The sequence below is a fragment of the Eleutherodactylus coqui genome, chromosome 13, assembly GCF_035609145.1.
Source record: "Eleutherodactylus coqui strain aEleCoq1 chromosome 13, aEleCoq1.hap1, whole genome shotgun sequence".
NCBI classification, from domain to species: Eukaryota; Metazoa; Chordata; class Amphibia; order Anura; family Eleutherodactylidae; genus Eleutherodactylus; species Eleutherodactylus coqui.
In genome coordinates, this window is record NC_089849.1 from 120,574,154 (window position 1) to 120,718,332 (window position 144,179).

General features: G+C 45.2%; 3 protein-coding genes across 4 annotated transcripts in view; 2 read left to right on the forward strand and 1 right to left on the reverse strand.

The window, feature by feature from the left end:
* Positions 1-19,732: 19,732 nt before the first annotated feature.
* On the reverse strand, positions 19,733-111,903 carry PGS1 (phosphatidylglycerophosphate synthase 1). The gene is made up of 10 exons (XM_066587054.1): positions 111,704-111,903; positions 62,652-62,850; positions 61,858-61,935; positions 60,984-61,071; positions 59,581-59,770; positions 57,557-57,735; positions 55,757-56,251; positions 53,043-53,191; positions 47,928-48,054; positions 19,733-20,015 (listed from the first exon to the last, which is right to left on the reverse strand). Exons 1-9 carry the CDS (start codon positions 111,799-111,801, stop codon positions 47,935-47,937), a joined length of 1,596 nt encoding a protein of 531 aa, XP_066443151.1. The 5' UTR covers positions 111,802-111,903; the 3' UTR covers positions 19,733-20,015; positions 47,928-47,934.
* Positions 111,904-124,217: 12,314 nt separating this feature from the next.
* SOCS3 (suppressor of cytokine signaling 3) lies at positions 124,218-126,779 on the forward strand. Its single transcript, XM_066587132.1, has 2 exons — positions 124,218-124,370; positions 125,186-126,779. Exon 2 carries the CDS (start codon positions 125,271-125,273, stop codon positions 125,865-125,867), a length of 597 nt encoding a protein of 198 aa, XP_066443229.1. The 5' UTR covers positions 124,218-124,370; positions 125,186-125,270; the 3' UTR covers positions 125,868-126,779.
* An 8,653-nt stretch (positions 126,780-135,432) lies between these two features.
* Positions 135,433-144,179, forward strand: part of LOC136587614 (uncharacterized) — a 22,611-nt gene continuing 13,864 nt past the window's right edge. The window contains exons 1-4 of one of the 2 annotated variants that reach the window (XM_066586309.1): positions 135,433-135,544; positions 137,702-137,945; positions 140,807-140,885; positions 142,353-142,446. In XM_066586309.1, coding sequence (XP_066442406.1) covers positions 135,446-135,544; positions 137,702-137,945; positions 140,807-140,885; positions 142,353-142,446 — 516 coding nt within the window. In that variant the 5' untranslated portion in view covers positions 135,433-135,445. Of the gene's footprint in view, positions 135,545-135,979; positions 136,052-137,701; positions 137,946-140,806; positions 140,886-142,352; positions 142,447-144,179 lie in introns of those variants that run through there. The other variant, XM_066586310.1, reaches the window with a different exon arrangement.

Here is a 144,179-nt window from a genome sequence, read left to right on the forward strand (position 1 = left end):
TCTCCATAACTAAGTAGAAAGGTTCGCGCTGCCCAAACCACAGCCATGAGTCTGGGACAGGAAAAAAAAACAAAAAAAACATACTTTGAAGTTGGACTTGGAGCTGAGCTCTGAGTCATGGGGGCGGGCTGTGCCGGGGTCTCCCGAGCCTCAGCATGAAGACTGACCGCTCCTCTACCTATACACAAGTAGGGAATGAGCTGGCAGTCTCCACGCAGTGGCCGGGTAGAGGCTGGCAAGGCCCACCCCTATGACTCAGAGTTCAGCTCAGAGTCAAACTTCTTCTGTTTAAGACTGCAGCATTTCAGAATAGGGCCATACTTACACTACCGGTAGAGCGTTGCACCCAGGAACCTCAAGCCAAACGTTATATGCCCTATTCTCGTGAGTGCAAGAGCAAAATGTGATTGTTCCCAGCAAGAGAAACCACGTAATCTTGTAGATATGATACCTTTTAATGGCTAACAAAAATACATGATGTAATAATAGCGAGCTTCCGAACCAACGCAGGGTTCTTCTTCAGGCTTATGGATTGGATCCGAAGAGGCATGGATATTTATACACACTTATAACATACATACTTATGACAAGGCACAGATATGGATGTGATTGGTTCACACTTAAAAGGAATTTTGCAACAGCAAACAAACTTTTTTTGTCTAGGCACTGATAGCGGAGTGAAAGTTTTATGGTCCCTAAATTACTGTTGGGGGGGGAAGGTCGCAGGCTAGAATTGCTACAAGAGGTACACTGGCATTTTTAGCTAAACACTGATAAGGGAGTGAAAGTTTATGGTCCCTGAATTACTGTTGATCGGGGTCTTATCTGTATAATAAATGTCTCACACTTCCCATTCATGCATAAATCCTCGGGAATAATTTAACCCCGTATTCAGCGTGTCAAAGGTTGTTATCAATTTATATTCCCAAATTCTTCTGTGGTTTTGTGACTTGAAACCACCCTTCAATATCAAAACTCTCATATCTCCTATGTTATGTCCATGGCTAGAGAAGTGCTCGGCCACAGGTAATTCTCTTTTTCTGTGTTCAATCGTGTGGCGATGAGATCTCATCCTGGCTTTCAGTTTCTGTCCTGTTTCTCCAACATAAAGACCCCCAACAGGCCATTTACTGCACATGTTCAGGTACACAACATTGGACGTAGAACATGTGAATGTCCCCGGGATCTTATAGTCCTGCTGTGTATTGGGGATCCATATCCTGTCCACAGTCAGTATATGTGAGCAGGTCTTACAGCTCCTTACATTACAGAGATAAGTTCCTTTTTGTGTGTCAGAGGACAATGCACTCCTGATTATAAAGTTTCTCAAGTTAGGAGGCTGCCTGTAACACAGAAGCGGAGGGTCCGGGAATATGGTTTTCAGACGGTCATGCTTGTGCAGGGTATGGTGGAGTTTCTTTGTGGTTTTCCTTAGTACCTCTAGTTGCGGATTGTAGGTCACTACTAGAGGCACACGATTGTTTCTTTCCTTCTTGTATTGGAGGAGTTGATTTCTGGGTATCCTGTTGGCTCTGGTGATTTGGTCATCAATTGAGGTGGGATGGTAGCCCTGATTTATAAATGTCCTTTTAAGATGGTACAAATGTTCCTCTCTGTCCGTTGGGTTGGAGCAGATCCGGTTGTATCTGATGGCCTGGCTGTAGACAATGGACTTTTTGATGTGCTTAGGATGGAAACTGTCCCATCTGAGGTATGTAGGCCGATCAATCGGTTTTCGGTACAGGGATGTCTGTATTGAGTTGTTTAAAATCTTTATGGTGGTGTCCAAAAAGTTGATTTCTGTATGCGAGTAGCTTAATGTCAGTTTTATGGTGGGGTGGAATGCATTGAATCTTTCATGGAATTTTATTAATTCTTGTTTGGTGTGGGTCCAGATGATCATGATGTCATCAATGTAGCGGAAGTAGGCCAACAGTTTGCTGGGGCAGGAGGCCAGAAAGTCACTCTCCAGTTTTGCCATAAAAAGGTTGGCATATTGTGGTGCCATTTTACTGCCCATGGCAGTCCCCGTGAGTTGCAGGAATATCTCTTTGCCAAAGGAGAAATAATTGTGTGTGAGAATGAATCTTGTAAGTTGTAGCACTGCATCAGAGGCGACCCCATTGGCCTCAAGGTGCGCCTGGCAGGCAGTCAGTCCATCCTCGTGTGGGATGCAAGAGGAAAAACACCCTTGTAAATTAATCAGTTGCATTAAAAAAATAAAATGAATACCTGGCAAGATTAGTTAACAATGCTGTAACAGACGAAGAGGGCTGTGGACGCAAGGCATTCCTAAAGTATTAACGGAGACAGATTTGCAGGAAGGAATGGTCCAAAATTCCGCCTTAATGTTATGCAAACATTATTGGCATCTACAGGAAATGTTTGGTGGGGGGAATTCTACACTTTATTAAATCCAAGGGTTCCTTACTGTTTCTCCTGGCATTACTCAATGTGCTCAATAAAAAGCATGAATGGCACAACCTTGTGTGTTTTTACTTTAGTTGTTTTGTCTATAATTGTGACATAAAAATCTGACATTTTATTAGTTATTAATGCAAAAGTCAATGTAATTCCAAAGGGTTCACCACTTCTTGCAACTGTACTTCCAAATGACGATTAAACAGAAACACCTTCTTTTTCAAATAGTTAAAGATGTTTTCCCATTAAGTTAAATGGGTTTAAATTGCAGCTTTCATGCCTCCCTGATCTTCACAAACACTATGGCAAACATGTTTGATAAGGATCTGAAGTGTTAAAAATCACAGGAAAAAAAAAGCAGACAAAAAAAAGATTACTGAAAGCGAGGGCTGCTGATAAGTCTTTGGCTTTACCCAGAAAGAAACAAGATAGGAAGATGAAACTTTCCATTTCTTCCACATACTCTCCACTGATGTCAGCACACTTCTTACATCGGTATTCCAAGTTCTGTAAGCCTTGCAAAAAGAAGGATTTCGGTTGTGCCACAAACCAGTCATCTGCAGCAGCCATGGCATCAGAAATGGTGTGAAATTTGGTACCCTTGAGGTGTTTCTTCAGGTTTGGAAACAGATGCTAGTCGGAGGGAGCTAGATCTGGTGAATAAGGTGGGTGGTCAGCCAGCTGGAAGCCTAGCTCCACCAGTTTTGCCGCGGTCGCTTGTGCAGTGCGAGCGGAGGCGTTGTATTGCAGGTACAAGATTCCTTTGGACAGCTTGCCACGCCTTTTGGCCTTCAGAGCTGCCTTCAATTGGTCCAAAAGTTCAATGAAATACCCTGCATTGATGGTGGAACCATTTTGAAGGTAGTCCACTAACAGCACGCCCTTCTTATCCCAGAACACAGACGCCATCACCTTAGTGGCTGATTTTTGCACCCTGAAGTTCTTTGGGTGGGGAGAACCACTGGGCCTCCACTGTTTTGACTGCTCCTTGGTTTCAGGGTCATACAAATAAATCCAGGTCTCATCCATAGGGATCAGTCGATCCAGGAAGTTCTTATCAGTCCGGAAATGCTGACAAATGGAGTGGGAAGTTTTCACTCGCATTCTTTTCTGTTTTGTTGTCAGACATTTGAGGACTCCCTTTGCAGATAGCTTCTTCATGTTCAAATGTTCATGGATAATGACACAAACACGTTCACCAGAAATCCCCATGATGTCTGCTATTCCTGCAGCTGAAATTGGCCAATTCTCCAGTATGAGGTTGTGCGCAGCATCGACGATCTCCGGAACAACAACCTCTCTTGGCCGTCCAGGACGTTCCTCATCATTGGTGCTCAAGCGGCGCGTTTTAAATTTGGCAACCCAGTTCTTAACTGTAGAATGTGAAGGGCATTGATCCCCCCATGTCTGCGACATATCACCATGAATATCCTTCGGGGACTTTCCTTGCAGAAACAAGAATTTTATCACTCCTCTGCTATCACTGGCTGTGAATATCGCCTTAGCCTCCGCCATTTTGTTTTCCCGCGTGCCGAGATTGCTGTTGCCATAAGCTACAAACACAAAATTATGAAAAAACATATATTAGACACATAAGGCTTTCATGTGATGTAACATTCGGGGATTTGGGGATTGCATTACAAGCAAACTACAAAAGACCGGTATACAATCTCATCATTAACGAAAAGAGGAAAGTTCAAAGGTTATGACCTACCAGTATGTTCCATTTTCTGCCACATTAAATTGGCAGCCATGATTTAGTAACTTGCACCACGCCGACATTTCAGGATTTCAGCATGGATGTACGTGGTTCTCTCTGGCATATAACATTTCCAAAATAATGTAATAAAAGAAGAAATCAGCCAATTAATAATTTTACACCAACTTTGGGCAATGAGAAAACCCCTTTAACCCCTTGAGTGGCGGGTTTCCTACCACCCTGTCGTGCCCACCAGGGCAGGTTTTTTAAAATGGTCTAATCATTGAATTTCAACTAATTTTGCAGTTGCGTCTCAAGAGCCATAAACTTTTTTATTTTTCCATTGACATGGCCATATGAGGGCTTGTTTTTTGCGGCACAAGTTGTGATTTTTTTAAACAGGGGGGAGGAAAAAAAGAAATGGGAAAAAAAGAAAAAAAGGGGCCATGTCATTAAGGGGTTAAATAATGTATTAACTTCCTTCTCTGGGTCATTACGACGCATGGATACCACATGTGTGATTATATTTTTGATTTTTTACAAAGTAAAGGGAGACAAGTGTGTTTATAATTTTTTTTTATAATTTTTTTTACTTTTTTTAAATTTTTTTTTTCTTTTGTCCCTTTAGGGGACTTCCACAGGGACCCATCAGGACCCCTGATCACATTCCGGGGGTCCGATGGTGACAGCCCTTTACATGCTGCAGTGACAGCCCTTTACATGCTGCAGTCACATAGACTGCAGCATGTAAAGGGTTAACACAGCAGAGATCGTAGGTTTTCTCTGATCTCTGCTGTAAGAGCTAGTACCTAGCTGTCCTCTGACAGCTAACAACCAGCTCTCCCTGCCACAGAGACCATCGGCTTGCTTCTGACAAGCCGATGGTCTCTATGGCAACCTGTAAACAAACCAGTGCAGGAGATTGCCGGCATGTCGGCAATATCCTCTGCTGGTTTTTCAAAGCCCTTGCTTTGTTCTCTGTGGGACTGTGCAGGCAGAGCACAATGTTACAGCTTGTGGCATTGTGCTCTGCAGCTCCCATAGTGATACATAGCCCGGAAATCTTCCGGGCTATGTTGCTATGAGCAGTGGAGCTCGTCCCGGAAAATTTCTGGGCGTGCCACTCAAGGGGTTAAAAAGGTTATTTGTCAGCTTGAAACTTCTGTCCAAACTGCAGGCATGACGTTATAAAGCAGGAGGAGCTAAGCGCACTGATCTATAGTTATAAAGCAGGAGGAGCTGAGCGCACCGATCTATAGTTGTAAAGCAGGAGGAGCTGAGCGCACCGATCTATAGTTATAAAGCAGGAGGAGCTGAGCGCACCGATCTATAGTTATAAAGCAGGAGGAGCTGAGCGCACCGATCTATAGTTATAAAGCAGGAGGAGCTGAGCGGACTCATATATAGTTATAAAGCAGGAGGAGCTGAGCGGACTCATATATAGTTATAAAGCAGGAGGAGCTGAGCGGACTCATATATAGTTATAAAGCAGGAGGAGCTGAGCGCACCGATCTATAGTTATAAAGCAGGAGGAGCTGAGCGCACCGATCTATAGTTATAAAGCAGGAGGAGCTGAGCGGACCGATCTATAGTTATAAAGCAGGAGGAGCTGAGCGGACCGATCTATAGTTATAAAGCAGGAGGAGCTGAGCGGACCGATCTATAGTTATAAAGGAGGAGGAGCTGAGCGGACCCATATATAGTTATAAAGCAGGAGGAGCTGAGCGGATTGATGTATAGTTACCGTATATACCGGCGTATAAGACGACTTTTGAACCCCGAAAAATCTGCTCTGCAGTCGGGGGTCGTCTTATACGCCGGTAATTAAAAAAAAAAAAAGTGTAAAAAAAAAAATCATTACTCACCTGCCCCGGCGTTCTGTCGCGCTCCGGCAGGATGTCGCTCGCTCCTCGTCCCCGGCGCAGCGTTGCTTTCTGAATGCGGGGCTTGAAATCCCCGCTTCCAGAAAGCTAATACACACGCCGGCAGCCATGACAGCATTGAATGGCTGTGATTGGCTGAAGGCGCACGTGTGTTAGCAATCACACCCATTCAATGATGTCATTGAATAGTGTGATTGGCTGAAGCCACGTGTGTTTTAGCCAATCACAGCCATTCAATGATGTCATTGAATAGTGTGATTGGCTGAAGCCATGTGCGCCTTCAGCCAATCACAGCCATTCAATGCTGTCATGGCTGCCGGCGTGTGTATTAGCTTTCTGGAAGCGGAGATTTCAAGCCCCGCATTCAGAAAGCAATGCTGCGCCGGGGACGAGGAGCGAGCGACATGCTGCCGGAGCGCGACAGAACGCCGGGGCAGGTGAGTAATGATTTTTTTTTTCTCCTCTGTATACCGGCGTATAAGGTGAAAGTTGGGGGGTCGTCTTATACGCCCCGTCGCCTTATACGCCGGTATATACGGTATAAAGCAGGAGGAGCTGAGCGGACCGATCTATAGTTGTAAAGCAGGAGGAGCTGAGCGGACCGATCTATAGTTGTAAAGCAGGAGGAGCTGAGCGGATCGATCTATAGTTGTAAAGCAGGAGGAGCTGAGCGCACCGATCTATAGTTATAAAGCAGGAGGAGCTGAGCGCACCGATCTATAGTTATAAAGCAGGAGGAGCTGAGCGGATCAATCTATAGTTGTAAAGCAGGAGGAGCTGAGCGGACCGATCTATAGTTATAAAGCAGGAGGAGCTGAGCGGACCGATCTATAGTTATAAAGCAGGAGGAGGTGAGCGCACCAATCTATAGTTATAAAGCAGGAGGAGCTGAGCGGACCCATCTATAGTTATAAAGCAGGAGGAGCTCAGCGAACCCATCTATAGTTATAAAGCAGGAGGAGCTGAGCGCACCGATCTATAGTTATAAAGCAGGAGGAGCTGAGTGCACCGATCTATAGTTATAAAGCAGGAGGAGCTGAGCGCACCGATCTATAGTTATAAAGCAGGAGGAGCTGAGTGCACCGATCTATAGTTATAAAGCAGGAGGAGCTGAGCGCACCGATCTATAGTTACAAAGCAGGAGGAGCTGAGCGCACCGATCTATAGTTACAAAGCAGGAGGAGCTGAGCGGACCGATCTATAGTTATAAAGCAGGAGGAGCTGAGCGAACCGATCTATAGTTATAAAGCAGGAGGAGCTGAGTGGACCGATATATAGTTATAAAGCAGGAGGAGCTGAGCGCACCGATCTATATTTATAAAGCAGGAGGAGCTAAGCGGACCGATCTATAGTTATAAAGCAGTAGGAGCTAAGCGGACCGATATATAGTTATAAAGCAGGTGGAGCTGAGCGCACCGATCTATAGTTACAAAGCAGGAGGAGCTGAGCGGACCGATCTATAGTTATAAAGCAGGAGGAGCTGAGCGCACCGATCTATAGTTACAAAGCAGGAGGAGCTGAGCGGACCGATCTATAGTTATAAAGCAAGAGGAGCTGAGCGGATGTGATACGTATGGGATACGATTGATTGAATGGTTGTGTCAAAGGCATAGGGAAATTAAGGTAATCAATAATTAATTGTCGTATGGGTTTACCATAAGCTCAATGAACTAGTATGAACTTATCTGAGCTGATACTAACATCTGCTCAGAAGCGGAATATTCTGGAAAAAAGCAGCAAGAATGACTCATAGTCATCAGATATTGTAAGTAATAGAATGCAGATGTCGATAACTTCATGGAGAAAATATTTAGTATACTATGTTGCCAAGAATCTATCGAGCATGCGTAGAACCTGATTAGTCATATTAGAATGACGTATATTCTCATAACTGCGCAGAAGCAGATATGCCACGTAATGTAAGAATAGTATAAATAATAGTGATTTTCAGGGAGGAATCCGGGACTCGATTTGTTGTTGCCTGGCAGACGTGTCGGCGTATTCCCGGATTCCTCCTACCAATCGTACCTGGAGATCCCCCGATTGCGGAGTGATGCTACAATATCCGGTGACGTATTGATGCTTATCTTTGTTACCCATGTGATCTCAATGCCTATATGTTAATTAACTATTTCCCTTACATATACTAAAGAGTTAATAAACTCGTGTTTTATATTTGTTTTACCTCAGACTGTATGCTTAGCTTGTATGTTAATGAGGTCGAAAAATTGCTAAAAATCTTGAGCAGGTAAGACAGCGGATCAATCTACAGTTATAAAGCAGAAGGAGCTAAGCGGACCGATATATAGTTATAAAGCAGGTGGAGCTGAGCGCACCGATCTATAGTTATAAAGCAGGAGGAGCTCAGCGGACCGATCTATAGTTATAAAGCAGGAGGAGCTCAGCGGACCGATCTATAGTTATAAAGCAGGAGGAGCTGAGCGGACCGATCTATAGTTATAAAGCAGGAGGAGCTGAGCGCACCGATCTATAGTTATAAAGCAGGTGGAGCTGAGCGCACCGATCTATAGTTATAAAGCAGGTGGAGCTGAGCGCACCGATCTATAGTTATAAAGCAGGAGGAGCTGAGCGCACCGATCTATAGTTATAAAGCAGGAGGAGCTGAGCGGATCAATCTATAGTTATAAAGCAGGAGGAGCTAAGCGGACCGATCTATAGTTATAAAGCAGGAGAAGCTGAGCGCACCGATCTATATTTATAACGCAGGAGGAGCTGAGCGGACCGATCTATAGTTATAAAGCAGGAGGAGCTGAGCGCACCGATCTATAGTTATAAAGCAGGAGGAGCTGAGCGCACCGATCTATACTTATAAAGCAGGAGGAGCTGAGCGCACCGATCTATACTTATAAAGCAGGAGGAGCTGAGCGCACCGATCTATAGTTATAATACAGGAGGAGCTGAGCGCACGGATCTGTAGTTATAAAGCAGGAGGAGCTGAGCGGACCGATCTATAGTTATAAAGCAGGAGGAGCTGAGCAGACCGATCTATAGTTATAAAGCAGGAGGAGCTGAGCAGACCGATCTATAGTTATAAAGCAGGAGGAGCTGAGCAGACCGATCTATAGTTATAAAGCAGGAGGAGCTGAGCAGACCGATCTATAGTTATAAAGCAGGAGGAGCTGAGCGGACCGATCTATAGTTATAAAGCAGGAGGAGCTGAGCGCACCGATCTATAGTTATAAAGCAGGAGGAGCTCAGCGGACCGATCTATAGTTATAAAGCAGGAGGAGCTGAGCAGACCGATCTATAGTTATAAAGCAGGAGGAGCTGAGCGGACCGATCTATAGTTATAAAGCAGGAGGAGCTGAGCGCACCGATCTATAGTTATAAAGCAGGAGGAGCTGAGTGGACAGATCTATAGTTATAAAGTAGGAGGAGCTGAGCGGACTCATATATATATTTATAAAGCAGGAGGAGCTGAGCGGACCGATCTATAGTTATAAAGCAGGAGGACCTGAGCGCACCGATCTATAGTTATAAAGCAGGAGGACCTGAGCGCACCGATCTATAGTTATAAAGCAGGAGGAGCTGAGGGGACCGATCTATAGTTATAAAGCAGGAGGAGCTGAGCAGACCCATATGTAGTTATAAAGCAGGAGGAGCTGAGGGGACCGATCTATAGTTATAAAGCAGGAGGAGCTGAGCAGACCCATATGTAGTTATAAAGCAGGAGGAGCTGAGGGGACCGATCTATAGTTATAAAGCAGGAGGAGCTGAGCGGACCCATATGTAGTTATAAAGCAGGAGGAGCTAAGCGGACCAATATATAGTTATAAAGCAGGTGGAGCTGAGCGCACCGATCTACAGTTATAAAGCAGAAGGAGCTGAGCAGACCGATCTATAGTTATAAAGCAGGAGGAGCTAAGCGGACCAATATATAGTTATAAAGCAGGAGGAGCTGAGCGGACCGATCTATAGTTATAAAGCAGGAGGAGCTGAGCGGACCGATCTATAGTTATAAAGCAGGAGGAGCTGAGCGGACCGATCTATAGTTATAAAGCAGGAGGAGCTGAGCGGACCGATCTATAGTTATAAAGCAGGAGGAGCTCTGCTGACCGATCTATAGTTGTAAAGTAGGAGGAGCTAAGCGGACTCATAAATAGTTATAAAGCAGGTGGAGCTAAGCGGACCGATCTATAGTTATAAAGCAGGAGGAGCTGAGCGCACCGATCTATAATTATAAAGCAGGAGGAGCTGACCGCACCGATCTATAGTTATAAAGCAGGAGGAGCTGAGCGGACCGATCTATATTTATAAAGCAGGAGGAGCTATGCGGACCAATCTATAGTTATAAAGCAGGAGGAGCTGAGCGGACCGATCTATAGTTATAAAGCAGGAGGAGCTAAGCGGACCGATATATAGTTATAAAGCAGGTGGAGCTGAGCGCACCGATCTATAGTTATAAAGCAGGTGGAGCTGAGCGCACCGATCTATAGTTATAAAGCAGGAGGAGCTGAGCGGACCAATCTATAGTTATAAAGCAGGAGGAGCTGAGCGGACCAATCTATAGTTATAAAGCAGGAGGAGCTGAGCGGACCGATCTATAGTTATAAAGCAGGAGGAGCTGAGCGGACCGATCTATAGTTATAAAGCAGGAGGAGCTGAGCGGACCGATCTATAGTTATAAAGCAGGAGGAGCTGAGCGGACCGATCTATAGTTATAAAGCAGGAGGAGCTGAGCGGACCGATCTATAGTTATAAAGCAGGAGGAGCTGAGCGGACCGATCTATAGTTATAAAGCAGGAGGAGCTGAGCGGACCGATCTATAGTTATAAAGCAGGAGGAGCTGAGCGGACCGATCTATAGTTATAAAGCAGGAGGAGCTGAGCGGACCGATCTATAGTTATAAAGCAGGAGGAGCTGAGCGGACCGATCTATAGTTATAAAGCAGGAGGAGCTGAGCGGACCGATCTATAGTTATAAAGCAGGAGGAGCTCTGCTGACCGATCTATAGTTGTAAAGTAGGAGGAGCTAAGCGGACTCATAAATAGTTATAAAGCAGGTGGAGCTAAGCGGACCGATCTATAGTTATAAAGCAGGAGGAGCTGAGCGCACCGATCTATAATTATAAAGCAGGAGGAGCTGACCGCACCGATCTATAGTTATAAAGCAGGAGGAGCTGAGCGGACCGATCTATATTTATAAAGCAGGAGGAGCTATGCGGACCAATCTATAGTTATAAAGCAGGAGGAGCTGAGCGGACCGATCTATAGTTATAAAGCAGGAGGAGCTAAGCGGACCGATATATAGTTATAAAGCAGGTGGAGCTGAGCGCACCGATCTATAGTTATAAAGCAGGTGGAGCTGAGCGCACCGATCTATAGTTATAAAGCAGGAGGAGCTGAGCGGACCAATCTATAGTTATAAAGCAGGAGGAGCTGAGCGGACCAATCTATAGTTATAAAGCAGGAGGAGCTGAGCGGACCGATCTATAGTTATAAAGCAGGAGGAGCTGAGCGGACCGATCTATAGTTATAAAGCAGGAGGAGCTGAGCGGACCGATCTATAGTTATAAAGCAGGAGGAGCTGAGCGGACCGATCTATAGTTATAAAGCAGGAGGAGCTGAGCGGACCGATCTATAGTTATAAAGCAGGAGGAGCTGAGCGGACCGATCTATAGTTATAAAGCAGGAGGAGCTGAGCGGACCGATCTATAGTTATAAAGCAGGAGGAGCTGAGCGGACCGATCTATAGTTATAAAGCAGGAGGAGCTGAGCGGACCGATCTATAGTTATAAAGCAGGAGGAGCTGAGCGGACCGATCTATAGTTATAAAGCAGGAGGAGCTGAGCGGACCGATCTATAGTTATAAAGCAGGAGGAGCTCTGCTGACCGATCTATAGTTGTAAAGTAGGAGGAGCTAAGCGGACTCATATATAGTTATAAAGCAGGTGGAGCTAAGCGGACCGATCTATATTTATAAAGCAGGAGGAGCTATGCGGACCAATCTATAGTTATAAAGCAGGAGGAGCTGAGCGGACCGATCTATAGTTATAAAGCAGGAGGAGCTAAGCGGACCAATATATAGTTATAAAGCAGGAGGAGCTGAGCGGACCGGTCTATAGTTATAAAGCAGGAGGAGCTGAGCGCACCGATCTATAGTTATAAAGCAGGAGGAGCTGAGCGCACCGATCTATAGTTATAAAGCAGGAGGAGCTGAGCGCACCGATCTATAGTTATAAAGCAGGTGGAGCTGAGCGCACCGATCTATAGTTATAAAGCAGGAGGAGCTGAGCGGACCGATCTATATTTATAAAGCAGGAGGAGCTATGCGGACCAATCTATAGTTATAAAGCAGGAGGAGCTGAGCGGACCGATCTATAGTTATAAAGCAGGAGGAGCTAAGCGGACCAATATATAGTTATAAAGCAGGTGGAGCTGAGCGCACCGATTTATAGTTATAAAGCAGGTGGAGCTGAGCGCACCGATCTATAGTTATAAAGCAGGAGGAGCTGAGCGCACCGATCTATAGTTATAAAGCAGGAGGAGCTGAGCGCACCGATCTATAGTTATAAAGCAGGAGGAGCTGAGCGGACCAATCTATAGTTATAAAGCAGGAGGAGCTGAGCGGACCGATCTATAGTTATAAAGCAGGAGGAGCTGAGCGGACCGATCTATAGTTATAAAGCAGGAGGAGCTGAGCGGACCGATCTATAGTTATAAAGCAGGAGGAGCTCTGCTGACCGATCTATAGTTGTAAAGTAGGAGGAGCTAAGCGGACTCATATATAGTTATAAAGCAGGTGGAGCTAAGCGGACCGATCTATAGTTATAAAGCAGGAGGAGCTGAGCGCACCGATCTATAATTATAAAGCAGGAGGAGCTGACCGCACCGATCTATAGTTATAAAGCAGGAGGAGCTGAGCGGACCGATCTATAGTTATAAAGCAGGAGGAGCTGAGCGGACCGATCTATAGTTATAAAGCAGGAGGAGCTGAGCGGACCGATCTATAGTTATAAAGCAGGAGGAGCTGAGCGGACCGATCTATAGTTATAAAGCAGGAGGAGCTAAGCGGACCAATATATAGTTATAAAGCAGGTGGAGCTGAGCGCACCGATCTATAGTTATAAAGCAGGAGGAGCTGAGCGGACCGATCTATATTTATAAAGCAGGAGGAGCTATGCGGACCAATCTATAGTTATAAAGCAGGAGGAGCTGAGCGGACCGATCTATAGTTATAAAGCAGGAGGAGCTAAGCGGACCAATATATAGTTATAAAGCAGGTGGAGCTGAGCGCACCGATCTATAGTTATAAAACAGGAGGAGCTGAACGGACCGATCTATAGTTATAAAGCAGGAGGAGCTAAGCGGACCAATATATAGTTATAAAGCAGGAGGAGCTAAGCGCACCGATCTATAGTTATAAAAACAGGAGGAGCTGAACGGACCGATCTATAGTTATAAAGCAGGAGGAGCTGAGCGCACTGATCTATAGTTATAAAGCAGGAGGAGCTGACCGCACCGATCTATAGTTATAAAGCAGGAGGAGCTCAGCAGACCGATCTATAGTTATAAAGCAGGAGGACCTGAGCGCACCGATCTATAGTTATAAAGCAGGAGGAGCTGAGCGCACCGATCTATAGTTATAATGCAGGAGGAGCTGAGCGCACCGATCTATAGTTATAATGCAGGAGGAGCTTAGCGGACCGATCTATAGTTATAAAGCAGGAGGAGCTGAGCGGACCGATCTATAGTTATAAAGCAGGAGGAGCTGAGCGGAATATTCTATAGTTATAAAGCAGGAGGAGCTGAGCGGACCGGTCTATAGTTATAAAGCAGGAGGAGCTGAGCGCACCGATCTATAGTTATAAAGCAGGAGGAGCTGAGCGCACCGATCTATAGTTATAAAGCAGGAGGAGCTGAGCGCACCGATCTATAGTTATAAAGCAGGAGGAGCTGAGCGCACCGATCTATAGTTATAAAGCAGGAGGAGCTGAGCTCACCGATCTATAGTTATAAAGCAGGAGGAGCTGAGCGGACCGATCTATAGTTATAAAGCAGGAGGAGCTGAGCGGGCCGATCTATAGTTATAAAGCAGGAGGAGCTGAGCGCACCGATCTATAGTTATAAAGCAGGAGGAGCTGAGCGCACCGATCTATAGTTATAAAGCAGGAGGAGCTGAGCGCACCGATCTGTAGTTATAAAGCAGGAGGAGCTGAGCGGATCAATCTATAGTTGTAAAGCAGGAGGAGCTGAGCGGAATATTCTATAGTTATAAAGCAGGAGGAGCTGAGTGGACCGGTCTATAGTTATAAAGCAGGAGGAGCTGAGCGCACCGATCTATAGTTATAAAGCAGGAGGAGCTGAGCGCACCGATCTATAGTTATAAAGCAGGAGGAGCTGAGCGCACCGATCTATAGTTATAAAGCAGGAGGAGCTGAGCGGACCGATCTATAGTTATAAAGCAGGAGGAGCTGAGCGGACCGATCAATATTTATAAAGCAGGAGGAGCTGAGCGGACCGATCTATAGTTATAAAGCAGGAGGAGCTGAGCGGACCGATCTATAGTTATAAAGCAGGAGGAGCTGAGCGGGCCGATCTATAGTTATAAAGCAGGAGGAGCTGAGCGCACCGATCTATAGTTATAAAGCAGGAGGAGCTGAGCGCACCGATATTTAGTTATAAAGCAGGAGGAGCTGAGCGGACCGATCTATAGTTATAAAGCAGGAGGAGCTAAGCGGACCGATCTATAGTTATAAAGCAGGAGGAGCTAAGCGGACCGATCTATAGTTATAAAGCAGGAGGAGCTGAGCGCACCGATCTGTAGTTATAAAGCAGGAGGAGCTGAGCGGATCAATCTATAGTTGTAAAGCAGGAGGAGCTGAGCGGAATATTCTATAGTTATAAAGCAGGAGGAGCTGAGCGGACCGGTCTATAGTTATAAAGCAGGAGGAGCTGAGCGCACCGATCTATAGTTATAAAGCAGGAGGAGCTGAGCGCACCGATCTATAGTTATAAAGCAGGAGGAGCTGAGCGCACCGATCTATAGTTATAAAGCAGGAGGAGCGGAGCGCACCGATCTATAGTTATAAAGCAGGAGGAGCTGAGCGCACCGATCTATAGTTATAAAGCAGGAGGAGCTGAGCGCACCGATCTATAGTTATAAAGCAGGAGGAGATGAGCGCACTGATCTATAGTTATAAAGCAGGAGGAGCTAAGCAGACAGATACATAGTTATAAAGCAGGAGGAGCTGAGCGGACCGATCTTTAGTTATTAGGCAGGAGGAGCTGAGCGGACCAATCTACAGTTATAAAGCAGGAGGAGCTGAGCGGACAGATACATAGTTATAAAGCAGGAGGAGCTGAGCGGACAGATACATAGTTATAAAGCAGGAGGAGCTAAGCAGACCGATCTATAGTTATAAAGCACGAGGAGCTGAGCAGACTCATATATAGTTATAAAGCAGGAGGAGCTAAGCGGACTGATACATAATTATAAAGCAGGAGGAGCTGAGCGGACTCATATATCGTTATAAAACAGGAGGAGCTAAGCGGACAGATACATAATTATAAAGCAGGAGGAGCTGAGCGGACCTATCTATAGTTATAAAGCACGAGGAGCTGAGTGGACTCATATATAGTTATAAAGCAGGAGGAGCTGAGCGGACTGATACATAGTTATAAAGCAGGAGGAGCTGAGCGGACCGATCTATAGTTATAAAGCACGAGGAGCTGAGTGGACTCATATATAGTTATAAAGCAGGAGGAGCTGAGCGGACTGATACATAGTTATAAAGCAGGAGGAGCTGAGAAGACCGATCTATAGTTATAAAGCAGGAGGAGCTGAGCGGACCCATCTATCGTTATAAAGCAGGAGGAGCTAAGCGGACCGATATATAGTTTTCCAGTTAAAGAGTCAGTATAAAACTTGTTTTTTTCATTTACATCCCTGCTCATTCTGAACAGAGTGGTCCAATAGGACAACAATCTATGTATAACTACATACAGGGCTAGCTGTGAATCACTGATAGCTCCGCCCATTGGACTGTTCAGCTCAAAATCGTCAGAGATGGAAATGAATTAAATAAAAGTTATACGGAATCTTTCCCCATAAAACTATATATCAGTCTGCTCGGCTCCTCCTGCTCTGTTACACATGCTTGCAGTTTGGACAGGTTTCCTTTAATCTCTTAAGACATGTCTTAGGGGTTTGTGAGAAGCCACCATGGGCACCGTTATGGCTACCACAGGTGCTTGACAAGCAGCACGGTTAGATATCAGAATGACAAATGTACCTTAGCCAGGAAGTGATTTTCCATTCAAGAATCCTGAAAAGCTGAGGGAAAATCCTTGTGGAAGCGGTTATGGGGGACATATTCACACACAGCTTGCATACAAGCAAAAATAAAAAAAATAAAAAAAATGACTGAATAAAAACATGAAACCACTTAATAGAAGAGAACTCCTCAAGGACTCATAAATACCTAGAATTCTGACTGTCTCTGCATCACCTTCCGACTTAGGCCTAGGGCCCACGGATGGAAATTCTGCAGCGGAATTTCCGCTGTTGCACGCTGCCATAGGATTGCATGCGTGCACGCAATCCTATGCAGACCGCTGCGATTTTGATCGCGAAAAATCCGCGCGGTAACAAGATTGTGACATGTTCGCACATTGCAGAGCAGAGAGAGAAGACCCTGGATGAGTAAGCGAGATGTCACTGCAGGGGCACGGGTTGCACCCCGCTGCGAGAATCTCGCAGTCGGAATCAGACCCGGCCGTCTGCATAAGGCCTTAAAGTCTTACCACAGTCTTTCATTTGCAATGTTTACACTAGTCGAAGATCACAGGAGATCTGAAGATCAACAAATGTAGAGCTCCCCACTTATCTTCTGGTCCTAAGATGCCAGTGCTCAGAATTGTTATGTCTGTGGAACAGTTCCTTAACCTTGGATGTCATAACTCACATTCCGAGACGTCTGTACCTCCAAGTAATAAACAATATAATCCACATGCATCTGCCCCGCACTCTCTCCACGTTCTCTTCCCACGGTAGCCTTTGCCTCTAAGTGTGTATCCCTTACTACAACTGACCTCTATACTAGAGTATATGCAAAGCAAAGAGCTGATCAGAAAACCAATAGACGCCTCTACTAAGCCCACTTAGACACATAGAAGTCCCAAGAAGGTCATATGTATACCAAATGTACATAACATTCTCTATATGTGTCCTTCCCACCCAGAGGGTAGATTACATACAGTGACCGTATCCAAGATGCTCGTTCCTGGTCTGCTCACCATCCTTTTGTATTGCTGTCTCAGTGGTCGGGAGTATAGTTCCTGCTCGTCACAAACCCAATAGTCCTGTGAACACATCAGACGTCTCCTCACTTCTGTCCGTCTCTTACAGTTAATGAAAAATGACAGAAAGGAAAGAAGGTTTCTGAAGATTTGCATAAATCCTGCAGGATGCTGGATGGAGATGAAGATATTACTTTTCCCCAATATGACACATTACAAAGTTAATTTTTTCACATAAATGCGTTAAATACCACTACTGTGCAGAAAAATCTACCGCTACCTAGAAATCATCAAGAAGCAGGCTTCATGGCGTTCAGGTCTACATAAACCCTAAAGAGCCAAAACAAGTGAAAAATAAGCTGCCTGCATTCCGCTGCGGACATCTCTCCCCAGAGAAAGGAGAGAGAGCGCCGCAGAAACGGGAAAATAATTGATATGCCGCGTCTTTGAATTCCGTTCGGTATGTCAAACTCAGAGCGTCTTGGCCGCAGCGTGTGGGCAAGATTTTTGCAAATCTTGGCCACTTTGCTGGCTAACCTTGGGCTAAAAAGCCACGGGGGACATTTCCGTACAAAAAGTCTGCAAGGACATTCCACAGCAGTTCCGCCCCGTGTAACCCCAGCCTGAGGAGCACATAAAAAAAGTCAATAAAGATACAATCCTGTTAGATTTGATGGGTGTTTCCGAACATTTTCAGTGATCTTGCAGGGAGGGAAAGGAAGGGGAAGAAGTAGTTACTGCCCCAAATACATTTTTCGAAAGTTTCTCTTACTGTTGTGTGTTGCTTATTCATCCAAAAGAAAAAAATTATTGAAGGGTCTGCGCTTTAGTGGAAAGCATATTTTACATGGAGAACATATTTAAGCTAGTCAAGGATAAAGAAGAGGTCAGGCCTATTTGGGCACACACTTGGCCCATAACTGTACTCGATGGCCAAAGTGGGTTAAAGCATTGAATCTATTTCCTGGGAGGAGGAGGGGTGGCATCATATTCTGAGTACAGCATAAAATAAATGCAATTCTCAAATACGTTCCCTTCTGCTATCAGCCTGAAGCTTCCGGTTTGCCTCTATTATCAAGGCAAAAAAGCCAAAAAGTCAGAGATGTGAACTACTCCCCAGAATTAGCAAAAATGACACTCTTTACTAACATGTCCTGAGAAAGCCATTACAGGCGAAACGCTTGGGGTCATAGCCTCCTCTAGACACACAGAAGTGCCTTATGGATGTATTATTATAGCTAAATAGGGCATATATGCCGGGAAGAGGCAGTATAACCCCCAACAGAGGATCTCCAACCGTTGGTCTATACATGTTCCTATTAGGGATCCTGAATAGGTGTGAGCGCTCCGTCCAGCCTGAATAGCACTTTACAACTGTGACTGTCTATTTATGTACATTTAGTCTTCGTTCTAAGGGTCATAAAGGGTTACTATTTATACATTTTGGATTATTGTTATTTATCTGTAAGCACCCTGAAGTGTTATGTAGCCGCTCTTCTTGTAAGCCATTTTTACATGGTAGTAAAAAGTATCTTACTTGCTAATTTGGGCAAGTAGTGCAAATCTCTGAATCCTTGGTTTTTGCGTTAGGCGTTTTATGGTGTGCAGCCGGGTTTATTCCGAATGGTTGTCAAGTGGTGTCAGCCGATATTGTTGTGATCTCCGCAGTATCTAGACATATCATGACTTAAAGGGGTTGTCCCGCGCCGAAACGGGGTTTTTTTTTTTCCAAACCCCCCCCCCCGTTCGGCGCGAGACAACCCCGATGCAGGGGTTAAAAAAGAACACCGCACAGCGCTTACCTGAATCCCCGCGCTCCGGTGACTTCTTACTTACCGGTTGAAGATGGCCGCCGGGATCTTCTACCTCCGTGGACCGCAGCTCTTCTGTGCGGTCCATTGCAGATTCCAGCCTCCTGATTGGCTGGAATCGGCACGTGACGGGGCGGAGCTACACGGAGCCCCATTGAGAAGAGAAGAAGACCCGGACTGCGCAAGCGTGTCTAATTTGGCCATTAGCCGGCGAAAATTAGACGGCAACCATGGAGACGAGGACGCCAGCAACGGAGCAGGTAAGTGAATAACTTCTTATAACTTCTGTATGGCTCATAATTAATGCACAATGTACATTACAAAGTGCATTAATATGGCCATACAGAAGTGTATAGACCCACTTGCTTTCGCGGGACAACCCCTTTAAGCTCTATGCAGATATGTTGGCACACAGCCTGCAGTAAACTGGTCAGGATCATTTCCGAAAGCGATCTACGATGTATTAATTATCCCAATTGACCGTTTGCTATACATTCTCCAACACAGGGATCCCACAGACCGTTGTCTGCACTCTCCAAGACGATACTTACAAATACAATTATTTGCAGTCCCCAGGGCTTCTGGGAGGAAGAGATTCCCACCAACTCTGTGGCAGTCGGCCCATTCAATACCATCAATTACTTCAAGGAACAAAACTCTTGTGTTACGGTTTTATTTACCTCCATGCACAATGCTTAGATTTATATACAAATCCTGTTAAATAGCTTGTTAAATTAGTAAAAACAGTTCTTAGTAAGAAGAGACCTTTACCAAGACAAGTCCAGTGCCGGTAGGGAGCAGGAGAAGCCACACAGAGCTTATGTAATACTGCAGCAAAAAATGTCCTTCTTAAAAGGCTTCTTGGTGGATTCTTGGAAGACGGTATCCATATCCAGAACTAATTCATCAGTGCAGCGTACTATCCATCTAGATGCATGAGCTGGAAACAACAACAGGCATATGTGAGGAGGTTATCACTGGAAAGAGCAACGTAAGACATTTCCCAAGCATCTGATTTCAATAACATGTAAAAAGAACAACTTCCATATAGCTAGTAATAAAAGGCAGATAGATACGGTACAAGGTGCCCTCATTGGGCATGTCCCTATAGATACGGTACAAGGTGCCCTCCTTGGGCATGTCCCTATAGATACGGTACAAGGTGCCCTCCTTGGGCATGTCCCTATAGATACGGTACAAGGTGCCCTCCTTGGGCATGTCCCTATAGATACGGTACAAGGTGCCCTCCTTGGGCATGTCCCTATAGATACGGTACAAGGTGCCCTCCTTGGACATGTCCCTATAGATCTGTTACAAGGTGCCCTCCTTGGACATGTTCCTATAGATCTGGTACAAGGTGCCCTCCTTGGACATGTTCCTATAGATCTGGTACAAGGTGCCCTCCTTGGACATGTTCCTATAGATCTGGTACAAGGTGCCCTCCTTGGACATGTTCCTATAGATCTGGTACAAGGTGCCCTCCTTGGACATGTTCCTATAGATCTGGTACAAGGTGCCCTCCTTGGACATGTTCCTATAGATCTGGTACAAGGTGCCCTCCTTGGACATGTTCCTATAGATCTGGTACAAGGTGCCCTCCTTGGACATGTTCCTATAGATCTGGTACAAGGTGCCCTCCTTGGACATGTTCCTATAGATCTGGTACAAGGTGCCCTCCTTGGACATGTTCCTATAGATCTGGTACAATGTGCCCTCCTTGGATATGTTCCTATAGATCTGGTACAATGTGTCCTCCTTGGACATGTTCCTATAGATCTCGTACAATGTGTCCTCCTTGGACATGTTCCTATAGAAATGGTACAATGTGTCCTCCTTGGATATGCTCCTATAGAAATGGTACAATGTGTCCTCCTCGGACATGTTCCTATAGATCTGGTACAATGTGTCCTCCTTGGATATGTTCCTATAGATCTGGTACAATGTGTCCTCCTTGGACATGTTCCTATAGAAATGGTACAATGTGTCCTCCTTGGATATGCTCCTATAGAAATGGTACAATGTGTCCTCCTCGGACATGTTCCTATAGATCTGGTACAATGTGTCCTCCTCGGATATGTTCCTATAGATCTGGTACAATGTGTCCTCCTTGGATATGTTCCTATAGATCTGGTACACCCTCCTTGGATATGTTCCTATAGATCTGGTACAATGTGCTCTCATTGTACATGTTCCTATAGATCTGGTACAATGTGCTCTCATTGTACATGTTCCTATAGATCTGGTACAATGTGCTCTCATTGTACATGTTCCTATAGATCTGGTACAATGTGTACTCCTTGGACATGTTCCTATAGATCTGGTACAATGTGTCCTCCTTGGACATGTTCCTATAGATCTGGTACAATGTGTACTCCTTGGACATGTTCCTATAGATCTGGTACAATGTGTACTCCTTGGATATGTTCCTACAGATCTGGGACAATGTGTCCTCCTTGGATATGTTCCTATAGAAATGGTACAATGTGTCCTCCTTGGATATGTTCCTATAGATCTGGTACAATGTGTCCTCCTTGGATATGTTCCTATAGAAATGGTACAATGTGTCCTCCTTGGATATGTTCCTATAGAAATGGTACAATGTGTCCTCCTTGGATATGTTCCTATAGAAATGGTACAATGTGTCCTCCTTGGATATGTTCCTATAGAAATGGTACAATGCGTCCTCCTTGGATATGTTCCTATAGATCTGGTACAATGTGTCCTCCTTGGATATGTTCCTATAGATATGGTACAATGTGTCCTCCTTGGATATGTTCCTATAGATATGGTACAATGTGTTCTCATTGCACATGTTCTTATAGATCTGGTACAATGTGCTCTCCTTGTACATGTTATTATAGATATGGTACAATGTGCCCTCATTGTACATGTACCTATGGATATGGTACAATGTGTCCTCCTTGGATATGTTCCTATGGGTATGGTACAATGTGTCCTCTTTGGACATGTTCCTATGGGTATGGTACAATGTGTCCTCCTAGTACATGTTCCTATGGATATGGTACAATGTGCTCTCCTTGTACATGTTCCTATAGATCTGGTACAATGTGCCCTCATTGTACATGTACCTATGGATATGGTACAATGTGCTCTCATTGCACATGTTCTTATAGATATGGTACAATGTGCCCTCATTGTACATGTACCTATGGATATGGTACAATGTGCTCTCATTGCACATGTTCTTATAGATATGGTACAATGTGCCCTCATTGTACATGTACCTATGGGTATGGTACAATGTGTCCTCCTAGTACATGTTCCTATGGATATGGTACAATGTGCTCTCCTTGTACATGTTCCTATAGATCTGGTACAATGTGCCCTCATTGTACATGTACCTATGGATATGGTACAATGTGCTCTTATTGCACATGTTCTTATAGATATGGTACAATGTGTCCTCATTGTACATGTTATTGTAGATATGTGTCATAATCTGTGCGCAATGGTATGTTTCACTCATCCATTGCTCCACTCCATCTGCATTTGATTGCTCCGCCTTCCTTCCACTGAATCTGCTGTGATACCTTTACATTTGTTATAATCTGTGCGCAATGGTATGTCCCATTGCTTCATATAAATGGAATTGACTCTATTTGTTATCATATGTATTTTCCTCATCACCTCCCCCAAATAGCTTTCTCCCTGTCTCACCTTAGTGTTGCTGGACACAGTTTGTTTTTGTAAGAGGGCAATAAAGCGCCCCCCCCCATCTTGTTCATTAGCCATCTAAAGGTGGGTCAGCTGGTTGACTAGTGAAATGTAACAAGCCACTCCCAGCTGAAGTCCTGTAGCCAGAACTTTAAAGTCAGTTCTATCCTCCATGCCTCACCAGAGGCGTCCAGCACTAAGTGTTTGATGCTGTTGAATGATGCAGTTATACAGCGCAGTTGGACAGTGCAGGAGACAGGTAACATGCACAACTGTCCAAAGCCTGGAGGGAAATACTCTCCTCTTTGCACTGATCTCCATCACTATCCTCTTTTCAAGCCTTCACACTTTCTTCCAACGCCCAGCCCCAACACACTCCATCCACATCAGCCCCTCCCTCCTCTCCTCACCTATGTATGGCTCCCATGCACTGTTCAACTTCCTAAGACGCCTTCAACCCCCCAATACTGCAAAGAAACACCTTAGCCACCCACACAAATCCCCTAGCCATGTGCTCACCCTTGCTACCCTGCTACTCCTAGCTGCAGGGGACATATCCCCCAACCCAGGCCCACCCCGTACTGTTCTCTACCAAAATGCCCCTCCTGCCCCATTCAAATGCGCCCTATGGAACTCCCAATCTGCGTGTAACAAACTCCCAACTATCCATGACCTTTTCACCAGTAAACACTTGAACTTGCTCGCCCTCACAGAAACCTGGATACAGCAGTCCGATTCTACCTCACCCGCTGCATTGTCCTATGATGGCCTGCAGTTCTCCCACACCCCCAGATCGGATGACAGACGCGGCGGCGGAGTAGGCATCATCCTCTCCCCAAACTGTACCTTCCAGGTCATTCCCTCAGCTCCCTCGCTTACCTTCCACTCCTTCGAAGTCCACACCCTGCGACTCTTCCGCCCACTGCCTCTGCATGTCGCAGTTATTTACCGCCCCCCAGGTCCCACCCGCCTGTTCCTAGACCACTTTGCTGCCTGGCTCCCCCACTTCCTATCCTGTGAAATCCCAACCCTCATCCTTGGTAATTTCAACATCCCTACTAACGACTCTAGCTCCTCATCTGCCTCCCGACTTTTAACACTTACCTCCTCCCTTGGCTTATCACTAGTCTCTGACTCCCCCACTCATAGAGATGGTAACACTCTCGGTTTAGTTTTCCTCCGTCTCTGCTCTGCTTCTCACTTTACTAACTCCCCACTTCCGCTCTCAGATCACAACCTTCTCTCTTTCTCAATCAGGCACCCTAGCATCTCTCCTGACCCTCCTATCTATCGCACCTCTAGGAACCTCCAGTCTGTCCGCACTAAACAGTTTGCCGAAACTATTCAGTCCTCCCTATCGCCTATCTCTCGCCTCCCCTGCCCTAACCTGGCAGCCGAATACTACCACACCACCCTCAGCCGTGCCCTGGATGAAGTGGCACCGCCCGTGACGCGAGCCGTCAAACGCAGACCACGGCAACCCTGGCTCACGTCCCAAACGCGCTTCATCCGGCGGTGCTCTAGGTGCGCCAAGCGGCTGTGGAGAAAGTCAAAGCTGCCAGCAGACTTCCTCCACTTTAAATTCATGCTTAAAACTTATAACCTAGCCCTTCACCATGCCAAACAAGTTTATTTCACCTCCCTTGTCTCCTCACTATCCCACAACCCTAAACAACTCTTTGAGACCTTTCATTCCCTCCTCAGCCCCAAGGAACAGGCCCCTGCGACAGACCTGACTGCTGGAGAACTAGCTGACTATTTCAAAGAAAAAAAAAAAAAACACGACCACATTCGAAAAGAAATCTCTGAAAGCTGCATGGTTAGCCCTGATCCCAGTTTCATCAGCGCTGCACCCAGCACCTACTCACTACCTACGCTAGAACCAACGACAGAGGAAGAAGTCTACAGGCTGCTTTCCGTTGCCCGCCCCACCACCTGCGCTAGTGACCCTCTCCCCTCTCACCTCCTCCGGTCCCTTTCCCCAGCTCTCATTACTCACCTCACTACAATCTGCAACCTCTCCCTAACCTCTGGCACTTTTCCCTCCTCATTCAAACACTCCATTATATCCCCTCTGTTTAAAAAACCAACCCTGGACCCGACTGATGCTGCCAACTACCGACCCGTCTCAAACCTCCCCTTTATCTCCAAATTACTGGAACGCCTGGTCTACTCCCGCCTTACTCGCTTTCTCTCTGACAACTCGCTCCTAGATCCCCTGCAGTCTGGTTTCCGCTCTCTACACTCGACCGAAACTGCCCTTATAAAAGTAACAAATGACCTGATGACTGCAAAGTTGAGAGGTGACTACTCCCTACTAATCCTCCTTGACCTGTCTGCTGCATTTGACACTGTCGACCATAATCTCCTTCTCACTATGCTCCACACTATTGGTCTAAGGGATACTGCTCTCTCCTGGTTCTCTTCCTACCTCTCTGACCGCTCTTTCAGGGTTTCCTTTGCTGGTTCTATCTCTGCTCCACTTCCTCTCGCTGTTGGGGTACGCCAGGGCTCGGTCCTTGGTCCCCTTCTTTTCTCGATCTACACTGTCCCAATTGGACAAACAATCCACAAATTTGGCCTCCAATACCATCTCTACGCTGATGACACCCAACTATACACCTCCTCTCGTGAGATCTCTGGACCATTCCTCCAAAATATTACCGACTGTCTGTCCGCTGTCTCTAACACTATGTCCTCCCTTTTTCTCAAACTAAACCTCTCTAAAACTGACCTCCTTGTCTTTCCACCTTCTAACCGACCTCCCCTCAACATCTCCATCCCAGTGTCTGGCACCATCATAACCTCCAGATGGCATGCCCGATGCCTTGGGGTCACACAGGACTCTGACCTCTCCTTTGCCCCCCATATCCAATCTCTGGCCCAAACATGCCACATGCACCTCAGAAATATTGCTAAAATATGTCCGTTCCTAACCACGGATACGCTAAAGACGCTCGTGGTTGCCCTCATCCACTCCCGGCTTGACTACTGCAACTCGCTACTCATCGGCCTCCCCCGCCCTAGACTCGCTCCACTCCAATCCATACTTAATGAAGCAGCTAGGCTCATTTTTCTATCCAGTCGTTACTCAGACACCTCTGCATTATGCCAGTCGCTGCATTGGCTGCCCATCCACCGCAGAACTAAATTTAAACTCCTCTACCTCACTCACAAAGCTCTGCATGGCGCTGCACCACCATACATCACCTCCCTACTGTCAGTACACCACCCAGCCCGCTCACTCCGATCGGCTAACACACTCAGACTAAACACCCCTGTAATACGAACCTCACATGCTCGCCTACAGGACTTCACCAGAGCAGCACCCATCCTCTGGAATGCTCTACCCCAAGGCATCCGGACAATTCCCGATGCATGAAATTTCAGACGTGCCTTAAAAACGCACCTCTTCAGGGAAGCATACCAAATCGCCTGACCTAGTCCCTTGCCCCTTCCTATGGTGCCCCACCCTGTTTGCCTTCTAATAAATGATCTGTACATCTAATTTCCTATTACCTGTGTTCCCCACCCCCTGCACCACCCTCAACCCATTTGTGTCTAACCCAATGTAGCTCACATTGTAATTGTTGCAATTGTTTTGCATTTATCCATGCCTGAAAGCGCTGCGGAATAAGTTGGCGCCATACAAATAAAGATTATTATTATTATTATATGGTACAATGTGCTCTCATTGCACGTTCTTATAGATATGGTACAATGTGCCCTCATTGTACATGTACCTATGGATATGGTACAATGTGTCCTCCTTGGACATGTTCCTATGGGTATGGTACAATGTGTCCTCCTAGTACATGTTCCTATAGATCTGGTACAATGCGCTCTCATTGCACATCTTCTTATAGATATGGTACAATGTGTCCTCCTTGGACATGTTCCAATGGATATGGTACAATGTGTCCTCCTTGGACATGTTCCTATGGGTATGGTACAATGTGTCCTCCTTGGACATGTTCCTATGGGTATGGTACAATGTGTCCTCCTTGGACATGTTCCTATGGGTATGGTACAATGTGTCCTCCTTGGACATGTTCCTATGGGTATGGTACAATGTGTCCTCCTTGGACATGTTCCTATGGGTATGGTACAATGTGTCCTCCTTGGACATGTTCCTATGGGTATGGTACAATGTGTCCTCCTTGGACATGTTCCTATGGGTATGGTACAATGTGTCCTCCTTGGACATGTTCCTATGGGTATGGTACAATGTGTCCTCCTTGGACATGTTCCTATGAGTATGGTACAATGTGTCCTCCTTGGACATGTTCCTATGAGTATGGTACAATGTGTCCTCCTTGGACATGTTCCTATGAGTATGGTACAATGTGTCCTCCTTGGACATGTTCCTATGGGTATGGTACAATGTGTCCTCCTTGGACATGTTCCTATGGGTATGGTACAATGTGTCCTCCTTGGACATGTTCCTATGGGTATGGTACAATGTGTCCTCCTTGGACATGTTCCTATAGGTGTGGTACAATGTGCTCTCATTGCACGTTCTTATAGATATGGTACAATGTGCCCTCATTGCACGTTCTTATAGATATGGTACAATGTGCCCTCCTTGGACATGTTCCTATAGATATGGTACAGTGTGTCCTCCTTGGACATGCTCCTATAGATCTGGTACAATGTGCTCTCCTTGTACATGTTCCTATAGATATGGTACAATGTGCCCTCCTTGGACATGCTCCTATAGATATGGTACAATGTGCCCTCCTTGGACATGCTCCTATAGATATGGTACAATGTGCCCTCCTTGGACATGTTCCTATAGATATGGTACAATGTGTCCTCCTTGGACATGTTCCAATGGATATGGTACAATGTGTCCTCCTTGGACATGTTCCTATGGGTATGGTACAATGTGTCCTCCTTGGACATGTTCCTATGGGTATGGTACAATGTGCTCTCCTTGTACATGTTCCTATAGATGTGGTACAATGTGCCCTCATTGCACGTTCTTATAGATATGGTACAATGTGCCCTCCTTGGACATGTTCCTATAGATATGGTACAGTGTGTCCTCCTTGGACACGCTCCTATAGATCTGGTACAATGTGCTCTCCTTGTACATGTTCCTATAGATATGGTACAATGTGTCCTCCTTGGACATGCTCCTATAGATATGGTACAATGTGCCCTCCTTGGACATGTTCCTATAGATATGGTACAATGTGTCCTCCTTGGACATGTTCCAATGGATATGGTACAATGTGTCCTCCTTGGACATGTTCCTATGGGTATGGTACAATGTGCTCTCCTTGTACATGTTCCTATAGATGTGGTACAATGTGCCCTCATTGCACGTTCTTATAGATATGGTACAATGTGCCCTCCTTGGACATGTTCCTATAGATATGGTACAGTGTGTCCTCCTTGGACATGCTCCTATAGATCTGGTACAATGTGCTCTCCTTGTACATGTTCCTATAGATATGGTACAATGTGTCCTCCTTGGACATGCTCCTATAGATATGGTACAATGTGCCCTCCTTGGACATGTTCCTATAGATATGGTACAATGTGTCCTCCTTGGACATGTTCCAATGGGTATGGTACAATGTGTCCTCCTTGGACATGTTCCAATGGGTATGGTACAATGTGTCCTCCTTGGACATGTTCCTATGGGTATGGTACAATGTGTCCTCCTTGGACATGTTCCTATGGGTGTGGTACAATGTGTCCTCCTTGGACATGTTCCTATAGGTGTGGTACAATGTGCTCTCATTGCACGTTCTTATAGATATGGTACAGTGTGCCCTCATTGCACGTTCTTATAGATATGGTACAGTGTGCCCTCCTTGGACATGTTCCTATAGATATGGTACAGTGTGTCCTCCTTGGACATGCTCCTATAGATCTGGTACAATGTGCTCTCCTTGTACATGTTCCTATAGATATGGTACAATGTGCCCTCCTTGGATATGCTCCTATAGATATGGTACAATGTGCCCTCCTTGGACATGTTCCTATAGATATGGTACAATGTGTCCTCCTTGGACATGTTCCAATGGATATGGTACAATGTGTCCTCCTTGGACATGTTCCTATGGGTATGGTACAATGTGCTCTCCTTGTACATGTTCCTATAGATGTGGTACAATGTGCCCTCATTGCACGTTCTTATAGATATGGTACAATGTGCCCTCCTTGGACATGTTCCTATAGATATGGTACAATGTGCCCTCCTTGGACATGTTCCTATAGATATGGTACAATGTGCCCTCCTTGGACATGCTCCTATAGATATGGTACAATGTGCCCTCCTTGGACATGTTCCAATGGATATGGTACAATGTGCTCTCCTTGTACATGTTCCTATAGATGTGGTACAATGTGCCCTCATTGCACGTTCTTATAGATATGGTACAATGTGCGCTCCTTGGACATGTTCCTATAGATATGGTACAGTGTGTCCTCCTTGGACATGCTCCTATAGATATGGTACAATGTGCCCTCCTTGGACATGTTCCTATAGATATGGTACAATGTGTCCTCCTTGGACATGTTCCTATGGGTATGGTACAATGTGTCCTCCTTGGACATGTTCCTATGGGTATGGTACAATGTGCCCTCATTGCACGTTCTTATAGATATGGTACAATGTGCCCTCATTGCACATGTACCTATGGATATGGTACAATGTGCCCTCATTGCACATGTACCTATGGATATGGTACAATGTGCCCTCATTGCACATGTACCTATGGATATGGTACAATGTGCCCTCATTGCACATGTACCTATGGATATGGTACAATGTGCCCTCATTGCACATGTACCTATGGATATGGTACAATGTGCCCTCATTGCACATGTACCTATGGATATGGTACAATGTGCCCTCATTGCACATGTACCTATGGATATGGTACAATGTGCCCTCATTGCACATGTACCTATGGATATGGTACAATGTGCTCTCATTGCACATGTACCTATGGATATGGTACAATGTGCTCTCATTGCACATGTACCTATGGATATGGTACAATGTGCTCTCATTGCACATGTACCTATGGATATGGTACAATGTGCTCTCATTGCACATGTACCTATGGATATGGTACAATGTGCTCTCATTGCACATGTACCTATGGATATGGTACAATGTGCGCTCATTGCACATGTTCCTATGGATATGGTACAATGTGCGCTCATTGCACATGTTCTTATAGATATGGTACAATGTGCCCTCATTGTACATGTTCTTATAGATATGGTACAATGTGCCCTCATTGTACATGTTCTTATAGATATGGTACAATGTGCCCTCATTGTACATGTACCTATGGATATGGTACAATGTGTCCTCCTTGGACATGTTCCTATGGGTATGGTACAATGTGTCGTCCTAGTACATGCTACTATGGATATGGTACAATGTGCTCTTTTTGTACATGTTCCTATGGGTGTGGTACAATGTGCTCTCCTTGTACATGTTCCTATAGAAATGGTACAGTGTGCTCTCATTGTACATGTTCCTATAGAAATGGTACAGTGTGCCATCCTTGTACATGTTCCTATAGATATGTACAGTGTGCCCTCCTTGCACATGTTCCTATGGATCTGGTACAATGTGCCCTCCTTGGACATGTTCCAATGGATCTGGTACAATGTGCCCTCCTTGGACATGTTCCAATGGATCTGGTACAATGTGCCCTCCTTGGACATGTTCCAATGGATCTGGTACAATGTGCCCTCCTTGGACATGTTCCAATGGATCTGGTACAATGTGTCCTCCTTGGACATGTCCCTATAGATATGGTACAATGTGCCCTCCTTGGACATGTCCCTATAGATATGGTACAATGTGCCCTCCTTGGACATGTCCCTATAGATATGGTACAATGTGCCCTCCTTGGACATGTCCCTATAGATATGGTACAATGTGCCCTCCTTGGACATGTCCCTATAGATATGGTACAATGTGCCCTCCTTGGACATGTTCCAATGGATATGGTACAATGTGCTCTCCTTGTACATGTTCCTATAGATCTGGTACAATGTGTCCTCCTTGGACATGTTCCTATAGAAATGGTACAGTGTGCTCTCATTGTACATGTTCCTATAGAAATGGTACAGTGTGCTCTCATTGTACATGTTCCTATAGAAATGGTACAGTGTGCCCTCCTTGGACATGTTCCTATAGATATGGTACAATGTGCTCTCCTTGGACATGTTCCTATAGATATGGTACAATGTGCCCTCCTTGGACATGTTCCTATAGATCTGGTACAATGTGCCCTCCTTGGACATGTTCCTATAGATGTGCCCTCCTTGGACATGTTCCTATAGATCTGGTACAATGTGCCCTCATTGTACATGTACCTATGGATATGGTACAATGTGCTCTTATTGCACATGTTCTTATAGATATGGTACAATGTGTCCTCATTGTATATGTTATTGTAGATATGTGTCATAATCTGTGCGCAATGGTATGTTTCACTCATCCATTGCTCCACTCCATCTGCATTTGATTGCTCCGCCTTCCTTCCACTGAATCTGCTGTGATACCTTTACATGTGTCATAATCTGTGCGCAATGGTATGTCCCATTGCTTCATATAAATGGAATTGACTCTATTTGTTATCATATGTATTTTCCTCATCACCTCCCCCCAAATAGCTTTCTCCCTGTCTCACCTTAGTGTTGCTGGACACAGTTTGTTTTTGTAAGAGGGCAATAAAGCGCCCCCCCCCCATCTTGTTCATTAGCCATCTAAAGGTGGGTCAGCTGGTTGACTAGTGAAATGTAACAAGCCACTCCCAGCTGAAGTCCTGTAGCCAGAACTTTAAAGTCAGTTCTATCCTCCATGCCTCACCAGAGGCGTCCAGCACTAAGTGTTTGATGCTGTTGAATGATGCAGTTATACAGCGCAGTCTGACAGAGCAGGAGACAGGTAACATGCACAACTGTCCAAAACCTGAAGGGAAATACTCTCCTCTTTGCACTGATCTCCATCACTATCCTCTTTTCAAGCCTTCACACTTTCTTCCAACGCCCAGCCCCAACACACTCCATCCACATCAGCCCCTCCCTCCTCTCCTCACCTATGTATGGCTCCCATGCACTGTTCAACTTCCTAAGACGCCTTCAACCCCCCCAATACTGCAAAGAAACACCTTAGCCACCCACACAAATCCCCTAGCCATGTGCTCACCCTTGCTACCCTGCTACTCCTAGCTGCAGGGGACATATCCCCCAACCCAGGCCCACCCCGTACTGTTCTCTACCAAAATGCCCCCCCTGCCCCATTCAAATGCGCCCTATGGAACTCCCAATCTGCATGTAACAAACTCCCAACTATCCATGACCTTTTCACCAGTAAACACTTGAAGTTGCTCGCCCTCACAGAAACCTGGATACAGCAGTTCGATTCTACCTCACCCGCTGCATTGTCCTATGATGGCCTGCAGTTCTCCCACACCCCCAGATCGGATGACAGACGCGGCGGAGGAGTAGGCATCATCCTCTCCCCAAACTGTACCTTCCAGGTCATTCCCTCAGCTCCCTCGCTTACCTTCCACTCCTTCGAAGTCCACACCCTGCGACTCTTCCGCCCACTGCCTCTGCGTGTCGCAGTTATTTACCGCCCCCCAGGTCCCACCCGCCTGTTCCTAGACCACTTTGCTGCCTGGCTCCCCCACTTCCTATCCTGTGAAATCCCAACCCTCATCCTTGGTGATTTCAACATCCCTACTAACGACTCTAGCTCCTCATCTGTCTCACGGCTTTTAACACTTACCTCCTCCCTTGGCTTATCACTAGTCTCTGACTCCCCCACTCATAGAGATGGTAACACTCTCGATTTAGTTTTCCTCCGTCTCTGCTCTGCTTCTCACTTTACTAACTCCCCACTTCCGCTCTCAGATCACAACCTTCTCTCTTTCTCAATCAGGCACCCTAGCATCTCTCCTGACCCCCCTATCTATCGCACCTCTAGGAACCTCCAGTCCATCCGCACTAAACAGTTTGCCGAAACTATTCAATCCTCCCTATCGCCTATCTCTCGCCTCCCCTGCCCTAACCTGGCAGCCGAATACTACCACAGCACCCTCAGCCGTGCCCTGGATGAAGCGGCACCGCCCGTGACTCGAGCCATCAAACGCAGACCACGGCAACCCTGGCTCACGTCCCAAACGCGCTTCATCCGGCGGTGCTCTAGGTGCGCCGAGCGGCTGTGGAGAAAGTCAAAGCTGCCAGCAGACTTCCTCTACTTTAAATTCATGCTTAAAACTTATAACCTAGCCCTTCACCATGCCAAACAAGTTTATTTCACCTCCCTTGTCTCCTCACTATCCCACAACCCTAAACAACTCTTTGAGACCTTTCATTCCCTCCTCAGCCCCAAGGAACAGGCCCCTGCGACAGACCTGACTGCTGGAGAACTAGCTGACTATTTCAAGGAAAATCGACCACATTCGAAAAGAAATCTCTGAAAGCTGCATGGTTAGCCCTGATCCCAGTTTCATCAGCGCTGCACCCAGCACCTACTCACTACCTACGCTAGAACCAACGACAGAGGAAGAAGTCTACAGGCTGCTTTCCGTTGCCCGCCCCACCACCTGCGCTAGTGACCCTCTCCCCTCTCACCTCAATGTGCTCTCCTTGTACATGTTATTATAGATATGGTACAATGTGCCCTCATTGTACATGTACCTATGGATATGGTACAATGTGCTCTCATTGCACATGTTCTTATAGATATGGTACAATGTGTCCTCCTTGGACATGTTCCTATGGGTATGGTACAATGTGTCCTCCTTGGACATGTTCCTATGGGTATGGTACAATGTGCTCTCCTTGTACATGTTCCTATAGATGTGGCACAATGTGCTCTCATTGCACGTTCTTATAGATATGGTACAATGTGCCCTCATTGCACGTTCTTATAGATATGGTACAATGTGCCCTCATTGCACGTTCTTATAGATATGGTACAACGTGCCCTCATTGTACATGTACCTATGGATATGGTACAACGTGCTCTCATTGCACATGTACCTATGGATATGGTACAATGTGCTCTCATTGTACATGTACCTATGGATATGGTACAATGTGCTCTCATTGCACATGTACCTATGGATATGGTACAATGTGCTCTCATTGCACATGTACCTATGGATATGGTACAATGTGCTCTCATTGCACATGTACCTATGGATATGGTACAATGTGCTCTCATTGCACATGTACCTATGGATATGGTACAATGTGCTCTCATTGCACATGTACCTATGGATATGGTACAATGTGCTCTCCTTGCACATGTACCTATGGATATGGTACAATGTGCTCTCCTTGCACATGTACCTATGGATATGGTACAATGTGTCCTCCTTGGACGTGTTCCTATAGAAATGGTACAGTGTGCTCTCCTTGTACGTGTTCCTATAGATATGGTACAGTGTGCCATCCTTGTACATGTTCCTATAGATCTGGTACAGTGTGCCCTCTTTAGACAGGTTCCTATAGATATGGTACAATGTGCCCTCCTTGGACATGTCCCTATAGATATGGTACAATGTGTCCTCCTTGGACATGTCCCTATAGATATGGTACAATGTGCCCTCCTTGGACATGTCCCTATAGATATGGTACAATGTGTCCTCCTTGGACATGTTCCTATGGGTATGGTACAATGTGTCCTCCTTGGACATGTTCCTATGGGTATGGTACAATGTGCTCTCCTTGTACATGTTCCTATAGATGTGGCACAATGTGCCCTCATTGCACGTTCTTATAGATATGGTACAATGTGCCCTCATTGCACGTTCTTATAGATATGGTACAACGTGCCCTCATTGTACATGTACCTATGGATATGGTACAATGTGCTCTCATTGCACATGTACCTATGGATATGGTACAATGTGCTCTCATTGCACATGTACCTATGGATATGGTACAATGTGCTCTCCTTGCACATGTACCTATGGATATGGTACAATGTGCTCTCCTTGGACATGTTCCTATAGATCTGGTACAATGTGTCCTCCTTGGACGTGTTCCTATAGAAATGGTACAGTGTGCTCTCCTTGTACGTGTTCCTATAGATATGGTACAGTGTGCCATCCTTGTACATGTTCCTATAGATCTGGTACAGTGTGCCCTCTTTAGACAGGTTCCTATAGATATGGTACAATGTGCCCTCCTTGGACATGTCCCTATAGATATGGTACAATGTGTCCTCCTTGGACATGTCCCTATAGATATGGTACAATGTGTCCTCCTTGGACATGTCCCTATAGATATGGTACAATGTGCCCTCCTTGGACATGTCCCTATAGATATGGTACAATGTGTCCTCCTTGGACATGTTCCTATGGGTATGGTACAATGTGTCCTCCTTGGACATGTTCCTATGGGTATGGTACAATGTGCTCTCCTTGTACATGTTCCTATAGATGTGGCACAATGTGCCCTCATTGCACGTTCTTATAGATATGGTACAATGTGCCCTCATTGCACGTTCTTATAGATATGGTACAATGTGCCCTCATTGCACGTTCTTATAGATATGGTACAATGTGCCCTCATTGCACGTTCTTATAGATATGGTACAACGTGCCCTCATTGTACATGTACCTATGGATATGGTACAATGTGCTCTCATTGCACATGTACCTATGGATATGGTACAATGTGCTCTCATTGTACATGTACCTATGGATATGGTACAATGTGCTCTCATTGCACATGTACCTATGGATATGGTACAATGTGCTCTCATTGCACATGTACCTATGGATATGGTACAATGTGCTCTCATTGCACATGTACCTATGGATATGGTACAATGTGCTCTCCTTGCACATGTACCTATGGATATGGTACAATGTGCTCTCCTTGGACATGTTCCTATAGATCTGGTACAATGTGTCCTCCTTGGACGTGTTCCTATAGAAATGGTACAGTGTGCTCTCCTTGTACGTGTTCCTATAGATATGGTACAGTGTGCCATCCTTGTACATGTTCCTATAGATATGGTACAGTGTGCCATCCTTGTACATGTTCCTATAGATCTGGTACAGTGTGCCCTCTTTAGACAGGTTCCTATAGATATGGTACAATGTGCCCTCCTTGGACATGTCCCTATAGATATGGTACAATGTGTCCTCCTTGGACATGTCCCTATAGATATGGTACAATGTGCCCTCCTTGGACATGTCCCTATAGATATGGTACAATGTGCCCTCCTTGGACATGTCCCTATAGATATGGTACAATGTGTCCTCCTTGGACATGTCCCTATAGATATGGTACAATGTGCCCTCCTTGGACATGTCCCTATAGATATGGTACAATGTGCCCTCCTTGGACATGTTCCAATGGATATGGTACAATGTGCTCTCCTTGTACATGTTCCTATAGATCTGGTACAATGTGTCCTCCTTGGACATGTTCCTATAGATCTGGTACAGTGTGCTCTCATTGTACATGTTCCTATAGAAATGGTACAGTGTGCCCTCCTTGGACATGTTCCTATAGATATGGTACAATGTGCTCTCCCTGTACATGTTCCTATGGATATGGTACAATGTGTCCTCCTTGGACATGTCCCTATAGATATGGTACAATGTGCCCTCCTTGGACATGTTCCTATAGATCTGGTACAATGTGTGCTCCTTTTGCTTGGTCACAGGGTGACCAAAACACAGTGCAATTCTGGCATTTTGTACTTTTTGTTTGTCACGGCATTAGATAACATGATATTTTGATAGATAGGACTTTTACAGATGCAGCTAAACCAATCCAATATTTTTTTTCCCCCATTCATTAAGTAGCCATCTCCCCAGTATTATATATCTCTATCGATCAACTACCGTTACCTTAGTTAGTTTAGTTGTTCCTTTCAGTCTGAGTTTCTCAGCCTCTTTTTCCTCAGATGGTCATGTGATCTCAATTCTGACCATTTCAGATCTACTTAGGGGCTTTGGGAATCATTTTCTAGTTAGCGGTATCACACAAACTGAGACTCTATATGGATCTACCAGGAATACACAGAGGAAATCTTCAGAGTAGCAATCCGGTGAGGGGGGCAGGGATGGAAAAATGTGTTTCCGCCAGAGTAGTCCTTTAACTTTTCTATTGTGTTGATTGTGTGTGCATACTTGGGAAAGTTTTTTATATAATATTTTTTTAAATACTTGAAGTTTTGTTTCATTAAGCTTACAGAACTTGCAATTACTTGGCTATTGGTACAGTATACTGCACTTTTACTGGCAGCCCAAGGATAGAACAGCATCGTGTATAAAAAATGTTAAACACCCCCCCCCCCCCCCCCCCCCCAACAGTTACATTAAAACTGGAAAAACCCTCAAGAAAAAATAATCAATACTTGCGTGAGCAATTCGCAAAAATAGAAATCTGAGCTCGCAAAGAGTACAGTACAGTAAAAAAATACGCAGTTACACGCAACACCCATTCCGCTAATACACTCGCAAAAACACATACGCTCAGTTTCCTTAAGTGCATTTTTAACCCCTTAGTGGAATGACTAATTTTAGCATCAAGATCCAGTAAATTGTATCCCTTTTTGTGTTGCAGTGGTCAGACGTTTTAACATTTTTTTTGTTAATATACCTGTATGACAACTTGTCTTTTGCAGGACGAATTCTCGTGTATATAGGAAGCAATTTTTAGTCTATATACTGCATTTTTTTTTCTGGGGGCAGTGGAAAAAAAGCTATTTCACCACCGTTTCTTGCGATTTATTTTTATTGCTTCCACAGTGTGGTATAAATACATTAACTGTCAAAAACAAATCTCTCCCCTAGAAGTTGTCGGAATCAAATGAAAATTCTAGTGTCGTAGCAAAATTAATATAAATAAATGATTACAATATAATGTTACAATAAAGAATATTTTGCAAAAATCCGACTACTTGAATGGAGGCTATGGTATTCTGTTGTACCGCCTCTAGCTTGGATACAAGATGTGATACAGGCAGGCATGGCGGCATGCAGGTTCCATAAAGTATCCTGCAGCATATCACTCCAAATTTGCTGTAATTGAGCCTCTAGATTGTGCAAACTCAGACTGTGGAAGTTGGCGTCCCAGATGGTCCCATATATGTTCTATTGGTGATAAACCTGGTGACCGGCAGCCATGGAAGTGTAACAATGTTGTGGGGGCTCCTGTGACCCCCTTGTGTATGCGGTCGAGCATTATCCTGCTGCCTCTTGGAAGCCACCATTAGAGGAACACATGTGGCTGCAGGATGTCCTGAACATATCGCTGAGCTGTCATTGTCCCTCGTATCACTACTAGGGTGAGGGACAGTGTGCCGCTTCACAGCAAAGGCAGGATTGAGGTGTTCACGTCGAGGTCTCTAAAAATGAACATGGCAGTTGTCAGTGCCCAAACTAAACCACAGTGCCACAAACCAGTGCCTGTAATGCATGCTGTGAGACCAAATATCCTTAAGCCAAGTGCCTGGAAATGGTTACAACAGACACAGGGGCCTGTAACGACGGCGCCACCTGTCTCTGGATGGTGGAGAACGAATTAGTTGGAGCTGCTTGTGCTTTTCGGACAATCAGATGATCCTCTCTACTGGTGGTCTGTTGAGGGCGTCCTGAGCTCAGTTGCCCTGCATGCTCTTACGTATCCCCACTGGTTCCAACAATTCATAATAGTCTGGTGGTTGGTAATTTTTTAATACGACCATCCAGCTTCTCTCATTCCAATAATGCGCCCCTCTCAGACCGTTAACTGGGCAAAATCTCTTGTTTGCATCGTAGGGGTGTCGAGTGGTCAACAAGCTCCACACAAGCGGAAAAAAAAGAGGCCCAATACACACAAGGAGCCTCTAAGAGCCTTTTTATAGGTTAACGGTGGAACCACTTTTAGGGCCTCAGGTGACAAGACCATTGAGCTAATTACACAACTCAAATCATTTGCATATCTGCCTGAGATGTAACTGCATACAGCAAAACGACAACTCTTTATAGGTACTTGATTTTTTTTGGGGGGAAATGCGTGTATTGTGTTAACTTTATTCTACAAGTCATTACGACTTTGACTAATGGAAAAAGATGCCACAGGACAACCAAAAGCCTGTTGGTTATTTGCCCCACAGAAATAAATCATAGCCTCTCTTATATAAGTGAAATAAAACACTTGTGAAAATATAAAAATTACTAGAAACTTGAAGCTCCTATACGCTTAAAGGGGTTGTCCCGCGCCGAAACGGGTTTTTTTTTTTTCCAACAGCCCCCCCGTTCGGCGCGAGACAAACCCGATGCACTGGTTAAAAAAGAAAACCGGACAGTGCTTACCTGAATCCCCGCGCTCCGGTGACTTCTTACTTACCTGCTGAAGATGGCCGCCGGGATCTTCTCCCTCGGTGGACCGCACGGCTTCTGTGCGGTCCATTGCCGATTCCAGCCTCCTGATTGGCTGGAATCGGCACGTGTAGCTCCGCCCCGTCACGGAGCCGCTCTCCGGCACGAGCGGCCCCATTCAGAAGACAAGACCGGACTGCGCAAGCGCGTCTAATCTGGAGATTAGACGCTGAAAATTAGACGGCACCATGGAGACGAGGACGCCAGCAACGGAACAGGTAAGTGAATAACTTCTGTATGGCTCATAATTAATGCACAATGTACATTACAAAGTGCATTAATATGGCCATACAATAGTGTATAGACCCACTTACTTTCGCGGGACAACCCCTTTAAGTATTCATGAACCATGCCATAATGGTATAGTAATCTGGAGAGAACCAAGCTGACTCCTATCATGCTAGAATATGGAGGGATTGAACGCTGGCCTCAATCCCCCACATATACAGAGCAGCAGCAAAGTTTTACTTTATAGCATGGGATGGTATAGATGTGTTGATACAAATGTGTTTTTTTATTTGTTCCTTTTATTTTTTCATATTTAAAGCCTTGTTTAAGGGGAAATCAGTTTTAGATTTATTCTCTTTGAAAACATTTAGTTGCCACAGTCAGTAATGACTGCAGCATGTGCGGGGCTTAACCCCTTAACGACCAGCCTATTGCCTTTTTACGTCATGCCTAAGTGGGCTTTATTCTCTGAGGACGTAAAAACATGCGTCCTACAGAGAATAAAGCCCCGTGGGCTATGGACATGACAGCTCCATGCTGTCGGTGCCCGCAGGTAGCCGACAGCATGAAGCTGTCATCCCGGGTTGCGGGCAGTCCCCCCCGGCATTGCGATCGGCGCTATCCAATGGATAGCGCCGATCACAATAAAGTGTAAAAAAAAGTTTAAAAAGTTAAAGATTCAGCTGCCCTGATGGATCCGATCCATCAGGGCAGCTGAAAATACTCACCCGGCTTCCCCGATGTCTGCCGCGATGAATGGGTCCTCCGGGACCCGGCGCAGCTCTTTTGCGCATGCGCGCCAGACGAATGACGTCACGTGCATGCACAGAAGAATGGGAACCCTGGGGAGTTCAAAATCTCCTGGTTCCCGGCTCCTGAAGGTAGCCGGGAACCAGGAGATGTCGCCGGGGACCGCGATCGCCGCTATCCAGTGGATAGCGGCGATCGCAAAAAAGTTTTTTAAAAAGTAAAAATAAGCTTAATTTCACCTCCCCTCATGGATCGGATCGATGAGAGGAGGTGAAAATACTCACCCCCGGTCCTCAGCGGTGTCCCAGTCTTCCGGGACCGGAGTCTCCTTCTGCGCATGCGCGCCCGATGATTGACATCGGGCGCGTGCACAGAGGGGCTCAGGACGCGGGAAATTTAAAATCCCTCTGCTTCTGGCTGCCATGTGTAGCCAGGAGCAGAGGGATGTCACTGCAGAGATGATCACTGTTATCCAATGGATAACAGTGATCATTTAAAGTAAAAAAAAAGTGTAAAAAAAGTTATTTAAAAAAAGTGTACAAAAGTTTTAAAAAAAAAAAAGTTTAAAACGCTTACATTTCATCTCCCCTCACGGATCATATCTGTGAGGGAGGATGAAATTTCGTACCTAAGGTCCGCGGATAAATCCGGGGGCCTTACCACAGCTTCTGCACACGCGGCCATCACCAAAGCGGCAGACGCATGCGCAAAAGCCGTGGATTGCCAGGATAACTTAAAATCTCCCTGCTCTTGGCTACAAAACTTAGCCAAGACCCTGGAGGTTTCACGGGGGGCCGCGGTGAGCGGTTCCTGATCACGTGTTTGCCGTTATCCAATGGATAATCGCGATCACGTAAAAGTTTTTTTTTTTAAAGTTAGTTTCATCTCCCCTCACAGATGCGATCGGCGAGAGGAGATGAAACTTTTTACCGGAGGCCTCCATATTTGCACCCCGACGCGATCCTTTTCCGTGAACTTACCCGGATTCTGCACATGCGACCGCCGGCAAAATGCCGGACACATGCGCAGGAGTCGGGGAGCCCAGGAAACTTAAAATCTCCTTGCTGTCGGGCTGAATGTCTCTATAAGTGGGCAATGGGGCCTGGAATTTATTCAGTTGTACCCTGAAATCCAACGGGTATTCCTTTCATTGTAGGCCTAGCCATGTGTCCTGTAAGTCTATTAGGGCCACAATGGGTATGTTTCTGAACACGGGAAAAACAGGGATATTCATTTTGGGGTGAAAGTCTTCATTTATACATGTGCTGTACAAAAAAACATGTTTTTAAATTGACGCAATAGCCCAAAAAATGAAAACCGTAATTTTTTCTTACTGCTTTGCTTAGATCTATTTAAAAATTGTAGGGTTAAAATACACAGTACACCCCTAGATAAATTCGTTAAGGAGTCTAGTTTTCAAAATGGGGTCATTTGTGGGGGTTCTCTATGGTTTTGGCCGCTCAAGAACTCTACAAGTGGGCAATGGCGCCTAAAAGGACTTTAAGCAAAATCTATGTTCTGAAAGCCACTGACTACTCCTTTCATTTTTGGCCCTGTTGTGCATCCAGACATAAGATTAGGGCCACAATGGGTATGTCTCTGAACACGGGACAAACAGGGGTATCCATTTTTGGGTGCAAGTCTTCATTCATGTGTGCGCTGTACAAAAAAAAGCTGTTTTTAAAATGACAGAATTGCCAAAAAAACGAAAGTCACAATTTTTTCCTTTTGCTTGGCTTGAATTCATTCAAAAACTGTGGGGTCACAATATGCAGTACACCCCTAGATAAAGTCCTTAAGGTCTAGTGTAAATCCTCATTTTCCTGTAAATTATAGGAAAAAAATATGTCTTTAAAATGACAGATTTGCAAAAATATGAAATTTTACTTTTTCTTCTCTAAATTGAATTAATTCCTGAAAAAAAAAACTGTGGGGTCAAAATACTCATGACCCCCTCAGTGAATACACTAAGGGGTGTAGTTTTTAAAATGGGGTCATTTGTGGGGGTATCTATTATTCTGACACTCATGAGCCTTTCCAATCTTGGCTTGGTGTAGCAAAACAAAGTGTTCCTCAAAATGCTAAAAAGTAATGTTAAATTTGTACGTCACCTAAATGGTTAAAAAAAAACGAAAGTTTTTCCAATGTTGCAGTTGAAAATGTGAAAAAATGATGATTTTTTCAAAATTTTCCCAATTTTGGCGCTTTTAATAAATAAACACAAATTCTATCAGTCTATTTTTTCCGCCTAAATGAAGTACAACATGTGGCGAAAAAACAATGTCAGAATCGCTTGGATATGCAAAACCTTTCTGGTGTTTTTCCATGTTAAAGTGACACGTCAGATTTGCAAAATTTGGCCTGGTCATTAAGGCGCAAACAGGCTTGGTCACTAAGGGGTTAAACAGAGTACAGGAGTGATTAGATGAGCAAGTCCTCATAATTTTACTTTGCTCTCCGATTGTCAAATATGGGGTTTTTCACAAATATGCTTTCTGATTGATATCAGTAGGCAGGGAGGGGTAGTAACAAACAAAAATTCAGGTCACAAAAAGATCACAAACACAGGGTGAAAGCGGCTCTAGGCCATCCTCTCTGTCACTGACCATCTCCTGTAATTATAAATCAGCCTATAAAGCCATGAATACCACACTGAATTTACACAGTAATAGAAGAACATGCTCAAAGTAATGCAAAGCTCTATTAAAACACTATTAGTTTACCCAGGCTCAAAGCAGTTTTTCTGTAATGCCATTGAGTGAATGAAACCTGCTCTTTATTCAAACATTTAAACTCAAACTTTGGGGGAGAGGACTAGCAAAAGCTCAGCCTGTGACCCCCAGCATGATGCTCAATTAACCAAAGTGGGATTTGCATAAATTTGTTCAAGTGAAACTGTGAGGGAGTTTCTGGAATCTACCCCGCCAGACGATTTACAAAGTTCTATTTTCAATTGAATTTCTGCCGCAGTGGTGATTACATTTAAAAGGAGAATTATGTCACTTTCTGTTGAAGAAGAAAAAAAAAAAAGAGAATTTAACTTCTGTTTAATGTACTCAGAAGTAATGAAATATCCGACCTTTGCTTGTCTTCACTACGAAAGTCAAATGAGTCATGCCACCCAGAAAAGAACAGACGAGACCTGTGACAACTTGGTAAGCGCCATGTGTTTCAAGTCTTCCTGTTCTGGGTAACGCATTGTGAAATGATTCTCGGTGACGAGGGTTACACGTGTAGTAATGCAGTTCTGTACGTAGTACAGGTGGCCACATCAAAACAAACACTGTTACCAAGTACGGCTTCCGTGAAAACCTCTGTAGTGTTCAAGCCTGTCAGAAGAGATGTAACACGGAACTACAGCCCTAGATCTATCTATCTACTCACTACAACTTCATGATGGTCAAGTAGATTAATGATGTGGACACAACTTCATGTCTCCTAGTGAGAAAATTATGGCCTCCTAATTCTTTGGCGGCACTGGGTATAAAATAAAAAAGGGAGGGAAACACCCCCCCCCCCCCCCCCGAACTTTGAAAGGAAATACACCATCACAAAATGATCTATTGTCTAAATCAAGCTTTTCCGTTAGTTAGATTTCTGAAAGCTGGCCTCCTATCTAGTTCAACACCTTAGATGTGGTGGTCAATAGCGATCAAGGCCACTAGCTGTTTTCATAGAGATGCGCCTCCCTCTGTTACCAATAGGCCTCTCCCCTGGTGTGTGGATGGGTTGCCATGGTAGCCAGAGGCCTAACAAGGGCCTTTGAGTCCCCTATGAGCTAAAGCCTGTTAGAAGCAGGGTTTAATATGTTGCCTCTGACTTACAAAATACACTGCACTACATATATATTGCAGTATATTTTGAAAGCGATTGAACTATCACTTGTAGAAGTTTCCTTGTGGACCTAAAAAAATGCGGTGAAAAATAGTTCAAAACTTTAGTTAAAAAAGAAAAAAAAAAAAAAAAAAGACGTTGCACCAGGGAATGGCCACACCCGTTTCTGACAAGCCACGCCCCTACTGAAAAATTGGCGGACGGTATTGCATAAGGCAAGAAGTTGCCAATTTTTAACGTAAATCCCTATTTGCATAAAAAGTTTTATTAATGTTCTGCTATGTGATTTATCCTAGAGCAGCATAAATAAGTCTAAAGAAGAAAGAAAAAAAGGCAGTAATCCTGCTTTAGATGAAAATTAAAACTCAACCTGCAAGGGAAAAAAATATGGAATGTAGTGCAAAAGTAGTAAAGCCTAAAAGAAACTATAAACTAGGCCAAAAGTCTTATGTTCCCAAAAATGGAACCAATTAAAACTGTCCTACAAGAGCGACCCTTTAAATAATTCTGTTGTTGGAAAAATATTATAGGTGCTGCAATGCGGCAATAGAAAAATACATTTTTTTGTGCTAAAGTAGTAAAGAATTTATTTCAATTTGGTATTGCAATTGTGCTGACAGAGAATAATCCTGCTACATATACACCACAGAGTGAATGCTGTAAGAACAAAACCCAAAACCAATGACAGAATTTCAGGGTTTTCCCCCCAACTTTCCCATTCCCCACAAAAAGTTGTTAAAAAAAGTTACAAAAAACATTATATGCACAACAAAGTGGTACAAAAAAAATCCAAAAATAACTCCCCATGCAAAAGCCAAACCCTTATACTGGTAAGGCGATGAAAAATAAAATCTAGGATAACCCAACCCCACTTCCCTCCGGAAAAAAAAAAAAAAATAGATTAAGCACTAAACTAGGTCACGTCCATACCACAGTAACGTGCAAAGCAGGCTGGGCACTAAGAGGTTAAAGGTGTAACGTCCCATATATTTTGCAATAATTTCTATGTTGTCTGTTACGTTGGTGCCCTTTTGCACCACTATGAAGCCCATCTCACATGGTGCTATATACTCCTAGGATCAGTGACTTTTCGTATTCTGGTCATGTGTACCCCTCTCAGCTCACACACCGGTACGTCACCGATCATGTGACATTTCCTCTTCTGTCTGCAATGTTCTATGCATGGTTTCCTCTGTTGTAATCAACTCTCCCTCAGATGGTGCCATGAGAGGAAGAAAGATGTGAAGAAAAAAGGCAAGCAGAGGACACAGAGGGCGCATGTCATCTGGCTAAATGCCTTATGGTGGAGAACCCCTTCAAATTATTGTAAAAATAAAAATGTTTTGCACTTCATCATTTACAAGATATAAGCTTACTGTCAGTGAATGAATGACTTCCAGAGGCTAAAATCAGTACAGACATAATACTACTTCCCATACCTAAGGGTTTGCTACAAATCACTGAAAATAGATCAAATCTATTAAAAAAAACCCACAGAAGGCGGCCATACTTACATATGTAAAGTGGTACAAGTGCAACGTGTATCTGTGTCACTGGCACCCTTTCTATGCCTTATGTGCAAGTATACTACTAAGCAGCCCCTAGGTGTGGCAGGTGTGCCAGTTGTTCAGCAATATTTTGACCCTGAGCCACATCCTCCATACAGCATTTTTGCTGGGAAGGGTTGTTTGTACCTGCCCCCTGTATCTCCATCAGCAAGTATGGCCACCTTTTGTGATTTTTTTTTTTTACAATTTTGAGATTTTAAAAAATTCATCTACTTTGCTGCTACAGCTACTGTAAATTCTGCAGCAAATCCACCCCAGTAGAAACAGCCGAGCCCCTATACTGGAGGCCCCAGTAGAAACAGCCGAGCCCCTATACTGGGGGCCCCAGGAGAAACAGCCGAGCCCCTATACTGGGGGCCCCAGGAGAAACAGCCGAGCCCCTATACTGGGGGCCCCAGGAGAAACAGCCGAGCCCCTATACTGGGGGCCCCAGGAGAAACAGCCGAGCCCCTATACTGGGGGCCCCAGGAGAAACAGCCGAGCCCCTATACTGGGGGCCCCAGGAGAAACAGCCGAGCCCCTATACTGGGGGCCCCAGTAGAAACAGCCGAGCCCCTATACTGGGGGCCCCAGTAGAAACAGCCGAGCCCCTAGATTGGGGGCCCCAGTAGAAACAGCCGAGCCCCTAGATTGGGGGCCCCAGTAGAAACAGCCGAGCCCCTAGATTGGGGGCCCCAGTAGAAACAGCCGAGCCCCTAGATTGGGGGCCCCAGTAGAAACAGCCGAGCCCCTAGATTGGGGGCCCCAGTAGAAACAGCCGAGCCCCTAGATTGGGGGCCCCAGTAGAAACAGCCGAGCCCCTAGATTGGGGGCCCCAGTAGAAACAGCCGAGCCCCTAGATTGGGGGCCCCAGTAGAAACAGCCGAGCCCCTAGATTGGGGGCCCCAGTAGAAACAGCCGAGCCCCTAGATTGGCGGCCCCAGTAGAAACAGCCGAGCCCCTAGATTGGCGGCCCCAGTAGAAACAGCCGAGCCCCTAGATTGGCGGCCCCAGTAGAAACAGCCGAGCCCCTAGATTGGCGGCCCCAGTAGAAACAGCCGAGCCCCTAGATTGGCGGCCCCAGTAGAAACAGCCGAGCCCCTAGATTGGCGGCCCCAGTAGAAACAGCCGAGCCCCTAGATTGGCGGCCCCAGTAGAAACAGCCGAGCCCATATATTGGCGGCCCCAGTAGAAACAGCCGAGCCCATATATTGGCGGCCCCAGTAGAAACAGCCGAGCCCATATATTGGCGGCCCCAGTAGAAACAGCCGAGCCCATATATTGGCGGCCCCAGTAGAAACAGCCGAGCCCCTATATTGGCGGCCCCAGTAGAAACAGCCGAGCCCATATATTGGCGGCCCCAGTAGAAACAGCCGAGCCCATATATTGGCGGCCCCAGCAGAAACAGCCGAGCCCATATATTGGCGGCCCCAGTAGAAACAGCCGAGCCCATATATTGGCTGCCCCAGTAGAAACAGCCGAGCCCATATATTGGCGGCCCCAGTAGAAACAGCCGAGCCCATATATTGGCGGCCCCAGTAGAAACAGCCGAGCCCATATATTGGCGGCCCCAGTAGAAACAGCCGAGCCCATATATTGGCGGCCCCAGTAGAAACAGCCGAGCCCATATATTGGCGGCCCCAGTAGAAACAGCCGAGCCCATATATTGGCGGCCCCAGTAGAAACAGCCGAGCCCATATATTGGCGGCCCCAGTAGAAACAGCCGAGCCCATATATTGGCGGCCCCAGTAGAAACAGCCGAGCCCATATATTGGCGGCCCCAGTAGAAACAGCCGAGCCCATATATTGGCGGCCCCAGTAGAAACAGCCGAGCCCATATATTGGCGGCCCCAGTAGAAACAGCCGAGCCCATATATTGGCGGCCCCAGTAGAAACAGCCGAGCCCATATATTGGCGGCCCCAGTAGAAACAGCCGAGCCCATATATTGGCGGCCCCAGTAGAAACAGCCGAACCCATATATTGGCGGCCCCAGTAGTAACAGCCGAGCCCCTATATTGGCAGCCCCAGTAGTAATAGACGACCTCCTATATTGGTGGCCCCACTAGTAATAGACGACCCCCTATATTGGCGGCCCCAGTAGTAATAGGTGACCCCACTGCCATCCCCCCCATTGGTCCCTGCTCTATTTACCGCTGCAGCAGTGTCTGGATAGGCTGTAGTGAGGAAATGTAACAAACAGGACCTGTGGTGACATAGCAACGCTGATCACATGACCGGAGCCGGCTCATATGATCAGCGCTGATAAGCCACTGGAGGTCCTATTCTTGACTAGAGCCTTTCCGAACCTGCTACATCTGTGAAGAGAGCGGGGCCTAGACCCTTTGTCGGAGCACAGTTTGGGAAATGCTGCCTTAGATCAATTATAAAATTATATAATTGGGAATAAAGATTATTACGCTGATGCCATCACTCACCAGACTTTCAGAAGAAATTCTTTATAAGAGGAGTTACCAGTTTTACCCAGAACGTCACATGTCGGCTTGAATCCTGGAAGGTAGTAGGAGTTACCTCATTCGATCGCTCGTACAAACGCTGCTGTTCCTATAGAAGCAAACATTCATTCATTACATTTTGGCACATTGTCCTTCCACCATTAGGTATCGGCGGGTCAGTGGTTACAAGCTGGCCATACACTTTACAGGGCCATACAGCCGGGCAGTCCACAGATATCCTCTACTATCCCCCCAGACACATAAACCCATGTACAAGTGCAGCTTCTCGCTACTGAGAATAAAAAGATTATGCATGTTAAAATTCAACATGCCCAACCCTTCTTTCTCCGGGCAAATCAATATACCACCATACACATTAGATGACAGGTGAGGGCAGAAGGCGCTCACATGGCAGTATTGTGACAGCAGGGTTATGATAGTTTTTTTTTTTTTTTTTTTTAAAAGGTGGGTTTTCAGGTTGGGGTAGTAAGTTCCAAAATATAGGTGATGCTCAGGAAAAACCTTGGAGATGGTCGTGTGAGGATTAGGGGTTACATGTAGGGTTGTATAGGGAGATTAGGTCAGAGAAGTACGAGGTTGTGGATAGTCTTGTATGCTATGGGTAGCCAGTGGAAAGACTGGCAGAGGAGTAATGAGGGGAGAAGCAGATCAGCCGGACAGCAGAGTTGAAGATGGATTGAAGAGGTGCAAGACTATTGGATGGGAAGCCACACAGGAGGATGTTGTAGCAGTCTAGATGGGGGATGCTGAGGGCATGCGCTGACATCTTTGCTGACTCAGAATTGAGGGAATAGCAAATCCCCAGATGTATTTCAGTTGGAGGCAACGCGAGGTGGCGAGAGCTGGGAGGTGGAATTTGAAGCATGATGTAGAAACAAAGGTGATCCTGAGGCACTAGACTTGTGTAAGTGAGTCAAGTGTGAAGCCATTAAATATGATTGACAAGTCTGGTGGGGGTGTTGAGCGGGAAGAGAAGGAGGAGGATAGAGCCCCAAAGACACTTTGGGATTCTGGATTGTAGAGAGAGAACATCCAAAAGAAGGCCAATTCTGTGATGCCATGGGAGGAGAGTTTACAGCAGGAGGGAGAGATCAACTGTGTGTACGGCACAGGGTAGGTCTAGTAAGAGACGCGCAGAGTCATATTGTAAGTCTCTGGCAGATTAGGGACTTTGGTTAAAAGAGTTGGCCAGTTGTAAACTAGTGATAGCCTGTCTTCAGGACAGGTAATCAACTGTAGATTGGCAGGGGTTTGTCGCTTGGGATAGCCGGCGATCAGCTGTTCGCTGGGCTGGTGCACTGAGCCGATTCCTGCAGATAGCACACAGCTCTGTTCCCACTGTAGTGGCCCAGCTTGGTATTACAAGCAAAGTGCCCAATGAAACAAATGCGAACTTAGCCATATCAAGCCTAGTCACTGCAATGGTGACCAGCCATCTGCTTCCAGTAGAAATCAGCTTAGTACACAACCACTGGCCCAGTAAATCGCTGACTGGTAGGGACCCCAGGTCACGGATCCCCACTGATCTACTATTGATGGCATATTCTGAGGACAGACCGTTAACAGTTTAAAGTTGGACAATCCTTTTAAGGCATTTTCAGTACAGTGGTGTGGTTGGAAGCCAAATTATAGCCGCTTTAAGAGAATAAGACTAATTTCACAAGGGCGAGTGCGATACTGGGCCGTGAAACTCGGGACGATATCACGCTCGTCAGCATGCAATTTGGACCTGGCATCATTTCCGGGAAGCAGGATTCATGGGGTCACTCATGTGTATGACCTCATTCAAAAGAATGGGGTTCATATTCCTGCGAGATTTGTACGTCTTGCAATCCTGCTCCTTATTAAAAGGAGTCTGTCAGCACCTTTGAGCCTCATAAACAAAGCTTATGGGCTCATAGAAGCTGAAACGCTGAATCTGGAGATCTGACCATGATATTTACCCTGCTAAGCGTTTTGCGCTGTCCGCTGTCAAAGTGGCTTCTGCACGCACCCAATGGACTACTTAGAAGCGCACAAAAAATGAGAAGACTCTCTTCGCATTCCATATGCATGTGACTATGCAGTCCACCACATTCACACAGCAGCAGCTCCGGCAGCAGGGAAATGCCAAGGAGGACAAGTATAATACTCGTAATCCCTGGACTCAGCATTTCAGCTCAGATGAGCTCATGAGTCAAGTTTAGTTTATAGGGGTTAGGGTGGCTATCCACTAGCAATTTTTTTTCTTGCGCTGCAATATCGCACACTGTTTTCAATGGGGCCCACGACACCCCTATTGAAAACATAGGGAATACATTGCAGACTTCTGCCACAGCTGTGACAGCTATGGCAGAGGATTCTTTTATCCCCGTGGGGATAAAGGAATCCTCGACCACAGCTGTGGCAGAAGTCCGTGATGCTATCCCATTGCTTTCAATGGGGTTGGCACTGCTGCAGCTCGATTGAAAGCAGTGCGTTGCAGGCAACCCCCACAGCGATGATTTTCGGGGAAGGGCTTGAAATATAAGCCCTTCCCTGACAATCAGCCCTAACTGTACAAAAAAAAAAATTATACTCACCTAGACGAGCCGTTCTTCTTTTGTCTTCTGAAGGCTGGGGATTGAAAAATCCCAGCCCCCAGAAAGCGCTGGTGGCATTGGCTGAGCGCTCAGCCAATTACAGGCAGCGCTCAGCTGTTCACTCAATGAACTGAATGAATGGCTCAGCGCTGCCTGTGATTGGCTGAGTGCTGTGACCAATCACAGGCACCACTCAGATGTCATTCAATGGCTGAGCGCTCCTGCCAACGACACCAGCACTATCTGGGGGCAGGGATTTTCCAATTCTCGGCCTCCAGAAGACAGAAGGCGGCTGCCATACTGGAGAGAAGAGCCGGACGACTCTTCTAGGTTAGTATTTTTTTTTTTTTTTACAGCCTTGGCTGATTTTCAGGGAAGGGCTTATATTTCAAGCTCTTCTCCGAAAACCATCACTGCGGGGGTTTGCCTGCAACCCACTGCTTTCAATGGGGCCGCAGCAGTGGCGACCCCATTAAAAGCAATGGGATAGCAGCACAAACTTCTGACACAGATGTGGCAGAAGTCCACAATGTACTCCCTATGTTTTCATTAGGGCTAGCGTTGCTGCCGCCGGCCCCAACGAAAACACTGAGCTATATTGCAGATTTTTTTCTCTGGGCTGCGAGACATAGAAGTAAAAAATCACGAGTATCGAACGATTGAAAATCATTGGTTTCATAATCATGCGTTTTCACTCGCTCTCGCATCACAAGAAAGAAAAAATATCGCTAGTGGGTAGCCACCCTTATAGGAGCAAGTTCTCTTTACTGTTAAAGACTGAAACAAGAACTGTGATTTTCCACTAAAAGACAGATGACGAGGCTAAAGCGTCACACAGACGTTTTTGCACAGCATTTAGTGTTACCTTTTCAGCGCTGCGCTAAACGTTGTACAACGCTCTAATTCATTTCAATGGGGATGCTCACACAACGTCTTCAACGCTGCGCTTTGACGGAGGATGCATGTTCTATTTTTGGCTGTTTTCAGCTGTGCGTCGGCCATTGAAATGAGTGGGCATAGGTTTCAGCACTGCTCAAAACGTGGCACAACTTGGTGCTGCGTTTTCAACAGAGCTAAACTGAAGCCCAAGCTACACTACCTGAAAAAAAAAAATCAATACTCACCTAGCTGGCGCCGTCCGGGTCCCTCCCGCTGCTCTCTGAAGCTTCAGGCAGATTTCCATGCACTTTTCATTGCCAACAGAGCATCTTTTGCTAGTAATGAGGTTTGAAGACCCCGCCTCCAGCAAGAGATTGTTCTGATTGGTTTCTCGAGCGCTAGCTCATCCAATCAGAGCCAGCGCTCGATGAACAAATCAGAGTCATTCAATGAATGGCTGTGATTGGTGCATCCAACGCTGGCTCCGATTGGCCGAGTCCACGGGCTCATATAATCAGAGCAATCTCTTGCTGGAGCCGGGGTCTTCAAGCCTCATTACCAGCAAAAGATACTCAGTTGGTGTTGACAAGTGCCCGGGAGCCTGCCCAGAGAGCAGCGGGAGGGATCCGGACGCCGCCAGCTAAGGGAGCACTGATGGGATTTACTCTGAATATGCCAGTGCCAGTAAGCTCACAATGCAGGGTGTGTAATAAGGAAGTTTACCCACGTGCATCAGGGACATCGGCCTCATGACAAGCACATCCCACAACTGCAGCAAAAGGGTATTGAGGGACTTCCTGATTTACAGTAAATCAAAGTGAAGTGAAGTAAAGGAAAAAAAGAAAGACTAGAATGCCGGTTATATGGGCTGCTATTGCAGAACTTCGTTTTATGCAAATAAAATACATTCTTTACGTCAGTATCTGCCTCATGGTCACGGACATTGCTGTAACACAAGAAAGGAAATGGATATCTAGCAGCTAGTTTTATAATAACTGATGATGCATTTCTTTATATGGAGAACTGCTTACAAAATTTCATTTTTGGTGCATGCAAAAATCAATTCTCAATCTGAGCCATATACAGGGCAACAAATACTTTCAAAGAAGTTACAAAAAAGGAAAATTAAATAAGGTCTTTTAAAAGTCAGGTTTGGGGAATAAGCACCCGCTTAAAATGGTTGCCACTTTGGTGAAAGACCTCCCAATAATTAGATGCCCACCTGGGTTCTGCTGCAGAGAGTTTAGACTGACAAATCCTTGTTGATTATCGCTAGTTTTTGTTACTTCTATGTAAAACGCTGAGCGTTTGCGTGCGGCGAGAATCCCGCAATATTTTTTATGCTGGCTGAATGTCAGCGATAACGAAAAGTGAACGAATAGTAAACGATTTTCTTTGCATTTAGACGTATCGACTATCACTCATTTCCGTTCATTTGAACTAATTTTGAGCGATAGTTGTCCCGTGTAAATGGTCCTTAAGACTTAAAGGGGTTTTCCCAGCTGGTAAAGTGATGGCATATTGTTATGACATGCCATCCCTTCATGATCGGTTTTGGGGGCGGCACAGGTTTAGAGATCCACATCAAGCCCCGTGTCATCATCCTTCCGCCCACCCCCTTAAAGACAATGGTCACCTGATGGAGCTGCTGCTGCAAGTCTTGGTTTTCAGTCACTAGGGCGATTTGCGTTTCCAAATCTCTGTGAACAGATCTGTACCCAAAGTTTGGAGAGCCAATAAGTGTAAGACATGGGATATCTTTACCTGCAGGATACAGCCAAAGGCCTGTAGGGGTGTTAAATAAATAGGTTATAGAAAACTTGAACCAGAATCGGTTATTCTACAAGCAAAATAAAAATAAAAAAAATATGTTAAAAAAAAAAAGTCTGCATCGCCCTTAAGGCATCTCCATACACATGCAGGCATTCACTTTGCTGTGGTTTCCTGGCAGTCCCTGAGTACATCAGGATTTACGGTCAGTGGCTCGTCAGGTTCAGCCAGTTTCACAGCACCAGACACCTGAGCTAGGTTTCTACAGAGGAGAAGAAAGGAAATAAGAACTGTTTCGCATATTGTTCCTCCTCAAAAGCACAGTCCTTAACACTATTTAAGCCCAACGGGCCCCAACTCGACCATGTTCCTTACAAGTTTAAATGTCTTGTGTTACCTTAAGGTGAGGTCCTGCCTGTACAGCTAAGTGCTATTTGAACTGCCAGGTAACATTTTGTTTTTCTTCAAACAACCAACCTTAGGGCTTATTCCGATGTGCGTATATTGGCTAGATTTTCATGCCTGGCCGATATACGCTGTCTCTCTCTGCAGGGGGAGGAATGCGGGCCGGGTGGGGCCAGAAGCAGTGCACTGAGCTCCCGTACCTCGCCACTATTTGAAATGGGCGCGACGGGGGCAGTGCTAAGTTCCGCCTCCATCCTGCCCCCCCCCCCGCCCATTGCAAACAGTGGCGAGGGGCGGCGGGAGCTCAGTGCACTGCTGCAGGCCCGCCTCCTCCCCCTGCAGACAGACAGCGTATATCGGCCGGGCGTAAAAACCTGGCCGATATACACACGTCGGAATAAGCCCTTGGTACTTCTCTAAGTAGCGTAATTGGTGCACATTTTCTACAGTGGAAAATCTGCACCAAAATCAGTTGGTACAGATTTTGACGCCGATCAGAGGAGACTTCACCCATTCACTTAAAAGGGAGAAAATGCACATCTGCACCAAAACACACTGCATGTTAATGGGCCCTTAAGAGATGCTCAGATGTAGCAGGAGTGCCACAGTTCTTGCCATACAGTCCAGAACAGCACAGCACAAACTGAACACAATTTACCATGGAGTCATGTGGCTTCACAGTTTGGATGTGTTTCAGCTGTGCTAACAGCAGAATCACAGCAATTTGTGGGAAAATCATAGGCAGTTTTTGTCGTGTGGCAAGAAACGTGGCACAGCTGCTACATCTAAATATACCCCAAGGTTGACCAGACACAGACATTTTGCAGCCAGAAGGTCTCCTTCATTACAATTAAATACTACAGTCCCACAATTGTAGATATGGACCAAACCTAGGCAGGACAGACAGTTATGCAGCCATGAAGGAGGAGGGAAGCTTTACCGTAAGGCTGAGACAGCCGATGACAAACACTGTCGCAGCTGTAACGATAGCAGTTCCTACTTAGTTTTCCCAGTAACAGATGTAACAAATAGCTCATGGCCTTCTGTTTCTTGGTGGTTTTTGTTTTTTGTTTTTTTAAAGGAGGAAATGCTCTATAAAAGTTAGACATAAAATTATGATCATATGATCTTGCTAGAATATAAGCACTATAAAAAGTTCTCAAGTTTCCAGGGTATATTTGATCTCCAAAAGTCTTAAGGAAAGCAAAAGAAACAAAAAATTATAGGGCTTATTTACTATTGAAAACAACATTTTTCTTGTGCAAATTATTCTAGAAATAGTCTTCAATGCTGTGTGTTATATTTACTGTGTGTTTTTAGACACTTTTCGACCGTAGCCTAAAATGCGGCACAAATTGTGCCATAATTTTGGCACAATTTTTTACATAAACTAAACCAATTAATAGATGGTCAAAACAGTGACGCGTTTTTAATATTAGAAACTCCTATTGACTTTCGCGGGATGCGCAATTTTGCCACAAGAAAAAGCATCAGCGACGCTCAAAAATCAACAGAACTGCGATTTTGCCGGCAAAATTGCGGTCACCAGTGTGAAGAAGCCCTTAGGCCCGCCGCCAGTGGAGAACTACTAATAAAAGTGAGGGACGATTTTTATGTTGGACTGAATTTAACTATCAGCCAGCAGTGCCCGAAAAGCGGACGATGGGCGCACATTTACACGCGCCGATTATCACTAAAACAATCATTGATTAGCGATCATTGGCTGGTGTAAATGGGCCTTTAGACTACACAGTCTTAAAATTCAACATTTATCATTCTGCAGAGCCACTATGATAAATCTAGCAAATTTTAAGACTAGTTTACGCCGTATCTTTTAGTAAAGAAGACTGTTCAGAGAGCAGCTGCTCAGGTTACACTTCAAAAGCTTGTATGAGATTAGACTAAAGGATGTGCTTCTTACCCCCAGATAGAGATCTCTGGGTACTGGAGCTTAGCTTCATTCAGTTGGCCAAGCGACATCACTGGCAGCACCGACCTCACTACACAACAAAGCAAACAACCAAACAACAAAAAACACCTTATTTTCTTCTCTCATATAATGAAAGTCTATTTGGGTCTGACCAATTGACCAGCTTTTTTTTCAAATCACTGCATTCCAATAGCAATAACTTTTTTTTTAATATTTATTCTTTTTTAGAACATAGTCTATCTTACCTTTGGCATGGAACGTCCAGTGGTCTCTGAAGTATTCTCGGAGCTGGACCCTCTGCTGCTGCCTTTGTTTGCAGACTTCATCATAAAACTGACGTTCTATGTGTACATAAGCCACCGGTATAGCGCCTGCAATACCCTTAGCTCCAAAAAAGCCATTGACTTCAGGGGAGGCCAGAAGGATATTGTAGTTGGCTCTTGTGCCCAGCACTAAATCCATATAACTTTGTGTCAAGTTAAAATAGCCAGTGGTCAGATGAAGCTGGTCTCCCCGCTCTGCTTCTGTCAGCAATGTCTCTGTGACCAGCTCATCTATCTGTATTCCAAATGGTTTCATTTGTATCAATGGGTAAACCCAAGTATCTGGTGGTTCGACGCTCAAGGCTGTCTCCTTGCTCTGGAAGCTGGCACTGTGAAGCTCACACTGCTTGTGTCTTGCTGTCTCTATCACTTGCATTATTCTTTTCTTTGCAGCTTCACAGTACTTGGCTTTGTCACCTGTGAAATTATTATCTTTTTTATTACATGTCATAAGAAAACCAACAGTATGTTTTTAAAATGTGGGAATTAAAGCGACCCTCTAGTCCTCGACAAAGATGACTGCACTACTACTCTGACTACCCAATCCACACTGTGTAATAGTCTGCATCAGTAGTCTAAGACCCTACATGTTGATCTGACTGAGCAATGCTGCTAACGTGGACAGGGATTGTCAATCAAAGCAGGTGTAGTGTCTTAGACCAATGATGCGAACTAAGGCCTCATGTCCACGGGCAGGTCGGATTCCGTGGGCAGGAGCCCGCTGCAGAATCCCACCCTGCTCATGGCAAGAGGACATTACTTATCAGTCCGAATCCTCTACTTGACGTGCGGATCTCCTCTGTCTTCTCCTCTGAGGATGTGGGCAGGCGCGCCAGCATGTGGCCAGGCCCACAGGCCGACACGTCGCCGCACATGCGCAGTGGAGAATTTTTCTCAAATCTTCTGCTTTCCTGCAGAATCCGCAGCACGTCTGCAGCGACAGCTGCGGATCGGACGGGTTCCATTGACTTCAATGAAAGCAGTCCTTGTGGAATCTGCAGAAAAATTGAGCATGCTGAGATTTCTTTTCCGGACCAAAAGGTCCGCAAAACAAATCCGCATGCTTTAATTATTTTGCGGGCGCCCATGTCTTCCTATGGGTGGCTTGATTTGCGGATTTCCCGCGTTGGTGTCCCATGTGGAGTTCACAAATCAAAGTCACCCGTGGACATGAGACTTAATACAGTGTGTGCATCAGGTAGCGAGTTTGGCCATCTTTGTTTATTGAAGACAGGAGGGTCACGTTAACAGCTTTGCCCAGAATAGAACAAAACAACCACCCCACAAATGCTACCATGCTTGGATTCAATCTCAATGAAGAACCAATTCTTTGGATTGCCAGCACCACTGTTACTATGGAAAATGCAAGAAACACATGGCGCTGACCAAGGGGAGTAAAGGCTCAGTCTGGTATTGCAGGTGGTGCAGTCCAACTAAATTGAATGAGAGTTGCACCTGCAATACCAATACGAGCCACTGCGCTATGGTCAGCGTGACGTGCTTCCTGCACTTTCTATAGAGATATTGGCACCGGTAATCAGTGGGGATCTGAAAATCATCTACTGATTAGCGGTCCTGAGGACAGGTCATCAATAGGGAAAATGTAAAAAAAACCAAAAAAAAAAAACCTTTAATACATGACCCCAACAATGAAACTGAATATAATGCATTCTCATATTGTGTCCCTCCTAGAAAAAGATCACAGAGGATTTTGCTACTTGCCTTCATAGGGATGTTCCATTCCTTCTTCTATGTGAATTGTATCATCTGGCTCAAGCTGAAGGGAAACATCTCCAACAGCATGCACCAGCTCATTAAAAAAATCAGCCATGTCTGAGCAACCCTGCAGTAGAATATAACGGTCCTGGCGATTGGTAAAGTAGGAGTCACTCAAGTTTGCCCTAAAAATAGTTAAATAAATCATAAAATAGATTACAAATTCATTTTCTAAATCTATTAACACAATCTTAAAAGGAAATTTTTCATAAAAACCAAACATTTATGGCATACTTATTACGCCCAAACCAATTCTGAGGAGTGCCTGTTCCCCCATCCATGGCAAACAAGTGGTTGCCATGTAGAGTCACTTACTATTACAGTTAATGGGAGCAACCACGCACCCCAACAGATCACATTTGTAGTGGGAAGTCCACTTTAACCCCTTTCCGCCATCTGTTGCACATGTATGACAGAAGTCGGGTGCCAATGTATGCAGTGGACTCAGGAGGAAGGAGGAGTTCACAAGGAGCTGTTTTAAGTGCAGCATACTAAATTACTGAAGTATTACAGTAGATTGTACAAGCAGTTGGGAAACTGCAAGTTCAAGTCCCATACTAGATTTTTTTTTTTTTTAATTACAAACAAAAATGTAAAAGTTAAAAAATGCTGTTTTTTTATTTTAAAAGTTGGTGCATCAAAAAAAGAAAAGAAAAGAAAAAAAAATCTGCATTGCAGTGCTTATAAAAGTCCAATCCATTAAAACACCACGGGAAAAATACACATGAAGGCCGCCTGCACACGGCCGGGTCAGATCTCACTGCGAGAATTCTCACAGAGGGATGCGACCCTACCCCGTCCTTATAATCACCCGTCCAGAGTCTCCTCTCTCTGCACTGTGATGTGTCGGTCGGTGCACAGCCGCACATGCGAGTCAGACATGAGGTTTCTGTGCAAGCCTCGCACAGAAATAGGACATGCCGCGATTTGTTTATCGCGCAAGTTTTCGCACGGTCAAATCGCAGCTGTCTGCGTAGGATTGCATTATCTAATGCAATCCTATGGCAGCGGGCACAGGCGAAAATTCTGCCGCGGAATTTTCCCCTGTGTGCAGAAGGCCGAACTGCGCTTTTTTGTGGCTCTACCTCTAAGTAGAAAATAAAGTAAAAAGCAATGAAGCAAGTCCTACGTATCCCAAAATAATATCAAATGAAACTGCAGCTCTCCCGGCAAAAAACAAGCTTTTACTATCAATGGAGGAATATTAAAAAAATAAATAAAAGTTTGAGTGTCAGAATATGGATATTTAAAAGCATTTTTTATAAAATAAATCAAAATATAGTAAAGTAGTGAGAATTATCTACTGAGTAAAGCTAAACGTGTGTTTTTACAGAATTTACTGAAAAGGACATACCTCCCCTAACCCCTTCCACGCAAAAATACTGGCAAAAAATAAAAAATCACCCTTTTCTTCCATTTTACCCCACTGAGAAATTACGTGTCTTCCAATACGTTATACGATACATTAAATAGCGCCTATGAAAACTACAACTCATTCTGCAAAAAAAAAATAAAAAAATTAAAAAAAAGGCATCATGTAACTATCTTGACAAATACAGAGTTCAGAATTTTTTGAAAGTAAGGATGAAGAAATGAAAAACGACTACAGTGGAAGTTTCACAGTAGAGAGTCCATTCAGAAAGCTACACACGAGCGAAGCGTAAAAAAACGTAACGGTCCTACTGCAGCACCAGTCACAAAACAGACTGATTATTTAACAACTCAATATATATTCACATGCAGCACTAGCAGGTGGTGCATTTAAATACTGCAGGTAACCTGTTTCTCACATGCCTGTCGCAATTATGCAACAAACAGGACATGCTTCAATAACTAGGAAAAAGAAGAAAAAAAAATTCTGCTTGCCCCGACTTTAAGTACAGATGGATAACTGATTGGTTCGACCTTCCGCTGATTTAAGAGAAAAACTTCACTAGTCATTCTTGCTTTAGAATGTTTGGTGGACTTACCCACTAAGGATAACATTATCATCAAACAGATAGATCTTCATGTGCTGCAGGCCAATTGTTTCATTGAATCTCTCTGGTGCAAGCCAACGCAGAAGCCCTCGAAGGTTCGGAGTGTGAAATAGAGACACACGCACCCGGTCCGGGTATCTACGCAGCAAGGGGAGCAACATAGTGCGAGAATTCTTATTTCCTGTGATAGAAGAGACACAAAAGGTTTACAGGTCAGTCCAGCAAAAAACACATTTTTCCATGCCTGCCCCTCACCTAATTGCTTGTCACACTCGAGAGGTCTCCTCTGTATATTCCAGTCACTTTCATTAACTCCAGCCCCTGTTTGATGCTTGTTAGGCACCATCTTGAGGCTGAGATTTGTTACTTTCAGTTTCACATCTATCCCATGATGCATCAGAATCGCATTCTGCCTGCTGGGGGCACAGGTTAATCATCATTACCTTCTGCATTCACCTAATTAAGCTACAGACAATTATAATACAGTCTGTAGGATGAGCTGTGATCTCTATTATAACTGTGTGATTATCAGTAACTAAACTATGACAGGAGTGCCTGTGTCCCCCTGTAGACAGTTTCTGTGGTAAATTCAGGTCACAGCATCACATAAACTGAGAATCTGACTAGAAAACGAATCCATAACCCTGAAATAGATCTGAGCTGGTCAGAGTTGAGATTACATGACTATCTGAAAGGGTGTGGAGCGCAGCAGTAACATATATAACATCGTAAGGCCGAAAAAAAGCCATATGTTCATGCAGTTCCGCTGATTACTCACCAATGTTGATCCAGAGTTTCAAACACAAAGAAATAAGTAACCAACGTAATACTAGTTCACTTATATGTATTGGGGGAATAGCTACATAAATGAATGAATAAAAGAAAAATCACCGGAGTGACCCTTTAATTAAATTCACCGTGGTTTTTCAGAAAGCAATAACAAATAAAATTCCCACCCTCCGTAAGCCATAAAGGGCCATTCACATGAGACGATTATCGCTCAAAATTCATTCAAACTGACTAAATTGAGCAATAATCATCCCACGTAAAAGCAAACAAAAAAAAAAATTGTTCTAATTATCGCCAACTTTCAGTCCGCATTAAAAACATTACTGGATCGTGGAATTCTCCCTGCGTGTAAATGCTCCCCCACACATAGAAGCTGAAGCACTTAGCGAGAAGCCCGCGATCCAGTAGTGAATTCTGCGTGTCTAAACGGGCTGCACAAGCACTAACGACCTTAGCGGTAACGTCAGAGCTCCTGCAGTCGTTTAGACGACTGTCTTCCTGTCAAAATGGGAAATGACTTCCCAGTGTGATGTGAGTCTCTCAGGGATTACCATCTGGCCACCTGTAATTACATCAGTATGTCCTGTACAGGGCCCATAACTGACCTCGTGATCCTCTGGTGTAATCCAGCAGAATGGAGACTTGGAGGTCAGTCTGGCCTGTTCTGTGAAGGGCCTCCTCTATGCAGTCCACCTGAGAGGGCAATACAAAGGGCATTTTATCTAAAAAGATAATCGCATTACTTCAAAACTAGGATATACACAAAATAGATCATACAAAGAATAATTTGGCCACCAAGTGGGGAATAGCTTGCAAATTCATCTGGCGGACAGAAAAAAACATCCAATCAAAACAGTAGAGAAGATCTAGTAAAAGTTATGTTAAAAAAAGTGGAACAGTTTTTCATGTCAACAAAACAATTTGCTGCTTTCATTTTGAAAGGACCTCTGAACATGCTAGGATCTGATTATCACTGTTCTAAGCATCTGCTCCACCCTTGCACTGCTTGGGATAATTCTTCCCCATTATTTTGTCAATATAGGCAGCGTCTAAGGGATAGGGTTTGTTTATGGCCCATTTACACGCAACGAATATCGCTCAACTTTCAGTCAGCATAAAAACTATCGCTGGCTTCTTCTTGTGTGTAAACGCTCCCCACTCAGCACTTCACATAGAAGATGAAGTATTGAGTGAGAAGCCATCAACGTCTTTCGGTCTAAACATTCGGCACGAGTGCTGACAACTTTAGCGGTGACGTCAGCGCTCGTGAAGTCGTTTAAATAACTGTCGGCCTGTGTAAAATGACTATTATATAGATCAAGGTAAAAAGAACAGTCAGTACAAAACCATAAATTTGAACATCACAATTTTCCAACTTTATTTAAATAATGAAACTTAAAAAAAATAAAAAAACTCATAAAACCAATCTGAAACCAGAGATAATTAGCAAATACCCATAAGAACACAAAAGTCACTCGCCAGTTCCTTTTCCAGAACACCTGTCCCCAGGTACAGAGACGCCATTGTGATTCGGTTCTTTGCCGTTTTTACCTGATCCTGAAGGGGAAGGGGGGAAAAAAGAAAAAAAAAAAAAAAAAATCAACAGATTTCAGCTGCCTGAATAACAAGTTTCACGATCTCCATAACCACAAATACTAGGTTATATCTGACAACATTCAATGTACAGTTTCTGCACAGAAAATTGACTGGATATGACTGGAAATACACAGCCCATTTCTCACCAGCATACTTACATTTGCAAAAATTACCTAGTATTTTCTATTGTTAATTATTGCAAAGAAGAAAAATCCAAGGCCAAAACTCACTGGCTTCACCAAGATCAAGCCAGATTGTTTTAGGCAAGGTCACCATGGTTCCTTGTGACATACAATGCTTAGCAAAAAGCGTCTCCAGCTTGAGCTCTGAAAGATAAAAATCTGTGTTTTGTTTTCCAAAAACAGCACCCCTCATCATAAGATGTCAGGCATTCAAATGAATCGAGCCCTCCAGTAATACCAGACACAGCCTATGGTCGAAAACAGCACCATTTCTGGGACAAAAACAGACCATTTTTCTATTCTTATATTCTTATACAACCTCTTTAAAGGGGTTCTCCAGGACTACAAAACTAACAGCCTATCCTTATGATAGCCCACATCTATAAGATTGGTGGGGGTTTGGCTCCCAACACAGTATGGACTTTTGGATAGATTTATTATGGCGAAAAAGTGAACTGCATCGTTTTTATAACATCTCTCTCATCAGCGACTTACTTTCATAACTTGGTAAAATTCTGCTGGACTGGAAAGGATCTTCACACTTGAACTGGAGATTCCAAATTCTGGAACCAGGTTCCCCACCCATTCAAAACGATGAGCCCCCCGTGGACAAACACAACCTAAAGGGGGGCGCTGGGTAGTGGCTGGTGGGGCAGCAGGAGCAATAAGAGGAGCCAGAAGAAACAAAGGTGTCCTAGAATTAAAGAAAAAGTATATGCTTAGTACATACAATATATTACATTCAAGTCAACGTTTTACATACAATAAGAATAGGTTTTCCCGCAGTCCCTTCAGAGCGGCCCATGGTGCTTTGCCTAGGCATGATTGCTGGGTACATGCTTCCAAATAATAACTTGAGGGCTGAGGTGATTTTCTAGGGTCTTAAAGGCATATCGATGAGACTCCTTTTATTAGCCAGAGCAGAGAAGTGGAGAAATGGATAGAAGCCCCCATTTATTACGTCATTAATGGTCTTCGATGGTTACCCTGTAATACTACATTTCTGCTACAACAATGCTTGTCAAAAGTCCAATTGGCAGTGGAATTCCCATCTTTACCACTTATTGCAAATATTGCGGATATGCCAGAAAAAAAACAAACTGATGAGCGAGGATCCAAGAGGCTTTTCCATAACTCCTATAGACTTGAATGGTGAATGCTGCACAATAAACACGTCCATGCATTATATGAGCCCACTGATTTCAATAAGAACAGTGTAATACTTTATTTCTCCTGTGGTGGCGCAGCATGCAAAGTGAACATTTGTTCCCAGGTTACCGACAGATCACATCTACCGTGTTTCCCCCCAAATAAGACCCTGTCTTATTTTAATTTTTGCCCCAAAAGAGGAGCCAGGTCTTATTATACCTACCTAGCAGGCTTGGTCCAAGTCCCTCCTGCTGCTCTCCGGAGGGACTATATGCTGAGCCGCGGCCAATTCATGAATCCCGCCTCCACAACGCAATGGCTGTGATTGGTTCATCGAATGCTGCATTGATTGATTCTCGAGCACTGCTCAACCAATCAGAGCCGTTGCATCCCGGAGGTGGGATTAATGAATCCCGCAACCAGTAAGCGCTCTTCTGTGGGCGGCAGAGGACTGCAAAAAGCGCGTTGGTGCTCCGGTGAGCAGCGGGAGAGCCCGCTAGGTAATGCATTCCTTTATTTAATGTACTACAGCTTATTTACAGGGTAGGGCTTATATTGCAAGCCTCCCCCAAATTTACAGGGTAGGTCTTATTTTTGGGGAAACAGGGTAGCAACTTGGGTCCTAGCAGTGACATCTACCTGGTATCTGCTTAATTTTGGAGAGTTTCTAAAGAAAATAAAAAGGCATTGTTTAAAGTGGACACCACCATTAACAACTAATTGATATTTAGATTTACTGTAATTTTTTTGCTAAATATACAGTAAATGTGGTCAGACAGAAAAGAAGGAATTGCAATTTCATAGAGGTTTTGCATTTTTTAAAGCAGGAATTTGGGAGAATTTGTAAAGTCACATTGTAAAGAGAACCTCTATTACGACACTGGAAAGTCCCCCAGTTTATTTTCGATCAGCATGGTCTCTTACACGATCATTACCACTTTCACAGAAACATTTCAGAAAGAAGGAACCAGCAATACACGTGTTAGGTTGGGTATTCCTCTGTGAGGGGAAACTGATGAAATCATGCAATAGTAAAAAAACAGATAGCATGAAATCAAAAAAAGCGTTGGTCTTCAACCTGCGGCTTCCCAGCTGTTGTGAAACAACAACTCTCAGCATGCCGTGACGGCTACAGGCTTAAGCAATGGCAATGGGTCTTGACTCTGACAAGTCCATCCCCTTAACGGTTCCAGTCTATGTAGCGAATTCTGTGATGTCTGATCATGTGATGATAATCCCTTTTATCTGACACCTACTTCTTAGGATCCTTTTATACAAGACGATTATCGGGAGTTTAAGTGCCTGATTGCATAGAATCCGACTCCTTCGCTTTCATATAGGATTGATAATCTTCCAGTATATGGAGGTGGAGCAGAGCAGAGATTGTTTCCCGCTACCCTTCTCCATTCACAGTAAACGGGCGGTCATACATAGATGAACTGCCGCCTCTTTACACGGCCGATAGTTGTTCACATCTTATGCCTTCACAAACTGAACGATGAACAATAATTCGCTTTCATCGTTAAGTCGCTGGCAGTGCTTACACTGAACTATTAATTAACTGAAAACTGAACTGGAGCAACCAGCGTCAGGCAGCTGCTTGCAAGGCAAATAGGATCATGGGGGGCATCAGAAGGGGTCTAGGGGCGCCTGGTGAGAACATTGTTCTTCCTCTTTACAAGTCACTGGTCAGATCTCACATGGAATATTTGGGACAGTTTTGAGCTCCAGTACTCAAGGAGGACATATCAGAGCTTGAGCGGGTACAAAGGCGGGCTACTAAAATAATAAACGGGATGCCCCGCAATACCCAATGTCCATATATATATATGGACAATACAGAGATCTCTCCCATCATCTATTCATACCCGGGACTGTAACAAGGGGGCGCTCTAATAACTATGTATAGATATATCAGGGGACAATACAGAGATCTCTCCCATCATCTATTTACACCCAGGACTGTGACAAGGGGGCGCTCTAATAACTATGTAAAGATATATCAGGAGTCCGTACAGAGATCTCTCCCATCATCTGTTTATACCCAGAACAGTAACAAGGGGCGCTCTAGTAACTATGTATATGTGTGTGTGTGTGTGTGTGTATTATATATATATATATATATATATATATATATATATATATATATATATATATATATATATATATATATATATATATATATATATATATATATATATATATATATATATATACACACACACATACATACATATACACACACATATATACACACATATACACACACATATACACACACATATATACACACATATATACACACTCAGCATTTTTAAAACGCACCAGTCATTGTGATGGGTGATGAGGTGTGTTAAAAAACCGCGAACACACACAAAAATAGAACTCACTGCATTAAAAACGCCACATTCCAGTGCAGGTCTGCGAAGCTACATTAAAACCAATGGGAGCGTTGTACCACGATTAGTTCGGCATTCAGAACGCTGCACAAATCGCAATAAAAAGCTTCCGGTGTGAGAGTGGCCTAAGGGTGCATTCACATGTTGCAGAAATGCTGTGGATTTGTTGTGGAATTTCCGCCACAAAACTACACGTTAGGGTTATAGTACAGTTAAAGCAGAAAATTTGCAGCATTTTTTTTTCTCCACGCGAACAGGATTTGCTTTTATCCCCTTAGGCTTTAATAGTAAACGTTTTTGCTGTGGTTTTTCAGAAGCTTTTTCCACTGTGGAAAATCTGCAGCGTTTCTGCAACACGTAAGCGCACCCTAAGAGGGGCCCGGGCGCTTTCCTTGAGTGCAACAATATTACAGGTTAGTCACTTAGTACTTCAGAAGGGTCGGTGATCCGGGGATTATTCCAATTTCCAGATTGGAGTAAAAAAAGAACTTCTTTCCTCCCTAAAATGAGGAAAATAGGCTACCACCTCATCAGCGTTTTTTGCCTTCCTCAAAATGAGGGGGGGGGGGGGGGGAATAGGCTGAACTGGAGGGACAATTTTTTTCCAGCCTTAGGGTGCCTTTCCACTAGCCGTTTTTTTAACGCGATTGTCAATGGGACTTTCTAATGTTAAAAACACATTGCAAGTTTTTTTTGCGATTTCTGTGCAATGTGTTTTTAACATTAGAAAGTTCCATTGACAATCGCGTTTAAAAAAAAAAACGCAGCGATAAAAAAAGGCTAGTGAAAGGCACCCTTAGGCCTCCTTCCCACGAGCGTGACGGGCTCCGAAGCGTAATATTCCGCAGTGAAGCCCGTCACGGCGCCCCCCAGAGACCCCATACTTACCAGCGGAAGATCGCGTGAAGACGCTTCCCCGCCCACCGCCGTCGCGTCATGTGACACGCCCACCGCGTCACGTGACGCGCGGCGGGGAAGCGGTTTTTCACGCTATCTTCCGCTGGTTGCAGCGGGAGATAGCGTGAACGGACGGCTTCCATTGACTGCAATGGAAGCCGTCAGCGCGTACACCCGCAGCAAATAGAACATGCTGCGGGAGAGGACGGGAGATTTCACGGTGCGTAATTCCGCGGTGGAATTCCGCACCGTGAGCATGGAGCTATTAGGTTCAATAGAACCTAATAGCAGGGGGCAACGCAGCGGATTTTTGCCGCGGATTTACGCGGCGTAAATCCGTTCGTGGGAAGGAGGCCTTAGGGCGCCCACCCACTGGCGTTTTTTTTCACTGCGAAATTCGCAGGTTTTTTTTTCTGCAGGGGGTCTATGGGACTTGTAATGTAAAAATCGCGATCGCGCAAAATCGCGATTTACCGCGATATCGCGATTATGCGCGATCACGATTTTAGCTTTGCATGTCCCATAGCCCAAAGACCCCTGCAGAAAAAAAAAACCGCTGTGAATTTCGCAGTAAAAAAACGCTAGTGGGTGGGCACCCTTAGGGTGACTACCCACTACAGTTCTTTTTCACTGCGAAATTCGCAACATTTTTTTTCTCCAGAGGTCTATGGGACCATCCCGTGTGAACCCAGCCTAATGGCAGTCATTTTGATTAAGACTCAAGCTTTCACACTTAAAAAGGTTATAGCTAGAAACCAAGTTTCTCTACATCTTGACAGGGCAGGAAACCTCAAGGACTTCTATTTCCTGGGATTTTTCTCTATTTTACTACTTATCAGGTGACAATTTCAACCATGTTTGCTGGACCCAAGTCTTCTGTCACGCTTGGTTACAAAAAAAATCCTTTCATGGAGAATGGAAAGGAGAAGTAGGAACCATTCATGATTTCTGGAAAACCATTTCAATAGTGTGATTCATGACAAAAGAGAATCACCAGCAGCTAAGAAACAAAGATTCCCAGAAGCATAGTATTTGCCAATGCCAGGTCAATGCAACAGAACTGAGTCATTACCCAGGAACGGTTTCCCCTAAGTAACTTCCCACAACTACAGCCCGAAATGTTTACACTGAGACGAATCTAAACAAGTTCTGGAATACACCATGATACATTTACTACGGAAATAGCTTCAGGGAGAATAGAGATGGAAAATGGCAGTATTATTAGGCCGCCTGTCCACGAGCGCAACAATAACCCACCGCAATTTCTGTTGCGGGAGCCGCCGCTGGCGAACACATTAGCACCGCGGTTTTCCGTGATGAAGCTATCTATATTGATAGGTTCATTGCAGATAATCAAAGGAAATCGCAGGACGCCGCGATTTGGGATGCCCTTTTAATAGTTATCCTGTGGAAAGCATTCACTGCGTTACCTGCGTGCGGATTTTTGCAGTGGGGAGAAGAGAAAAAAAAATAAGATTCAAAAACATTTAAATGGAAACATTTACCGTGAATAGTCATCATTCAGATTCCCGCAATCCAGCAAGAATCTGAACGATAATTGTTCAGTGTAAAAAGTGCCATAAGTGTCCTCCAGTGAAAAAAGAAAATGACGGGCAGACAGACTGTCACCCGCACGACTCCAGATGGTGGCCAAAATAGTCAAAGCACCCAAGATTTTTCAGTTGGTGACAAGATTTTTCATTCTTCAATTTTTCAAGCTGAGTAACCTGTCTATGGGACAGGGGAGGGGACTAGTGGCAGTCCGTGTGTGTTTCGGGGGACTGAAGGTAATTATATTGTATGGGGGACTAGATGTAATTATAGTGTGTGTTTGGGGGGGCTGGATGCATACAATTCTACTCCAAGGGGAGAAATACTTAGTGGGAAAGTGAGGCACTTCACACAGCAAGTCTTTATAACATAGTATATTAAAGGGGTTGTCCCGCGGCAGCAAGTGGGTCTATACACTTCTGTATGGCCATAATAATGCACTTTGTAATGTACATTGTGCATTAATTATGAGCCATACAGAAGTTATAAAAAGTTTTATACTTACCTGCTCCGTTGCTGGCGTCCTCGTTCCCATGGAGCCGACTAATTTTCGCCCTCCGATGGCCAAATTAGCCGCGCTTGCGCAGTCCGGGTCTTCTGCAGTCTTCTATGGGGCCGCTCGTGTAGAATGCCGGCTCCGTGTAGCTCCGCCCCGTCACGTGCCGATTCCAGCCAATCAGGAGGCTGGAATCGGCAATGGGCCACACAGAAGCCCTGCGGTCCACGGAGACAGAGGATCCCGGCGGCCATCTTCAGCAGGTAAGTATGAAGACGCCGGACCGCCGGGATTCAGGTAAGCGCTGTGCGGGTTGTTTTTTTAACCCCTGCATCGGGGTTGTCTCGCGCCGAACGGGGGGGGTTAAAAAAAAAAAACAAAACCCGTTTCGGCGCGGGACAACCCCTTTAAGCTAAAAAAAAGCCACATGTCCATCTAGTGCAGCCCATTAATCCTTCCCCCCCCAATGTTGATATAAAATCCAGAGGAAGGCAAACACCACCTCAATGCGGTAGAAGTCAATTTCCCTCATTAAAAGGAAAAAAATCCTCCCGACTCCAATCTGGCAATCGGAATAATCCCGGATCACGGACCCTTCTGAAGTAATCAGTAATGTAGCATCGCTCACGAAAGGTGTCAAGGCCCCTGTTGTACTCTTTTGGAGTTCAACATCCTCAGGCAGAGTTTTCCATAGAGGATGGGAGAGATCTCTGTATTGTCCACTGATATATTCTCATTGTCCACTGATACATAGTTATTAGGTCTCCCCTCAGACGTCTTTTTCCAAACTAATTATCACCAATTTTGATAACTTCTCTGGGTATTGCGGGCCATCCCGTTTATTATTTTAGTAGCCGGCCTTTGTACCCGCACAAGCTGTGATATGTCCTTGTTGAGTACCGGTGCCCAAAACCATCCACAATATTCCATGTGTGGTTTGACCAGTGACTTGTAAAGAGAAAGAACAATGTTCTTGTCATGCGCCAGTAGAGCTCTTCTGATGCACCCCATGATCCTATTTGCCTTGCAAGCAGCTGCCTGACGCTGGTTGCTCCAGTTATGTTAAGGCTGGGTTCACACAGGGCGGATTCCCGTCGGAAATCTCGCGGTTTGGTCGCAGCAAAAACCGTGAGATTTCCGCCGGGAGAACCGCCACGGTTTAAGCCACGGCGGCATGCTTTTCCGTTGCGGCCGGCACTCCCATAGAGGAGAGCACGGGCGCAGCGGAATGAAAAAAAGAATGGACATGCTGCATATTCTGAAACCGCGGCTGCGGCGGCGGCAGACGCGGTTTCAGCCGGATTTACCGCAGCGGATTAGCCGTCCCGTGTGGACGAGGTTTCTGAGAAATCTCGTCCACATGGCTGGCTAATCCCGAGATTAGCGGCCGCAGGCAGCTTTGCCGCGGGCGGGTCTGCCGCGGCAAAACCGCCCTGTGTGAACCCAGCCTTACAGTTAACTAACTCCTGAAGCCTTTTTCCATGGCAGTGCTTCCCAGTCGTTTCCCCACTTAAGGCCCATTTACATGGAGCGATGATCACTCAAAGATCGCGCAAACGACAGTTTGAATGACAGCTTTGAGCGATCATTTTACATAAACTATTAAGTAACTACTCAGCTACTTAATATCTATTAGCGTGCAAATAAAGCCTTTAGCTGAATGCAGTTAATAGCCCGAGGGCTCCTATCTGCTTTCAGTTCCTTTGTTCTTTGATGGGAAACAATGCTATTAGCACTACCTGCAGAGAACTGCTGATAAGACCACACTATCATTATTAGGTTGGCCTGAATTTAACAATCAGCTAGCAGTGCACGAAAAGTGCACAATTGCCACGCGGGTTTAGACGCAACGATGATTGCTGTAACGATCACTTTTTAGCGATTTCTGAGCGATCATAGCTCCGTGTAAATGGGCCTTAAAGGGGTTGTCCCGCGGCAGCAAGTGGGTCTATACACTTCTGTATGGCCATATTAATGCACTTTGTAATGTACATTGTGCATTAATTATGAGCCATACAGAAGTTATCAAAAGTTTTTCACTTACCTGCTCCGTTGCTGGCGTCCTCGTCTCCATGGTTGCCGTCTAATTTTCGCAGTCTAATGGCCAAATTAGACGCGCTTGCGCAGTCCGGGTCTTCTGCTGACATCAATGGGGTGCTCGTGCAGAATGCCGGCTCCGTGTAGCTCCGCCCCGTCACGTGCCGATTCCAGCCAATCAGGAGGCTGGAATCGGCAATGGACCGCACAGAAGCCCTGCGGTCCACAGAGAGAGAGGATCCCGGCGGCCATCTTCAGCAGGTGAGTATGAAGACGCCGGACCGCCGGGATTCGGGTAAGTACTACCCGATTTGTTTTTTTAACCCCTGCATCGGGGTTGTCTCGCGCCGAACGAGGGGGGGGGGGGGGGGTTAAAAAAAACCAAAAAAACCCCGTTTCGGCGCGGGACAACCCCTTTAAGTGTGTAATGGTGACATGTATTTCCTCTACCCATGTGCATAACCTTACATTTATCAGTGTTACACTTAATTTGCCACTTTCTGCCTAAATCCCCAACTTATCCAGATCCATTTGCAACCACATTCTGTCTTCGATTACTTTACAAAGTTTTGTATCATCTGGAAACATTGATATTTTATCGTACAATCCTTCTACCAAACCATTAATATATTAAAAGGAATAGGGCCAAAAAACGACTTCTGTGGTACCCCACTAGTTACCCCTCGAAGACTTTTCCCTGTGGTACCCCACTGCAAACCCCTCCAGTACTGTCCCTGTGGTACCCAACTGGAAACCACTGCACTACTGCTCCCCCGAGGTATCCCACCAGTAACGTTGACTCAGAGTACATACCATTTTCTAACCACCCTCTGCTTTTTATCACTGACCAGTTACTTACCTACATTCTCAACAAGACCAAGCATTCTCATTTTATATACCAACCTTTTATGCGGTACAGCATCAAATGCTTTGGAAAAGTCCAGATACACAAGAGCCACCGACTCTCCCCGCTCCAGTCTAGAACTTGAACATGAACTAAAGATCGCTGGATCGAACTCTAGCACTAGGGAGACAACACACCGTTCAATGATCCTGGTCTTTGTGGCAGATTGCACTGCCTGTCCCTCTAATAATTAAGTCTCCCCCTAGCAGGACCTATCTAGACTGCCCAGCGCTCCTATTCCCCTTCTTATTGGGGGCAGATATTCCCCTGGAGGTCAGAGGCCATATCATACTGCAGCAGTTGTAATCCTGTAATGGTATCCCCCCTTATCTGCCAACTTTGCAAACTTGTTGGGGAGTGTCAGTTTAGGACTAGCCTCCGTGGAACAAGATAAATAGGAAGGGAGGGAAAAGAGGGGGATAGACAGTGTAGCTAGAGTTCTGGGATTAAGGAAGGAAAGTGGGGGTCGAGCAGGGGGAAGGGGTTAGTACAGATAGAACTGACAGAGCAGCTAATAGGACCATAGGTAGCATAATGAGCACAAATATCCACAACCATATAAACTGTATGGCGAGGAATGCAAGAAGTCTGATCAGTAAAGTGGGCGAGCTTGAAGTGAGAATGTCTGAAGAAAACTACGATATAGTAGGCATAACGGAAACATGGCTTGATGAAGAATGCAACTGGACGGTGAATTTACAGGGTTACAAACTCTTCAGAAGAGATTGTGGAAACCGGAAAGGGATAGGGGTATGTCTTTATGTTAAATCCTCCTTAAAGGGGTTGTCCCGCGCCGAAACGGGTTTTTTTTTTTTTCAACCCCCCCCCCGTTCGGCGCGAGACAACCCCGATGCAGGGAGGTAAAGAAAGCTCACCGGAGCGCTTACCTGAATCCCCGCGCTCCGGTGACTTCTCTACTCACCGCTGAAGATGGCCTCTTCCTCCGTGGACCGCAGCTCTTCTGTGCGGTCCACTGCCGATTCCAGCCTCCTGATTGGCTGGAATCGGCACGTGACGGGGCGGAGCTACACGGAGCTACACGGAGCCCCATAGAAGACTGCAGAAGACCCGGACTGCGCAAGCGCGGCTAATTTGGCCATCGGAGGGCGAAAATTAGTCGGCACCATGGAGACGAGGACGCCAGCAACGGAACAGGTAAGTATAAAACTTTTTATAACTTCTGCATGGCTCATAATTAATGCACAATGTACATTACAAAGTGCATTATTATGGCCATGCAGAAGTGTACAGACCCACTTGCTGCCTCGGGACAACCCCTTTAATGCTAAGACTACAAGAACATACAAAAAACAAATGCAATACTTACCTTACAGCCGCTATTGTCTCCCCTGTGATTGGTTCGAGCGACAGTCAATCACAGCCAGCGCTCGATGAACCAATCACAGCCGTTCAGTGATGTCATTCACTGAATGATCGAGCGCCGGCTGCGATTGGCTGGTGCTCGATCCAACCACAGCGCTTACTTGCTGATGGTGGGGGAATTCAAAGCCCCGTTTAGCAGACAGTGATGACAGCGGGGAGGATTGCAGAGCAGCTTGCCACACCGCCATGGAGACCTTTGCGCGGGGGACACAGACGACGGCTGCGAGGTGATTATTGTGTTTTTTACCTAGTCTAGCTAGGCTTATACTCGAGGCACCTAATTTTCCCAGTTTTTTGTGCTTATACTCAGGTCGGCTCATGCTCAAGCATATACAGTAATTATTACGGGGGACTTTAATTATCCAGATATAATATGGGAAGATTAAACCTGCAAATCTCACGAGGGCGATACGTTTTTGAGAATAATTAAAGATAACTATCTTACCCAATTTGTGCAAGAGCCAACTATAGGCAGGGCCATTCTGGACTTATTAACAAACAGACTAGACAGAATCATGGGGGTGTAGGTTTAGGGACACTTGGGAGACAGTGACCACAATATAATTAATATTCAGTTGTCATTCAATAAGAAGCCTCATCAGGGAGCGACAAAAAAACCCCAAAAACTAAACTTAAGTAAAGCTAAATTTGATCACCTCAAAATTACTCTCGGCAACATTAAATGGGACAATGTCATAAAAAATAACAGTACAGGCGACAAATGGGAGACGTTCAAAAACATCCTAAATCCCTGATGTGAGCAGTTTATACCCTACAAAAGTAAAATAACTACAAATAAAAGGAAACCAATGTGGCTCAGCGAAACTGGGAAGGGGCCAATAAGTGAAAAAAAGAAGTCTTTAACCCCTTAATGACATAGCCTATTTTGGGCTTAAGGACGCAAGAATTTTTGGCAGATTTTCATCTCCATTTATCAAAAGCCATAATTTTTTTATTTTTCCGTTGATGCGGCCGTGTAATGGCTTGTTTTTTGCGTGGCGAACTGTAGTTTTTATCGGCGTCATTTTTGGGTACATTTGACTGTATTGTAAACCTTTTTTTTTTATGATAGCAGGGAGAGAAAATGCATCAATTCTGCCATAGATTTTTTTTTTTTTACAGCGTTAATCATGCAGCATAAATAACAATCCATTTTTTCTGCGGGTCGGTATGGTTTCAATACCAAAATTCTTAAATTTTTTTAGATTTTTCCACTTTTCTGCAATAAAAACCCGCTTTTTGGAAAAAAATTTTTTTTGTAAATTGCTGCATTCAAAGTCCTGTAACTTTTATTTTTTGATGTAAGGAGCTCTGAGAGATCTTATTTTTTGCGAAACGAGCTGTAGTTTTGATTGGATCATTTTGGGTTACATACGGCTTTTTTGATCACTTTTATTGCGCTTTTAGTGAGGCAAAATGCTAAAAATTAGTATTTTGCCTCTGTTTAGAGTTTTTTTTTTTACGCTTTTTACCGTGCACAGTCAAAAGCATGTGCAACGTATTGTACGCATCGTTACGGACGCGACAATACCAAATATGTGGGGGGGTTTAATTTTTTTACCTTTTTTTATGCTAATCTGAGAAAAAGCATAAAAAAAGGGTTTAACTTTTTTTTAACATTTTTTTTTTTACATTTTTTAAATTTTTTTTACAACAATTGTGTCCCCTTGGGGGACTTTGACAACAGTACTGCCCATCGCTGTGATAAGGCATGGCAGAGCTACTGCCCCGCCATGCCTTATCGCTTACACAGCAATCTCAGGCACTGGCAACAGGCCAGGCTCTCGCGATATCGCGAGAGCCGGCCGGAGACACAGAGGGAGCGCTGTTGCAGCGGGACGCCGGCTGTGACTGACAGCCGGCTCCAGCTGCAGGATAATATGTGATCCCGCGCTATCCCCAGGGCGCAAGTTTACGCCCTGTTGCAGGAAGTACCCCGCTGCCAGAACGTAAACTTATACCCTGCAGCGGGAAGGGATTAAATTACTAAAACAAGAATAAAGTGAAGAAGCGCTAAAAATATTTAGGAAAAAAAAAATATGTAAGGAAAAGATAAAAACTGCCAGGGAGGTGATTGTCAAAGGGAGCAAAAACTATTTTTAAAATATATAGAAATGGTAAAAAGATTTGCACTGAAAGCACTGACCCTTTAACAAATAATGCAAGAGAAACCATAGAAGATGATGAGGGGACGGCAAATCTATTAAATTCTTTTTAATAGATTAAGTTTTTTCTCAAGTATATTCACGAAAGAAAAAGAAATATCACACAAGATTGCAAGGGGATAAAATGAACCACCCCTTCCCACTAAATATCACCTGCCTAACGCAGTAGAAAAAGCAGAGCTGGCTAAATACATATTTAAAGTCGACAAATCTCTGTGCCTAGATGGAATACACTCAAGGGTTCAAAGGAAGCTAAGTGGCGTAATGGGCAGACTGCTATTTATTATATTTAGGGACCCTATCGAGACAGGGGTTGTACCACTGGTTTAGCGCATTGCCAATGTGGTTTTAATATACAAAAAGGGGTCAAGAAGAGAGCCTGGTAACTACAGGCCGGTAAGTCTCACTTCAATAATTGGAAAAATATTTGAGGGGTTTCTGCGAGATGCCATCCTGGAATAGCGAAAGGAAAACAACAGTATAACTCCTCTTCAGCATGGGTTCATGAGGGGTTGATCATGTCCCAGCTTCTACAATGAAGTAAGTTCTAGGTTGGACCTGGGAGAGTCTATTGATCTGGATTCGTATATCTGGATTTTTCTAAAGCATTTGACACCGTGCCACATAATAGGCTGATATATAAAATGAGACAGCTCGGTCTGAGTGAAAACGTGTGTATATGGGTAAAAAACTGGCTCAGAGATAGAAAGCAGACGGTGGTAATAAATGGTTCGTACTCTGATTGCGCCACCGTTGCTAGTGGGGTTCCACAGGGTTCAGTATTGGGCCCCATTCTGTTCAATATATTTATCGATGACCTGACAGAGGGGCTGCACAGCAAAATATCAATGTTTGCAGATGATACTATACAAGATAATTAATGCAATGGAGGACAGTGTACGGCTGCAAACGGACCGAGATAAACTGGAGGCTTGGGTAGAAAAATGGTAAATAAATTCAACATCGATAAAGGTAAGGTTCTGCACATGGGCAGGAAAAACGGATGTCACCAATATACACTAAATGGGGTACTGCTAGGGAAAAGCGAGATGGAAAAAGGCCTGGGGGTATTAGAGGACTGTAGACTTAATAGGATCAATCAGTGCCAGTCAGCTGCTTCAAAGGCAAGTAAAGTCTTGGGGTGCATTAAAAGGGGTATCGGGGCGAGGGAGGAGAACATTATTCTCCCACTATATAAGGCACTTGTCAGGCCTCACATGGAATACTGTGTACAGTTCTGGACACCAGTACTTAGAAAAGACATTGCAATGCTTAAGGGGGTTCAAAGGCAACTAAAGTATTAAAAGGAATGAGAGGACTGGAATACCCAGAGAGGCATCAAAATTGGGATTATTCACCTTGGAAAAAAGACGGTTAAGGCACAACCAAATAACTATGTATAAATACATTATGGGACAATACAAGGATCTCTCCCATGATCTGTTTATACCCACGGCTGCGTCGATAACTAGAAGGCATCCTCGATGGTTAGAGGAAAGAAGGTTTCATCACCAACACAGAAGGGGGTTCTTCAATTTATTAGGGGACTAGACGTCTTTTTAGAGCAGTACAACATTACAGGATATAGACATTAAATAACTAGAAGGGTCATTGAGCTCAAATGCTGATCTAGGGATTACTGTGACTGCCATTATGGCATTTTCCCCCCCAAAAGGAGCGTAAATTGGCTTCTGCTCACAGTTTTTTTTGCCTTCCTCTGGATCAACAAGGGGGAGGTGGGGCATGGAAAGAGGCTGAATCGGATGGACATTTCTCTTTTTTCAACCTAGCATACTATGTTACCCCTCATAACTATCATCCAGCTGGCTGCCTGATCATCCTGCACTCCAATGCTACCATGATAGATATATATAGATATAGATACCGTATATACTCGAGTATTAGCAGACCCGAGTATAAGCCGAGTCAATAAGTTTTATCACAAAAAACAGGGAAAACGTATTGACTCGAGTATAAGCCGAGCTATACCCGAGTATATACTAGGTAAAAAAAAAAAAAAGCCTCCATACTCACCTCGGCGTCTGTGCGGCAACCTGCGTGAATTCTCCCTGCTGTCATCCCCACCGTCCTCTCTGTCAGTGCTGTGTAAGTAAGCGCTGTGATTGGATTGAGCGCCAGCCAATCACAGCCGGCACTCGATCCAATCACAGAGCTTACCTACACAGCACTGACGGTGGGGGATTTGAAAGCAGAGCGGGGAGATGACAGCAGCTTGCGATTGGCTGTGAAGCTGTGATCGGCTAGCGCTCGATCCAATCACAGCGCTGACAGCGGGGGATGACAGAGCCGAGAAGAGAGGACGGCAGGGGATTACAGCGGGGAGATTTCCAGCAGTTTGCCACATTGCCGTCGGGAACATAGGAATTGAAGCAGCTTGCTGCACCACTGCCGGGGACACAGACGCCGGCTGGGAGGTGAGTATGGAGGTTTTTTTTTTTTTTTTAATCCTTCCCTGACTCGAGTATAAGCCGAGGGGGCTTTATCAGCACAAAAAAATGCCTGGTCAGTGGCCAATATTGCTAAAAGATAGGACATGCCTTGATTTTTTTTTTTTCGCGCCTCATCGCATGAGTGAAAACATTGCTAATGGGAATGAAGCCATTGAAAATCATTGGTTTCATAATCATGCGTTTTCATTCGCTTGTGATTTTCTCGCCAGTGTGAAGCCGGCCTTGGGGTGCCTTCACACTTCCAAGATGCGAGAGCGAGTGAAAACGCAGGATTAAGAAACCAATGATTTTCAATAGCTTCATTTCCATTTGCAAGGTTTTCACTGATGCGATGTGGCGTGAAAAAAAAATAACTAAATCAATCACAGCAGGTTCTATATTTCTGCATTTTGTCTCACAGATGTTTCCCTATGGAGCCTCTGATTTATCGCAGCGCTCGAACTTGCAACGTTTATGTGATGCGTTGTGTTTTTAACATCAGAAACTCCTATTCTCTTTCGATCAAGAAAATTGCTGGTGACAGCGATGTCAGATCATTCTCAGGAAAGAGCATCGCTGGTGCTCAAAAATCACGTGTACAAAAAAGCGATTTTCTCGCCACGATATCACGATCACCAGTGTGAAGGAGCCCTAAAGAAAAACAGCATAGAATTCAAAGATGGGTATAAATGCCTGGACAAAAAAAAAAAAAAAAAGGACCCCAAAATACAGCAAATAAGGAGATAAATAAAGCTAAAATAATACTTATAAGCTTTATAGGCTGAAAGCAATTTAACACGAGTCCTAAATGCTGCACATATGTAAACATGTTGCAAATGAACTGGAAATCCAAGAATAAGACATTGCACAATCGAGTTTATGACCCAGGAAATTAAGTATATTCCAGCTAAAAATATCCTCAACCACAGTCTGTGTAGAATATGTCAGTTGGGTTAGATTACAAAAGTTCCCGCTTGGGTAATATTGAGACAATTTCCCTGCTTTACTCACAATGCCAGGATACTACGAGATGTGCTCATTGTTCCTTATCTGAATCTATAAAGACACACGTCAAAAACAAGGCCTATGGGCCGAATCCAGCCCCCCCCCCCCCCCCCATCTCCTTTTATGTGGTCCGTTGCCTGTAGATCAAACCTAAGAGGAATTCTACTCTCTCCCCCCCTCCAGTGACCACCGACCTCTTCCCCGCAGTGTCTGCATGCGCTGTCCTGTACGAAGCCCCGGACGTGAAGAGGTCAGTGGTCAAAAACTAAGCAGCAGCTGCGGTCGTCGGATATGGGCTGCAGACTGGGTGCGTGGAAAGCCTGTAGATGGGTTGCTATTAGGCCACCTGCACATGGCAGAGCCGGATTCTGCATGCGGGAGCCCGCAGCGCAATGAGACCCTGACAGCAGCAGTGTCCGCACATACCTGCTTTTTTTCTCCTCCATCTGAATTACGGATTGGACCCAGCGATCCGCTGACAGACATGCACAGTATAGAATTAGTTTCTTCTAAATTTTTTCCCCACGCTGTTGCTAGGCAACGACGCGGAACCCATGACCTGTCTGCAATATTAACTGCAGACGAGCCGCAAGTCAGACGGCTTCCATTGACTCCATTGGAAGCCGTCCGCATGCTGAGAGCTTTCCTCCGCTTGCGGAACAGCGGTTGGTTTCTGCAAGTGTGCAGGAAAAGGCATTTTTTTTCATAGCATGCTATACACAGTATTTGCCTAGGAATTCCTAGGCAAAAATCAGTTTGTGTGCAGGCGGCCTTACTACTGTTACCACTATAGGGGTCACCATCATTACTGGGGCCACTATTACTACTGTTACCACTATAGGGGTCACCATCATTACTGGGGCCACTATTACTACTGTTACCACTATAGGGGTCACCATCATTACTGGGGCCACGATTACTACTGCGGCCACTATGGGGTCACTATTCGAGCTTGTTTACCTGAGCATAAACACATTTTGGCTGTGCAAATATGCTGTGCATTTGTACGACGGAAAATTGCTTACGCCCGTGTTTTTAGGTTATTCCAGTAGGTTTTCATGTGCGCAAATACACGCTGAAACGGTGCATAAGTACACAGCTAATACCAGGTTTCCTGTGTATTCACTGTGTATTTGCACCCGCCCATTCACTTTAATGTCCTATTGCAATGCGTAATACGCCAAAAAAAGGTCACACCATGTATTCTTTCACGCGATCGCACATTGTGTGAAAAAAATATGCTCATGTGAATGAACCCATTGAAATCTATGGTTCTACCCAATGTGTTTTTTGGGAGCAAAAATTGCGCACGTAATGCACTGCGCGAATACACGTGAAAGAGCCCTTACTACACAAATAAGATCGGCCCTTTGAAGGCAACCGTAAGGCTGATGTGGCCCTGGGGTGAAAAGGAGTTTGACACCCCCGATATACGGCATTTACATAATCACAAGTTCTGTCCAAACCACATAGGTGACTCTAGAGACCGTTTTATTGGATTTTTAAGCTGTATCACATTATTAGGAATGAAAACTTGTTAATATTTGCAGTGGAAATGTGGAACTCCAAACTAATATTAATTCCTTTATTAGTCTTGCTCCTGGTGTTTGATTAAAGTAGCCTTAGGGCCTGAATCTGAGCGGAGCTCAATGTGAGACGTCCGTGTCGGCCGGCAGTCCACGCCCCCGACGAATATTATTCCTGATATGGGAAGGGCTGCGTGTCTGCCGACTATACAGGAAACAGCGGTGGATCCTACTGAAAGACGCCATGAAGTCTGAAACTGTATCGCAGCTGAAGTGGGGCACACACTGCTGTGGCAAGGAAGTCCAAGATACATCCCCCATTCCCACGCTCTCCTATACAAGTCCATGGAAGCCCAGGCACGATAGTCACTGTATCGGCCGTAGGGCCCTCGTGTGTGACAGTCATCGACTGAAAAGGCGTTTGTAGGCCATTTTCACTTCTGTGATGATATTTCCACTTTTCAGTTCCATTGTAGGAACAGAAAAGTGAAAATGAATGGTAGTACTAGATCCATCACATCAGACAGCAATGGCACCCAAGAGACCCCAGGAACTATAATAGGGTCTGTCGGGTTTCTGGCGTGGTGTCCACTGCGCTATGTGTTCCAGCTATTTCACAGGAGCCCTAATGGACACAGATGTGAACCTAGCCTTGTCCATTTCACGTCAAGCTGGTCGACAGCAAATATAGCTCCCAGGGATTGTCACTCAGCATTCCTAAAAGTCCTGCCTAGTTTTGTCAGTGATACAGGGCGGGATATAGCAGCATATCTTGGCAGCTAAACTGGTTGCTACCAAGCTTTCCCAGAAACAGATCTAAATAGAGATCTGAAGATAGATCCACGACTAGAAATTCTAAATGCATGCTAACAATATCATCACATGAGCCACGTGATTGGCTTATACGACTGGGTCAATACGGTATTATTCTGGTGTAACCTGGGGACATCAGGTACTGCACACATTCTGGAAAAGATACCACTTCTGGCAGCAGTGACGACAACAGTTCAGGGAATCACTCACGTTCTGCCGGCCGCATACACCTACGGTACAATTGTGTGTCTTATGTATCTTGGCACAAGATCTTACGATACAAAACAAACTAGTTTCATAACAATAAATCCAGTTTACAGATCTAATACTTTCCTACAAGCAGAGCAGATCAGACAGATAACATACCACTATCAGATGTACACTGCAGCTTATGAGAACTTGTCACCAGGCAACCTCACTCCGGAAGATGGACCCCTGAAGTCAGTACGGTCCATTCTACAAAACCCAAGTTACAGCATGTCTTAAGAAGCTGCTGGAAGATGTAGTTCCACAGCTGCTGGAGTGCCTTGGTGTACCATGGCTTGCTGAGGGGAAGTGAGAGAGATCTGGAGATAATCTAGACCAGGCAACTATCAAAGGCGCATGGAGGACGCCCTGACTACTTCTCCCAACAGATTACAGGGGACAAACACAATCAAATTTGCTGCACTTCAACATGCCCAATCCTTTTGTTGTCAAGGGAGAAAAGCCAGCTCCAGAGGCATCTGGCAGCAGCAGCTTATTCCGCTCCCTCATTCAGGATACGTGCACAAGCCAAGCCCAACATGCATGTTTATGGGGGAGCTGACAACTAAGGCCGGTCTCACATGACTGGATAGGAACTGCAGATTCTGCTCGCGTTTGATCAGCGGTAATCTGCAGATCAATCAAACGCGCCGGGTTACACAATTCCACTCATATTAGTGGGTCGGAATTGTGTAATCCGCTCGCAGACAATTGAACGCAGTATGTTCTATTTTACTGTGGATATCTGCAACAGAGCCAATTGTTCTCGATGGTCGTAGATATACCCGCAGCCAATAGGCAATTACGCAGTCATTCGCAGTATGGACAGCGTTTCATATGCAGCCCATACAAGTGTTCATACTCCAAGAAATAGATCATGCTGCTGTCTATTTCTCTTGCGTATCGATACGTAGTATCCACACGCCAGTGTGCGTGGATCATTGAAAGTCCATTGACTTTCATTGACTCCATTCACCGTGTATCGTCAGATAGGCTGACCGTCGGAGATTCGTCTGCCGGCTCGCGGGCGGCGGCTCCCGCGGCGGAGATTCGCCGTGGGACTTTGCAACGACTGTGGACAGGGGGCCTTAACAAGCTGTAGAAATAATTCACGCAAAACCCATGTGGAAATTGATTTGGGTGCATGTCAATTATATTGCCGTTTCCGCAGTAGAATTCACCTCTTCCCAATGAGGGTGTGGATTCCGCACAGGAATACGCGATAAAACCAGCACCAAATGGTGTGGTTTTGGAGGCAGGAGTTTCGCTGCCAATATAAAGTGGAATGCCCCCTGCGGATATTACGCTACAAAATCAGCCCCCTGTGTGGATCCAGCCTAAGGCCACTCCCACACAGGCCATTTTTTATAGCGCTTTGCGCAGTGTTTTAAACGCTGCGCTAAACGCCTCTTTATTTCAATTCGGCTTCTCAGATGAGTGTTAGAGCGCGACCTTTCCAACACCCTGATTTTCAAATGCTGTCTGCTCTATTTTAGTGCGTTCAGCGATTTTTAAAGCACTTCATCCCCCATTGCAATGATGAGGTGGATTAAGAAACACTGTTGAATGTGTTTGAAAATGTAGTTCAAAAACAGTTGCTTGTCTGAGAGCGGCATAAGGGCGGCTTCAGATGACCGTATATCGTCCGGGTTTTCACGCCTGGCCGATATACGGTGTTCCTTTCTGCAGAGGAACGAGGCTGGAAGAGCCAAGAGCAGTGCACTGAGCTCCCACCCCTCACCGCTATTTGCAATGCAAGGGGGCGGAGCCGAGTTCTGGGACTTAGCTCTGCCCCAGTCCCGCACCTCCCATTGCAAATAGTGGTGAGCGGCAGAGAGGGGGCGGGAGCTCAGTGCACTGCTCCCGGCTCTTCCAGCCTTCTCCCCCTGCAGAGAGAGACACCGTATATCGGCCGGGCGTGTAAACCTGGACGATATACGGTCGTCTGAATAAGCCCTAAGGCCCGCTTCACACAGCACTTAACTGCTGTGGGATTTCTGCAGCGGAAAATCCACAGCAATACACTTGAAAACCAGTGGCCAAATACACACCCCAATCATGCCGTTTTGGCCACGGTTTTTGTAGCAGATTTGCCGCGGATTTGGACCCTTGTATTTCAAGGCTTGAAATCCACAGTATGAATAGGCATACAGTAGATTCAGAATCCACAGCATGTAATTATATTTATGCGGAAATTCGGCAGCATTTACACTAGATGAGAAGCCGCCCTTACTGCTGGTTTAACTCCCACAAATTAGAGGTCTCCAGCAACAAGACAGCAGTGAGCAAATTGTTTTGGGGGTGGCAGGGGATTCAACCCTTTCTATGGGAATTGCATTTCAAAATAATAGCATTAGCCAACATGATACCAAGCAATGCCATTATGCCTGAAGAACCATCTGAGTGGGTTCGAAAGCTCGCTATATCATGTATTTTTGTTAGCCATTAAAAAGGTATCGTATCTACAAGATCACTTGGTTTCTCTTACTGAGAACAATCACATTTTGCTCTACTGGCTGACACCGTACTAAACAGTCATGGCATGCTGGGAATTGTAGTGCCTACACAGTATAAGACAACTAAAATATAACTTTTATTTAAGAATATTTATAAAACAATTAGGGCTAAGACAAACCAGACATACATAGAGACAGAGAACAGAGATGGTCAGCGTGGGTAGATAAAAAGGTAGTAGCACCCAAACTAAACTTGTAGATACTTGAGACTAGGTGGTCGCTAATATGATGCGAGATGATCTTAGATTGTGACAGTAACAATCATTGATACGTAAGCTACACATACATGTGGAGTATAGATTACTTAAGATAGTGTCACAGGATAAATTCATTCAGTAGTCAACAGAGCTCAAGCTCCAAAATTAGAGGTATGTGGTTTATGTGGCTAGGTGCGATACCAAGCAACAATTCATAAGCCACTCACCACATAGGTAAAATTACCCTCAAAGAGCGTGGTGTTGACAATAATTCGAATGACAGCAGAGGCTGACTAAATTCAAAAGTCAGCAGCGCTGGACTTCAGTATTGAAGATGTAAAAAGAAAAATCCAAGGATCTCATATATTTAAGAAGCGACCCACACCAAAATCTAGATGATAAGAGTAACGCCAAAAGTAGATGAAGATCTCAAATTTTAGGTATTTTTTAGAAACTCAAGGACCCGTCTAACTGGGGAGGTAATGGTGTCTCCTCAGTTTTCTGGGGGTATCATAACCTCATAACCACTTGAGAAGGAGAGTAGTCCTCTCAGATGGATTAATTGACGCTCAACGCGTTTCCCTACCAGGGTAGATAGTAGTTCATCAGGAGCGGTTAAATGAGTTTTTAGTCAATTAGAGTTGACAGTATCATCAAAGATATTTTGCCATACTGATATCTTTTGGCAAAAAGAGAGAATATAGTCTCAAAAAGTGCCACAGTGGTAATCTGAGACACAACAGAGTTAGGTAGCCTCTGTCAGCTATCGTTGGTGTGATAGTATAAAAGAGCTCACAGGTAGAATGTAGAACACAGGTTCAGAAAGGATAATATAACCTTAGTATATATTGTCCATGGACTAGTGAGAGATAGTAGATGACAGAATGAATGAAAATTGGCATCAGGGATATCAATTGAGATGATAATTGATTCCCCAGCTCTATGTAGAGGTAGAGTAGTTTTCAGATCAAGACCTATCACTGCCTAGATAAATTAAGTGACAGTCATCCTCTAAAGGGAATAAATCCCGGCCATTATTAGAGCAACTAGATCCCATTCATTCAAAGTTAGTCAAACATGAACAGCATAATAGCGGGAGCAGAACGATATCTTTGCTACCCAGCTAGGAGAGCTAACTATCACACAACAGAGTTAGGTAGCCTCTGTCAGCTATCGTTGGTGTGATAGTATAAAAGAGCTCTCAGGTAGAATGTGGAACACAGGTTCAGAAAGGATAATATAACCTTAGTGTATATTGTCCATGGACTAGTGAGAGATAGTAGATGACAGAATGAATGAAAGTTGGCATCAGGGATATCAATTGAGATGATAATTGATTCCCAAGCTCTATGTAGAGGTAGAGTAGTTTTCAGATCAAGACCTATTACTGCCTAGATAAATTAAGCAGAAACAAATAGTGACAGTCATCCTCTAAATGGAATAAATCCCAGCCATTATTAGAGCAACTGGATCCCATTCATTCAAAGTTAGTCAAACATGAACAGCATAATAGCGGGAGCAGAACGATATCTTTGCTACCCAGCTAGGATAGCTAACTATCACACACATCCATTCAAAATAAAAAAAATGGTAGAGCCTAGAACTCTGATGGTGAGTTCAGGCAATCTGTTTGAAAGCCCAGTGTGCTGCTGCTAATATACCCAGAAAGTCCTCCCAGAAGGGGGTTGGTATAAGTGGTTGGTCAATCATAGGTTATAGTAGGTGGGGCTAGATAGCCCCAGTTCATTAATGAAAAAAAAAAAAAAAAAACTTTATCCCATCCGCTATTCTAACATTTACTGATAGTATCGGTGAAGGGGAAAGGAGTGAGATCTTACCGCATAGACTGATGATCCATATGGATCATTTTAGGTCTGAGATTAGTCGTAGTAGAATCGCCGTGGTGTAGTGTAATTGCGCATGCGCGCGCGGCGCTGTGACGTCATCGCGTTCATCATGTGACCGGCGTCATGACGTGGGATAAACTTCATATAACAGAGAGTATACGTTGCCCTAGCAACGGCGATCATGTGATGAGGGAAAAATTGAGAGGGTTAACAGAGTATACTGTTAATCGCGCTTATGCGCGTTACGTCATGACGTCATCACGTTATATCATGTGATCGGCGTCATGACGTTCAAGATATCACTGGATACCGCTTATTACAACGGGGAAAATGCATCACCCCGGTAACGGCGGTCATATGATAGGATGACATAGTAACATCACATGATCGGATAACTCCGTAAGTAAAACATGTTAGAAGTAGATCCAAGTTACAGGAATCAGCGCCGAACTGAAGGTAAAGACTACTTGATGTTTCTTATAGAGGTTTTGGGAAGATGATTCCTTTGGCTCAAGATGAAATGAAACGTATAAGTACCTCAATATAAACTTGTTAATTAAAAGAGATGTTATAACAGAGGTATAAGGCTAATCTTGATCAGACAAAAGACATACACAAATTCTTATGTTATGCCATATGATTGATAAACCGGACCTAAAGCAGTAGTCCGGTAATTACGATACATATCATGTCAGATAAACGCGGATGGTAAATATAGGTAGGCCAATTCTAGTTAGTCCATAAGAGGACGCAGCAGTGATCATTAATGAAAAGATGATATGATAATCTCATAATAGAGTAAATGGTTGTAGATATCGATTGTAGACTCCGAAGTAATGAGAAAATCAAAAGGAATTTTATAGAAAGCAATTAAAGCAGAGATTCTCGTTTAAACCGTTGGGGTTGATTGTGTTCAAACGGTAAATCCAAGCAGCCTCTTTGCATAACAATTTTTTATCTATATCGCCACGTCGACCATGAGTCCTTAAGATTTCAATACCCTGAAACTTCAATAGTTTTGTATCGCCATTGTGGAAATTCCACATATGGTCAGCTAGAGGGGTTGACTCGTGACGTCTAATGTTACCCAGATGATCAAGTATTCTACGCCGGAATTGTCGAATCGTCTTGCCCACATAATTCATGGGGCAAGAACATGTAGCTAGGTATACTATATTTTGCGTCCTGCAATTTATGAAGTCTCTACATGAATAAACCGTATCAGTAGAAGATGATTTAAAGGTGTTACCACGTAGAATAAATGGGCAGGCGAGACAGCCATGGCATGCAAAGGTACCCTGAGGTCTGCTGGAACCAAGCCAAGTAATTTGGGACTCACTAGGAGGGAGATGGCTTTTTACCAGGTGATCCTTTAAGTTATGGCCTCGGCGGAATGTTAAGGAAGGTTTGTCGGGAAGATGGTCTTGGAGGTCTCTGTCGCGTTTGAGGATATCCCAATAATATTCAAGGATATTTCTTACTTGCACTGAGCACGTATCATATGTACCAATGATCCTAGCCTTGTTGTCAGATTGGCGTATTTTGGGTTGGAGAAGATCAGTTCTTCTTTGTGTTGAGGCAAAACGGAATGCTTCATTGATAATATGCTCGGGATATTTGCGATTTTTGAAACGATTGTATAATTTCTTACTTTCCAACTCGAAACTGAGATCATCTGAACAATTCCGCCGAAGGCGGAGGAACTGGCCTTTAGGTATACCACGCTTAAGTGGTATAGGGTGAAAGCTATCCCAAGTGAGTAAGCTATTTGTAGCCGTGGATTTACGATATAAGGAAGAGGTTATTTGACCCAATGGGTCTTTCTTGATCTGAAGGTCAAGAAAAGACAATGTGGTGGTATGGATTTCTGAAGTAATCCGAAGATTTAGATCGTTGTGATTAAGATTCTCAATAAAAGACTCAAGGGACGACCGACTGCCATTCCAGAACAGTAACACATCGTCTATATATCGTATCCATAATAAGATGTTATCTAATTCAAGAATGTTGTCACTGTTGAAGATTAACCGTTCCTCCCACCAGCCCAGGTACAGGTTGGCATACGATGGGGCACAAGGAGTCCCCATCGCAGTGCCCCTGAGCTGGTGGAAGTACTTGGCTTCAAACAGGAAAAAATTGTGGCATAAGATGAATTCCAGAAATTCCAGGACACATTTGTTATGTGTGTCGAACAAAGGACCTCTTTGTTTGAGAAAGAATTCTGTTGCTTCAAGGCCTCCTTGATGTGGGATAGAACTATACAAAGATTCAATGTCCAAGGAGGCCATAATCGTGTCAGGATTGACTGTGAGGCCTTCCAGAATACGTAAAACGTCCATCGTATCCTGGACAAAAGAACGTAAAGATGATACAAAGGGTCTTAGAATTCTGTCGACGTATGTGCTGAGGTTCTGGGTTAGATTGTCAACTCCAGAGACAATCGGTCGTCCCCTGAGTGGGCTAAGGCCCTTATGCACTTTTGGAAGTGCATAAAAAGTAGCAGTGGTTGGTTTTTTGGAATACAAGAATTGGTATTCAGTGTGATCAATAACCTTCAGATCAAGGGCTTTTTGTAACATTTTTTGTAAATCCCGTAAGAAATCAACTGTTGGGTCATGTGATAGAATACCGTAAGTGGTAGTATCATTCAGTAAACGTTGACACATGTCTACATATTGTACTCGATCCATCACGACGATATTCCCACCTTTATCGGCAGCTTTTATAATGATTGCTTTATTGCTTTCAAGTTTTTTAAGGGCAAAAGATTCTCCTTTAGTAAGATTAGAGCGATTATATTTTGGAGGATTCAATGCTTTTAATTCTTTAAGAACCAATTTTTCAAATATGTCTATTTCTGGGCTACATAAGGATGGTGGATTAGCACGACTTGTTGGTTTCAAATTTGTGAAGGGCCCAATTCCAGCTGGTCTCTGGTTTTCGTCCTCTAGATCTTGTAGGGTTTGAATGGCTGGATGGTCGCTAAAGTCAAGGCCCAATTCCCTCATTTCCTCTTTCTCCTTAATGATAAAGTGTTTCCTCCAACGTAATTTTCGCGTGAAGAGGGAGATGTCCTTCGTCCACACGAACGGATCATAACGGGTCGTGGGGACGAAGGACAGCCCCCTCTCCAGCAAATCCGTCTCTTGTTTATTGAGACGGTACCCTGACAGATTAACAATTTGCAATCTGTCCTCAATTTGTGGACTATGCGAATTGAGTGAGTCCAGATTGGAAGTACTCATTGGAACGGTAGCGATAGGGATATCTGATGGAGGTGAAAGACGGTAAGTTTCAGTATTACTTATTGTCATGTTTGACCTGTTGGATCCCGTCTCCCTCGTAAAAAATAGTGGGAAATTGGAGGTTCAGAGAAGTTACTCTCCACTGGTCTTCTCCCTTTCCCCCTACCCCTATTGCGAGAGGTAAATCGATTACGATTCCTTTGCTGAAAGGGACGGCTGGAGGATGTGTAGTCGCTTTCTGATAATTCCTGTTCGGAGGAACTTAAGTCAGTTTCCGAGCGGGAGTTACGTTCGGTGTAGGCGCGATTCTCCTTAAAATCGAGGAGATCACGACCAAATTGATTAAATTCGACACAATGGTTATCCGATGCCGGTTCAGTATTCTCCGAAGGAGAATATAGGGTACAATCGAGTGATATCTCTATACAAAAATGCTTTAAGGACCTAACCTCCCACTACAGAGAATACGTGCGTAACTGGTGGGAGGTTCAGGGCCTTCAAAAATACGCAGAGAACCAAATTGTTCCAAGAGGTCTACGTAATCCAATAAGACCACCTAAAAGGCTACAAAATCCCGATTTCCTCAAAAAGTGGGAATTGGAGTCCACTCAATCGTCACTACGTCTTATCAACCTCCTATTGGAGGAAGAAAAATCCACCCTAGCCCTTAATCAAAAACGGTTGGAGGACCAAATAGAGTCTACTAAACGCTTTTCGTCTGATCCGGAATTCTCAAATAAAGAAAAAATCATTCATTCTAATATTGAGAAATTCACGAATCAGATTAAAGAAAGAAAGCATCTTCAATTTGGTCGTGATCTCCTCGATTTTAAGGAGAATCGCGCCTACACCGAACGTAACTCCCGCTCGGAAACTGACTTAAGTTCCTCCGAACAGGAATTATCAGAAAGCGACTACACATCCTCCAGCCGTCCCTTTCAGCAAAGGAATCGTAATCGATTTACCTCTCGCAATAGGGGTAGGGGGAAAGGGAGAAGACCAGTGGAGAGTAACTTCTCTGAACCTCCAATTTCCCACTATTTTTTACGAGGGAGACGGGATCCAACAGGTCAAACATGACAATAAGTAATACTGAAACTTACCGTCTTTCACCTCCATCAGATATCCCTATCGCTACCGTTCCAATGAGTACTTCCAATCTGGACTCACTCAATTCGCATAGTCCACAAATTGAGGACAGATTGCAAATTGTTAATCTGTCAGGGTACCGTCTCAATAAACAAGAGACGGATTTGCTGGAGAGGGGGCTGTCCTTCGTCCCCACGACCCGTTATGATCCGTTCGTGTGGACGAAGGACATCTCCCTCTTCACGCGAAAATTACGTTGGAGGAAACACTTTATCATTAAGGAGAAAGAGGAAATGAGGGAATTGGGCCTTGACTTTAGCGACCATCCAGCCATTCAAACCCTACAAGATCTAGAGGACGAAAACCAGAGACCAGCTGGAATTGGGCCCTTCACAAATTTGAAACCAACAAGTCGTGCTAATCCACCATCCTTATGTAGCCCAGAAATAGACATATTTGAAAAATTGGTTCTTAAAGAATTAAAAGCATTGAATCCTCCAAAATATAATCGCTCTAATCTTACTAAAGGAGAATCTTTTGCCCTTAAAAAACTTGAAAGCAATAAAGCAATCATTATAAAAGCTGCCGATAAAGGTGGGAATATCGTCGTGATGGATCGAGTACAATATGTAGACATGTGTCAACGTTTACTGAATGATACTACCACTTACGGTATTCTATCACATGACCCAACAGTTGATTTCTTACGGGATTTACAAAAAATGTTACAAAAAGCCCTTGATCTGAAGGTTATTGATCACACTGAATACCAATTCTTGTATTCCAAAAAACCAACCACTGCTACTTTTTATGCACTTCCAAAAGTGCATAAGGGCCTTAGCCCACTCAGGGGACGACCGATTGTCTCTGGAGTTGACAATCTAACCCAGAACCTCAGCACATACGTCGACAGAATTCTAAGACCCTTTGTATCATCTTTACGTTCTTTTGTCCAGGATACGATGGACGTTTTACGTATTCTGGAAGGCCTCACAGTCAATCCTGACACGATTATGGCCTCCTTGGACATTGAATCTTTGTATAGTTCTATCCCACATCAAGGAGGCCTTGAAGCAACAGAATTCTTTCTCAAACAAAGAGGTCCTTTGTTCGACACACATAACAAATGTGTCCTGGAATTTCTGGAATTCATCTTATGCCACAATTTTTTCCTGTTTGAAGCCAAGTACTTCCACCAGCTCAGGGGCACTGCGATGGGGACTCCTTGTGCCCCATCGTATGCCAACCTGTACCTGGGCTGGTGGGAGGAACGGTTAATCTTCAACAGTGACAACATTCTTGAATTAGATAACATCTTATTATGGATACGATATATAGACGATGTGTTACTGTTCTGGAATGGCAGTCGGTCGTCCCTTGAGTCTTTTATTGAGAATCTTAATCACAACGATCTAAATCTTCGGATTACTTCAGAAATCCATACCACCACATTGTCTTTTCTTGACCTTCAGATCAAGAAAGACCCATTGGGTCAAATAACCTCTTCCTTATATCGTAAATCCACGGCTACAAATAGCTTACTCACTTGGGATAGCTTTCACCCTATACCACTTAAGCGTGGTATACCTAAAGGCCAGTTCCTCCGCCTTCGGCGGAATTGTTCAGATGATCTCAGTTTCGAGTTGGAAAGTAAGAAATTATACAATCGTTTCAAAAATCGCAAATATCCCGAGCATATTATCAATGAAGCATTCCGTTTTGCCTCAACACAAAGAAGAACTGATCTTCTCCAACCCAAAATACGCCAATCTGACAACAAGGCTAGGATCATTGGTACATATGATACGTGCTCAGTGCAAGTAAGAAATATCCTTGAATATTATTGGGATATCCTCAAACGCGACAGAGACCTCCAAGACCATCTTCCCGACAAACCTTCCTTAACATTCCGCCGAGGCCATAACTTAAAGGATCACCTGGTAAAAAGCCATCTCCCTCCTAGTGAGTCCCAAATTACTTGGCTTGGTTCCAGCAGACCTCAGGGTACCTTTGCATGCCATGGCTGTCTCGCCTGCCCATTTATTCTACGTGGTAACACCTTTAAATCATCTTCTACTGATACGGTTTATTCATGTAGAGACTTCATAAATTGCAGGACGCAAAATATAGTATACCTAGCTACATGTTCTTGCCCCATGAATTATGTGGGCAAGACGATTCGACAATTCCGGCGTAGAATACTTGATCATCTGGGTAACATTAGACGTCACGAGTCAACCCCTCTAGCTGACCATATGTGGAATTTCCACAATGGCGATACAAAACTATTGAAGTTTCAGGGTATTGAAATCTTAAGGACTCATGGTCGACGTGGCGATATAGATAAAAAATTGTTATGCAAAGAGGCTGCTTGGATTTACCGTTTGAACACAATCAACCCCAACGGTTTAAACGAGAATCTCTGCTTTAATTGCTTTCTATAAAATTCCTTTTGATTTTCTCATTACTTCGGAGTCTACAATCGATATCTACAACCATTTACTCTATTATGAGATTATCATATCATCTTTTCATTAATGATCACTGCTGCGTCCTCTTATGGACTAACTAGAATTGGCCTACCTATATTTACCATCCGCGTTTATCTGACATGATATGTATCGTAATTACCGGACTACTGCTTTAGGTCCGGTTTATCAATCATATGGCATAACATAAGAATTTGTGTATGTCTTTTGTCTGATCAAGATTAGCCTTATACCTCTGTTATAACATCTCTTTTAATTAACAAGTTTATATTGAGGTACTTATACGTTTCATTTCATCTTGAGCCAAAGGAATCATCTTCCCAAAACCTCTATAAGAAACATCAAGTAGTCTTTACCTTCAGTTCGGCGCTGATTCCTGTAACTTGGATCTACTTCTAACATGTTTTACTTACGGAGTTATCCGATCATGTGATGTTACTATGTCATCCTATCATATGACCGCCGTTACCGGGGTGATGCATTTTCCCCGTTGTAATAAGCGGTATCCAGTGATATCTTGAACGTCATGACGCCGATCACATGATATAACGTGATGACGTCATGACGTAACGCGCATAAGCGCGATTAACAGTATACTCTGTTAACCCTCTCAATTTTTCCCTCATCACATGATCGCCGTTGCTAGGGCAACGTATACTCTCTGTTATATGAAGTTTATCCCACGTCATGACGCCGGTCACATGATGAACGCGATGACGTCACAGCGCCGCGCGCGCATGCGCAATTACACTACACCACGGCGATTCTACTACGACTAATCTCAGACCTAAAATGATCCATATGGATCATCAGTCTATGCGGTAAGATCTCACTCCTTTCCCCTTCACCGATACTATCAGTAAATGTTAGAATAGCGGATGGGATAAAGTTTTTTTTTTTTTTTTTTTCATTAATGAACTGGGGCTATCTAGCCCCACCTACTATAACCTATGATTGACCAACCACTTATACCAACCCCCTTCTGGGAGGACTTTCTGGGTATATTAGCAGCAGCACACTGGGCTTTCAAACAGATTGCCTGAACTCACCATCAGAGTTCTAGGCTCTACCATTTTTTTTATTTTGAATGGATGTGTGTGATAGTTAGCTATCCTAGCTGGGTAGCAAAGATATCGTTCTGCTCCCGCTATTATGCTGTTCATGTTTGACTAACTTTGAATGAATGGGATCCAGTTGCTCTAATAATGGCTGGGATTTATTCCATTTAGAGGATGACTGTCACTATTTGTTTCTGCTTAATTTATCTAGGCAGTAATAGGTCTTGATCTGAAAACTACTCTACCTCTACATAGAGCTTGGGAATCAATTATCATCTCAATTGATATCCCTGATGCCAACTTTCATTCATTCTGTCATCTACTATCTCTCACTAGTCCATGGACAATATACACTAAGGTTATATTATCCTTTCTGAACCTGTGTTCCACATTCTACCTGAGAGCTCTTTTATACTATCACACCAACGATAGCTGACAGAGGCTACCTAACTCTGTTGTGTGATAGTTAGCTCTCCTAGCTGGGTAGCAAAGATATCGTTCTGCTCCCGCTATTATGCTGTTCATGTTTGACTAACTTTGAATGAATGGGATCTAGTTGCTCTAATAATGGCCGGGATTTATTCCCTTTAGAGGATGACTGTCACTTAATTTATCTAGGCAGTGATAGGTCTTGATCTGAAAACTACTCTACCTCTACATAGAGCTGGGGAATCAATTATCATCTCAATTGATATCCCTGATGCCAATTTTCATTCATTCTGTCATCTACTATCTCTCACTAGTCCATGGACAATATATACTAAGGTTATATTATCCTTTCTGAACCTGTGTTCTACATTCTACCTGTGAGCTCTTTTATACTATCACACCAACGATAGCTGACAGAGGCTACCTAACTCTGTTGTGTCTCAGATTACCACTGTGGCACTTTTTGAGACTATATTCTCTCTTTTTGCCAAAAGATATCAGTATGGCAAAATATCTTTGATGATACTGTCAACTCTAATTGACTAAAAACTCATTTAACCGCTCCTGATGAACTACTATCTACCCTGGTAGGGAAACGCGTTGAGCGTCAATTAATCCATCTGAGAGGACTACTCTCCTTCTCAAGTGGTTATGAGGTTATGATACCCCCAGAAAACTGAGGAGACACCATTACCTCCCCAGTTAGACGGGTCCTTGAGTTTCTAAAAAATACCTAAAATTTGAGATCTTCATCTACTTTTGGCGTTACTCTTATCATCTAGATTTTGGTGTGGGTCGCTTCTTAAATATATGAGATCCTTGGATTTTTCTTTTTACATCTTCAATACTGAAGTCCAGCGCTGCTGACTTTTGAATTTAGTCAGCCTCTGCTGTCATTCGAATTATTGTCAACACCACGCTCTTTGAGGGTAATTTTACCTATGTGGTGAGTGGCTTATGAATTGTTGCTTGGTATCGCACCTAGCCACATAAACCACATACCTCTAATTTTGGAGCTTGAGCTCTGTTGACTACTGAATGAATTTATCCTGTGACACTATCTTAAGTAATCTATACTCCACATGTATGTGTAGCTTACGTATCAATGATTGTTACTGTCACAATCTAAGATCATCTCGCATCATATTAGCGACCACCTAGTCTCAAGTATCTACAAGTTTAGTTTGGGTGCTACTACCTTTTTATCTACCCACGCTGACCATCTCTGTTCTCTGTCTCTATGTATGTCTGGTTTGTCTTAGCCCTAATTGTTTTATAAATATTCTTAAATAAAAGTTATATTTTAGTTGTCTTATACTGTGAAGGGTTTCGATTTGATTATTGAGACAAATTCTGCCCCTGCGATTCTTTAGTTCCTCTTTATGGCAGGCTTCTTATCTAAAGACTTAAATTCGACACAATGGTTATCCGATGCCGGTTCAGTATTCTCCGAAGGAGAATATAGGGTACAATCGAGTGATATCTCTATACAAAAATGCTTTAAGGACCTAACCTCCCACTACAGAGAATACGTGCGTAACTGGTGGGAGGTTCAGGGCCTTCAAAAATACGCAGAGAACCAAATTGTTCCAAGAGGTCTACGTAATCCAATAAGACCACCTAAAAGGCTACAAAATCCCGATTTCCTCAAAAAGTGGGAATTGGAGTCCACTCAATCGTCACTACGTCTTATCAACCTCCTATTGGAGGAAGAAAAATCCACCCTAGCCCTTAATCAAAAACGGTTGGAGGACCAAATAGAGTCTACTAAACGCTTTTCGTCTGATCCGGAATTCTCAAATAAAGAAAAAATCATTCATTCTAATATTGAGAAATTCACGAATCAGATTAAAGAAAGAAAGCATCTTCAATTTGGTCGTGATCTCCTCGATTTTAAGGAGAATCGCGCCTACACCGAACGTAACTCCCGCTCGGAAACTGACTTAAGTTCCTCCGAACAGGAATTATCAGAAAGCGACTACACATCCTCCAGCCGTCCCTTTCAGCAAAGGAATCGTAATCGATTTACCTCTCGCAATAGGGGTAGGGGGAAAGGGAGAAGACCAGTGGAGAGTAACTTCTCTGAACCTCCAATTTCCCACTATTTTTTACGAGGGAGACGGGATCCAACAGGTCAAACATGACAATAAGTAATACTGAAACTTACCGTCTTTCACCTCCATCAGATATCCCTATCGCTACCGTTCCAATGAGTACTTCCAATCTGGACTCACTCAATTCGCATAGTCCACAAATTGAGGACAGATTGCAAATTGTTAATCTGTCAGGGTACCGTCTCAATAAACAAGAGACGGATTTGCTGGAGAGGGGGCTGTCCTTCGTCCCCACGACCCGTTATGATCCGTTCGTGTGGACGAAGGACATCTCCCTCTTCACGCGAAAATTACGTTGGAGGAAACACTTTATCATTAAGGAGAAAGAGGAAATGAGGGAATTGGGCCTTGACTTTAGCGACCATCCAGCCATTCAAACCCTACAAGATCTAGAGGACGAAAACCAGAGACCAGCTGGAATTGGGCCCTTCACAAATTTGAAACCAACAAGTCGTGCTAATCCACCATCCTTATGTAGCCCAGAAATAGACATATTTGAAAAATTGGTTCTTAAAGAATTAAAAGCATTGAATCCTCCAAAATATAATCGCTCTAATCTTACTAAAGGAGAATCTTTTGCCCTTAAAAAACTTGAAAGCAATAAAGCAATCATTATAAAAGCTGCCGATAAAGGTGGGAATATCGTCGTGATGGATCGAGTACAATATGTAGACATGTGTCAACGTTTACTGAATGATACTACCACTTACGGTATTCTATCACATGACCCAACAGTTGATTTCTTACGGGATTTACAAAAAATGTTACAAAAAGCCCTTGATCTGAAGGTTATTGATCACACTGAATACCAATTCTTGTATTCCAAAAAACCAACCACTGCTACTTTTTATGCACTTCCAAAAGTGCATAAGGGCCTTAGCCCACTCAGGGGACGACCGATTGTCTCTGGAGTTGACAATCTAACCCAGAACCTCAGCACATACGTCGACAGAATTCTAAGACCCTTTGTATCATCTTTACGTTCTTTTGTCCAGGATACGATGGACGTTTTACGTATTCTGGAAGGCCTCACAGTCAATCCTGACACGATTATGGCCTCCTTGGACATTGAATCTTTGTATAGTTCTATCCCACATCAAGGAGGCCTTGAAGCAACAGAATTCTTTCTCAAACAAAGAGGTCCTTTGTTCGACACACATAACAAATGTGTCCTGGAATTTCTGGAATTCATCTTATGCCACAATTTTTTCCTGTTTGAAGCCAAGTACTTCCACCAGCTCAGGGGCACTGCGATGGGGACTCCTTGTGCCCCATCGTATGCCAACCTGTACCTGGGCTGGTGGGAGGAACGGTTAATCTTCAACAGTGACAACATTCTTGAATTAGATAACATCTTATTATGGATACGATATATAGACGATGTGTTACTGTTCTGGAATGGCAGTCGGTCGTCCCTTGAGTCTTTTATTGAGAATCTTAATCACAACGATCTAAATCTTCGGATTACTTCAGAAATCCATACCACCACATTGTCTTTTCTTGACCTTCAGATCAAGAAAGACCCATTGGGTCAAATAACCTCTTCCTTATATCGTAAATCCACGGCTACAAATAGCTTACTCACTTGGGATAGCTTTCACCCTATACCACTTAAGCGTGGTATACCTAAAGGCCAGTTCCTCCGCCTTCGGCGGAATTGTTCAGATGATCTCAGTTTCGAGTTGGAAAGTAAGAAATTATACAATCGTTTCAAAAATCGCAAATATCCCGAGCATATTATCAATGAAGCATTCCGTTTTGCCTCAACACAAAGAAGAACTGATCTTCTCCAACCCAAAATACGCCAATCTGACAACAAGGCTAGGATCATTGGTACATATGATACGTGCTCAGTGCAAGTAAGAAATATCCTTGAATATTATTGGGATATCCTCAAACGCGACAGAGACCTCCAAGACCATCTTCCCGACAAACCTTCCTTAACATTCCGCCGAGGCCATAACTTAAAGGATCACCTGGTAAAAAGCCATCTCCCTCCTAGTGAGTCCCAAATTACTTGGCTTGGTTCCAGCAGACCTCAGGGTACCTTTGCATGCCATGGCTGTCTCGCCTGCCCATTTATTCTACGTGGTAACACCTTTAAATCATCTTCTACTGATACGGTTTATTCATGTAGAGACTTCATAAATTGCAGGACGCAAAATATAGTATACCTAGCTACATGTTCTTGCCCCATGAATTATGTGGGCAAGACGATTCGACAATTCCGGCGTAGAATACTTGATCATCTGGGTAACATTAGACGTCACGAGTCAACCCCTCTAGCTGACCATATGTGGAATTTCCACAATGGCGATACAAAACTATTGAAGTTTCAGGGTATTGAAATCTTAAGGACTCATGGTCGACGTGGCGATATAGATAAAAAATTGTTATGCAAAGAGGCTGCTTGGATTTACCGTTTGAACACAATCAACCCCAACGGTTTAAACGAGAATCTCTGCTTTAATTGCTTTCTATAAAATTCCTTTTGATTTTCTCATTACTTCGGAGTCTACAATCGATATCTACAACCATTTACTCTATTATGAGATTATCATATCATCTTTTCATTAATGATCACTGCTGCGTCCTCTTATGGACTAACTAGAATTGGCCTACCTATATTTACCATCCGCGTTTATCTGACATGATATGTATCGTAATTACCGGACTACTGCTTTAGGTCCGGTTTATCAATCATATGGCATAACATAAGAATTTGTGTATGTCTTTTGTCTGATCAAGATTAGCCTTATACCTCTGTTATAACATCTCTTTTAATTAACAAGTTTATATTGAGGTACTTATACGTTTCATTTCATCTTGAGCCAAAGGAATCATCTTCCCAAAACCTCTATAAGAAACATCAAGTAGTCTTTACCTTCAGTTCGGCGCTGATTCCTGTAACTTGGATCTACTTCTAACATGTTTTACTTACGGAGTTATCCGATCATGTGATGTTACTATGTCATCCTATCATATGACCGCCGTTACCGGGGTGATGCATTTTCCCCGTTGTAATAAGCGGTATCCAGTGATATCTTGAACGTCATGACGCCGATCACATGATATAACGTGATGACGTCATGACGTAACGCGCATAAGCGCGATTAACAGTATACTCTGTTAACCCTCTCAATTTTTCCCTCATCACATGATCGCCGTTGCTAGGGCAACGTATACTCTCTGTTATATGAAGTTTATCCCACGTCATGACGCCGGTCACATGATGAACGCGATGACGTCACAGCGCCGCGCGCGCATGCGCAATTACACTACACCACGGCGATTCTACTACGACTAATCTCAGACCTAAAATGATCCATATGGATCATCAGTCTATGCGGTAAGATCTCACTCCTTTCCCCTTCACCGATACTATCAGTAAATGTTAGAATAGCGGATGGGATAAAGTTTTTTTTTTTTTTTTTTTCATTAATGAACTGGGGCTATCTAGCCCCACCTACTATAACCTATGATTGACCAACCACTTATACCAACCCCCTTCTGGGAGGACTTTCTGGGTATATTAGCAGCAGCACACTGGGCTTTCAAACAGATTGCCTGAACTCACCATCAGAGTTCTAGGCTCTACCATTTTTTTTATTTTGAATGGATGTGTGTGATAGTTAGCTATCCTAGCTGGGTAGCAAAGATATCGTTCTGCTCCCGCTATTATGCTGTTCATGTTTGACTAACTTTGAATGAATGGGATCCAGTTGCTCTAATAATGGCTGGGATTTATTCCATTTAGAGGATGACTGTCACTATTTGTTTCTGCTTAATTTATCTAGGCAGTAATAGGTCTTGATCTGAAAACTACTCTACCTCTACATAGAGCTTGGGAATCAATTATCATCTCAATTGATATCCCTGATGCCAACTTTCATTCATTCTGTCATCTACTATCTCTCACTAGTCCATGGACAATATACACTAAGGTTATATTATCCTTTCTGAACCTGTGTTCCACATTCTACCTGAGAGCTCTTTTATACTATCACACCAACGATAGCTGACAGAGGCTACCTAACTCTGTTGTGTGATAGTTAGCTCTCCTAGCTGGGTAGCAAAGATATCGTTCTGCTCCCGCTATTATGCTGTTCATGTTTGACTAACTTTGAATGAATGGGATCTAGTTGCTCTAATAATGGCCGGGATTTATTCCCTTTAGAGGATGACTGTCACTTAATTTATCTAGGCAGTGATAGGTCTTGATCTGAAAACTACTCTACCTCTACATAGAGCTGGGGAATCAATTATCATCTCAATTGATATCCCTGATGCCAATTTTCATTCATTCTGTCATCTACTATCTCTCACTAGTCCATGGACAATATATACTAAGGTTATATTATCCTTTCTGAACCTGTGTTCTACATTCTACCTGTGAGCTCTTTTATACTATCACACCAACGATAGCTGACAGAGGCTACCTAACTCTGTTGTGTCTCAGATTACCACTGTGGCACTTTTTGAGACTATATTCTCTCTTTTTGCCAAAAGATATCAGTATGGCAAAATATCTTTGATGATACTGTCAACTCTAATTGACTAAAAACTCATTTAACCGCTCCTGATGAACTACTATCTACCCTGGTAGGGAAACGCGTTGAGCGTCAATTAATCCATCTGAGAGGACTACTCTCCTTCTCAAGTGGTTATGAGGTTATGATACCCCCAGAAAACTGAGGAGACACCATTACCTCCCCAGTTAGACGGGTCCTTGAGTTTCTAAAAAATACCTAAAATTTGAGATCTTCATCTACTTTTGGCGTTACTCTTATCATCTAGATTTTGGTGTGGGTCGCTTCTTAAATATATGAGATCCTTGGATTTTTCTTTTTACATCTTCAATACTGAAGTCCAGCGCTGCTGACTTTTGAATTTAGTCAGCCTCTGCTGTCATTCGAATTATTGTCAACACCACGCTCTTTGAGGGTAATTTTACCTATGTGGTGAGTGGCTTATGAATTGTTGCTTGGTATCGCACCTAGCCACATAAACCACATACCTCTAATTTTGGAGCTTGAGCTCTGTTGACTACTGAATGAATTTATCCTGTGACACTATCTTAAGTAATCTATACTCCACATGTATGTGTAGCTTACGTATCAATGATTGTTACTGTCACAATCTAAGATCATCTCGCATCATATTAGCGACCACCTAGTCTCAAGTATCTACAAGTTTAGTTTGGGTGCTACTACCTTTTTATCTACCCACGCTGACCATCTCTGTTCTCTGTCTCTATGTATGTCTGGTTTGTCTTAGCCCTAATTGTTTTATAAATATTCTTAAATAAAAGTTATATTTTAGTTGTCTTATACTGTGAAGGGTTTCGATTTGATTATTGAGACAAATTCTGCCCCTGCGATTCTTGAATTGTAGTGCCTAAAGCTAGTGGCCCCTGCTCTAGATTTTAGCTCTTTTTTTTTACCTGGGTTTATAGCTGTTTTTTTATTGAATTACTGCAGTACGGACTGAAGGGTAAAAGTCTATTTTAGACAGGACAAGAGTTGGACGAACGATGCCCGGCACTTGTCCCTCACACATACTCGCTCTCGTGCTGCTGCACAGGAGCGAGTATCGCTGGCTCACAGTGGGGAGGCTGAAGGAGATTTCTCTTCTCGCGCTCTCCCGGCGCTCTCCATTGATGTAACATAGCGGCCATTCAGTACTGAACGGCTGCTAATTACACTGAGCGATCAGCTCCTCATCCATCGTTTATGCTGCATAAACGATGGATGAGGAGCTGAATGCTGACCGCTCAGCACTGAATGGCCGATATGTTAAGTCTATGGAGAGGGGCGGGGGAGAGCGAGAAGAGAAACCTCCTCCAGCCTCCCCTCTGTGAGCCAATGATACTAGCTCCTGTGCAGCAGCAGCACGAGAGCGAGTATGTGCAGGGTACGAATGTCGGGCATCGTTTGTCTGACACTCGTCCCGTTTAAATGGGCCTTAAGTGTACAACAGTTTAGAACGGGCAGGATCAAATTTAATATTAATTACATTCCCAAAGAAGCCAGAAGAAACATAGTCTTGGCCCATTACAATACAAGGCCTCCTTCAGCTTGTATAACAGCTGCAGGCCGTCAGTGGTGGATTTAGTCACAGTCAATAACAAAAGCAGCAGAACGTTTTGTTCTTCTTTTCCTAATCAGCCATGAGGTAGTAACAGACGTTGAGGGCTAATCTGACAATAATAATCTACATTCCTGGAGCTGTCGGATGGACACAGTATATAAAAGTCCTCGATGAGGACAGGAAGATATTTAGTCACTAACTCCCACTTTACAATGCTGACGTAAACCTCTAAATACTCCCTAGATTTCATCACTTTGAAGAGCACAAAACTAACCAATTAGTTCAGAACTAAGAACAAAAAGACTGAAACATGTATTTAGCTTACTTTCTTAGTCTCAGTAAGGCTGGGTTCACACTGGGCGGATTCAGCAGGAAATCTCGCGGTTTGGCCGCGAGATTTCCGGCGAGAATCCGCTGCTTCAAAACCTGCAGCACTTAGCCGCGGGTTTTGCTCTCGCTTTTTCGTTGCGGCCGGCGCTCCCATAGAGGAGAGTGCAGCCGCAGCAGAAGAAAAAAAACAAAAAAAAAAAAAACAACATGAACATGCTGCGGCCGTCCATACGGGACGGCAAATTCGCCGCGGCAAAGCCGGCTCAGTGGCGCGGATTAGTCGTCCTGTATGGACGAGATTTCTGAGAAATCCCATCCACATGGCTGGCTATTCCCGGGATTAGCAGACGCAGGTGGATTTGCCGCGGCAAAATTCCGGACGGAATTTCCGCAGCAAATCCGCCCTGTCTGAACCCAGCCTAAGGGTGCCATCACATTTGTGATAAAATCACGCATTTTTTGAGTGATGCCAGTGAAAATCCAGAATTATGAAACCAATGATTTTCACTGGTTTCATTCTCATTTGTGAAGTTTGCACTTATGCGATGTGGAGTGAAAAAAATAAAAATTGCAGAATGCCCTATTTTTCTGTCTTTTGCCATTTTTTTTTCATGCGATGCATTTTTCACATTAGAAACTCCTATTTACTTTTGTGCTCAAAAATCGCGGGTGGCAGCAATGCAAAATTATTCTCAGAAAAAACCATCAGACGCTCAAAAATCGCAGGTACAATGACAGAATTTTAACCTGTTTTTTTGCAGCAAAAATCGCGATTGCCAGTGTGAAGGAGACCTAAAACCTAAGGGATTATCTAAAATTTACAGGAAAAAAAAATGACATACAAGCTCTCTAAGATTCTGTTCTTAAAGGCTCACTAGGGTGATTTTTCAAATTCATTCTGCAGCTATTTCCCCACCCAATCAAAATTACCGTATATACCGGCGTATAAGGCGACGGGGCGTATAAGACGACCCCCCAACTGTCACCTTATACGCCGGTATTCAGTGGTGAAAAAAAAAAAAATTCATTACTCACCTCCCACGGCGTTCTGTCGCGCTCCGGCAGGATGTCGCTCGCTCCGGGAGGCTGTCGCTGGCTCCTCGTCCCCGGCGCAGCATAGCTTTCTGAATGCGGGGCTTGAAATCCCCGCTTCCAGAAAGCTAATACACACGCCGGCAGCCATGACATCATTGAATGGCTGTGATTGGCTAAAGCGCACGTGGCTTCAGCCAATCACACTATTCAATGACATCATTGAATGGGTGTGATTGCTAACACGTGCGCCTTCAGCCAATCACAGCCATTCAATGCTGTCATGGCTGCCGGCGTGTGTACTAGCTTTCTGGAAGCGGGGATTTCAAGCCCCGCATTCAGAAAGCTATGCTGCGGTGGCGACGAGGAGCGAGCGACAGCCTGCCGGAGCGAGCGACATCCTGCCGGAGCGCGACAGAACGCCGTGGGAGGTGAGTAATGAATTTTTTTTTTTTTTACACTTTTTTTTTTTTTGTATTACCGGCGCATAAGACGACCCCCGACTGCAGAGCAGATTTTTCGGGGTTCAAAAGTCGTCTTATACGCCGGTATATACGGTATATATATATATATATATATATATATATATATATATATATATATATATATATATATATATATATATATATATATATATATATATATATATATAACACACACACACACACACACACACACGTGTTACCTTGGTTCATCATTTCTTTCTGTCTGAAGCTCCTGGACTTTTTTTTTTTTCTTCCTCGGATGGTCATGTGATCTTAATTCTGACTACCCCAGATTTACTTGAGGTTATGGATTCACTTTCTAGTCAGATTCTCAGTTTGTGTGATACTGTTACATGGATCTACCACAGAAACTGCCTATAGGGGGACATAGGCATTCCTGTCAAAGTTACTGATGATGATCACACAACTTCTGTCACACAGATATAATAGAGGAGATCACAGTTCATCCTCCTGACTGTATACTTGTTGCCTGTAGCTTATTTAGGTGAATACTAAAAGGTAAGGATAATTAAAACTATCCCTCCAGCAGGCAGAGTGGTATAGCCTCAGATAATGCTGCACTAATGCACCATGTGACTGACATGAAGCTGAAAGTTAAAAACCTCACTCTCAGGATGGCGGCTGATAAGTATTAGAGAGGGGACTTCACTGAAGTGACTGAAGACACACAGAGGAGACCTCCAGAGTGTGACAGGCAATCGGTTGGGGGGGGGGGGGGTGGATGGAGAAGTGTGCTTTCAGCAGAGTGGCCCTTTAACTATATTGGAGACTCCATTAGAAGAGACTGCTGCAGATTTTAGGGCTGTGGAGCTGGTAAGCCAAACTTTCGACTCCTGCTTTTTGTACTCTCCGACTTCAGCTCTGAGTCTTTTCTAAATGGCTCATTTACAATAACAAAATACTGTATTAAAAAAGTATGAGGTTTAAGGTAGTTTCTTAGGACTCCAATATTGATGGCCTATTGTTAAAACGGTCATGAATATCCTATACTTGATTGGAGGGTGGGAGAGGAGCAACGGTTCAGGACCCCACCAATTACCTAGCCTGCTCTAGCCAGTAATGTCATATTCATTTGCCACACGGCCCAAGAGCAGCAGTGTGATAAGTGAATGGCATTGAGATGCTACAGTAGGCACAAATATTGCTGATGGGATGGGTCATCAGTATTGGAGTACCTGAAAACCCCTTTAGTATGGTATTAACATACTGTATTCAATTTTCCTTTTGAAGCCAGAGATGGAAATAGTACATTGCTGCCAACTTCGACTGCACGGCCATGGCAGGTTCCGATGTTATTTACAGGAAAAATGGGGCTGCATGCAATGTTATTTTCCGTGACCTTAGTTGAACATGACAGGTCCCATTATAAGCTGGTAGGGCAGAGCTGGTCTTTACTATGTGGCGATTCTGTCACAGTGTTGTGGCTTTTATTTATACTTCTATAATCTACTTATTTTCCCCCTGCACCCCACTGCAGGTATCCAACGGTTCAGTGTTATGACTAGACTGGAGCAACTTGTTACCCTTATTGATGTATCCTCACATGACCACACTGTCCAGTGTCTCCACTACTTACAGTGACAAAATATCACTACTGAAGTCACAACACTGGACCATCAGATGCGGATGACGAGGAAGAGAGGTAAAACTCTGGTGGGAAGTATATTAGGAAGATTTCCTTACAGCTGGTGTACTGTGCTTGGACCTCCCCAAGGTACTGGTGTATCTTGTCTCCACCTGAAGAATCGGTGGAGACATGGGTTGGGAGTCCGGAGTTAGAGGGTAAGGCTAGGTGATGGCCAGAGCTGGGGTTTGGCTGGCGCACACACCTCCCAACACTATTTGCACTCAAACTCCCCGCTCTCAGCGTCCATGTCCCTCCCCCCCGCCGTCAAACAGCAGCAGGCGGCCCCGCTGTAACTTTGATCGCATGAGTCCCTGCTGCTGCTGCTGTGGAGACACTGACAGGGGAGGACGAAGTATTCAGCTGCTGCCAAGAGGCTGAGAAACACACAGGGCAATCCCCTGTGACATGGCCCTGCCAGCTCACACATGTGCAGTCTCTCTTCCATCCGCCAGGGACAAGCTGCCGAGTCAGTAGGGAGAAGCTGCGGCGAGCGTCGCTACAGCGGGGAGGACAGTGTCGGTAGCGGGGTGTGCACCATGGAGGGACACACCACCATCATGGAGGATAACAGCGGGAATCAAAAGTGACAGCAGTAGGGAAGCAGTGCTGTAAGCGCATTACCGCAGCGGGGAGGACAGTGACAATCTCGACGGCTGCAGCACAGAAGCAGAGTGGAGTGCAGACACAGCTGGAAGCTGCAGGGGCGTTAACAGGGTGGTAACGAAGCGTTACCCGTCACTGTGCAGGTCTCCACCCATATTTCTGGTGGAGACAAGATACAGCAGTACCCCTCATCAACAGCTGAACAAAACTGGAGAAAATGGAGCAAATGGTCAAATCTAAAGCGTGCTTAACGGTAGACAGGAAAATTACGATAGCTGTTGACTGACAACTAGTCTTCCAAATGCCACCATAAATATGGATGCTTGGCCGAATGTGCAGGTGTTCTTAATGAGTAGAGGGGGAGTAGTTTCCCATGGAAACAAAGGATTGAACATAGTAAAAATCCGACATGCCCGATTCTTCTTTTACCCAAGATCTACCTACAGGGAAGAGTTGGGTGGTCCCTATATACACTGGTTAGGGCCTTCTCACACGGGCATATACGAGTTGCATCAGAGATTCTCACGTGGAACTTGGTCGGATACCCCAATAATGTACTGTCCGATGGCCGTGAGCAGTCGACAACGCATGTCCGATTCTGGTCTGAGATATGATCCGAAACAGGACATGCTGCAGTTTCTTTTCACACAGATCATTGCTCCGTGTGAAAAACACCAGTTTGCATAGCCCATTTGGATATAGTAGGTCCATGTGCTGTCCAAGAAATACACGTGTGAAAGGTCCCTTACTCAGCCACTCTTACCTAAATTGTTAGCTTCCGACAACCTTTACTTAATACGTATATGGGCACTTTTAGACTAGTGAAAACTAGAGCCCTTTGTCCTGAGCTTTATAAATAGGTTTTGCTATCAGATCAGCCATATTTATTGTGAACTATTTCACACAAAAAAAAAAAAAAAGTTGCTCGGTTTTCAGCAAATCCACCAACTCGTTACCTCTTTCCGATGCACAGTAATAAGAACTGCTGATCTCATTAACTCAATATGGTATAAAGGCTGACAGCTGTACAAACTGCAAGTACCTCATAATATAAAAGCACCTTCATTTAGCTCATCAACAACAGCATCACAAGTGCCCAACACATGACTAGTAATGATGGTAGGCAGCTGAGAGGTGACCCGATTTCTTCTGATACTTCCTGGATACATCACATTAGATGCACATCTACAGACGGACGGCACAGCACCCCCCCCCCCCCTCTCCCCCAACACTCAGTTCTTCAGGGTACAATAGTTCCCAGAAAATGTCCAAGATTAAAAGGAGGTGCGAGGAATCTCAAGGATAACTGTGTGGCAATTGCTCACCCGGCAGGATATGAGGACAACGTACCACACTGATTCAACGTCTCGCTGCTGGGAAATATTACTAAACTGACCAAGAGGAGAAACCTCAAAGTGTGAGATCACCTGCGCCTCTGCTGACTCCCACCCTAAGGGCCAGATGAACAACCAAAAACAAATAGCTGCGTTTGCATGTCGGGGTGTTACTGCATGCGATCACTAGAGGCAGCTGATAACGCGGTTTTCCCGAGAATTTCCATGCAAATCTAATGTTAAAAAAAATGTTAAAAAAATAAAACCTACAGGACTTTCTTGCACCATACTTTGGAAAGAGCCTCGTATCCCTGCGGGGCTGAAGGAATCCATTGGTGCCACTGTCACTGCCGTGGCAGGGGATTGCAATGTTCTCCCATTGTTTCCAATGGGGCTGATGCTGCTGCCGCCGGCCCCATTGAAAACAATAAGAGATATCACAAAAAGGGCATGCTGTGATTTTTGCCATGCAGGGAAACATCGCGAATGGGAATGAACCCATTTTATGTTCACGTAGCAAACATGGCATCAATCTAGTTAGAGATAAGTTATCTGCGTTAGCCCAGTGCGCTCACATATAGCATGCTCTTCACAGGAAGGCAATAAAGCTGGTCTTACTGACCAGTGACTGAGGTGGCTATAAACACAAGGGGAGACCCCGGTCAGACCTACACCGCTGTAAGCATGCATTATAGGACGCTGAAGGCACTATATAGTCCGACTGATGCAGGGAAGGACAAATATGGTCCAGCAAGAAGAAGCTTCATAGACATCAACTAACCACAATCCAACAGAAGATAATTGGAAGCATTGGCTGCTCAAGTCCTGCGAATTCCTCAGTCATTGTCAGACCGATATCACATTCGCCTACGTAAATACAGCCCAAGGCCTCATGTCCACGGCTGTTTTGGTAACACGCTGTGGGTCTCCCCGTGAGAGGGGAGTATGTGGTCCGTAATATTTTATCACCTGCCCACATGTTCATAAGAAAAAAAAATTATCACGCTCCTTCAATGAAAGAAAAAAAAAATTGGGGAGGTGGCATGAAGTGATTAACAAACCCCCACCCCCCAAAGACCTATAGTTACTGCTCCAATCCCCCCATAACACTGCTGGTTTGTGTTTCCATGCCCATGTGATCACTGCAGCCAATCACTCGGTGCTTTCACATGAGACGACCAATCCAACCAGTGAAAATCGTTCCTGAAATGAGCATCACTAGTGAACAGAGGCCGAGCGGATCGGAGATCGTTGCGGCTCAACCGCCTCCTTTCACGGCAGGCGGTCATACATAAGTTACGGCTACCTGTTTACACAGAACGATCCGTCATTTAGTTTACAGCGTGCACAAACTAAACAACGAATTGTTGCTCGCCGTTCAGTTGTGCGTGCGTTTAGGCCGGTCTCACACGGACAGATCAGATTCCGCATGTGGGAGCCCACAGCGGTCCCTGGCCAGACACCGCGCATACCTGTTTAAATATGTATTGCGGATGGGCCCCAGCAGCTAGCCGGCAGACATGCGCAGTACAGATATTTTTTTCAAATCACTGGTTTTCCCAGTTTTCACTAGACGATGACGAATGTACCCACGACCGATCAGCAAAGTCAGTTACGGATTGGCCAAGGGCCGGACGGCTTCCATTGACTACAATGAAAGCCGCCCCTGCGGTATCCCTAAGAAAATAGAACATGCTGCAACTTACTTTCTGCAAGCGGGAATCGCAGTTGCTGTCCGCTCATGTGAGCATACCCCGCTCCGAGCGCTCCGCTAGATACCAGCTGAGCCGCTCATGTGAGCATACCCCGCTCCGAGCGCTCAGCTAGATACCAGCTGAGCCGCTCATGTGAGCATACCCCGCTCCGAGCGCTCAGCTAGATACCAGCTGAGCCGCTCATGTGAGCATACCCCGCTCCGAGCGCTCCGCTAGATACCAGCTGAGCCGCTCATGTGAGCATACCCCGCTCCGAGCGCTCCGCTAGATACCAGCTGAGCCGCTCATGTGAGCATACCCCGCTCCGAGCGCTCCGCTAGATACCAGCTGAGCCGCTCATGTGAGCATACCCCGCTCCGAGCGCTCCGCTAGATACCAGCTGAGCCGCTCATGTGAGCATACCCCGCTCCGAGCGCTCCGCTAGATACCAGCTGAGCCGCTCATGTGAGCATACCCCGCTCCGAGCGCTCAGCTAGATACCAGCTGAGCGCTCTGAGATGACAATAGCTTATGCAAAGTGAACGCAGTCCCTTAAAACAGCCGTGTGAGCGATACCGTTGTGTCCAAATGGGCCTTAAGGCTGCATTCACACAGGGCGGATTTGCCGCGGTTCTGCCGCAGCAGATCCGCCCGCAGCCGCTAATCTCGGGATTAGCCAGCCATGTGGATGAGGTTTCTCAGAAACCTCGTCCACACGAGACGGCTAATCCGCAGCGGTAGATCCGGCTGAAACCGCGTCTGCGGCCGCCGCGGTTTTCAAAGATTGAGCATGTCTGTTTACTTTCGTTTTTTTGTTTACTTATGTCACGGCCGCGCTCTCTATGGGAGAGCCGGCCGCAACGGAAAAGCAAGCGGACGGGCCGCTTTAAAGCCGCCGCGGCTTAAACCGTGGCGGTTCTCCCGGCGGAAATCTTGCGGTTTTTGCTGCGGCCAAACCGCGAGATTTCCGACGGGAATCCGCCCTGTGTGAACCCTGCCTTACACTGAAGAGAATTGTTCAGACTCTCGCTGGAACGCTCATCGGTCGGTCTGGAGCCGCAGACTGCTGTGACCGGCGGTTGGCTCCACTTGTATGCAGAATGTCACCGCTGCAGCCAAGCAAACAGGAAGAGAGTTCGCCATCTTTACGGGCGTCCAGGAATTTACAAACTATTGGCGACCCCAATAATACATAAAGGTTCCTAAGTAAGGATCTGTCTACATCAAACGATTATCGTTCAACGAGCGGCCCGTTTAGACAGCAGACACATCGTTGGCGCGGTCAGTCGCTCGCATTAACTGTATAAGGCCTCCTGTACACAGGCATTCGGCAAAGTGCCGTTGTGGCGTTTTACCGGGATGCCGTGGTCGACAGCTAAGTTTTGGCATACCTCATGAGGTGCGCTTAACATCCAAAATAGAACAGACTCCGCTCAAAAATTAATCGATCAAACGGCTGAGAGGCTCCATTGAAAACAATGGGAGCGTTAAACCGCAATTAGCGCGGCGGAAAAAAAGCGGTTATGTGATGGAGGCCTTTGGCAGGGTACACACAGGACCGAAATCCCGTGGAATAACCACACGGAAATACTGCGAGAAATGCAGCTTCAAAACCCGTGGTCTTTGGCGCGGCTTCGCGGCCTGCACTCCGCTGCGGCCATCTGTTCTCATAGGGAGGAAACCGGGAAATAATAGAGATGCCGCGTCTTTGGATTCTGCGCGGGTGGGGGCAAAATTTTCGCAAATCTCGTCCACTTTGCAAAGTCGCAGGCGGAACGTTCCTCCCCGTGTGAGCCGGCCTAAGGGACTAAAAACCAAAGAATGATCAGTAACCCCAACAATTAGCAAACGAGCCAACCAGGACGACCAGCAAGAAGCGAACGGTTACCTTTCGGTCATTTGCGCACATTTAGACTGAATTATCATCCCCTTTCACCCGTTTGAACCATAACTGTCCCATCTAGAGGGGCCTTAGAGGAAGGCGGTGACCGCATGGGGAGGGCGGCTGGAAGAATCACACCAAAACCTCCAGTGGCGAAACGGCAGGCGGTTTTATTAAGGACCGCGGTGAAGAATGGGGCAAAAAAACGTGCGGCTTCGCCAATGCATTTTTTTTTAACTGTTACAGAGCCAACCGGTGTGAGCAGCGCAAGTGTGAGCGCGGCAATATGGCGGTACCTGAGCAGGTGAGGCGCGGTCCTCAGGGACAGGTGGTGCTGCTCCCACAGGAGGAACAAGGGCACATTCCTGTCAGGGCCGCCGCCATCACACCGCTGGGGCGACTAATAGGACGTAGTGGATGGCCGGTACTAGAGGATGCCCATACCTGCCCCGACGGTCCCGGTTCCTGTCACAGAGACGAGCCAGGAGGGCCAGAAGTCCCGGACCGCGGAGACGCCGCCACAACACTGCGGGCGCCGCCATCTTACCAGGAAGTGGAGGGCGCGCAGTCCGCCAGTGTGAGGAGGAGCGGCGGTGCTGCCAGGCGGACGTGTGCGGCGGCTTCACCCTAATGCAAGTAATGGGCCGTGAAGTACACGGCGGCCCGTCCTGCGTGAGGACAACCAGCGCAGCAAATCAGCGCACCGCTTTCATTTTCTAAGCGCTTAGGAAACAGTAAGCCGGGCTCTGATTGGTTGCTAAGGGTCAGCAGACGAGCTCCCATAGCAACCAGATTCTAGTTCTCCCTTTGTAGCACTTATTAAAGGCCATTATCTTGTAGAATTCATTAACATGAGCGAAAACGCGTGATAATCGTTATGTCTAAACGCACAGCCGTCATTTACTAGTTGTTTACTTTTCGTTTGTCGTTCACTCTCAAACCAGCATAAAAATCATCGCTGGTTCACTCGCTTCTCGCTGCGTGTAAACGCCCCACATAGAGCGAAGCGCTGACCGAGAAGTGAGCAACACTTCAGCGGTGATCTGCCTGTCTAAACGTTCTGCACGAACAACTAGCGGTGACGTCACCGCCCGTGCAGAACATTTAGCCGGCTGCACACGGTCGGCGTCCGCACCCAATGCCGTCTACAGCATGCTATGGGAAACCGATCCTTCCTGCACACTCGTGGAAACCAATTGCGAGTGGAGTAAAAATCGCAACATGCTCTATTTTCCTGCGGTGTCCGCACAGACGGCTTCCTTTGCAGTTTATGGAAGCTGCCTGTCCTGCGGCCCCGTCCGCAATTGACATTGCGGACAGGTTGCGGATCCTGCGTCATTGCATAGCAATGCGCGGGAGAAGCAGGAGGGTTTTTTTTTAAAAACGTGCTGCGCATGTCCGACGGCGGATCGCTGCGACCATCTGCAGTACAGAAGAAAGGAGAAGATGCTATGTACGTGCGGACGCCGGCCGGGCACAGGGTTGGGTTGTGACCCGTTGGTGTGCAGGCGGCCTTCCCATGTAATTGAAGCATTGCGATGTTTTCACAACCGCGCTAGGGCTCATTCACACGGGCGTATAATCATCGCGTATTTTCCGTGCTTAACTGGCAATGCCTACCAGAGGGCAGCAATTAGTACAGAGTGGGGGATTTGAAAAAGAAAAAAAAAAATAACACTGCGCATGTCCGTGACGTCATGTGCCCGTGCGAATGAGCCCTTAGGCACGCGCCTAACGCAGTCTGCAGCGTTATTTTTCTGTAAAAAAAAAAAAAAGAACATGGAAACCTGGCGGAGCGGAAGCGAACAGAAGCCCTTTATTTATTTTTTTTTTTTAACCCCCTTGAAATCAATGGGGAAAAATGGTTCCGTTTTTTTCAGTTTTCTTTCAGTTCCTCTCCTCCAAAAACAGAGCAGAGAGACGGAAACCCTGAACTGACCCCAACGCCGCTGCGATACGCAGAGAATAGAACCTATGGATTTCACTCACAAGCGCGTATATGTCCTGCGCATTTCAGCTGTGCAAAATAAAACCGCAGCATTCTCTGTCTTCCTGCACATTTGCGCACCCAAAGTCCCCATAAAAGTTAGTGAGGCACGCAAATGCAAGATACACGGGGAGATGCGTGAAACCCGGTGTAATTTTGCTGCAAAAAGAACTTATTAGACTAATTAGCCATTTAAAGCGATGCGTCTGTTTGCCGCAGCCAAATGGACACACCTTGCAAGAGCAAAAAGTACCGTAAAATATGCCGATGCGCGTGCAAATACACATACACTCATATGGAGCCAGCTTTAGGGTACTTTTCTATCATTGCGTTTGCTGCGACGGAGAAGGACTGAACGATCGGTGGGTAAACCGAACAATGATTGCTATGCTTGTATGAAATGAACGATAAGCGAATCAATTATTGTTTACCGTTGGCCGCGTTTAAACTGAACGATTTTCGTTCCAATTTGAACAATCCGGCAATTCTTTTTGAACAATAATTGTGTAAAAGCAGCGAGCTGATTGGCCGCGGTGGGCGCCGCATGCACCGCAGCGCATGCAATGAGTACGACGACTGAAGAACAACAGTAACAACAGACTCTGCTGGTCCGACCGCCAGCGAGCGCCAGAATGATAATATGGGCGTCCCAGCGACAATTCATCGTCGCCAAAAAGTGAAATCTATTTACAGCTGTAAATGCAGAGGGGCGTTACATATTTGCGCATGCAAGTGCAGTATTTACTGTATAAATTGTGCGCATTTGTGCCTGCAGAGAAGCACATAATGTCCTCCGCCATCGGAATGACCAATAGGGTTGGCTTCCCACCGGGCGGATTTGCTTTTCTTCTGCTCCAACTGTCGCACAGACAATCTGCAGCGTTTGCCGTGCAAGTCAATGGGGTTTTGCAAAATGCGGTTCTCACGTGAAATCAATGGGTTTTATTCTATGCGTTTTGCGCGTAAAAAAGGTGCGCAAATACGGTCGTGTGGATCCAAGTGCTAACACCCTGCAATTACCACCTAGGTGGGCCAGATTGTGTTATTGAGCCGCTGGGAGGAGATCCCCTCCAGTCAGACATTAATCAAGATGCCTCAATGTGATTGTGGGAAAACTTGTTTAACTTGCTATTTCCGTGGAGAAAGCAGCTGACCACAGAGATGGGGGTCTCAATAGTGGGAGCCCCCACAATCAGAGGATTGCTGCACAGAGTACAGAATTGATTTTACTGATTCTTTTTTTTTATCCTGCAGAAAATCTAACAAAATCATCCTTGACCTCCTTCCCTCATCAAACAGCTCTCCATACCTCAGCTTCCTGGACCCCTGTGAGAGTAAGGCCTCCTGCACACGGGCAGAAATTTTCTGCGGAATCCGCGGTCTGCATCCGCACCGCAAAACTGCAGCAAATACCGCCCCTTACTTCCTATACAGATCCGCTGCTTCCTGCGCACCAGCGGAAATCAATTGCGAAAAATCACAGTAGGCTTCATTTCCATGCGGGCTGCGCATGGACGGCTTGAATTGAAGTCCATCAAAGCCGTCCGACCTGTGGCCCGTTTGCAATAAACTTTGTGGACAGGTCGCGGATTCCGTGTCGTCGTCTAGTGACGTTGTGGGGGGGGGGGAAAAATCTGTACTGCATCATCTAGAAGAGTGCATTACACGTTAGGCCACATCCTCATCTGTGCTGGGTTTCCGTTTTCCTGCTCTGTTTTGGGCGCTAGAAACCAGAATCCCTGCCCGAACTGATCCTTCCCATGACAGAATTGAATGGCGCCACCTTGACTATAATGGAGTCCATCCAACTTCTGTGATGCCATCTGGCATTTTCTGAGACAAAGGGTCTGAATGATGTCAGTTCGCTCGTGCGGTGTGTTTATAGAGAAGATACATTGTTCAAACAAGAGATTGTTCCATTCAGTCTTTGACATTCACTGTATAAGTGACGGAGGACGACTGAACAAGTGGTATTTAACCCAAACTATAAGTGAATGAGCCAATGATGGTTTTTATGCCTGCAGAAAATGAACAAAAAGCGAATGGTTTATCATCTGATTGCTGGCTGCGTTTACACTGAACAATTATTGTTCATTTCCTAGCGTTTTAACAATAAGTGTTGCGTGTAAAAGGGCCTAAAGCAGTGCAGCATGAGGTGTTATTCCACCTGGGGTTTTAGGCGATATACGTGTGCCGCAGCCTCCGGTGCAGATGTCATTGTTGCCTTACATGTGCTTGGGGTCCTGTTCTCTGTGTTACCGCACTGCTGATGTATGGAACAGTACTCATTGTGTCATGACGGCCCCGTACAACATACAGTGATGCCACTCAATATTCCCATGAGGACTAACCAACACTGACAGATCACTATACCCAACCTACCGTTAAGCAATATGGTGCCAGTCCATATAGCTTCTTTACATTAGTCAAGTAAGGGTCCTTTTAGACGAGCCGATTTATCGTTTGAACGAGCGAATGACATCATCGTTGGCTCATACAGCCTGTTTATACAGCAGGTACATCGTTGACTTGCTCAAAAGAGAATCGTTCAGTCGTTAACATTCGCTGTATAAGTGGCGGAGGACGGCTGAGGATAAGTGAACGAGCCAACGATGGTTTTTAGGCCTGCAGAAAATGAGCGAAAAACGAACAATCATCGTTCGTCATTGGCTCACATTTAGGGCGCGGTCACACGAGCGTAGGCGTATTTGCGTTCGCACGTGTGCAGCGTTTAATCGCCGGAAAGAACGTTTTTCGGCGATCATGACCAGAGCTAGAAAGCGTATTATCGTATGTTCCTACTTTGCAAACTATCTTTTCGGCCATCGAATATGCGTTGGCGCGTATTTCGGTCGCATATGTTCCGTTTTTTTTCGGGTTGCCGTTTTTACGCGCCGTAAAATCGCCCATGCGAACGAATACATTGGAAACCAATGCCTCAGATGGTCACGTTTATACGATTGGGCGCAAAAACGCGCCGTTTATGCGCTCGTGTGAACGCACCCTTAGACTCAGTGATTATCATTCACTTTCGCTCGTTTGAATAATAATCATTCGGTCTAAAAGCACGTAGAGGGGGAAGGCGAGTGGTGCAGCTACTATTCTGACCACTCTGAGTGGTGCAGCTACTATTCTGACCACTCTACTGCTCGTCTCACCCACTATTCACTTGTTACTTGGGTAACTTGACCAATGTGTTTACACTGCTTGAATGGACATGCCTTTCCTGACTTGTCCCTCTCCTAGAGTAACCTGTTAGAGTATAGGCATTCCATAAAGGGGGTCCCCTGCTATGGTGGCAAGGCGCACTTTTTGCTTCCAGTACTGCATGATCATCCATTGACTCCAGTGTAAATATGCTTGCGTTATCCTTCCTGTCAAGTCAATCAGCTAGTTCTTATCGGAATCTTTTTCTGGTAAAGCTGGATGACTAGTAGTATGGCCGCCGGTTACAGCCCCCCAAAGTGCTGTCACCCAGCATTCTCTGCTTAGTAAGCCTGGATTCACACAAACGATTTTCACACATCAGTTCTGTCCGATAGCGATATGGACAAAACCTGCGTGTGAAAATAACACATTGATTTCAATATGTCTGTTCACATGAGCGTTTTTCTCTCGCAGCGATGCTAAATATCCTGTTTGGGCAATTCCTCCCATGGGATCTTAAAAAAAAAAAAGCATCTCACTCGCATGCCATGCTATTTGCATGCAAGTGAGATTTTTACGATTGAACCTATTGGAAGAAGTTGCTACCCTCTTTCCCTGAAAATAAGACATAGCATGATTTTCCAGAATTTTTGAGGATGCAAAATGATTTTTCAGGCTTTTTGAGGATGCTTGAAATATAAGCCCTACTCCAAAATTAAGCCCTGCTAACAGTTAATTAAAAAAGTCAATTTAAATAGTGTCCAGGCAGCTATACATGTAAAAAAGTTAAACCTTTTTGAACAAAAATTAATATAAGACACTGTCTTATTTTCGGGGAAATACGGTATTATTTAATGAAAATCACAACTACATAAATGCATTGCAATGTGTTTTCTATGTAGACGCGTTGCAGTCGCATCCAAAATCGCAAGTTTAAGTATGATATCAGTCTGAGTTTCTTGGACGGATATCATACTAGCAGTCTAAGGGCTCTTTCCCACAAGCGTAGGCGTTTTTATGTGAGCCCGCCAGCACCGTAAAGACGTGTGAACGGGCGCAGAAATCTAACATTTGTGCTCCTGTACAGACGGCATGGGCCCAGCGCATATACACCGAGGCCGCAATGCCGTTGCCTCCCCTTCCCCTCGCCGGTTCACCTCATCTCTCCCTCCCTCCAGCTGTTTGTGATGGGAGTGGGCGGGACAGGGGTGGAGCTAAGCACACACCCCCTCCCCTTGTCAGCAGCCAGCAATGGGAGGGGGGTGGAGCTTAGCTCCACCCCTCCTATTGCAAACAGCTGGAGGGGAGAGAGTTTAGCAGTCACGCTGCTAAACTCCTTCCCACCTCCCTTCTCCGGCCGCTGTCATTGGCTCCCATAGGAGCGGGCGACGTATTCTGAGCACAAGGATCGTTCTAGGACTATCTCTGCTACCTGACGTAAAAGCGCCTGAGAATACGCTTTTACGCTGCAGGAATACGCCTGTGTGATCTAATGCATCAGATGGTAGCATTTATCGTCCGGCCGTGAAAACGGCGGCTGATATAAGCCCGTGTGAATAAGCCCTAAGGCTGCCTTCACACTGGCATGAAAATCGTGCAGGATTTGTATGTTGCAAGACGCACAAATCTCCCACCAATATGAACACCATTCTTTTGAATGGGTCCATTCACTTTAGCGATATTTTCCTGCATGGCACCGCGATGCCAGAAACATCACTGCATGTCCTATCTTTCTGCCAGATCGCCCATTGTCTTCAATGGGGGCAGCGGGGAATTCCCTTCATTCCTGCAGTCATGCAGGGCTGTTTTCAGATAAAAACGCCCTGCATCCATGGGGCTTTCACATGGTGGCAAGTGCGATATCAGGCCATGAATCACATACTGATATCACCCTCGCCCGTGCGAAGGAGCCCTTAGGGCTCCTGTCCATGGGCAATTGTGCACTGCGCTATGGAAAGCACAGCCCCCTGTGCATGAGCGGAGAATCACAGCGGTTCTCCGCTTGCGGGACTCAAATCGCAGCATGCCGCGATTTGCCGCGAATCTCCGTGGTGAGCCTATCTGGCAGATAGGCTCACCGCAGAGAACTGTCAGTACTCTCCGCTGCTCCCCGGCTACTAGGTTCAACGGCGATTGAGCCTTTCCTGTAGTATATATCCTGTTTTTGGCTTATTTCTTTGAGCATTTTTTCTCACCTCTGTGATTTCATTAAGGCCTCATGTCCACGTAGAATCCGTAGCGGGTCCCTCCTGCCCCGCGGACATGAGGCATTAAATCAGAATAAACTCACCTGCTGCGGGCCGTGCGTGTCTTCCTTCCTTCGTGGCCGAATCTTCTTTCTTCAGCCCGGGGGATGTGCTCGGCACGTCGGCTGCGTGCCGTGCGCATGCGCCGGGCACATCCGCCGGGCTGAAGAAAGAAGATCCTGCCGCGAAGGAAGGAAGATCTGCATCGCCCGGAGCAGGCGAGTTTAATTCTGGTACGGGTCTCCTGCGGATCCGGACGGCTTCCATAGACTTCAATAGAAGCCCGTGGGAGACCCGCACCTAAATGGAGCATGTCCATTTTTTTTCATGCTCCAGAATTTTTTTTATTAACTTTTATTGACCATCCGCGGGTATTTATCTACCCGCGGGTGGTCAATGCATTCCAATGGGGTGCGGGTGATTCGCTGCGGATTTAAATTCTTCTTTTCCCCGTGGACAAGAGGCCTAACTGTAATGGATCGCTGGGCCGTCTGTGTAGCCAGTTGTGCCCCCGAACAGCACACAAAAGAGAATTGCACCCATCTAATTGCACACACAGGCGACGATATTGCCGCAAGAAAATCGCAGCGATATCGCATCAATGTTCTGTGCCATATCCCTGTGTTATCTTGAAATATAAGACCTTCCCCCAAAAAAGCCCTGGCTAAACAAAAAGCAAGTACATTACCTAACAGCCGCTGTCAGGCCTACCGCACTTATAATTGAATGGCTGTGATTGGTTTATCAAGTGCTGGCTCTGATTGGTTGAGCCGTGACGCTCAAGAACCAATCACAGCCAGCGCTTCCTGGAGGTGGGCATTGTGAACCTCCAAACCAGGAAGCGCTGACAGAAGACTTCAAACAAGTGTCGGGGACCTGCGAGGAGAAGTGCGGTGGACCGGACTGTGGCTGTTAGGTGATGTATTTTTTTATGCAGCCAGGGCTTATTTTAGGACTTCCTACTGTAAAAGTTGCATTGCACCGCATGAAAACTCCATAGGGAAACATAGGCTACAAAATGTAGCAGCCTACAAAGTATTGCTAATGTGAAAACACGGGCTTCACATACACGCAATTCGTAGCGCTGTAGCATCGCAAGGAAATTGCACGATTTTGTAGCCCGTGTGAAACCGGTCTTATAGTCTGAACTTAGTGAAGTATGCCCACCCCCCTCCCCGGGATGCATTGGGGTTGGACCCCTAACACCCCTGTCTGTATTGGTGACAACAATGTTCCAATTTGGGACATTGCTAGGAAGACCAGGGAAATCCCTTTGGGACTCTCATGAAAGCAGCAGATTGACTCCGTTTAGGGGAATTGCTGAGGACTTTCTGTCTGAATGTGACTAAAATGTGTTTCATATTGAGCAGGACGTCCTCCTTCTGAGGTGTGTCACACTTACTGAGAAAATAGACCGACTCCTTCTCGCTTACAAGAAAGAGGAACTTTAAAGAGACATAAGACTGAAATTACCAACATCAATGTCTGCCGGGTTCTGCTTCCACCTAAAAGCTGAAATCTCAGGTGTTTCCCTTGCCCAATATTTAAAGAACCCTTTCAGCTCCCCCCAAAAAACAGACACCTCTCTTTAGCCATTTCTGGGAAAAGCTGGGTAACAAACCAATAGGAGAGAATATCACTCCCGGAGATTTTACAATGCGCTGCAGGTCAATTTACCTTGTGGATTCTTCGTGAATCTCCCCCAGTGGCAACCATCATCTGCGCCCATAAGCAATGTCAAGTTGTGGATTCCACACAGATTCAGATTTTAAATTAATACCGTTATATAAACTAGCTACTATATGTAGGAGACAGGAAAGCTGGGTGACAAACCAATATGGCTGTCACTTCTGCCTCCGTAAGGGTTAATACCCAGCTTTTCCCGAGTGGTCAATGCTAGGTAGAAGAGTGGTGGATGTAAAATGACAGAATTAGATATTCAGCAAACGGTGACAAACCAATATGGCTGCCTTCACAAGGATAAATACCCAACTTTTCTTGAACTCTTAAAGGGAACCTCTCAGCAGGTTTATGCTGCCCCAACCACGGTCAGCAGGAACCTGAGACAGATATGCCCATTGGGCCCCTGTATGTTTTATACTAAAACGCCACAGTATTTCAGAAATAAACATACTTAAAAGTTGATGTAAGAGCTGAGCTTGGAATCTAAGAGGCAGCCGCGCCAGGCCGTCCCCGCTTGTGTATAGGGAGCGGGCTGTCAGTCTTGATGCAGGCAGGGAGAGCCTGGTGCCGCCCGCCTCGTTGACTCGGAGCTCCGTTCCAGCTCAGCTCCAAAAGTCAAACTTTTTAGAACTTAGAAGTCTAACTTCTTAGCAGGGTTTCAGAATAAAATGTGCTGCCTGTGGTCAAGCAGCTTGAACCTGGTGATAGGTTCACTTTAAAGGGGTTGTGCCAAGATAGAAAGTTATCCCATATCCACAGGATAGGAGATAGCTTACTGACCATTCAGAGTATGACCATTGGGACCCCCACTGACCATAAGAAAGAGGTCCCAAAGGTCCCCCATAAATGCAGCTGCAGTCTCACATGCGTGTTCCGGCTCTGTTCTCATCAGTGGGACTGCAGATTGCCAAGCACTTGAATTTGACCATCTCCAGTGCTCCCCATTGAAATGAATGGAGAGGCAGCATGCATGTGCTGTGGATAGGGGATAGCTTGATATCTTGGTACAACCCCTTTAAAAACAGTGATGGATTTTAAAATGATAGAACTAGACATTCAAAAGACTGGGAAAGCTGGGTGCCCTGTACCCCTAAGATGCTTCTTATGAAACAAGCATCAATTCAGCCATTTGTTTGTGGTCACAGATGTCACTATACACCTCATCATCTCGTTGTGCCATGTAAAGCTCCTTTAATTGACCTGGAGAGCTCCTGATGCCATGGATCCATTGGCTGAACACCTGTACTTTTGATAACTGGCACCAAAGCCAGGCACATGCACTTAAAGGTGTTGTCCAGTTGTCCCCAGGGCAGCTCATCAATGCTAGATCAGCTGGGGTCCATTGCATGTTCGCTGTGCTTTTGTACTGAGCTGATTTCTGCAGGAAGCAGTCCGCGCCGTTCTAACAGCAGTGGCCAGGTTTGGTGTCGCAGACCAAGTTCCCATTCATTTCAATGGGGACTTAGCCTGCAATACCAAGCCCAGCCACTACTGTGGAAATGGAGCTGTCTGCTTCCTGCAGAAATCAGCTCAGTGCACGAGCGTGTCCATCCAGCAGACAGCTGATTGACGGGGCTCACATGCAAAGGACCCCGATAACCTGTAATGAGTATAGGCCACAAACTGGAAAACCCCTTTAGTAAATTAACGTCAATTTAGTGCAGTCATGCCAGGAATATTATGCTTCCAAATTTAACAGAAAAAGTCAGGCATGACGCTAGAGCCGTGGCCGTGCTACAATTGTAGGGACTACCTCAGCGTTTTAATTGCGCCGTAGCAAGGAATGCTCCATTGACATCATGGTAATGTTTTTCTAATTAATATTTTTCCTATTGCGACTGTAAAGTTTAGGTGAATCGGTGAGCGCCGCCGCTGCCCCTCCCCCTGGTGCCAACACACTGAGCCCTATTCAGTCAGGTCCAGCAGGCGCTCGGCGAATAGATTCCTCTGTTGTTGTTTTTTTTTTCTTTTAATGAAGTATTTTCTCTACTGTTCCACCAGCCGGTGCCAAATCGGAGCTTACGCCGGCGCTGCTGCTGCGCCTGCAGCCGACAACACATGGTTTGCATTTCACCTGAAGAGGCAGCAGCTGTGTTTTCAGAGCCGCGGTTCCCAGAAGTGCAGAGTATGTTTGTGTAGTTACAGTACAGACACACGCACGCTAAGGGGACGCACATCCTGCACACCCCTACGAAAACACAGCGGGCCGACGTTAACCTGTTCAGCGCCAGCGGCCTACAGAGGCCTGCCCAAATAAAACGAAGACTAAGCATATTCAATCATCTCCTTCTGAAAGGCCGCAGCCGTACAGTTTGTAGCATTTTGCTTGTCTCTTTTTTTTTTCATAGTGGATTTTAAAAAAATAAATAAAGGCACGCGGTTACATTTTGCGTTGTTTTACTGACTTTTACCTGTTTTTTAAAAGAATGCATTTTTGCTATGTACAAATAAAGGGAAAATATGCTCTATTGTGAACCCATCCTAATAGTTTATACCTTGTACAGAAAACAATTCATGAACGAAGAATAGCGCAGCTTGATGAATTGCAACATTGTAACAACAACAACAAAAAAAAAGGTTACAAAAATCAATACTAAAATCCACTGGAGAAATAATACAATGAGCATTATTAAGAAAAATAATGTAAAAAACTGTAATACTATAGAGACTAACTTTTTTTAAAATAAAAAGTATAGAAAAAGTGTTAAAAAAGGAAGCAAAATGCAATGAACAGTATTAGGGCGCCCACCCACTGGCGTTTTTTTTCCCTGCGAAATTCGCAGCATTTTTTTCTCTGCAGGGGTCTATGGGACTTGTAATGTTAAAATCGCGATCGCGCAAAATCGCGATTTCGCGGTAAATTGCGATTTTGCGCGATCGCGATTTTAACATTACAAGTCCCATAGACCCCTGCAGAGAAAAAAATGCTGCGAATTTCGCATGGAAAAAAAACGCCAGTGGGTGGGCGCCCTTAAGATAAACCGCTAATCAACTGTAATAATTATAAGGCCGGCTTCACATGGGCTTGAGAGGATTTGCATGGCCCGAGCGCTGCGTATTTGTGCTTTTTCGCACTTGCATCAGCGTATTTTTACTCTACTTTTTGCGCCCGCTAAGCCGGTTCATTTGCATGATCGCACCGATTGAAATGCCTATTTAGTTCCAGATGTGTATTTTTTTTTACGCAGTATTTCATCCATCTCCATGCATATTGCGCGCACATTTGCACACCCCCATTGACTTGTATAGGGACTTTTGGTGTGCAAATACGCAGAAAAGTAGAGCATGTTCTGTTTGGCTTTTTTTACGCGGCTGAAATGCGCGTAAAATATGGAAATGTGAATGAACCCACTGAGATCTCTGGGTTCTATTCTCTGCTTATTGCGCCCGCGAATACGCCATGTGAAGCCGACCTCATTGTAATTTATAGTAGTTTTTAAAAAGTACTCGGTATAGGGGAACCCAAAACAACATACTTCACGGGTAGTTTATGTAAAGTTAAGAAGAAAAGAGAAGCTCAACCACAGCGACTGATAATCGCAATTTGTAACAAGAATTTCCTGTGATTTTTTTTTTTTTCTTGCTGCAATTTGCAAGAAAGCGGCATTTCGAATGAAAAGGCTTGAGTTCCAAGTGATAAGCTGTAACCAGAGTCTCGGTGTGTGTCCTTAGTGTTTCTTGGAAGGAAATACCACAGGAGAATGGGAGAAGCCTGTGATCTGAGCCCTGCCAGGAATAGGGAGGCAGGACCTGACCGCCTGCCATCACATTGAGCTGTATGCATGGCCTGTTCCTGGAAGAGCCTCTTCCTGTAATACTGAAGCTGTGTAGGAGAGGGAGGGGGGAGGGAGGCGCTTAGCCTTAGTGTATAAGAGACATGTGTGTGATCTCATGGAGTTATATACTCACTTGTAACTTGGAGCCAGCACAGCAGTGGATTATTACAGTGTCCCTCCAAGTGGAATATTCCACCCTGGCTATAGGATATAACTGCCGCCACCAAGAGCCCCACGGCTTTAACTCATCCGGACTGCTGCAGAGTTACCTGGTAAGAAGTTATAATACAGACATTTCAGGTTTTGTACCTAAATATTACAGAAAAGACAGTAAAAATATTGATATTTTTTGTTACTGAATAATTTTTATTTATAACTTTTTTTTTTTTTAAGTTCTTCTATAACAAAAAAAAAAATAGTTGGATTTTCTTGTTTAATATAATGGCGTCCATCGGAGCCTTCTAACGTTTTAACCATGGATAGTATGTTTTAGGTGTAAGGCGATTGCAGATGTAGCAGAGCTGACTAGGTCATTGAATGGTGTCACTACAGTAGGTTTACTTGAATTTTGCTTTATATCTGACTAATTCAGCTCTGCTACATCAGGGTATTTTGTCATTAATACCCTAGTATGGTCTCCTTTAATAAACTTGGATTTTGTATATCCTGTATACCTCATATCCTTATGAGGTTAAGTGAGGCAAGATCTTGCATTTACTCATAGCCGAATTTTCTTAGAATGTCAGTGGGAATTACCTGAAAGCGATGCAAATGACACACACAGCACAACTGCATTTACGTAAAGGCTTACTTTATGTAAAACATGATCATTCAGGTATTGACTGCAGTTAACCACAATATCCCTCACAAGAGTGCAGGAAGCTGAGCCATGGGTTGCTGTTTGTTGGGGTCCTCACACTGGTATAAAATGTCTTTGGTCAGACTGGGTCAAAATCCAGCTCCCCCAGTGTGAGGAGTCTGGCATACAGCCCCCCATATCTCAGCTTCCTAGACTCAGAGGGAAGTGGTTTTTTTTCTTGACGTCGCTATGTATAATGTCCTAATCTCTTGCATTTTTCTTCTCCAGGACATTGTAACATTAAATCAGCACTGCGCTTCTCAAGAGGCACAAGGGCTGTATCCCACCAGCAGCAAAGTTGGCTCCCACCGTCATGGTCACTCAGAGCAAATTCCGGAGCATGAGCCGGGCACTGGACTCCAGCCTTCGGCTCAAGACCTTCTCGTCTCGAAGCGAGTACAACCTGGTGCTCAGTGCGGTGCACAAACTGCAGGAGAGCGGGTTTTATTGGAGCACGGTGACGGGCACCCAGGCCAACCTGCTCCTCAGCACCGAACCGGCAGGCACCTTCCTCATCCGGGACAGTTCAGATCACCGGCACTTTTTTACCCTCAGCGTCAAAACGGAGACTGGCACCAAGAACCTGCGCATCCAGAGTGAGGCTTGTGGGTTCTCTCTGCAGACCGACCCACGTAGTTCGCAGCCAGTGCCACGATTTGACTGCGTATTGAAACTTCTCAGGCACTATATGTCTGCCAAAGACTCTAGCAATGCCAAACGGTCTTATTACATCTACTCCGGGGGTGAACGTGTTCCACTGCTGCTGTCTAGGCCTTTGTCCTCAAGTGTCTCCTCTCTACAACATCTCTGCCGTAAGGCTGTCAATGGGCAACTGGAAGACTATGGTGCCAGGGAGCAACTTCCACTACCCATTAAGGACTTTCTACAGGAATATGACTCTCCTGTATAATGAAGAAGCTTAATTGATGAGTAAAGAGTACAATGGCCAACTGGAGCCTCGTAGATCAACGTCCCTTTGAGACAGAGATGGGATGAATGAAGGAGCTAAAGGATTTCGAGGCCAAGTACAGGCATTGATACCAACTGTATGGCGCACAGATCTCCATGGAAGAATCACTAAGTGCCTAAACAGATGGAGAGAGAGATACAGTATACTCAAGTGTAGACCTGAAGCCCAAGGAGAGACTGTCGAGACACCCAGCATTGCTGACTATACCCAACTCCACATGTTTACACTTCATACTTGGGTGTAGGATCTCCGAGACGGTAGGCTTGGCTCTGGTACTCTTCCATGGCACAAGGCCAGAGCCGAGCACATGCCTTGCACTGAATGTCTGAATCTTAATCGGTTATATGGAAGAAATATTTAGCGTCACCTATGTAGCCTTAATATGCTGGAAGGGCGAGTGTTGACTGGGCACACACTGTGGGGCATTACCGCTATATGATACAGCTGGTGGCAGAGTGAAGGACACATGAGCGGGCACCCAGCAGGAGGAACTTTTGCACAAATTTCCAGCAAGTGACACGGCCCCTCGTGTTGAGGTGGCTTTATTTAAAACTTGACTCCTAATTGTAGAATGAAGATGATGGGGGTGATGGAGTTGTTGGAGTGTCAAGATGGCGGACGCAGTGTCACGTGATCTGTATGCATGGTGATGATACTGTACAAGAAAAGATGGACCAGAAATACCCCATGACCTAGGGCAGAATCTGCCATCCTGACCTCATTCATGTTTACATAGTGCCCCCTAAAGGCACCGATGTTAGTTTTTTGTTTTCTTCACATTTGCACTTATTTATATTTTACATGTCGCTTCTTAATTTATAATAAACAGAACTATTTTTCTTTAAACAAAAATGGTCTACAACATTGTGCGTGTGTATATGTGTGGTTGTATGTGCGTGTAGACTAGCATCATCACCAGACCTCGGCATCACCCAACACGCTATTGGGGGGGTTAATCTATTGCGACTGCTTGAGGGCGCTTTTACGCGGGACGGAATATTCAGCAGGACGCTGCGGATTATTCTACTGTGCGGGAAAAATCCACAAAAAATTCCACATTGACAGAATTGAAAACGACAGAACGCTGCCGGTATTTCTGGATCTAAACCCACATATAGATCTGAGGAATATTCTGCAGAGTCTTACTGAATATCCTGTCCTGTGTGAAGGCACCTTAAGAGTTTTTAAGGGGTTTTCCAGGTCCAATATATTGATGACCTGTCCTCAGGACAATATCAGATTGCCGGGGGTCCACCACACCGATCAGCTGACTTAAGGGCGCTCGGGTGAGTGCCGCGGCCTCTGACTTCCATTTATTGGTCACATGGCCTGAGAGAAGCTCCGCTCCATTTAAGTAAATGGGACCGAGGAACACCATCAAGCATGGCTAGGAAATCTAGGCTGCTGTAACTGGTATGCAGTGAAGTGACCACAACAACAGGGTCACTTCAATTGCTAGTCAGCGAGTATCCTGAGCAATGGACCCCCCGCAATGAGCTATCGATGACTGGTCATCCATATGTTAGTCCTGGGAATCCCTTTTTCAGAAGTGTCTGTGGGTCCCCATGTAGCGTACACAGCACAAATCACTCTATGTGGCACCTGAGGTCCAGACTCGGAAGAGTCTCTTCTAGATTGGAGGGTCCTGAGCTGTGGTGGGCAGACTCTCTGGCGCACTGTGGACTCATTTGCAGCCTGCCGCTGGGTACCAGGATGGCGACATTGCAACGTTGGGTGAATGCAGACTGAGCAGTGTAGCTGTGACTGCAGCCCCTGGAGCTTTTGGTGTGCGTTCCCACTGAGGTTATCCTGTAGTACAGTGTTGCTTGACCTGGCTATGAACATGAGGCGGCTTGTACATTCCGGTTGGTCCTCGCTACTATACTACAGGGAACAGTCTGTTCCAGCCTGCCTGTTCATACCCTGTCATCCTACTGCACAGATCAGAGAGGATGTTGTGGTGTTCTGCTGGTAAGCCTACCTACACGGGAGAGCGCGATATCAGGCCGAGTTTCTCAATCCGATATCTCGCTTGCCAACATGCGTTTTTATGGCAAAAACGGCTCCCATCACTTCAGTAATATAGCGATCTTCCGATGCGGCTTCCAGGAGGATCGGCAAGTGTTTTTCATTGTCTTCAATGGGAAACCTCGCATCGCACGCCGTACGATGTGGTTTACGGTCCCACTGAAAACAATGGGCGATGCGTTCCGAGAAACGTGAAACGATTGGACATGCAGTGCAAATATTGCTCATGTATAGGACTCCATTCAAAAGAATAGGGTTCATGTTCTTGCCATATGTAAGTGTTTCGCAATGCGCAAATATAGTGCGAGTTTCTCAGACGTGTGAAACCTGCTACCCCAGTGAGTAAGGGCTCTGCCTTAAGAATGTTTCGGGAATCTTTCACCAGGTGCTGCTGAATCCCATGATTTTTCCTTCTCTCCTGGCAGTTTAGAGAATGTTGGGGAACTTGTACCCTAATTTTACGGGACTAGAACTCTGGTCCACCTGTCATAAAATACAGTTACAATTGGCCCTTTGAAGCATAATGCTGGTATGGCCCTTTTAGTGAAAATAGTTTGACACCCCTGATGGGCAGCGTGGCCCTTTAAGCTTTGTGTACGGTGAACTCTAAACTACAGACCAATAGAAGTCCATCCTCTTCTAAGCTTTCTGTATTTAGTAAGGCTGATATAACCATTCTCATACCGGATGTCGCACAGCTCCTGAATGACAACCCGTATGACTTCTGTGAAGTTTGACACTCAGCTTTTCTAGACCCCTGAATGGTAATCCATATGGCTATATGCAGCTTCACCTGCAGGACTGTGGTTTCTGCACATCCCACGACAAGTAGAAACCTCCCATGCCACGCCAGGTGAGCGGTGGATCAGTCAGGATGACGAAGAGTTAATCCAGGTGAGCCCGGGAGGTGTCATACTGATTACACGACATGATGTATCATGAGCGGCCCCGTTTACTGTACACAGCAGGGTTAACTGGCAAGGAGGTCTCCTTCAGGGAAATCATCCCTTCCTCTGTCCCAGGGAGGAATGCTGCCCGTGCGTCATAATCCCTATAATTATATTCCTGCTAGCGCCGCCTCAAACGCACTTCCTTGTTTCCACGACAACACGACTATTGAGGAAACACACAGATTCCTATCCGAGTGCCAAGAAATTTCGATAGGGGGGGCTTAGTGGTTGGGTTCCCAAACACCTGTAGGAGCAAGTCCTGTGAAGCCATGGGGGCCGCGCCAGACGCTTCTTTAAGCTTTTTGTCTGACAGTAAGGTTACAGCGGGCCAACGCGCTCACATAACAAACCGCACAATCCGGGCATTGTCATACGTGTTCCTCACGTTACATGGAGGGGGCGCACAGGAGCAACACGCAGAGACTGGAACCCATTGATTTCTAGAAGTTCGTTCTCATGCGCGCATTTCCGTCACCCAAAAAAACGCAGCAAGCGCTATTTTCCTGCGCGTTTTTACACACCATAAGCCGCCATAGGAGTCAATAAGGGGTGTGTACGCAATTCACTAGGCGATGCGGGAAACTGAACAATTGCGCAGGAAACAGAACACATCTAAAGCTCCTAAAACTTAAATAGCCATTTCAATCGCTGCGTCTGTTTGCCGCGCACAGATGAACATGCCTTGCGCGTGCAAAAAAAAAAACGTTCAGTCCACATTTGCTGCGCACTAGTACGCATGTGAAGGGGGCCTTAGCGCTGTCTTTTCTTGATTGCTCTCTGTTATCAGCCTTTTAGGTAAGGCCACTTTCACACATAGTGGCGACTTTCACAAAACGCCGTGATTTAAACGCCACTTTCGGGCGCAGGTCACTGCGTGTGGCCTCGTTTTTTAACACACCCCATTATTGTGATGGGTGATGAGGTGCGTTAAAAAGCGCAAAAACGTGGTAAAATAGAGCAGACTGCGCTCGAAAATTGAGTGCGTGTCTGCGAGGCCCCATTGAAAACAATGGGAGCGTTTTACTGCGGCATTCAAAACACCGCCGTAAAAAGCGCACATGTGGGAGTGGCCTAAGTGTATTGGGATGACCGGAAAATCTCACCCTCATGGTCTCTACTTTGTCTCATCCAACTTTCCCAGACTCCTGCATGGCAAATCATGGGGCCCGGATTTCCACTCATAAGAAGGGAGCGGCTCGGATAACAAAAGTACATTAGGAAATTGCTTTATAAGCAATTGTCTGGGATGACCGAAGCTGACGTGCTTTAGCCGGGCTGTTAGTCACGCATGATTCCGGGTGACCGCTACTTTACAGGAATAGGTTTCTTAAGTCTTCCCGCCGCCGTAGAGGCAGAGTTCCCTTTCCCAGAACCTCTTCAGCAGGGGCGATTACCACACGGCTCCCCTTACTGGCCGTTTGTATTGTGGTTGCCATGGTTATCGCTCATTCTCGCCCAGTTTCCAAGCGCTTACAGAAATGTTTCCACAGCGGATTCCTGAGGGGTGCGCTCATGGCGGAGAACAGCTGCAGGGCGTGCTCGCTGCGGGGAACACTTGGACCACTGACAGCGGATGAATGGAGGAAATGACAAAGGGGAATCCCTATCCTAGTAACCAGCATAGGAGCTCCAAACACACTACAGATTTAGCAGAGCTGAGGTTGTCATCCGGAACATCTCAAAATGTGGTTTGCATGGGACTGCTGGTCAACATACTGCATTACCCACATGTTTGTGCAGTGCTGGTGGGTACCGTCTCCCCTGTACGGTACCGTATCTTAGATAATACATGCATGTAACTGCGCAGGGAGCACCCAGAATTAAGTTTATTGGTGGGCACCCCAAACCGACACTGAATATGGCGCCCAATACGACAAACTTGCCCAAGCTCCTAACAACCGCCCGTACGCCTTTGGATGGTGCTGGCACGAGTCCCCTATGCCAGGGAGAGCAGATGCTCAGCTGTTGCATACCAGAAGGGACTGGAGAAACCTCTGATTCCCCTTGCTTAACCCTTTACGTGCTGCGTGGTCAATGCAACCACGGCATGTAAAAGCTGATAGAGGGAGGGGGCTCCCTCTGTCACCCATCGGATACCTGTGATGTGATCACAAGGGTTGCTAGGCTTGGTTCTGCCAGGCCTATGAGGGGTACACTTCTGTGTTTTATGGCTGCACAAATAGGTAGAGCATGCACATGCGAAAAAATCCAGTAAAATACGCACACCGAAACACAACGCCCAAATACACTTACGCCTGTGGCCAAAAAGTGGGATGAACTTATTTCGTATCTCTTAACCAGTTCCTGACTGACAAAGTATAAATGTCCAGGTGGTCCGCGCCCGGTAAGGAAGGGAGGAGACTTCTCGTCAGGAAGTGGTTAAACAGCCATTCTTCTGCAAGCTACTATTAAGGAAGTTGCCTTGTAAAGACAGAATACGGCTTCATGAAGGGGTGGAATCACTGTGCAGCACTTCCCTCTATCCGCAGAGCCATTGCAAGGGTTGTCGGGGTGACCCTTGCCCATATGGATGTCATAAAAAGGGGGCTTACGCTCGGACCACCTATTGCATCGGACTCTTCTGTTGGAGCTCCTTCACATCAGCGCTCAGTTTTCCTGCTCCGTTTGGATAGTCTCCATCTATTCGTACGAGAGTATTTCACATCCGGGGGACTTCACAGCGACCCATAGTATACTAAAGAGCTAGTCGCACAGCCACTATTTCACATGGGCTGCTGGTCCGTGTGACATCCATGGAGGCAGCGCACGGACGGCGTCCATCTGCTCTATGGGGGGTTTTTAATCCATTTTTTGCGAATGCAACATGGAAACCCTCTTCTGTATAAACCGTAAAGCAATGTAAGACTCTCTCTTGAAAAACTACAACTCCCAGCATGCCCTGAGAGTCGGCATCTAGCAGGGTATGCTGGGAGTTGTAGTTTCCCAACAGCTAGGAGGTTGGAGACCACTGATCTTTATAAGGCCGCTCTCACACAGGCCGTTTCAAACCCTGCGCTAAATGCTGTAAAACGCCTCCATTGATTTCATTTGGGCTTCTCAGACGAGCGTTCGAACATAGCGCTTCTTACGCCATATTTTTCAAGCGCTGTCCGTTCTATTTTTGGGGGGGATGTTAAAGGTGATGCATCGCTGACTGAAATGAATTGGGAGAGTTTGCAATGCTGTTAAAGACGCGCTAGAATGCTGCGTGCAGCGCTTTACTGTTTTTGAATGCAGCGTTCTATGCCACCGGGAGGGAAAATAAAAGTAGTGATGTCATCGGCTCGCTAAAAGCGCGGCAACAACACAGGCAGACGCTCACACTGAACGCTGCACAAAGCCATTTCTACTATCGCCTGTGTCCGAGTGGCCTAAGTCCTGGAAACTCAAAAGTTTCTGCAACTCTTTCACATAATGGAGAAAAACAAATGGCGCAGTCACAGGAAGGGTCACCGATTGGAGGGGGTTCAAAGAAGGGCAACTAAACTAATACATGGAACGACGGGACTGGAATACCCAGAGAGGCTATCCAAATTGGGACTATTTACTCTAGAAAAAAGACGGCTAAGGGGTGATCAAATAACTATGTATAAGTACATGAGGGGACAATACAAGGATCTCTCCCAGGATCTGTTTATACCCAGGACTGCAACAGTAACAAGAGGGCATCCGCTACGATTAGAGGAAAGTAGGTTTCATCACCAACATAGAAGGGGATTCTTTACTGTAAGAGCAGTTAGACTGTGGAACTCTCTGCCGGAGGAAGTGGTGATGGCAAAATCCATAGAGGAGTTTAAAAGGGGACTTGATGTCTTTCTGGAGAAGAAGGATATTACAGGCTATAAATCTAAGATTATTTGTTAATCCGGGTATACAGGCAGGTAGGAAATATTAGGGGTTGATCCAGGGAACAGTCTGATTGCCATTAGGGAGTCGGGAAGGAATTTTTTCCCCAAAAGGGCTATTGGCTTCTGCTCTTGGGGTTTTTTGCCTTCCTCTGGATCAACAAAACAGGAGGCTAGACAGGCTGGACTAGATGGACATTGTCTTCATTCAGCCTTATGAACTATGTTACTATGATGTTCCTCATGGGTAAATTTGGGGCTTCACGTTTAAACCATAGGTTAGCTGGTAATGCCCTAATGTGATTATGATGGCTTGTATGTGCAGCAGGGGTGGAGCTGTTTCCCCTATCAACCAATCAGATCTTTTCCTTCATTTTTTGACCTGCTCTCTGGTTTATTCATTTTCATATTCTTGGATTACTCCCAGAGTAACCCGTGACATCATAGAGTGAAGCATGTGAACTGCTGGAGTGCAGAGTGCTCAGGATCTTGCAACCCGCTGTATTCTAGCCTTGCTCAGTGCAGACATGCCTCCCAACCGTCCCGAATCCTGCGGGACAGTCCCAGATTTGGGACGCTGTTCTGTAGTCTCAAGCGGCAGCAGGCATGTCCTGACCTGCCGAGAGGCATTTAACTCACTTGTAGCCCTGATCCGGTGGCAGCAGCCTGACCTCTCCCCCTGCATGTATAAGTTACTATTGGGGCCACTATTCCTACTGGGACCACTAACAGGGACATTATTACTATTGGGGCTACTATTACTACTGGGACCACTAACAGGGACATTATTACTATTGGGGCTACTATTACTATTGGGACCACTAACAAGGACATTATTACTATTGGGGCCACTATTACTACTGGGACCACTAACAAGGACATAATTACTATTGGGGCCACTATTACTGCTGGGACCACTAACAAGGACATTATTACTATTGGGGCCACTATTACTGCTGGGACCACTAACAAGGACATTATTACTATTGGGGTTACTATTACTATTGGGACCACTAACAGGGACATTATTACTATTGGGGCCACTATTACTACTGGGACCACTAACAAGGACATTATTACTATTGGGGCCACTATTACTACTGGGACCACTAACAAGGACATTATTACTATTGGGGCCACTATTACTGCTGGGACCACTAACAAGGACATTATTACTACTGGGACCACTAACAAGGACATTATTACTATTGGGGCCACTATTACTGCTGGGACCACTAACAAGGACATTATTACTATTGGGGCCACTATTACTGCTGGGACCACTAACAAGGACATTATTACTACTGGGACCACTAACAAGGACATTATTACTATTGGGGCCACTATTACTGCTGGGACCACTAACAAGGACATTATTACTATTGGGGCCACTATTACTGCTGGGACCACTAACAAGGACATTATTACTATTTGGGCCACTATTACTGCTGGGACCACTAACAAGGACATTATTACTATTGGGGCCACTATTACTACTGGGACCACTAACAAGGACATTATTACTATTGGGGCCACTATTACTGCTGGGACCACTAACAAGGACATTATTACTATTGGGGCCACTATTACTACTGGGACCACTAACGAGGACATTATTACTATTGGGGCCACTATTACTGCTGGGACCACTAACGAGGCCATTATTACTATTGGGGCCACTATTAATCTGTCACTTCAGACATGTTTCAATGCTTCTAATATGCGCTGGGTATCTTGGGTATTGGTGCATTCAACACTTGTAAAATTAGTGTCTTTTTTGGCGGGGAGGGGCGCCATTTAACATTTTGCCTTAGGCAGCATAAAGGCTTGGGACAATCACCGTTGGGTGGTTCAGTAATCGTTTGGCCTTAATCCCGCTCGTTTCACCCCTCTCCATCACTTATAAAGCGAATGTGAAGAACTGAAGGATTTCTCGTGTGAACGCGCCAACGATGTATCTGCTGTATAAACAGGCTGCACGAGCGCCAACTCTGATATCATTCAATCGATATATCGCTTGGTGTTAACAGACCCCAACTGCATCGCACTCCAGCGTATGCCCAGACATTTTTGGTGTGAAATCGTGAATTTCAGAGTGCATTTTCATGCAGAAGCGGCCTTTAGAGCACAATTGCGCACCAAAATAGAGCATGGAAATATGTGTGCGAAAAAAACCCCACTGTGAAGGAAGCCATTAAAATCAATGGCTTCTGTTTGCTGCGCATTCGGCACACAGATTTTGCGGCTGCCCTAAGAGTTTTCGCACTGCGCCCTGCTATCTTGATGCTCTGCTTTTAGACGGAGCACAGCTGGCACACTCCGAGTATGCTTCAGCAATAATGAACAGCCAGAGAGCATGCACACAATGTGAAAAAGAATAGGACTGGAATCCGGTTGATAAGAACAGCAGCGCTATCTTAGCTCTGCACTCATGTAGCTTCGCAGGGTGATCCTGACAGGTAGGTAGTAACAACTCCTCGTCTTACAACCTGAGAGTTCCGATGATGAACTGCCATTCAAGAATCGTGCATTATGGATTTAGCTTATACAGCTTAAACTACAGTTCCCAGCATGCCTTCTCCACTTTCCCCTGCAGCCGCCTATGACAATAGTCCGCAGAGCATCACGGGTAATGTAGTTCCGAGCTCTTCACCCGTTGAAGCAGCCGCGCTGCATGCCGGGATAGGAGCAGTCAATGTGTTTACCCTTAATGCACCGCGTAGGGTCCGAATTCCACATCGTTTGTTGTATGTGGGGAGTGCGGGCGGCAGTGACGGGGGGCTTCCGCGGCTGGGTACTGTATATACCGCACTTGTATCAGGGGGAGGGGGTGGGAATGTTTACCCCTCACAGCTGCCCTTAGAAGTCACCAGTTTTCACTGCCTGGTTCACACGACCGAGTCGGAGTCCGGCGCCCGGCCGGTGACCCCGCGTACCAGGGGGCCGCTCAAAAATAGAACATTGATTTCCGCTCGTGAGCAGAAAAAAAGCGCATTCTATAGCAGGTTATGTGCGGCGCCCGCCGCGGATTCCGCATTTCAGATCCGACTGTGTGCATGAGGGCTTCATGTCCGCGGCACACGTGGAAGACCTGCAAGTCCGTGCGGAAATGATTTTTAAATACTTGCCGGTGATCACGGAGGAAAAAAAAAACAAAACACAAGTCCAAAGTGCCTCCCCCCCCCTCCTAACCGTTTGGTCTCCAAGCAACCAGAGAGGGATCCGCCTACAAATCCGCAACTGAATTGCGGATCGCTCGCTTCCATAGAGATCAGTGGAGCCCATCTGCGTGGAATTCGCGGTAAAGAAATACGCAAAACAAATCCATCTGTGCGCACGGAGGGGCGGACGCCTCATGCCTTCCTATGGGAAGCTTGAACTGCGAATCTTCCGCGTGGGTGCCAATCCCCGATTTCGCAAATCAAATCCACCCGTGGACATGAGGCCTAAGGCTGGAATCCACGAGCGTAGCGTCCGCGGTAATACACGGATCAATGGCATGGATTGAGATACGCTGCTCTGATCACATGAATTGCGTAAGCCGGAAGTGGAAAGCAAAAAGCAGCGTGTTCTGTTTTACCGTGTCGATCCGCGACATTGAGGCCATTGTGCTGTATGGTCGCAGATATACCCACAGCCCATAGGCAACTACATTGTGTACGGTATGCAGGTACCCACGGCTGGGCACAGGGCCGCGGCGGGCTCACAGCTGGGATCCCCTGCCGATGAACCTGGCTTAAAGGGGTTGTCCCGCGAAACAAAGTTGGGGTATACACTTCTGTATGGCCATATTAATGCACTTTGTAATATACATCGTGCATTAATTATGAGCCATACAGAAGTTATTCACTTACCTGTTCCGTTGCTAGCGTCCTCGTCTCCATGGTGCCGTCTAATTTTCAGCGTCTAATCGCCGGATTAGACGCGCTTGCGCAGTCCGGTCTTCTTCTTTTCTGAATGGGGCCGCTCGTGCCGGAGAGCGGCTCCGTGTAGCTCCGCCCCGTCACGTGCCGATTCCAGCCAATCAGGAGGCTGGAATCGGCAATGGACCGCACAGAAGCCCTGCGGTCCACCGAGGGAGAAGATCCCGGCGGCCATCTTCACCAGGTAAGTAAGAAGTCACCGGAGCGCGGGGATTCGGGTAAGCACTATCCGTTTTTTTTTTAACCCCTGCATCGGGTTTGTCTCGCGCCGAACGGGGGGGGCTATTGAAAAAAAAAACCCCGTTTCGGCGCAGGACAACCCCTTTAAGGACTAGTGCTTGTGATTAGACTCATATGGATGTCTTGCCGTGCTGTAAGGCGCCCCTCACAGGAGCGGATGCGTATTTGTGCGCACTTTGTGTAACGGAATCGTTGAATTGTTTTTTCTGTTTGCATCGGCATATTTTACTATATTTTTGAGCCCACAAGAAATGTTAATTTGCGTAGAGCAAACAGAGACGCACCGATGGAAATGGCTAATTAGTGTTAATTCGCTCAGATGTAATCTTCCAGCAGAATTCCGCAGCGTATCGCGCATCTCCGTGCGTATTACGCACCCCCCATTGACTTCTATGGGGACCTTTGGTGTGAAATACGCAGAAAAGCAGAACATGCTGCGTTTTCTTTTTTGTGCAATTAAAATGCGTGCGCAAAATATGGAAATGTGAACGAATCCGTTGAAATGATTGGGTTTTATTCCCTGCGTATTGCGAGGTCGGCCGCGGTCTGACTCCTTTTTTAGGTATTTTTGGATGCCGCATCATTTTGCTTGAAATTCGATTAACCAAAATTGAATCTGAATGAGTATAACTGAAGATTGGCGCATCATTCTGCGGACATCCCTTCTCATTCAGCCCCACAATACAGTCATGTTCCAACCTCCTCGTATCCCGGCTACCAGATTATCAGACATTCTGGATTATCAGGACCTCTTTCATAAAATCATGCATAACTTCTGTATCTTTCAGGTGAGAGGAGCGGCCGGCACTCATTGCTGTAAGGGTCCTGCATGTAGAGCGCCCCCCTTTTGCCACCCACCAGGCTCCCGTGTCCGCTCAATGTACTCACAGACCCAAAGCGGTGTAGAGATGGGCGCGGAGGTGGTGGACCTGCGCAGTGACACCGTCACCAAGCCCTGTGCAGAGATGAGGAGGGCCATGGCGGAGGCAGAGGTTGGAGATGATGTCTATGGTGAAGACCCCACAGTGAATGGTGAGTACAGCTGCTTGCAGTATTAAAGGGGTCTCCCCACCGCGAGCAACTAGTGGTGGTCCGACCTCTGGGAGTCCGAGTGGTAAAGCGTAGCGACCCTTTAAGGAGACTCTGTCACCTGTTTTTAGGCCTATAAACTAAGTTAAAGGGCTAAAAGTAGGTACCCTGCTGCGTTCCGGGGATGTAAGGGTTATCCAACTGCTAACGACCACTTAGCCGTCCAATGTGTATGTGTGTGACGTGTGAGTTACATGCAGAGCCTGACAGCACCTGTGATGTCAGTTACCAGGCTTTTAGCTCCGCCCTCTGATCACATGATGCTGACGTCAATACAGGTCCTTTATCCTCCTTCTGCAGTGAATGAGGAATTATGGGCAGACTACATCCCCCACAAATCCCTTCGCACTCAGTTGCTATGGATACAGCACTACTTAGTCTGCCAGTTTGTACCTGGTTGTTAGACTGCTGCACCTCCAATAAATAACCCCTCACAAATATGCACATATTGGCTCATAGCTCCGCCCCCTGATCACATGACAGTGATGTCATCACAGGGTCTTTACACATACATAGCTGGCAGTGCATACTGACCAACAACATTGAAGCATAGTCCTTCCCCACTATCTTCACATCTCCTGAACATGACATCATGTCATCTCCAGTGCTAATGCTGCCATCACCAGTCCAGCCTTTATGTAATTGTCCACCGTTCTCTAGTGTTGGAACTAACCATCGCTGTCGTGAAAACATGTCTGCACAGTGGGTTCAGCGCCGCTGTGCACCTAATGCAGCTTACATGATACATGATAGAGTGACAAGCTACAATGTCACCAGCTGAAGTTCATAAAGCACATGCAGCTTATATGCGAAAGCAACGTAGCAGAGCTTTGTGTGACGTGCATGTACCAGAGCTGTGTGTGTGTGACGTGCATGTAGCAGAGCTGCGTGACGCATTGCACCACCAGAAACACTGGTACTATCATTTCCTAATAATTACTAGTGAAAATACTAACGACGACCTGTCTGTGTGTGAGTTAGGGGGTTTGTGAGTGATCTGTCCCTGATCACATGACAGTGACATCATCAATGGTCCTTCAACCCCAGTGAGGGAGTTACATACTCCGCCCCTGATCACATGATAGTGACATAATCACAGGTCCTGTACGCACATGGCTGCTTTCCGCCTAGGTGTTCATTAGTACTCCATAACAACTGAGGCCGCCGGGGGTAAATAGTCCGCACGTAATCTGCACAAGGATGCAGGACCTGTGATGACGTCACTGTCATGCGATAAGGGGCAGAGCATGTAACTTCCTCACTGGCAATGAAGGGCCTTTGATGATGTCACTGTCATGTGATCAGGGGTGGAGCATATAAGTCATTCACTCGGGATGAGCATCACCGTCATGTGATCAGGGGTGGAGCATGTTGGTGACCTCATCACAGGTCCTTCATCTTCAATGCTGTGCTGCTTCTGATCACTGTTGTATGGGATGAACAATGTATGTAGCAGAGCTGTGTGTGTCACATGCATGTAGCAGAGCTGTGTGTGTCACATGCATGTAGCAGAGCTGTGTGGCGCATTGCACCACCAGAAACACTGGTACTATCATTTCCTAATAATTACTAGTTCTTTCAAGTCATTCCCCCGCTGCCAGCGCTGCAAGCTGCCACTCAGTGCGTTGAGCGGCGCTGCTAAATAGTCTACCTGTTCTAGTTTTATAATGGGCGGACTACTTGGCAGCGTGGCTCAATGAGTGGTGGCTTCCAAAGCAGACACCAGGGGAGGTAAGTATAATACTTACATCCCTAGATTCCACGGCTCGCCTAAAAATAAAAGACTAAATCTTGTTATTTGTATAGCGCCGACTTATTCCGCAGCGCTTTCAGGTAACCTACTTTTAGCCCACAAGTTATTGCAGATTTTGGTGTAGAACTTTCTGCGTCTTCGAGGCTCATTTCATACGGGCGAGCGCGATATCGGGCCGATAATCACGGTCCAATATTGTGCTCACCAACATGCGATTTCACCGTGGATGCGAGGCGGTTTGTATCAAAAACGACTCGCATCACCTCAAGGAAGTAGCTGTCAGTCGAGCCGGAGGGCCACGGAGTGTTTCCCGCTGTTTGCAATGGGAAACATCGCATCGCACTCGCATGCCCCTCGCACACAGCACGATGCTGCCACCCGTCCTATTGCAGGCAATATGCAAAGGCAAGCCCAAAGATAGGACATGCCGTGATTTTGTGTTCATATTCGTGCGTCTCGCAGCGCACAAATCTCATCAGCCTAAGTGCGTATTATAGAAATATTCTGCTCGAGTGAAAGCGCCCTATTAGGAATCGCATTACAGCACCACTCAAGGAAGGGGCTTCGATGCAACTGCAGCAGGGTGCTCGGCCTGGCGTAGCCCTCCATTACTAGTATTGCCAATCGCATTTTGAACGAGTCTCCTATACTTCCAGTAAGTAAGCCCCCTTAGGTTAAGTCAACCCCTAAACCATTTTGTTTCTTTTTAGAGGTTTGCTGATTGTACCCCCATTTAACCCTTTCCAATCCAATTTGTATCCTGGTTTTCCTAGGGGGCTTACTCTTTTTCTGCCGTTATACAACAGCGCTATCTGCTGGCTAAAGCCAGTACTGCATGAGGTGACATGTTGGATAGGCTCCGACAACAGAGAGGCTGGCAATATACAGTAAGAGAACCCCGACGGATGTCTTCCAACATCAGATCTGTACAGCCTCAAATCATAATGTCTTCAGAGGTCAGACAGTGGATTGGAAAGGGTTAAGACCTTTGTGGGCGGAGCGGCCCCTAAATTGTAAATGAGCTAATTCATATGTGTATCTATCCGCACAGAGATTCAGCGATACGCGGCGCAGCTCCTCGGAACCGAAAGCGCTCTCTTTGTGACCACCGGGAGCATGGGCAACCTCATCTCAGGCAAGTCGCCCGTCTTCTAAGTGACCGTCCAGCATTTTGTATAAAGCTCTAGCACAATAGTATCAGCACCCCCAGCAGCGGTTTAATCTATTTTGTGTTTTAATCTCAGCTTGCTGTCACTGAACGGAATCACTCCTCGCAGCCTATCAGAGCTGCTTCATAACCAGCCATGCGCACACATCAGCCATGTTTTCAGCATGTCATTAACTGCAAGCAGAGATCTCGAACATATTGAGAAGCTCAAACAGTTTTTTATTAACCCCTTAAGGACGCAGTCCTTTTTTCTTCGTTTTTCCTCCCCCATTTTAAAAAAATTCTAACTCTTTTATTTAACCATCGAGATAGATGTCTGAGGGCTTGTAGAGGGAAATCGGGGAAAAAAAATGAAATTCCGCGATCTTTAGGAGCGTCTACGGCGCACACAATGCAACAAAAATGACCTGATAACTTTATTCTGTGGGTCAGCGCCGTTCCTACGATACCAAACATATGTAGTTTTTTTTGCTGTGCTAATTTTATTTTTTTCGAATTTTTAAAAAATTATTTTCTGCCGCCATCTTCTGACAGCCATATATTTTTTTTATTTTTCCGTCGACACAGTTGTGCGAGGGCTCATTTTTTGCGGGACGTCCTGTAGTTTCTATTGGTACTATTTTGGGGTACACATAACTTTTTGATTGCTTTTTATTTACATTTTGTCTTAGAGACAGGGTGAATAAAAAAGTACAATTCAGTTTTTTTTTCCCTGACAACATTCACCATGCGGGGTAAATAATGTGTCACTTTGATAGATCAGACTTTTATGGACGCAGCGATACTAAATATGTATTTAGGTTTTGTTATGTATTCTTTTATTATAAATATGGCAAAAAGTTTAAAAAAAACCCAAAAACATTTATTACCTTTTTTCTTAATCACTTGATTGTTGATCACTCCTGCGGTATGATGTAATGCCATAGCCTAACATTATACCGCAAGCTGATATGCAATCTGCAATGGCAGCCCGGGGTGCCATGGCAACCACACGGCACTCCTCCGCAATCTCATTGTGACCCCTGAGCATTGATTGGGGAATTTAAAGGGTTAACAGCTCCGACGAGCGGCGCTGCATATCTGAGCAGTTGCGGGTGGGTCTTAGCTGTAAGAAACAGCCAGCACCCGCATTGTATGGAGCGGGATAGAGCACTGATTCCCTTCCGTGCAAATCCTGAACTTCCAGGACGTAAATGTACGTTCTGTAGCGTTCCGGTATAAGGAGTTGTCATATCACAGAGACCCCAGTGGCACGCGATCATTGATAGTAATTGTAAGTCACATGTCCATTTTACTGCAGCATGGGCATGACAGTGCCAGTCTATGGCAGTGACATCAACATATAGCTTGTAGCAGGGCTGCATTGCAGGAAGGTTATAGGTTGTATGAAGGTGCAGTACACATTCCACGTTTAACGTCCGTCTCTCACCGCAGTCATGGTTCACTGTCGGGACAGAGGATCTGAGGTCTTGGCTGGAGATGAATCTCACATACTCTTCTACGAGCAAGGAAGCGTAGCACAGGTAAGGCTCCTGGGCTAAATGGAGATCAGCCAAGCTTTCTACTTGGTAGTGTATGTTGTGCTGCCACCTGGTGTCCGCTGCTTATAACAGCAGAGACTATTTGTAATGACTCTACAAGCTTTATCCAGCAGAGACTGATGTCAGATGGAACACTCCCTCCTCGCACATAGTTTAATATTCTCAAGCTCATTTCCTTAGTGCCTTTTGGTTCTATAGAGAAGCTGTGTGTATGTATAATATATATATATTAGTGCCGAGGGCCAACCTCACTCTCCTCCTCTCCCCTCATCCTTTCCTTGGTACATAGGCTCTGTATACACACCCCATATACCATTCTAAATAAATCTCAAACCTTATATAACCATTGTTACAAAGTTGAGCAAGTTTGTAATGCACTTCAAATCTTATTCTTTTTTTTTTTTGCAAAATCTCTGCTTGCTTTCAGTGAATGACCTTCTCAGAAGGTAAAAACCTGTGCAGCCCAATTCTTCTCACAGCTAAGATTCTTTTATTTGCAGTGGTTTCTACATTAGATAAAGCTCAACATACTAGACTGGAGACCGCTACATTGTGTCTATGCTGATACATTGTAACTATCAGGACATGAGATATTTATCTTACAGAGGTTTGTCTGATTGGATACAACTGCTGCAAATTCTCAGTTTTGAAATGTTTGGACGCTTGGAAGCAAGAATGTTCCCATTCACTGACGGCCAGTGGAGATTCTGAAAATGCTGTGAACCCGAAACAATGCATATTAGAAAGTTGCAAAACTTTTCTTTATACATTGATTACTCTTCATTTGCATGAACTCAGAAAAGCCCTTTGAGGATACGCTCCCCTTTAAGTGGGCCCCCTGCTGATTTTTCGCAGCAGCAAATTTTGTATGAAATGATACATTTTTGGGGATTTTACCCATGTGGTGGTCGAATTGCCTTATTTTGTTTTTCTTCAGATACCACAATTACTTTTGTTGTGTTTTGGTTTTTTCTCCGTGACCTAAAAGTAAACGTTTTTTACTTTTTATTTATAGTTGTTTATATGTATAGAATTAGTATATTTGTAAAGTATGGGAACGGGTTCCTCATTTTGACTCAGATGTCTTGCTATATAATATATTGTTTTGGATTACAGGGCGCATATGGAGACTGTTTTGGTCGGCGTCGGCTTTGGGTCATTTTCTTTTTTATGTACCGTATATACTCGAGTATAAGCCTAGTTTTTCAGCACATTTTTTAATGCTGAAAAAGCCCCCCTCGGCTTATACTCAAGTGAGGTTAAAAAAACAACTAAAAACCCACAATACTCACCTCCCAGCCTGCGTCTGTGTCCCCGGCACGATGGTATCCCCGGCTGTGCGGCAAGCTACTTGAGAATTCTCCACGCTGTCATCTTCCTGCTCAGCTTTAAATTCCCCCGCCATCAGCGCTGTGTAGGTAAGCGCTGTGATTGGATCGAGCGCCAGCCAATCACAGCCGGCGCTCGATAAAGACGGCGGGGGAATTCAAAGCCGAGCAGAGAGATGACAGCGGGGAGAATTCTCAAGCAGCTTGCTGCACCGCCAGGGAGACCATCGCGCCTGGGACACAGACGCCGGCTGGAAGGTGAGTATTGCATTTTTTCTTTACCTAGTATATACTCGAGTATAGCTCAGCTAATACTTGAGTATATACGGTATATATTTTTATTTTCTACTGTAATTTTTTTAAATGTATTTTTGTAACTTTTTTGAT

Bases quoted from the DNA above. Each gene is read 5' to 3' on its own strand.
- SOCS3 (XM_066587132.1), top strand. From the start codon at position 125,271: ATGGTCACTCAGAGCAAATTCCGGAGCATGAGCCGGGCACTGGACTCC.
- PGS1 (XM_066587054.1), bottom strand. From the start codon at position 111,801: ATGGCGGCGCCCGCAGTGTTGTGGCGGCGTCTCCGCGGTCCGGGACTT. The intron at 53,192-55,756 runs GTAAGATAGACT...ACACCCCTACAG, and splicing joins CTGGACGTTCCATGCCAAAG to GCCTTTGGCTGTATCCTGCA. The intron at 48,055-53,042 runs GTGACCATTGTC...TTGCTTCTATAG, and splicing joins TGCAGCAGCAGCTCCATCAG to GAACAGCAGCGTTTGTACGA.